General features: G+C 36.1%; 2 protein-coding genes, 1 long non-coding RNA gene and 3 other non-coding genes across 6 annotated transcripts in view; 2 read left to right on the top strand and 4 right to left on the bottom strand.

Moving 5' to 3' along the window:
• Positions 1–1,026, bottom strand: part of LOC140144033 (uncharacterized) — a 1,530-nt gene extending 504 nt beyond the window's left edge. The window contains exon 1 of the mRNA XM_072165862.1: positions 1–1,026. This exon is cut by the window's left edge and continues 504 nt beyond it. Coding sequence (XP_072021963.1) covers positions 1–1,026 — 1,026 coding nt within the window.
• Positions 1,027–23,804: 22,778 nt separating this feature from the next.
• On the top strand, positions 23,805–97,689 carry LOC140146711 (neuronal acetylcholine receptor subunit alpha-7-like). Its single transcript, XM_072168584.1, has 9 exons — positions 23,805–24,951; positions 29,675–29,838; positions 63,820–63,864; positions 65,274–65,383; positions 66,940–67,147; positions 69,624–69,842; positions 86,562–86,658; positions 95,043–95,219; positions 96,124–97,689. Exons 1-9 carry the CDS (start codon positions 24,849–24,851, stop codon positions 96,627–96,629), a joined length of 1,629 nt encoding a protein of 542 aa, XP_072024685.1. The 5' UTR covers positions 23,805–24,848; the 3' UTR covers positions 96,630–97,689.
• Positions 77,301–81,403, bottom strand: LOC140146710 (uncharacterized). The gene is made up of 4 exons (XR_011858290.1): positions 81,269–81,403; positions 80,744–80,816; positions 79,114–79,284; positions 77,301–78,237 (listed from the first exon to the last, which is right to left on the bottom strand). It is a non-coding gene; the product is annotated as an uncharacterized lncRNA (long non-coding RNA).
• Positions 87,276–87,349, bottom strand: Trnan-guu (transfer RNA asparagine (anticodon GUU)). Its single transcript has one exon. It is a non-coding gene; the product is annotated as a tRNA-Asn (tRNA).
• Positions 87,952–88,025, bottom strand: Trnan-guu (transfer RNA asparagine (anticodon GUU)). The gene has a single exon. It is a non-coding gene; the product is annotated as a tRNA-Asn (tRNA).
• On the top strand, positions 90,489–90,562 carry Trnan-guu (transfer RNA asparagine (anticodon GUU)). Its single transcript has one exon. It is a non-coding gene; the product is annotated as a tRNA-Asn (tRNA).
• Positions 97,690–144,179: the final 46,490 nt, after the last annotated feature.

Genomic DNA, 144,179 nt, shown 5'->3' with positions numbered 1-144,179 from the left:
AACATCCACGTTTTGTGTTATCTCCACACTCATTTCATCGACTGCTTTTAAAGCATCCATATCCGTTGCTAGCAACACATCAAATTGCTTCTGCAACTCCGGGAAATAAGTAAATGCTTCTTTTGCCAAAATATCTCCCTGATATGTCACTCTGTTAAACCAATCCAAGTTACTTTGAGATAGCTTACACGATCCGTAATGAACAGCGCCTAAAGCTCGCTTAATCCCGAGTAAATCTGAGCTGTGGAGAATGATATTACTGGCAACAATCTTAGACCATAGATGTTGCTTGTTGCTATCCAGAGATGCCTCTATACCACTTTCCATTATTCTATTATTAATAGATGTATAAAACTGAATAGTGCGAATAGTCGAGGTATTACCGCCAGCAGTGGTGATGTGTTGTCTCTGTAATGTAAGGTGAACTACGAAAGCTTCTTTGCTGCTCATATAATCTATATCGATCATATTGACACTTTTGCCGGGCCATACTTTTAATTTTTCCAGCGCGAAATTAGTCCGGTTACGTGCATTGTAGACCTCTTCTAATACATCTCTGTCCTTTCGAAATGAACACAGAAATGTAGCGCTGACTCCTCTTTCTATTTGCAACGCTGCGACCAGCTTTCCAATAAGCTCATTCTGCTTTACCAGATTCTGTGTTGATTTTGCCATTGTTAGTTGTTTGTTAGTTTCCGTCATGTTGTATATTGAAAAGATTACGAGCGCAACCAATGGTATGATCTGTACGAGTATGATTTTTGCAATATGTTTGATCTCAGACACGCCATCTTTATCTGCCGTAATCGCCTCGATCAATTTTCGCGCCTGGAATTGATCACCGCTTTGGATAGATGACCGATTACTGTGCGATGATACTGCTGATCGTGTAGAATAGCGTCGCTGATGTAATGATCTGCAGGAGAACGCTGAAACCATTGAGTCGCGTGGTGCTGGTCTTTTAATGTTCTTTATCCTCATGTTATCCATTGTAGTCGCTGCTGTCGGTTTGATGCTTGACGCCATTTTCTCTCAGCAAGTTTGCTTAACATCTAGGCTTCGTGGAATTGAACAAACAATTTCTATTTCTAGTCAACGGCCTTTATATACAAGCTAGCTCATTAAAAACTATATCATCTGAAGTTGGTCTATTTAGATAATTGTCCCGCCCCTTCATTTGGTAAATACGCAATTAATATTTCAAGAAGACATTATAGAAAAACCATGCCTAATTAAATCAATTACAATAAAAAGACCGCATAATTACGACTTACATATATTCTTCCTGATTCGTCGGTCGCAACACATAGTGTCGCACGTGCAGGACAACTGCAAAATACTAATCCGAGAAATTCGCCTTTGACGGATATGTAACTAATAACATACAGTCGTTTTATCTTTTCAGTTTCTGTTTCGGTATCCGTAATAGATTTTGTAAGTCATTGTTATTCTGAAGTGGTAGTCTCCCAGGTATGACCAATCTTTTATTCTAGCCTTTTGTTATGCGCCTGTCACACTACACCGAATAGGTCTTCTGTACAAGAAACGGATGGTATTTTAGTAAATCCGTTGTTGTTCGTCAATGATCGTTTTATGTTCTTTTTCTGTCCTGCTATCATCCGCCAAATGCGTTTCGTGTTAGGTGATGTTCGTTAAGTCCGTCGGCAAGTTTTGTGCATGCACAAAACTTGAAACGGAGTGTACCGAATACACATGTTCGGTATTTATCCGATGTGTGTTCGTATGGTGCTGCATATTGCCGGAGTTTGTTCGCTCTCCTTTCGTTCATGTTCGTTCTTTATACCCGCATGCGAAGCATGGACGGGTATATTGCCATCCTGTGGTTTCTTCTTCTCCTCCTCCTCCTCCTCCTTCTCCATCAAACACATCATTCTGTCAAGGCTAGCGCTAAAACTACAAAGGCCTTGGAGCCCATATGTGGTACACTTATGGGCCCTACCCCTAGAAGTGCCTTTTGCCCATCTTGGCCCCAGAGGTCAAAGGTCACGGGCCCCAGGGGCCCAAATGTGAAAATACAAAGCACGCCGTTTCTCATCAAATAAAGTAGCCTCAGGGCCCTGAGTTGGTACACTGATAGCCCTAGGAGTACTCTATATATACAAATATACAAGAGCCCCATATGTTATATATTATGGGCCCCAGGGGCCCAAATGTTAAAATATGGTGCAACAGATTGACAAGCCTAGCTCTAAAAGTACAAGATCACTAGGGCTCATATGTGGCATATGTATAGGCCCTAAGTTGTAGATGTGCCTTTTGCCCATTTTGGCCCCAGATGTACAAGGCTGGAGGCCCCAGGGGCCCAAATGTTAAAACAAAGGGCCGGCCGTTTCTCAGCAAATAAAGTAGCTACAGGGTTCAGATTTGGTACACAGATAGGTCTTTAGTATTATATTGTCATATGTATATACAATCCCCATATGTCACAAAATATGGGCCCCAGGGCCCCAAACGCTAAAACATAGGGCCGGCCGTTACTCAGTAAATAAAGCAGCTACAATGCTCAGCTTGAGTCTACTGATAGCACTTGTGAATCATACTTCAACATATGTACATGAGCCCCATAAGTCATATATATTGGGCCCCAGGGCCCCAAATGTTAAAACAAAGGGCCGGCCGTTTCTCATCATATAAAGCAGTTTTATGGCTCAGAGTTTGTACACAGATTGCACCTGAGAACTACATTGTTATATGTACATATTATGAGCCCCATATATCACATAATATTGGCCCCATGGCCCCAAACGCTAAAACATAGGGCCGGCCGTTACTCAGTAAATAAAGTAGCTACAGTGGCCAGTTTGAGTCTACTGATAGCACTAGAAAATTATACTTCAACATAATTATGTACATGGGCCTCATAAGTCAAATATTACGGGCCCCAGGGCCCCAAATGTTAAAACAAAGGGGTGGGCCGTTTCTCATCAAAGAAAGCAGCTTCCGGGCTCAGAATTTGTACACAGATAGCACCTGAGAATTGTATTGTTACTAACACCAACACACCCATCCACCCTACACACGTAGGACTAAACGGACAGATCGTATTACCGGTATATCATAATTGGAAATACCAGCGTGAAGCGTTAAGGCTGTTCCAGTTAAATTACATACCCATTGGCTGTTCTATTTAATTTACATACTCCCTCTGAAATGGCCCCCAAAAAGGCTGTTCCGTTTAATTTACATACTCCCTCTGAAATGGCTGTTCCATTGAATTTACATACTCCCTCTGGAATAGTTTCCCCTGAATCATATTGCATAGCCTCACTGTGAGTAAGAGAGACTGACAACAGCAACCTATGGAGAGTAAGAGAGACGACTCCCCTGGGAGGGGACTTTTTACAATTTCTTTATTTTAAGTGCTACGACAGTGCAACCTACATTCAATTAAAGCTTGTGACTTGGACTTTCACTTTTTACACATACAATTTCTTTATTTTAAGTCCTCAGCAAATAAGGACTGTAAGTTTGGGTACACCGATAACATGCGGGTATAGCCGTATTTGTGTACAAATATATAGCCTTCTAGTTGTTCGTTGCACTCGGCCCGTGTTCGTTGCAAATACGTTCCTGTGAGGCCTTCACCACCGGATACCATATTTTTGCATTCGGTGATGTACGTTGACCCAGACCGTGTTAGTGTCACACTACACCGGATCGGTCTTCCGTATAAGAAACGGATGGTATTTTAGCAAATCCGTTAGTGTTCGTCAATGTTCGTTTTATGTTCTTCATATGTTCTGCTATTATCCGCCAAATGCGTTTCGTGTTAGGTGATGTTTGTTTAGTCCGTCGACAATACGTTTCAAGTTTTGTGCATGCACAAAACTTGAAACGGAGTGTGCTGAATACACATGTTCGGAATTTGTCCGATGTGTGTTCGTACTGTTCTGTATATATACCCTGGGTTTGTTCGTTATTCTTTCGTTTATATACCGCAGGTGTTTGCAAGGTTTCGCAGGCGCTTGTGCCGGATGTAGGCCTATGGCGAACATGTGCATCGATCATGGGGGGGGGGACTTTCTGAAGGGTGTGTGACGCACATATTTCCCCCAGTACTTTAGTGACTGACAAGTAGAAAAAGGGGGAAAGGAGAGAAAAAAGAAAAGAAAGTGAGAAAATTGAAGAGAGAAGAGAAGAGAAAAAGTTAAATTGCACGTAATTTAGTAGGCCTATGCATGTAAGTAGTATTGAGGAGGGCACTTTCTGAAGGGTAGAGGACGCAATATCAAATTCCTACCAGTTTTAGTGATTGACAAAAAAGAAAAAAGAAGAGAAAACATGGAAAAGGTTAAATTGTACGTTATTGTGTAGGTCCAGGATAGTATATAGTAAGCCTAAGTATAGGCCTGTGATTATTATAGGCAGTGCTTAAATGTGGTTCCTTGGCCCAAAAGCCTGTGAAAATTACTACCGGCCCGTCGATATGTAGGGCCCGTGACATTTTGTCACCAAAGTCAGTATTTAAGACGGACTTAGGTCTATTACTGACTTTAACATATCAATCCATGCATGCTTTACCTGAAATTACGAGTCTGAAGTCTTATATATAAGTGTCAGTGGATCAGTGTAACATTTTAAATTTTGCAAATTCAGTTCGGGCCTTCTTTGTTTTTTTGTTTAAGGCAATAATAGTGTAAAAATGATGCACCAAAAACAATTTTCCAAATTTTCCATTTTTACCACTAAATTTTTACACAAATGGCCTAGGCCTAATAATGTAAATAGGCCCTACAGTCCCCATGCAAATGGCTTCAATTGGACCTTCATTTTGAAAAATGGACAAGTCTTCCTTTTTGCTTCTGCTATGGACATCCACGTGTTATTTTTAAAACAATTGTTTATATTATACAATAATGGTGAAAACTTTTCAATGGCTTCAATTAGGTTTCCCAATAATAGTGCTAAAATTGATCCAAAAAATGACAAATGGCTTCAATTGGGCCTTCATTGTCCAAATGTTTCTCACCTCTATTGCCCCCGGACGCTGGTTGCCCTGATATATCCGTCCGAACGGGAATCGGACCCGGCAAATCCGGTCATTTGTCGGACGTTGAACGATCGGATATAAGACGCCTGCAGGATTATTAGCGGCCACAACGCATAGAGAGACGAACGGGAATCGGACCCAAAATCCCACCGAATCTTCTGCCGGACTGGTGATTTTTCCACCGAATAAAATATTTTTGTATTCGGTGATGTACGTTGATCCAGTCCGTCGTAGTGTGACAGACCTATTAGTTACTGAAAATTTGAAGCTCGTGAATTTCAGTTTTCGTTTTGGTAAGTTATATTGAATTTTTACATAAAACCTTGAGATGTGCGGTTGGGTGCCAATCTAGACAAAAGAAGAGTCTAAATTTTACGGTCCTAAATTCGCGGTAAATTGTACGGCTTCAATTGACTTGTGTTTGGTGTATATACACTTACGCCTAGACGTAAGTGGTTCGTAAAAAAGTCTTGCATTGAAATATATACTAACCATGTTGCCAAGTTATAAGCACAAGTCTTTCATATTGGCGATGAAACGAGCGTCTAAAATCTCCCAATGAGGCGCGTACAAGTGGTGATTTGGTAATCATGTTTTATATTGAAATGCAATACAAAAGAATTTGAATTGGAGCAAAGATAATGTATTTTATTCATGGCAAGCTAATCTGATAATTGGTTGGGCCTATGCAAGACTCGGGTTTATTTTTAATGTTTATTTTTGCAGAGCTTATTTTCAGTCATGGATCATACTGATAAATTTCGCGAGGGGGGGGAGGAGGAGATACTTAAGTTGAGACTGAACAAGCGAGAGTGGGAGGGGGTGAGGAAGAAAGAGAGGAGAGGGAGAGACGGAAAGACTAGAAAGAGAAGAACTCGAGAGGAGATAGTAGGGACCGGGGGACGGAGAAGGAGTGGGGAGACTGATCAGGGGGGGGGGGGGGCAGGAGGAAGCAAAATAGGGAGATATACATTGATACGAGGGAAGGGCGACACTGTGGCCCTGCACAAGTGCATTGGGGTGCGATATGCTCATGAGCGGCCTTTTGTGATTTTAGAGCTTATTTTCAACGTTTTTACAGAAAAAAGTGGACTTTGTCATTCGGATTGGCATGCATCAAAGACGAGAGGGCGCTAGGCCATTAAAAACACCGCTTTTATTGACATAAGCAACTGCCTCTTTTGAAATAAGCTGATTGGTACTTCAAAGTTAACAATGAAGTCATGTTACAGTAAACTTACTAAATCCCTTGCGTTTTCGTATCTGAGCAATAGACTTACGGAAACTGAAAAGATAAAACGAGCCATAGTCAGTACACTCTAAATTACAGGGATTTAAATTCAAATCCAAAAGACTTACTTTCAAAACCTTCAGAGACTGTAGTTAGGGACCAATCAATATAGGATTAAAATAAGTTTTTACAAAGTTTTATAAATTTCAGTCCCACAGGGATTTAAAAATACAAGTCCATTGGATTTAATATTCAAGTCCTTTAAGATTTACTTTTAAGCATATCTGGGATTTATTTCAAAATAATATAAATCTTTATGGGGATTTAAATATCGATATTAAATACAAGTCTGTGTGACTTCTTATCAAGCAATACGTCTATTCACGGCAGTAATACCAAGTCAGGACTACTTCTTTCATAAAGTTCAAGCAATAGTCTTCAGTATATATTATAGGTAAGCTTATACAGCAGAAGCACAGACTACTACCTCGGCGATTGAAGATAATAGAGAGATTGCGGAGAGGCGTTCACTGCAAACGCCATACGGGTTACGGATTTCTGCATTTTGCGGTAGAACGTCATAGTCCTGTTCACATCCAAACTAGCCTCCTACACAGCCAGTTTGTGTCGGTCCTAACGCTCGTCGTTCCTAGTATGTTCGTGCCAAGACTACGTGTAAACGCAATTGCAATCATGATGGCGCTATGCTGAGACAAATAATCTAAAGGTAATAGGAAGCACCCATTGATTCACCTTGGGTGCATCGAACCAGAGAAGATTATCTTCTTTCATCGAACTACTTTCATCGGTATTGATATGCAAATACGACTGGCTGTATCTATAATGCTCTAAGCATTCAGTCCAGATTAGCGATATTTGAGTTTTGCGGGCTATTGGAAAATGAGTATAGGCCTATGTTCACACGTGTATGCTATTTGTCTAAATAATCTAAACAGAGTTTGGTGTTGGATGCCTAGGAAGTCTTGGTGTATATTATTCGAATAACAAGAATCTTCAATCGCCGAGGCAGTGATTGACTTGGTTAACAAAATTACTGAAGCTGTTGACAATGACAATTTTACAGCAGGTGTCTTTTTAGATTTATCAAAAGCATTTGATACTATAGACCATACAATATTGCTTGATAAACTCTATCACTATGGTTTTAGAGGTATTACACACAATTGGTTTGAGGATTATTTGAGTAATAGAAAACAATATGTTTATTATAATGGTGTTTCATCTCAACAGCAAAATCTTACTTGCGGTGTGCCACAGGGTTCAATACTGGGTCCACTGCTTTTCATCATATATGTTAACGATATTCACTTAATTACTGATTCACTTGATGTGATTTCATTTGCTGATGACACCAATTTATTTTACTCTCACAATCAGTTTAATGTTGTTGAGGAGGTTTTCAACAAAGAGCTTATTAATGTGAATAGATGGTTCCAGGTAAATAAATTATCTGTCAATGCTAAAAAAACTAATTATATGTTACTCGGTACCAGGAAGAACACAAAACCCGAGTACAACTTGTTACTCTTTCTTGATTCTGACAGGCACTCTACAGCAAGAACACCGCCTGAAAGAGTGCCAAGTACTAAGTTTCTAGGTCTTCAAATTGACCAGAATATCACTTGGAGAGAACATATTGATAATATTGTTAAAACATGTTCAAGAAATGTCGGTATCATTAATAAATTAAAAAACTTCCTCCCACATGAGGCGTTATATACATTGTATTGTTCGTTGATATTACCGTATATCAACTATGGTATTTTAGCTTGGGGATGTGCATGTTCATCATACATAAATGATCTTTTTAAAATCCAAAAGAGGGCTCTTCGTATTATAAGTGCAAGTGATTATAGAAGTAGCACTAATCCCTTACTGATTAGGTATAATACTTAAAGTGTCAGGGATATGTATACATTTGAACTTGGTTTATTTATGTACAAGCATGAAAATGGATTTTTACCAAGTGTTTTTGATGATTTGTTTGTAAAACAGTCTAAGATCCATGACTTAAACACCAGAAATAAAGATCGTCTGAGGCTTCCTTTTATCAAAAAGGTTTCTGTGAAAATCTATTAAATATGCAGCTACTAAGTTATGGAATAATGTTGATAACAGCATTAAAAGTTCATCATCGATTAATCAATTCCGCCATGTATTTAAGAAACATCTTATGCAAAGTTACTATTAACTCTTATTATATCTGGTTTATATAACCAAATTGGATATTATTTATATTTTATATTACTTATTTGTGTTGTGCATTTTCTTATTTACTATTGTTAACTGTTATTTTCATGTATTTAGGTTAATTCATATCAAGATATGACAGCTTACTGTTACTTCATTAAAGTGACAGTCTGCTGTCATGTCAAATGATGAATTAACCAATCAAGGGATCACATATTTTCAGGCCTCTCCTTGGCCTTTCCTGTGATTCCTTCACTCTCACTTATATTATTATTTTGTATGTATTCTAGCTTTTTGTAATTTGATGAGTGAAAATAATAAATGAATGAATGAATGAATGAATGAATGAATGAGGTAGTAGTCTGTGCTTTGATTCGTTTCATAACATGGTAAACATAACATTTTTCTGCATTTTATAATGCGTTTTTTTTTGTCATTTTGGAACGTCATTTTTTGCTACCAACCGCAACGTAATCGCCTTACGGTAATTCCACGATTGACCAATTCACAATAGATTTCACCATCTAGAGGGCATAATAACCGATTTTCGACTAATGTAGCTTGCCGTTCGCGTTCCCGTGTCAGGGAGGCCATCCAAATCAGAAGGAGGGGCAAAAACTCACTCAATCGTGACGATGGTGCACACTTTCTAGATCATGTTTATGACCCACTGCTAAAATCAACATCACTTCCGGGTAACGAGGATGCGTCCTTAGCAACCAAGTCTCGCGGGAAAAGCAGTGGACCAGTTCATCTGTGATCAAGCCATCAGCCAAGATGGCGAAAGCTCAGATTCGTGAGTAATTTCTATTTGGATTTGGCTAACAAAAATACCAATTTATGAGTTCAACAATCCTACCAAATGAATCTCTTTACTGATATAAGACATAATGTTGTGATTGCCGGACACTTCCTTTAACAAATTATATGGATCCTGTGTTGCATTTTGACGTGACAGTCATGTCCATATCACTGGAAACTTATGAGTACCAATCATGTTGATACAGTCTGCCACTAGTCAATGTGGGTCAGAATGTAATGGTAGCTTCAGGTCCCCCAAACGGACCAGCCAAATTTGCACGCTACAGAGCCTGAAAATAAAATCCCGCGAATCACACGTATGGCAGCTGCCATAGGGTGCTAACGGGTGCTAAAGGCAACGCGGGGGGCCGCCGGGGTGCTAACGAACGCGTCGCCAGTACAAGCGTCCTACGCGATCAATAACGCGTATAGGGCGCATTCAAGTGCGCCGTACGCTACCGGTAGTTCCTGATACACGATGACAGGGTCAATGGCGCTTCCACGCAGTAACAGACTTCTGAACTCCCTGTCAGGATCCTGGCAGCTTATATATAAGTGTAACTTTTTGAGTCACCGTGTCTAGACATTTTGAGCAATGAAATAAATTCGGTGTCAAACATTTCGTAAATAAAATAGGTTTATTTTGCAATTTCAAATTCATGCATACATTTTGAGTTATTGTTTCGTAATAAAGGAGGGGTGCTTATTTTTTTTTGTTTTGTGTTTAGTATGTACGTGGATTTCAGTCTTGTTACTAATGTTAGCATATTGCCAAGCCGCTTGCCACTGACCGTCGTGACGCAGGCGTCCTGCAGAAAAACGGACACAATCAAGGTTTGTCATTGGCTAGTACCTCATGCAGCTTGCCGCAGCAGCAAGCGGTACACCTTATACTTCTTTTAAATATGTAACATTTTTAGCGAATCACTGACAAAGTGCCATTCATATCATGACGATTATTATATCTCCAAAATAAATAATAGTAAATTACAATTGAATATTTAGGGATTCAATCATTTTTCACCGTTGTTCATCACCGTTTAACAATGATGCGTCCGCGTCGTCTGTGTGGTTTACTTCGCGAGGGCCCAAGCTAAAGATCGTGCAATTCACAGGATTATTTCATGTTGAATGTTTACTTTAGTCATTGTCACTCAACCTGTCCACTCATGATATTACAAGAAGATCGATACTTTTTCTGTTGATACATCAAAAGAACTACAGAATAAAAGGGCAGTGTTTAGCAGCTACCTGAAATATTGAAAACAACATGTAGCGCACACAAGTTCCAGGCATGTCGTATTTTACGCACTCTCGCGTAACGCATAGTCTCACTCGCGTATACGCTACAGTAAAAGTGTGGATTCATCACGGATTAACAACGTTTGGCTCCTGTAAAAAGGTATAAGAGAAGTTGTTTAAAGTACTACTAAAGTTTATATTTATTATGATTTTTATTTCTGAAGTCCTGAAACCTTTTATTGAAATAGCGCCCCTATAAACTTGAAATAAGCTACACATAAATATGAGGGCGATCTATTCCCATGTTTTTAAAATCATTCTAACTACCGGGTAATGAACGTTTTCAACGTACGCAGTTAGCATCCTGGACAACCGATTCTTTTGTTATGCAAGGCTCACTCAGTCATTTAATGAGGCAATACAAACGATCGAATTTGGTGTTGAAATGAGCTAAATTTTTAGTTACACCTTTTCGATGTAAAATTAATTTTCTCGGCCAAATGAAAAGCAATCATTTTCATTTTTTCAGTAAATGTCAGGAAAAATTGTAGTGCTTGATACTGTATTTTTTTTTCAAATTCTAGTGTTAAACGTAGGCGTGAAATTTAGTCATTTAGTGTAAGATTTTCGATTTTGATAGGCTTAAACTCTGCCCGCGAGCCTTTTTTTGTATTTTCTTTTTAGCTGTTCAAAGTAAGATAGTTCGCTAATGAAGGATTTTTCCCAACTTTCTAACGCACATCACCGTGAGCGATATATCATAGTTTTGTCAGAATTTGCGTTTTCATTTCACCATTTTTACTGCCGGCTGACCATTTTTCAAAATCAACGCGTGAAATCTATAAGCTAATACTAGCATTGTGGATCGATATCCCTGGGTTTAATAGGAATACCGGCATGGCTACAGTGTTGCTAGAACTTCAATATAGCAAAGAAATTCCCAGGCCTATAGCGCTCCTACTGATCATGTTTAACCAGAACACTCAATCGGGGATTTGGGCTACCAAATCGCTGGTCGGGCAATTTGCTTTCAATGGAAAATTGACCTGGATAAACAACAAAGGAAATATCGACTATTTCTGCATGCTGGTTGCTTTCGAGATAAAAGTAGGCCTACTGAGTTTGACATTTTCGGAGCATGAAGGGAAAAAGGGTAAAACAAAAACGGAAATTCTGACAAAACTATAACATATAGACCCACACGATGTGCCTTACAGGGGTGGGAAATATCTTTCTTTAGCAAATTATAATAGTTTGAGACGCTAAAACATGAATTCCGTAAAAAGCTCGCGGGCGAATTCAAGGCCTATAAAAATCAAAAATATCACACTAAAAGACACAATTTGATGCTTAATTTTAACACCAGGATTTAAAAAAATGTATATCCAAGCAAATTTCATAGCAAAAAGGTGTATCTCTGAATTGTGCTGATTTTAACATGTATCGATCGACTTTTAGCGCGACTAAGCATTTCTAAAGAATCGGTTGTCCAGGATGCTAACTGTACGTACCTGTTGTCTAAAGTCCGATTCTTACTCCACATCGCAGCGCGATGCGATGCTGCGATACTTTTAAACATCGCAGCATCGTGCGATGAAATTAAAATGTACATTTTAATTTCATCGCGCGATGCTGCGATTTTTTAAAAGCATGTGGGGGTCTACATTTCCTTTTATGGTCGTTCTGCCGACCTTGATTTTCAAGCCACCAATCACAAGCGTGCACGCTGAGCTCGTAAAAATCGGGCTCAGATTACAGTTTTTATAGCATCGCAGCATCGCATCGCGCTGCGATGTGGAGTAAGAACCGGACTTAACACAAGGGCGCACGTTGACATGAAACTCTTGTAAGACTTCACATCCTGACATAATTAAATAGACATTATAATGTTTTTCTCACAAATTAATTCCAGAAATCAAGTTCCGAGTGGACAAAATTAAAAAAAAAATCATATTTGCGATCAATTCAGTAACAATTCTAGTTTGAGTCACACAATCAATATCGTGATTATTTTGATTTTGTGATTAGGCCATCTTAATTAAATCCTGTGTCTCAAAGCTGCCGCGCGCGTTAGTAAAATCGAGCACGTAGTCATCTTTGAAAATCAAGAAATTCATTTTTTTAAATCTTTTTTTAACAAAAAGGCGAAAATAAAACTCAAAATTCGTATTTGATTTCAAGTTTTCGATTTTTTCGCAATTTTTGGACATAATAAAATAATAAAAGAGAAAAAATAATAGTTTGTAGCAGTGACTTTTTTGTCTGCTATTCCAACATTTGCAACATTGCATATTATTTGCACCAATTGCTTGTCCGAAATCCTGTACTGACACATAAAAAAAAAAAAAAAAAAAACAGTAAAAAACACCGCATTGCGCATTAGGTTTTGAATCTCTCACACGCTTTGAGACACAGGATTTAATTAAGATGGCCTTAGTTGATATTTTTCGATTTGCATCCTGACTCCACATCGCAGCGCAATGCGATACTATAAAAAGTGTGATCCGAATCAGGTGCTCAGCGGTGAAAGTTCTCATCTCGCGGTGGAAATTTCGGTCCGCTATTGAGTTGGAAAATGTTCGCATCGCCGATATCGCAGCCGTGCACGCTTGTGATTGGCTGCTGGAAAATCAAGGTCGGTAGAATGACCTTAAAAAGAGATGCACACCTCAAATGCTTTTCAAACATCGCAACATCGCGCGATGAAATTAAAATGTACAATTAAAAATGTAACATGTAGTAGCTTATGCAAGTCATTCTTTAACTGCCTCTGAAAAAAAGTGGTCCACTTATGATCGTGAGTTATGGACTATAGTATGATCAATGCGTCACTTCAAACATTATTTGCATTTCACCGAGTTCACAATTTATACTGACCACAGACTCTTACCGACCCTGACTCGCTTCGCAGCGCGATGCGATGCTGCGATGCTTTTCAAACATCTCAGCATCGCGAGATGAAATTAAAATGTACATTTTAATCGCGCGATGATGCGATGTTTTAAGAGCATGTGGGGTCTGCATCTCCTTTTAAGGTCATTCTACCGACCTTGATTTTCCAGCAGCCAATCAGAAGCGTGCACGGCTGCGATATCGCAGCACGATGCGAAGAAGTTGAACATTAAAATAATGTTCAACTCCATCGCGGACCGAAATTTCCACCGCGCGATGAGAATTTTCACCGCTGAGCTCGTAAAAATCTGGCTCAGATTACAGTTTTTATAGCATCGCAGCATCGCATCGCGCTGCGATGTAAAAGAGCAAGATAATGAGTAAAAATTGATCCTTTGGATTGGTCAATAATCCACCAGCCAGGCATTTCAAATACAAATACAGATGCATTGTCTAGAAGAAAATCTGAACCCAGTGAGCAGGTATTGTTAGAAGGGATAAGAACCCATGTATATCACAGAGGAAATCTGAATCAGATCAATATGTAAATGGGATAAAAGGGACATCCAAAATGGAAGAAAGGGAGTCTGAAAACTTGTGAAATGAAAATGGCAAATAAACTGATGCAATGGAAGCAAGTCAAGATTCAATTTCTTCCAACACAAGATGATGGTGTATTCTCTTTAAATCCAAATCTCTTCCAAAAGTTATCAGCTGGGATAACATCACAGCTACAACAGCTAGAGAAAAAGCTTCTCTTTTTAACAACTATTTTTATTCTGTTTTTACTCAGCCAACTTCCAACACACAGTTGCCAAAGATACATGGGTTTCAACATCCTTCACTGGGTAATATTCAGATCAACGAATGTGATGTCCTCAAGATCTTGTGCAATTTAAATGTTTCCAAAGCTATTGGTCCTGATGGGATATCTCCCAGGGTCTTGAAAGAATGCGCTCATGAAATTGTTTTTCCTTTGTGCCACATTTTTAACTTATCTTTGAGTTCTGGTATTATGCCTGAGACCTGGTTAAAAGCCAATGTTGTTCCTGTTTTTAAAAAGTCTGACAGGCAACGTGCTGAAAATTATAGACCTGTGTCACTATTGTGTATATGTGGAAAAGTGATGGAGAGAGCTATTTTTGATCAAGTGTTCCCCGCAATTAAAGACCAATTATACCATCTGCAACATGGTTTTATCAAAGGTCGCTCCACTGTGACACAGCTTTTATCCGTTTTTCATGAAGTCAGTTCTACTCTGGACAACGCTGGGCAAGTTGATATGATCTATCTTGATTTCTCGAAAGCTTTTGACAGTGTTTGTCATAGCTTGTTGCTTCACAAACTGCAATCTTTTGGCTTTCATTCTGACCTCCTCAATTGGTTTCGCGCTTATTTAACAGGGAGGAGGCAGAGGGTTGTTATTGATGGGGTAAATTCCGACTGGCTTCCAGTTGTTTCAGGGTACCCCAAGGTTCAATATTGGGGCCTATGCTTTTTCTTTTGTACATAAATGACATGCCCAGTGTTGCCCAGAATTCTTCTTTAGCTTTGTTTGCAGATGACTCTAAATGTTATAAAAACATCTCTGATGTCTCTGATTGTCACATGCTCCAAAGTGATATTGATGCATTATTTAATTGGAGCAAAACTTGGGATCTCCATTTTCATCCCTCTAAATACCAGATCATATCAATCACCAGACGTAGTAATGCAATTCGTCATGATTATAAAATGAATGGTGCCATTCTAGACCGTGTTAGTTCCATTAAAGATCTTGGTGTTGATATTTCCTCGTCTTTCACTTGGGATGATCACATTAACAGGGTTGTTAAAAAGTGTAACAAAAAACTTGGTATGATTAAACGCACCATTGGCTTCAATGCCCCTCGTAATGTATCCAGGACTTTGTACTCAGCCTTGGTTCGTAGTGATTTGGAATATTGCAGTCCCCGCTGGAGTGGTACCTCAAAGCGCAACATCCAGAAAGTTGAGGGGGTCCAGAGAAGGGCAACTAAATTCATTTTAGATTAGCCCGAGGCTGAGTACAAAGAAAGGTTAACAGAGCTAACTCTTCTCCCATTAAGTTTTAGAAGAGAATATGTTGATCTCAATATATTTTTCAAGTGCAATCTGGGATTATATGACATCAATCTAGATGATTATGTAGTTTTTAATGGTATTAACAAAGACCGTCCCACCACCAGATTTTCCTCTGATCCTTTGTTGCTGGTAAATCAGCTTTCTAAAACTGAGTGCCACAAGATGGGCTTTTTTCAGCGTATGGTGCCCATTTGGAACCAGCTCCCTAGTACTATCAGATCTACAAATTCTGTTGCTTCATTTAAGCACCAAGTTTTGGAGTTTTACCAGTCCAAATTTACTCGCACCTTTGATGCAACTTCTGTTTGCACTTGGACCTCTTTTTGTATTGTCCAAATTGCAGGCAAATGTAACTTACCTGCATTTTCCCCCTCTAATTTATTTTTCCCTTCCCTTCTTTTTTGGTTTTGGTCGGGCGGTCTTAGAGGTGCCTGGCACCTGTTCGCTCCAGCCATTCACTGGACTTTTTAAAACAAATGTTCCTTTCATAATATTGTGTAATTTTTGATGTAACTTATGTGCAATATTATATATTTCTTGTAATTCTGTGCCAGTGATAAAGTGTAATAAATAAATAAATAAATAAAATAAATACTGAAAAGCGAAAACTAAAAGAAATGCAGGGACAAGATGAAGAAACAAATTCATCCTTATAAATCTAAAGTGAATGGTAAACCAAAGTTGCAGAAAGAATACACAGTGATCAGGGTGTGCAATTTGAAGCACAAGTCTCTCAAGCTCTTTGTAAAAAGTTGGGAATTGAAAAATCTAGAACTACTCCTGGACATCCAGAAGGTGACGGTCAAGCTAAGAGAATGATGCATACAATTCGAAGGATTAGGATTTAATTAAGTTTTATTGAGCAAAACAGGATGACACTTTTTAATCCACAAAATTTAGTGCTGTACATACATTTTGAAATACGCCTTTGATTTAAAGCACTTTTGAAATGCGCATTTAATGACTTAACTTGTAATACTACAGTATGCAATTGGGTGTTTAATGCATTAATCTTTTTAAGATTAGGTATATTGTCAATCGGTTTATACTTCATTAATTTCGCAAACCTGATAAAATATACATAACTAAGATGAACCTTTCATTAACGTGATCACGGTGATAAACCTTATTATTAATTCATCTAAGTTTGAATCAAGCATGAGATTTTGCACAAACATTAGCTAAAAAGACACGATCATGCACTGCTAAGCTCATTATAATATAGGATAGTGATAGTTATTTTTTATACAGATAAGTCTTTCTAAATTCAATGTTATGTACTGAAAGTGTATATATAACTGGGAATCATATGAAAACTATGACATTTTGTCTTTAGGTTATGCATGAAGTGTACATAAACACATATTTAAGCTTACAAGAAACAATTATTCGTATTTAATGACAGCAATCGCACATATATAATTGTCATTATTGTTTTTATTTAACCTCTTTTTCTTATATTTTCTTTTTTTTTATTTCTCAATGTCCTCCTTATCCTCACCTGATTCTAAAATTAAGCAGCAAACACACATTTTATTTATAACATGAACGTGTTTCAGTAAATTATTGATAAGCGATATTGACAGTAATATGCTACACCAACCTATAGGTTCGGCTTTCATTTCTTTTCCTTTCCTTTCTTTTCTTTTCTTTTCTTTTCTTTTCTTTTCTTTTCTTTTCTTTTCTTTTCTTTTCTTTTCTTTTCTTTTCTTTTTTTCTTTTCTTGTCTTGTCTTGTCTTGTCTTGTCTTGTCTTGTCTTGTCTTGTCTTGTCTTTTCTTTTCTTTTCTTTTCTTAACTTTTCTTTTCTTTTCTTTTCTTTTCTTTTCTTTTCTTTTCTTTTCTTTTCTTTTTTTTTTTTTTATTTTATTTTATTTTATTTTATTTTATTTTATTTTATTTTAGTTTTTTTATTTTATTTTATTTCAGTGGTGTATTGGGTTTTTTTTGTATTGATTGATCGAGAAAATGAGGATCGATGATGTCGTATTCGGGAGTACCCCCAAAGCTTATTTAAGAAATTAGAAGATCAGAAAATCATCAAAACGAAAAAGTACTATCGTATGTTTATTTACATACTTTGTAACGTATCATGTCAAAAGGAGACACTTTTGTGCAGGTTATCAATTTTGAGGTTTTTACATATCTTAAATATAGAGATATTTTGCTCCACAACGCCATTTTCCTCAAGTCAATCGGGCATTCCTAAGCATGGTATTATAAATGAGAACATATTATTGACAATGTTGGGAGTTCTGTTATATTTTATATATATTTTTAATTGTTACGCTGGCCCCCTTGTAGATCAGTACCAGATACCGAATGGTCAATGAAGGTTTAGGAAAAAAATAATAAATAAATAAATAAATAAATAAATAAATAAATAAATATATATATTATATTATATTATGGTTTCACTATAATTTCTTACTATAAATAAATATATAAATAAATAAATAAATAAATAAATAAATAAATAAACGAATAAACACATAAATAAAAAATAAATAAATAAATAAATAAATAAATAAATAAATAAATAAATAAATAAATAAATAAATAAATATTACACGTATATCAATACAGTATGTATTGGACTCGCTACACTGTGTTTCACGTTGCTAAACGATCATCAGGCGAATGACAACAAACTACGGAGGTTTTTTCTTCTTCCTGGCAGTGTTGCCATGTCGACATCTGCTTATGAATTCAGTCCGTTTGTTTAACGATCTGTTTGGATCGGCTTTTTTTTATTATTAAGGATTGCCAATTTCTCTTCGAGGCATAGATTGCACATACCCGTTTTGCGCCTAAAAGTATTTGATTTGAGGATGTTTCCCAGGATATATCATATTTAACATTATTGTCTTTCAGATTCCAAATGTGTTTAGATAATTCGGTTTCGTTCTTGTATTTTTTGTGGGTAAACGACTTAACATGGTTATTATACCTTTCCTTGAATTTGCCACCAGCAAGGCCTACATAGGTTTTACAACCCTTACTGGAGCTGACGTTAGCTTGATACACTACTGCTTCTGACAAGCATTTCCCTTTAAGGGCAATTTCCTTTATATTTGCGAGTACAGTTGCACTGTTTCTTGGGGGGGGGGGGGTTCTTCATTTTGCGTATTATTTTTGAGTTTTGCGCTTTGATAATTGCACCAACATTTTTCATGCAGCTATAGCTTATTTTTACGCTGTTGCGGTTGAAAATTCTGTTCAGTTTATATATCCTGGGAAACCATCCTCAAATCAAATACTTTTAGGCGCAAAACGGGTATGTGCAATCTATGCCTCGAAGAGAAATTGGCAATCCTTAAGGGCTGGGGTATGAACGTTTGGACAGTATTTATTGTGGGACATTGGAGCACATCAGACATATCGATTGCATTCTGAATACGAAGAATGTCATTCTGATATCAAATAATTTTGATTTTTGAAATTCGCAATTTAATACACATTTTATGGCAAATCAAAAATGAAAATTATTTAATATCAGAAAGACATGCTTCGTATTCAGAATGCAATTCGATAGGTCTGAGGTGCTCTCATGTCCCACAAAAAATACTGTCGAAACGCAATAAACGCTCTTTTTAGATCCCTTAATAATAAAAAAAAAAGCCGATCCAAACAGATCGTTAAACAAACGGACTGAATTCATAAGCAAATGTCGACATGGCAACACTGCCATGAAGAAGAAAAAACCTCCGTAGTTTGTAGTCATTCGCCTGATGATCGTTTAGCAACGTGAAACACAGTGTAGCGAGTCCAATACATACTGTATTGATATACGTGTAATACTACTGCTCTTTTTCGAAATCGAGCACTCTTTTACAGCAGTTTGTGATAACTTTTTTCGTGTATAAATAAATAAATAAATAAATAAATAAATAAATAAATAAATAAATAAATAAATAAATAAATAAATAAATAAATAAATAAATAAATAAATAAATATTGATGGCAATTTTGCTCCTACACGTTTACGCATTTTTTACGCTCGTTCTTGTTTGGCGGTATTCACCCAAGCATAGTTCCACTGCTAAAGTGACACACTGTTCACCGTATGCAATTAATCAAACACGCTTGCATTAACTCGTAGTTAGATATTCAACCGTCATGTGATGACAAAAGTACTTGTCACTTTGAATTCATTGAAATGGTTCAATGCCGTGTAAAGAGAAATAAATGAAATGATATGAAGTAATCCCTTATATTAACACAGAGAAAGAGGGGAGAGATGGGAGAGGAGGAGGAGAGAGAGTTTGGGCACGATGACATCTATGAATGAATGAAATGTTTTTAAAACGTTATAAACGTGTTATAAACGAGTTTTGGTTTAGGTCAAGACATTTTAGTAACATTTAAATGTCGGATTGTAAAACCGTAGAACTACGAGCAGTCAAGTTAGCTCAATCGATAAGGCGTTCGACTGTGGTGCGAGAGGTTGGGGGTTCGAACCCTGGCGGTGCCTAGTACGCTCACGTGGAAAAATTGAGTTAGCTTGAAATTCCCCTGGACAAGGAACTCACTGCTAATTTGTCTCGTTGTAACCCGTACGAAACTCGGGGAGCTGATCCTGGTTGCGATAGATATTTGTGGAATGTATAGGGTGTGCGCTCTTGAAGCAGCAAAGTCCCTGATTTGTTGTTTAATGGTTTGTGGAATGATGTGGGGCCGTAGTGGTCAGCGTCAACCTGTAAAGTGTGCTGAGGCTTGTGGATCAACGTCTAGGCGTTGTGCCTGTGCGTAGCGCACTATAAATCACTGCGCTTTTTTTTTTTTACCACCCCATAAAGATTTTTTATCCGTCATTAAAAGAACGCGCGCGTTTACGCCCAAACGACCTAAGCTAATCGTAGCTCCATCCTTTGCGCTCATTTTAGTAGCCAAGATTGATTGAAGGGCCGATTTTGAAAATGTGGACTTTTTTGACCTTTTCACAAAAAATGTTGCAGTTTTTTGACCAAGAAAGCACAAAGAACCTACCTTTTTCGCCCGCTACGCTCGTAAATTAGCAAATTTGGACCTTTTTTGACTAACAAAGCGTTAAAAAAGTACGTTTTTTATCTCGCCAAGTGGACCTTTTTTGGCCTTTTGGTAATTTTTGGAGGAAAAGCTCCTGTACACCGCACACTGCCGACATACCAACCATTTAAAAAAAATCACCCTATTTTAACCCCATAGAAAGTAACCCGAATTTTTGCCTTGTCACCCACTGCTTAAGTATTTTTTTAATTTGTGGCCAATTTATTGTTAAACAAGAATGATGATCAATGGAATTCTCAATTTTCTTAATATTTCATGAGGTAGGATATATTTTAATTATACTCAAAGTATCACATTGGAAAGTCGTGCTTCTTTATTCATAAGCCTCGTTTAAGGGATCTGATAGCAACGTTTGCACATTATTTTTCATGGGACACGTCGAATTGGATTCTAAATACGAGGAATGTCCTTCTGATATCAAATAATTTGGATTTTTTGAAATTGGCAATATAATACAAGTTTTATGGCAAATTATTAAAAATTTACGAAGGTAAAAATTTGCTAAATGATGGACGGCTTTTCATCCAAGCTACATACACATTAAGTAAATACCATATAAAATTAATTATATGATATCAGGACATCTCTTGTATTCAGAATGCAATTTGATGTGTCTCGTGTGCTCTCATGTCCCGCGAAAAATGCTGTGCAAACGTTGCTATCAGATCCCTTAAATGCATGATATTATGAACAAGGCCTGCTCAGCAGCACATTGCGTGTTTTTACTTTAAATGAAGTCTCCGGCAATTCATTGGAGTTTTCTGGAAAATACAGCTTTAAGGAAGAAGAACATGAAGAAGATTCATTAAATACTCTGGTGCAGTGCCATTCAAAGCTTTCCTCCTGTCCCTCATAGTCTTCACATTGCTGGGATTGAGCTTGAGGTGGTGTCTGAGACTAAGCTCCTGGGGCTGACTGTCCAGTCCAATCCTTGGCTGGTAGTCTCAGGTTAACAATATGGTATCAAAAAGCAGTCGAAGGTTGTACAGGCTCTCACGTCTCAAACGCTTTGGTGTTCCAACTGGTGACCTAGTCTCTGTTTTTATTGGTTATGTTCGCCCAACATGCGAATATGCAGCCCCTGTCTGGCATGGCAGTATTACCAACGACCAGGCACATTAATTAGATCGCATCCAAAGAGGGCTTGCCGCATTATCTTTGGTGCTAATTACTCATCCTATACAGACTCCCTTGATGAGTTGGAACTCCAAACTTTGAATGATAGAAGACTACATCTCTGTGCTCAGAATCTGATAGGTACTCAGAATGGTTTCCACACAATATGAGGTGAGGACACACAATATGACCCTTAGACAGTGCAATAAGTATCAGGTCCCCAGAATTAAGCCAAACAAAAAGATATGGGAACAGCTCAGTGCATCTCATCATGTTCATATTCAGCTGGTGTGTTTTAACTGTGATTTTATGACAGCATTTTTATGTATTCAATTTGTCCCTTATAATTTGGCTGGTCCAATTTATGTGCAATATTTTGTTATGTTATTTATCAATTACTGTTTTATTAAATTAGATTCTTTAGTGCATCTGTGGTATGTGGGGGTGTGTGTGTATGGAGGGCTGATAGTTGGGGGGGGTGGGGTGTATGTAAGGTGTGTGTGGAGATGTAGGTGTGTGAGAGCTGTATGAGTCTGTGAGATTTTACCTCAACAAGTGCGATTAATTTCTTTGAGTAATTTTATGGTGTTTTATGTATATTTAGTTTTTTTTAATGTAAACAATGCAAATGTAATATTTCGTGTAATTTGGCCTAATGGCCACGAATTTGAAATAAATTTAATCTGAATCTGAATCGGCCAAGTTAAAAATAATGAGTAGTTTGAAGTCAATTATCTCACGATTAGGTAGCCAGTGAAGATCTTTCAATATATGAGTTATGTGATCAAATTTTCTAGTCAAACACGAATCACATATTGACCATAAAAACGAATAAAAACAGCCAGCTCTCAACACATGATATTCAAAACGACAGAACAGATAAATAGCCTTGATCAAGGCTTCCTCCTTTTTCTCTATTCATGCTCTTCATAGGACGCATGTATAATCAGTGGTAGAAGTATCATAATCCTGGATCCTACATGAGCCAGGGAGGAAGTGTGCCTTGTGGACGTAAGAAAGTCCACTATGACACTATCTGGCTAAATAATTCAAACGTGATTCAAATGTCAAATAAAGTTTTACAAAGCTATGATGGTAAATAATTATTTTGAAAGAATAACTTCAAATTTTGAAACAGAGATTTTTGGAAGATGTGGCAAAGCTTCCATTTTACATTCACTGACTATGAACGCCAAAGGACTTGAAGCAAGTCTAACAGATAAAGGGCCTCAGTAATGTTCTTTTTTTTTTTTCAATGTACATGTATGTCCCTACTAACAATCTAAACATACTAAACTAATAATAATAATTGAATATCAGGTTCACTCAATTCCACACTTATTTTACAGGTTTTACACTTAATTCCCGCCAAAAAATAGTTGTCTCCAAAACCCAGTGTGTAATGGCGCGTACAAGTCAGTGACTCGCAGTTGACCTGACGTAGGTGTAAGATAGGGTTAGCTTGTATACCGTATGTAACACGTTTTAACACTTGACTCCATCACGGCAATTTTTAAGCTGTGGTTTGCTTATAATAAATGTACGGGATGTGTATCTCAAGAACCACTAAAACAGTATGAAGCTTGTATTCTTTTGGATAAATAAAGACTGGACAAAATGGACATGAAATTTAAAATGGTATTATTTTGTTTTTCAACAATTGTGAATTTATTCATATGTTTGAAGTTTCTCGTCTGCTTCATTGAAATTCGCGCGGGAAAGGTTTAGGAAAGCCAAGGTGCCGTTTGCGCTGTAAAAACACCTGAGCTTTGCTTTAACATTTCTATGCTGAAACTCTGTAACATTATTAGCTTTAAAATGTTGCTAGTACCTACATTATTCTATGTTTGAATATGTTCAAAATGTTTCAAAATGTGTAGCTCGATCCTGTAAAGATGCAAGCATTAATGTCTAGGCTGGGAAACACCAAGAAAACGTGTAGTAGGTACTAAGTTGTTACGTATTGGCTGTGTTACTTATAAATTTCATATTGTAATTTTGTACAAAACAATATCTCATTCTCCACCCATATGTGTACACTGAATACTAACCTATCCAAGAGGGACGTTTCGATAGACATTTGCATATTAAGTAATTGTCGATGAGTTAGTGTAGGGTGGAAGAATATTCCGTAACACAACATGTTCAACCTCTCCATTGAAGCCACCTATAACTGCTATACAGTATGATATTATATCGTGTAAGTGGTGTAACTTTTTTTTGTCAATTCATCAGCGGAGGATAAAATCTTGTAAAGACGACATAACAGAGCTCTACTATCTTTTTACAATATAAAACTCTACTGATGAGATTAGATAGCAACTCTACAAGAAGTCGAAAGTCATCTAATGTTACAACCAATGTATATATCGACGTATGACTTGCCACAGATAGCTATGTAATGATGAGAGTGACATTGATGATATGTTGTAGAGGAAGCAATATTACCACTTCAAAGCTATGTTAACATAGATACATTTTATGGACCTCTGAAACTGTATCACCTAACATCCCAGGAGAGAAGAGTGGATATATAGGCACGATAGATGCAGCAAATATGTTACCTATGTGATTTTGACAAAACAGATAATGGCAGTGTTATAATAGATGTGGCAGTGACATTATACCAATCGGCATCCAGCCCTATTAGCCATTGTATAATATGACTATTATGATTGATATAGATATATAGATAGATATATAGAACAGTACAATATATATAGCTCTCACATAGGAACCACTGGTTTGGGGTTACTAATTGGTAATCCAGCTTACAAATAGTATTCTTGTGTTCAAACACATCGGATGAGTCATTATTATACTTGATCAAGAATTCGAGTTTTCATGATCGGTGAATTGTTTTCTTAAAACAGGGATATTTACAGAATGTATAGCAATATTTTTAGTCTGTTACGCATTTAATTGTATTACAGTAATTTTGCAACATACAATTAACAATGAACAATGCGTGTTAACATTTTAACTGTTTGTTGCCATCCATAATGATCCAGAACACGAGTTGAGAAGGTGGAAGTTTCAGCATTGACAAACGGTTTAAAATGGGTGGATTTTGTACGTTTAACTAGTTACTTCGTGTGTCATCGAAGTTCATCGCCATAAGAGAAGAGAATTTGCCAACAGCTGACCGAGAAAAGGATACAGGATACAGATTTCAGAAGAAAAGAACAACAAAATGAATCGTTTCGGTAGAATCATCAACTTCTTCGTCACAGTGTATGTCATTTGTTTACAGGCGTCTGCACAGGCTAATGTACCATCCAGTTCTGAGAGTCAAGGTATATGTTTAATATTCTTCACTCTATCGTTCGTTTGGGTCTTTTTGTTTCTTTTCATTGATTTCTTTCTTTCTTTCTTTCTTTCTTTCTTTTTCTTTCTTTCTTTCTTTCTTTCTTTCTTTCTTTCTTTCTTTCTTTCTTTCTTTCTTTCTTTCTTTCTTTCTTTCTTTCTTTCTTTCTTTCTCTCCCATTTTATCGTCTATTTATTTTGTTGCTTACTGCATAGTTTTTTGTTACTTTATACTTTATAGTTTTAACTATAGAGTAAGCAACAGAATAAATGCTTGAATTAGTACGAGCCGTATGCTTCAAAAGCTAATTGAAAATTTTAGATTTAATGTAATGAGGACAAGGTGAATATGCAACACGTTGTTTGCAATAATGGTTGAATATTATTATGCGAACAGGTGTAGAGAAATATTCAATTTCTTAGCCTGGTGTTACCGTGGTTACAGTACATCTCTGGTAAAGTGATCTAATTTTTTCATGCCAAAGGGTGCAAATGTGAAATTAAGATACAGACAAAACAAAGCAGTATGCATCTACATTATACATTAAAACGAAGTGTCTATAATTATGCAACACATTTCCCAGGTATGTGAGTAAACGGATCTGTTTTGTTGTTATTGACTGATTCTCCAAGCCTCTTAAAAACACATAAATATTGAAAATTGCATGATGTGGGGCTCGTGCATTGGTCGCATTTATCAGTATGTCAGTACGTGTGCATTATCGTGTACAATCATTTTACTCTCAACAAGTAATTACGCAGCTATTTAACCTAGAACTACGAAGGCCCTAAGATTTTGTATCCGTCATAAAAAAAAAGCGTGTGCTTACGCCCAAAGGACTAAAAGCTAATCGTATATCCATCCTTTCCGCTCATTTTAGTGATAAAAGTTTTACCCAGCACCTAACCCATGTTACCTGGGTATGACCAACCATCAAAAATGTGATGCGATCAAGCAAAATCAGTCGGAACTCGGAAATATTGATTTTGAGATATAGCCAAATAAAGGAAATAGGCCTATTTCCTTTTGTTTCTTGTTGTTTTGGAAACTCTTTAATTCCTCATATCTTTAGAACTGGTTGTTCAATTTCAATGGGGTTTTCTGCAAAATCCAGCTTTGTAAATGTTTTTTACTATCCTGTAAGAAACGGAAAATTTATTATTGCCGAGTTCCGACTGATTTTGCTTGATCGCATCACAAATGACCATTGAGAGGGGGAGGCCGATCATTTTTTCTGCAGAAAATCTCCATGATTTTTATTTTGCAGGTTTAAAATCATTTCCTTTTAAATTAATTTTAGGAGAAAATTATGAAAATCGCATGTTTGTTGAATTTGTAGGCGAAAATCAATTTTGCCTATACTTTTGTGGCCAGAATTCCCCTAATTTCATAGTTGCAAAACCCACCCCATCCCCCAGTAGTCCGTGGTACAAAATGTTAATACATTTCCTAAAAGTGAAGGATAAATATTTTTGAAATGAACAATTTGGCATTGCAAAACCCGAAGAAAACAAGACTATTGAAAGTCACATTGAAATGCATACATGTAGCTAATCTCTCTACTTAAAAGTAGAGAGATTCATGTAAAATGCCTTATTTTGTCTTTTAAGGCGCAAGCAGTGATTTGTTCATTCCAAAAAACCATCAAAATCATCCAAATTCAGTTTATGACCTTTGTTAGTAGCTTAGACGTGCTAACACATGGTTAGTCTAAAGCCGTGTATTGTATTAAAGACAAAATAGGCTATAATAACAAGACGAATGCAATGCTTGTAAAGCTGTTACTGACACTGGTATACTAATGAACTGACATTCATACTGTCATGACTGTTATTATTAAAGATGTTACAAGCATGATTTATGCATAATATCTGCTAAGACCTGGCAAACATTCAATAGTTAATAAGGTTCGCCGTTATTTTAGGTGATTACGAGACGAGTGCTAAGTCTGCTTAATTAGCAGGGTGTTTTTTTTCCAGATTTAGCCATTTAACTAAAAATGTACTGTATTTCTGAAAGCCTTAATGTACGATTTCCGTCAAATTTTGATTTTGTTATTCATTATTCAAAATTTTTAAATAATATTAGTAACTGACGTGAAGGGTTACTGTCCATTTTAGGTTGAAATAACAAGGTAAAGTGAAAGAAACCCCACTGGTTATTTTGGCCGTTTAACACATAGTTCTATGGGAGGACATAATTACTATCATAATTTTTAAATTATGATCAAATGTCGACCTTTGCTCTGTTGACCTGCAAAGATAACAAATTTGGCCGATTCCATTTAGGTGCAAGTTGGGACATGTGTAAACATTACAAATATGCAAAAAAAATCAGGTTTGAAAACAAATTAACCAATTTCATATTATAAGATCGTACACTATGACTTTAATAGTAATCCATTCATCTGATTAGATGGGCATGTAATATTTACCGGCCGTGCACCCCCGGTATTTAACCACACCAACTTTCAGATGCCTTTTAGGGTCCTTAAAAACATTCCGGATGTGAAAAAGAAACCACGACACTCTCGAGATATTCAAGATGGCCGCAAAGAAAGCCGCCCAAAAATGGTAAAATTTCAAAAAAGTCACATATCAGCCAAAAAACATGATGAAAGCATAAATAAATTGATTAGATAGAGGTTTATGGCCATTAAAAACTCATTTATGATATTTTTAATTTCCTGCTGTACATCAAATTCAAGATTCAAGACCGCCAAAAGAGGTCAAATTTGACAAATGTCTATATTGCCATACCATAAACGTTCAGATAAAATGATCAGATAATGTTTCTGATCGTTACAAAATCATTTGTGGGATTCATAGCTTGCTTGTGTACAGGGTGTATCAACATTATTGCTGCCCATCAATATCCAATGCGCTTGACCAAGACTGCCACATCAAAATACAGCATAACATCCACCTAATTTGATTTATGTAGTAAAAGGTTATAAAACTATAAATTGTAGTCATTTCAAGGGAATCTAATGTTGAATTTGGATAAAAAGCAGGCGTTTCCTTTGACAACAAACCTGATGGGTACCAATCATTATGATACACCCTGTACATTAAACTCAAAATTGAAGCCAAAATGGCCGTTAAAAGTGATTGCTAGAAGTGGCAAAATATCGAGAAGGTCATAGATCATTACGATAAACATATGAATTAAGTAAGAGAATATTAGTTTTTACTCTCAACAATTTCTTCCCATTATAGAATTCATTTTCACGTATATGCTTCAACATGGCATCCATTGAAATGAAATAAAATGCAGGGCAGACTCTGAGAAGCTTCAAGATGACATGCTCATGTTGGGCAGTTGGCAACATACATGGCAAATGGCATTTAATGCCGACAAGTGTTTTCTGTTACGTATTATGCATACACGTAATCCAATCCTTACTGATTACACAATTGGAAGGACCTACAAAAGTATATCTGTGATATTTGAATTCTTCTACACGCTCGCTACACAGAGGATGCAAACGTGTTATCACTAGAGTTTCAACTGCCACTTTACTTTTCAAAGTGTCATTATTACTTGGTCGATTTCAGAACAAAAGTGATGTATGAATAAAGGATAATTCACACCTTCTGTAGGTAACATAAAATGTGAAATCGACTAGCATTTTGAATGCGTTTTTATTGTAAATATGTCAGTCCAAATTCATATTTAACCATGCCCGTCAATGCAATGTGCGAGCAGTGGTGTCATGTTCACTCACACAGCTGTGCTAACCGCAAGTCAACACAGTGGCGTGATGGGAAGTACTTAAATCATCCTCTGTTCGCTACATGTATGAATTGAGCAATTCAATTTTTGCTAAAGCTCACTACCATTCGCAAGATGCTGTAAACTACTTTTTTCTGCTGCGTCGACCAACAATACATTAGAATTAGTGAATAATTGATACAATATGCACGGTATGCAACATTAATTACTAAACACTCATGTCACAATGTGATTATGACCAATGTATGCAACTATGTGTGGTATGTGTCAAAAGCACGTGGTATAAAATACGGAGAATGATCCTTCCTAACAATAGTTATAATTTATTGTCTACAACGAGCAGATAATAAAAAAAAAGAAATATAATGGACGATAAAATTACGAGGAAAGAATTTGTCACCTAAAGCGTTCAAGATAAAGTCAACACACTATAGAAAATGTATTGTGTTGTTTAAAGCAATGAATATACCTAATATACAGTGAAAATGACAATGGTTTAATATTTGAGACATTTGCGTTCCTCGCATCAATTTTCAGCTGAAAATTTTCCAAAGCTTTGTTCTCCAGCCACGATTTTGTAAATGGTAAAAAATTTTGCCAGAAAACGTTTAACTGTGAAGTTATATAAATGAACACTATTTAAAAATATATATATTTTTTAATAATAAGCATTTTTAAACGTCAATTGCTGTAAAGCACTGTAACGTTATTTAAGTGTGATATTAACAATATAATGTTGGTAAAACATATTTTACAATAACATTTTGAACACCTTTTAAAAAACGTCTTTATGGTGTTTTTTTTTCATATGAAACTTTTCCCGACCATTATATAACCTGACATTGATGCTATTAAAATATTTTGGCTAAATCACCCTTCCCCCAAAAAAAATCTTTCTAAAACCTTTTTATGTTTGCTTCATTTACATTAAAGGGAGTTTGTAATAACATATTGTTTTGATTTTTCGTTTTTCACAGCCTCATCTAAAAATGAATTCCATAACGTGGTGCGATGTGAGCTGGATTTGTTAGACAAAATAACCAACGAATCTTCTATACCTTCGCACATCAGACCTGTCAAGAACCCTGATATACCTACCACGATATTTGTGAGCTTCGAACTGAAGACTGTCATGGATATGGTATGTATACATTTCCTCCAGTTGCTCGACATTCCACAAGCTCGACACTATTACTACCTGTCTTGCGCCAATTAGCAACAAGAGCAGAGTTACTTGTGACATTGAGCAGGATGGGTTAGAGTTGCTCCCTATTCCAGAAAAATACTAATTTTTTGGGATTAAAAAAAATATTATCCTGTTTTGCCAGCTGAAACATAGCTATATCCTAATTTGATTATACAATTTTGTTTTTCAAGTTTCAATTTTGCTACCTTTTCCTTTTCTTTTGTTTCTAATTTTTGGTGTTCAATCGCCATCTTTTCTTAGCGTGCTTTGTCTTCCATTGGTAGTTTTGTTTTGTTTTTCAATGTCTTATCTTATTTTCATTCTATAACTTGATCATTTCCAGTTTTTCGTTTTGGTCCATTTCTATTTTCCTCAGTTCTAATTGAATTTCCGACTCTTTCAATTTTTAAATTGAAAAAAGTGCCTCCCCACCGATTTCAGTTTGGACCTCTTTTCTCTTGTCCAAAATGGATTCCCCAAAATACTCTTCATCAACCAAAACATCAATCAAGGAATTTTTGATTACTTGTCTTCTTGCGGCTTGCTTTACTTTCTAGTCATAATGTTTGGCAAATGCTAATAAATCAGGCTTCTTCAACTCATCAAACTTCTCCCAATTTATAGTTTATACCTTCACTTTTAAGACTCAGTAAATTAATGTTAACTTTTCTTTTTACAATGTATTTCCCAGGACGAGCCCTCAATTTTGTTACGAGTCATACTGACTCGAGGCCAAAATCACCTTTTACCCAAATTCACACGAATGCACAACACAAATACACTGAACTTTCTGTAACAGTAGGGATTTTCTCAAATGATTCAATTTGTTTTTGATGCATGAGAGATCTCAGAACTGTCATCACTCATGAAATCTAACTTGTAAACAAAGATGAATAATCAAAATTAAATTATTCAGGGCACATCACAAAGTTATGGGATTTTATGGTGTTTTTCGTATGCTGTGACAATCAAGCCCAAAGACTTGTACTAAGACTAATTTCAGTTTATGCATTCTAGTTTTTGAAAAAGAAATGTTTTTTAATTAAATTAATTTAACCATTTAATTAAAGTAACACAAAAAAGTGGAAATTAGAGCAAAATTTCGGCATATACTCAACATTTTGAATGCTTAGACTTGTTCCAAGTTCTTTGATTTTTGCGACTCGATTGTCAGAAAACAATCCCCAAAAATTAGTTCTGTATGTTTCTGGAATGGAGAGTAGGGTGTCGATGAAGTGAAGTGGAGTGTCGAACAAATAAAGGATACCCTACTATTATTTACGCGTTCACGCACTTCCCCTTCAAATGTGAAATGTCCAACACGTACAAAATCTTGAAATCTTACGCATTCAATGATTTGATATAGAAAATCTCAATTTTGGTGATCTGGTGATTGACGACGAAAATATACCCATCTTAATATGAGAATGAACCATGGGATTATGGCCATACCTGGTGGGGATGCTTTTCAACCACCTCAGACGGCACTACTTTATAGTCTGCGAAGACTGACGGATGCCAACAAGAAGAAAGTGGGGACTCCACAGTAGTAATAAATATCATATACAAGCGAACATTTTCTGTCCGCCGCGACCCCACAACCAACTTTTTATATTCTTGAACGTTGTGGTGAAAACAAAATGGTCAACAATTTAATTCAATTGAGACAGACATTGTTAAACAACCCCAATATTATATACCCTTTAAGATGAACAAAAATGCCCCTTAAGGAAAATGCTTAAAAAACATGCAGTATTGTACAGGGTGTCCCAATAAAAACAGAACATTTCTGAAAAAGTTAATCAAATGTATTTTGGTATGTAAAAGAAACCTTAAATCGTTAGATTTAATAAACCAAAACAATTATTTTCAATCGGCTCAAATCATAGTTGAATCACGGGGCTTCGGAAGTAAATTCATTTTATTATATTCTTTACTTTTTCTCTTTCATTTGACACCATTCTGGTGCCATACCTTCTTGGTTTTCGAGATGTGAAAAGGACCCGAAATAGGAATGTTGACCCGAGTCCTATGTGGAGTGTCACCCCCAGGGGAGCAATATCTTTATTATATTCTTTACTTTTTTTTCTCTCTCGTTCTCGTTTCCGGATGGGCGAGTCAGTAAGTAAGTATAAGTAACATACACTAATATAGGATGACACCATTTCATGCAGTGGCGTAGCGACAGGGGGGGGGGGGGGCTTGTCCTGTGCGCCACCTTTTTTTTGGGGGGCACCGAATTAACCAATTCAACATCAATCGATGAAAGTAAACATTTTCGCGCGCTTCGTGCTCATTTCAGCACAAATAGCCATTTAGATCAATTTGAGACCGAAATTCAGCTTCATTATAACCAAAACTAATTAATGGTATTTGTGCAAATTTCATCCCGCTCCGCGCGCAATTGTTTCAAGATTTTTTTGTGGGAGGGGAGGGGCGCCAATGTGTATCATTAGCGCCACAACCACTAGCTACGCGCACGCCACTACTTTCATGGTTCAACAACAAGAAAGCAACCAAAACACTGAGATCATTCAGTCTGCCAGTGCTCAACTTTGAAGCTACCATATCGATATTGATTTGTAGAAAACTCCAATCAGCTCCGGTTACATTCGATTTTGATGATGACACTCTGTTAACCATGATCCAGGAAGACCAGACACCGATACTGAAATTTGCTTGTTATCCATGCCACACCAGGTTGTTGAGACAAATATCAAACTAGTTATAGAAGCATCGCCCAAAAGTCGCGACAGATATCATTCAATCGAGCGAATCGAGATCAAAATGCCGAAATTTGATACTAAGGCCCAACATCATCTGTAGATATAAACAGTTTCAAAGGCATGATTCTATAATACATGTTACTACTAGAGACTAGTTAGTAATATTGCAAAGATAAAATGATTGTGGTTTGCAATTTTCTAATGTCAAATAGTATATTCTACTTTTTGTGCGACAACCCATTTATACCCTCCATCCCAATAATGGTTCAGGCAGTGTATTCATCCATTTTCGGACACAACTCACTTACAATTGATACATGCTACACTGTCTGTAATTGCAGCTTTGGAATCAGCAGTGCAATGTAGTCATATATGGGCCTACCAAATTTCATAGTGCGAGAGGACTTTCGAAGCACCCCAATAATGGTCTAGGCAAGGTTTTCATCCATTTCGGACACTTGTCATTTACAATCGGTACATGCTTTGAAATCAGTACTGTCAGAGAGCCATATCAAATTTTATAGTTCTAGGGGGTGTAATTATGAATATAATAGCATCTCAACATACGATTTTGTGCACGAAACATCCAATGGCCCAGTAGCTACCTTCTACTATATTTATAAAATTTATACATACGTATTTATAAATACGCACGTGACCCATGGGCACGACATACCAAGACTATGACCGAATCCTCATGCCATTGAACACTACGTATACAGAAAGGATAGGAACTCTTTATATCATCAAATTTAAGTATGAACTGAATAACAATATTATTACACAGGGGGGGTGACGAATATTTTTTTATAATACGTTATCAAAAACAACATTTTGAAAGTATTTGCCGACGGAAAAATATATTTATCGACGGAAACGTTTACAATAATATCACAAAGTTGAACAAAATAGAAAATTTTGTGTCAGCAAGTGTTGTTTACCGCCTTTGCATTCAAATGTACAGGATGACCACACGATGTGTCGAAAGCCACTTACAGACCACATGTCTATAAGCTGTAATGGCAGCGGGGAGGGGGTCACATGCGTATTTATAAATTCGTATTTATAAACATAGTCGAAGCATACTGTCCAGGGAGGGTTTCCATCCATTTTCAGACACTTGTTATTTACATTTTTGTACATGCGTCACTGGCTGTGATTACGGCTTTGAAATCAGCATTGTGAGGTAGCCATATCTACCAAATTTCATAGTTCTAGGGGGTATACATATGAACATAATAGCATTGTTATTTGCAATTGGTATTATTGCAATTATTTGTAATATTTTTGTTTGTTTTTGTTTTTTGCGTGGGTGTGCGTGTGTGTAGGATATTTATGTTAGCAAACCGGGTGGGTATCTGTAAATGATTAGGTGTGCATGTGTAAGTGTTATATATTATTAATATCCATAGACTGTCACGTTTGCTATATATACCATGGTGTGAAAATATCTACGTGGGTTGCGTTTTTGAACAAGATAATTGATGAGGAGGGCTAGCAAGTGTGTGAACTCGACTGAAAAGTTGAGTATAATGCTCCTCAAAGCTGCACTACTAAATGGTTAAGCATTTTCAGTTAAAATCGTTCTTTTGATATCACATGTCATATCAATTTGTAAGCGCTCTTTAGCAAAGTCATAGTTCATTGAATTTACAACCATCTTACAAAAAAAGGTAAAAAGAGTAACTTTTTGCACAAGATTTGCAATTTAAAGAGAAAATTTTGGCCATTGCTCATTAAAATGAAGTTAGTACATGGACAATATAATTGCGCTCTTGCATTTAATGAAATGGAATTTGAACTTTTAAACTTTTTCAAAAAGTGTGCTGGGATAGGCCATTTTCAACAGAATGACCACATTCGTCTTGCTATAAACATAAACTATGAATTGCATTATCTGTTGACCTAATGGAAAAAAGGTGTTTTCAGGGGGAGGTGTTAGCTTTCGTTCGATATAAAAAAAAATCTGATTGGATGAAGGGAACACTTGAAGTTTTGAAAAAAAAACAATCACAGATCCATATTTTCCACTAGATCTCACACAGCTCTTATGATGCTATTCACCCATCCGTGTAGTATAAAACAGACTGCATAGAGACTAGACTCGCTGTGTTGGAAATATATGTGAGCTCGGGTGTTTCGAGGTGGAAACTGGGCGTAGATGCATTTATTAGAGAAACGTTTTGGTAATCAAACCTTTTCATGTGTTACATTCAGGACGCCCTCTGTTGTTTCACACAATGCAATATGATACACCCTAGGATCCACAACAAACATCTATCAGGGCGCAGTTCTTTAACCCTAATAGATTTGTACATTCATTGAATGACCTTTGAACAGTTGGGTACAAAAACTTATACTCTGCATCTTGAGGTCAAATTTTGAACTATGATTGTTTCATTGAGGTTATTGAACTTTGTCATTGGGATGAGGCCATTGTGGTCCACATTGACAGCATTGTCAATGACAGACAACATAAAATCTTTCTAAATCAAATTTTTATCATCATTGTTGTTGTAATGGATCACATCACATACTCACATACTGTTCTATACGAAAACGGACAATTAGGGATTCAATCATGTTTCACCGTTGTTCATCACCGTTTAACAACGATGCGGCCGCGTCGTCTGCGTGGTTTACTTCGCGAGGGCAGCTTTAGCTGCCCGAGCGAAGTAAACCACGCAGACGCGCCGGACGCGAGTTGTTAAACGGTGATGAACAACGGTGAAACATGATTGAATCCTTTCAACAACGAAAAGAAGCTAAATATCGTATAATTCACGATTATTTTACGAGGAATGTCAGTTAATCATTGCCACTCAGCCTTACAAAAACTTCGATGATTTCTCTTTTGATATCAGCAACAGAATAAAACGGCAATGTTTAGCCGCTACCTGAAAAATACTGAATTCAACTTGTAAGCTGGCATACGCACAAAGGTTCCAGGCATGACGATATTTACGCGCTCTCGCGTAACGCGTAGTCTCGCTCGCGTTCTCGTATACGCTACAGTAAAAGTGTGGGTTCATCACGGTTTAACAACGGTTGGCTCCTGTACAAAGGTATAGGAAGAGTTGTTGAAAAGTGTTTCACATACAGAGCTACACAATACTGGTTTTAGAATTGGCCTCAAATCTATTTATTGCTAAAGTAATTTTCCTCAAGGAAGAAGACACTGAAAGTTTTAATTTTGGTGAAATTTATATGCCAATCTCTCTATTTGAAATGGTATTAAAGCTATAAGTCTGTATGTGATATGACCGACGGTATATGTGTGATATAAGCTTGTAGCTTCTGTAAGCAAGTTTGATTATTAGTATTTTCGCATTGAAAGTTATTGCAAATATTATTAACTCCTCCATGTAAGCTATAGGGTATTTTCCATGCACTGTCTTTATCTCAGACCAATAGAGTATCAAATGCAATGCCAACTATGTAATGTAATTCCAACAGTGAACGGCTCTTTTCAGAGCCATCAGTAGGCAAGGGGCCATTAGGCGGAGGCGCTCTATTTAGCGTTAGCTTCGGATAATAAGTTATTTTCTTTATTTTACCCCCGACTTACCCGAGTGAAAAATCAATAAATAATAAGATATCCAAAGCTAACCTTAAATAGGGCGCCTCCGCCTAATGGGTGGCTTATATGTATCATTTTTTTAGTTACTTTGTCCTGAAGAAGTCAAAACTATAGTCCGGACAAAAGCTTGACAATTCCAAACTTGTCCCACGGTGAACCCGCTAAAAACTTACTGATTGCCAATAATTTCATAATATTCTATTATTTTTGATAAGACAATGTTAATAAAGTAATATGTTCGTCTGGCAATGTCGTATATATTTACTCTTCGCCCGCTTTAACAATAAAACATGAAACAGTTATTATGTGAATTGATAATGAACATTAATTTATACTATTTTGAACAAAATACAAACACATTATGGTGAGACTCTCACGTCATATTTGGAAGCAAAACAATTTACGTTCACAGCTTGTTACTTATATCTGACCGTATAAGATTATACTCTTTTGGTTCTCATTCGGATAATAATTAAAAAGGGAAAGGTTTTTTTTTTTTGGTGTTTTTTTTTGTGTGTGTTTTTTTTCCAACAGTGCTCGGGGAAAGGAGGAGGCCGCCTTTGTTTTTCTTCTTTTTTTTTCAAATGTGAGATTCTGGGCGATAATTCTCTTAGATTACCACAAAATACTTGGAAGTGATCCTTGTTCTCTAATAATCTTATTTAACTGTAAAATCATTTTGAAAATTAAAAAATCTGACAAATCAGAAATTAAGGCGGATGGAGATGAGAACCATATATTAATTTTATACGGCCTATCTGACGATCGCGTTGAATAATTATGAGCTCACGCAGGACGTAAAATGTCAATAACTACTCTCTGTGTGAAAATATATCAAATAATATTCCTTATATAATTTACAAGTTTATTGTGATAAAATTAATTATTCAAATTTTCTACACTCAATAAGTTAGCTTACATACGTGCTCCTTGTGGGACACTCGAAATCCACAAGCACGTTGCTTCGAGTAATGGGTACTGTGTATGAAGCGACTTTCACGTAATTAATGTTTCAAAATTAAACCAGGTTAAGGTGTGTCACAGCGACCTTTGTTAGGTTATTTAAAAGTAAACATGAAATACACATTTTCTCATATGTGAGAAATGCCATAGGTCAGCTAGTACATGTCATATATATTATTGTTTACTGACATTTATATCTGGTAAGATTTGGGTGCGAATTAGTGAAAATTGGTCGCTATAATACACCTTAAGGATAAAAAAGCTTCATTTTGGGGAGCTTTTTTTTTTTTATTTCATAAATTTGAGATAAAAAATGTCAACAAAATACGATGACTAAATGTGCCAAAAGATTTGTTTTTCACTAAGCAATATGAAATTACATAAATAGCATCCTATGAACAGATGAATATCAATGATACGGATTTTTAAAACTATTATTTGTTATTTGTTATTTGTTATTATATTTAATCTACTCAATTTCAAAACATTTATAGTGATTTGATGCATAATATGTTACAAAAAATTCTGACTCTAATAAAAAAAAATAACCATGTTTCCCATTTAGGTTTTCAAGCCACCTACATGAAACAAACTTTCATATAATCATTTTCAACAAAATCATTCATATAATTACTCTTTATATGAAAAAACAAAGTGTCATTTCCCATCTGAAAAAAAAAGTTGTTAATTCCTATCTCAGTCTGTACTCCATCTAAATCCCCTAGGAATCCACATGACTCTTCCGCATTAGCACGATTCATTATTTTCTCATGTAAAAATAAACATTACTATTTTGAAAGTCTTAAAAAACAGTTTAGTAACTTCAATGTAAGCTACTTTTCTATTCTTGTCACGATCTAACGGGATACGCATTTACACACACTACACACACTGATGTTACTGCTTACGACGTATTAACGCTTAGACGGCGATACGCACCTGAGCCTTAAACCTAGATGGATAATAGTTTGTAAGCAAAGTCGTTGTTATGGTAACACTTTACTTGTTTCTTTAAATTCTCCCTCTTTTTATAAATAGCTCTATTAACCATACGTTTAATGTTTCTATGAACTGTAAATATTTACAAAGCGGAAAGAAGACTGCCCTAAAATAACACGTATTATACTTTTACACAGCAAACTTAAAACGGGTTCGTAACATTTTTACCGGGCGTGCAAAAGCTTGCAAAGATCGCCATGGCATTCATACAACAGTTTAACATCATTTTAGGGATTCAATCATGTTTCACCGTTGTTTATCACCGTTTCACAGCGATGCGTTCGCGTCGTCTGCGATGGCAGCTTTAGCTGTTCGAGCAATATTAACCACGCATGCACGACAGGTGCGCTTCCATTAACCTACGTTCGCGTATAATTATGCCACTGTAAACGTGTGGATTCGTCACCGACAAACAGCGTACAAAGGCATAGGAAGACTCTGAGTTGTTGAAAAAGATTTTCAAAACATTTTAAAAATATTGTTACATAATATAATTGACCTTTTCGGTAATCCCATAAGCCTTTGCGAGTACACCTGAGATGTCGTCATTTGACGTCACACCGACTTGCAATGCGCAGTAACGATGTTTGATACACGATGTGTTTACTTTCTCTTTATTTCTATATACCTTAAGGGTGTCCACCACAGAATTATAACGTTTTGGCGGGAAATTTTAAAACTTTATTTTCACTACAATTTTTGAAAAAGGTCAAACAATATTTGGTCGACCACAACAAGTTACGCTTAAACATTTACATGGTATTGAAAAATTAGGTGTTAATAGTTGTCTATAGTCAAACATACAGTTGCAATTTTTTCAATTTTTGAAATGTTGTTTCCTTTTTTTCTCAAAATATGGACCAAAATAGGTCAAAATTAGTATTCCTTTAATTTTTTTATCAATGGTTTACCAATTTCAGGACATAATTCAATAAATTGAGAAAGTTGTAATTAGACTTTTATGTATAATAATATTTGGAAAGGTATTAGGACCTTTTTAGAAAATGTTCGACCATATAATTCAATTCCTTTTATCCTTTCCTTTCTAAAAATGTATACTTTCATGTACTTGACGTTGTTTTTTAAAGTTACAGTGAAAATTAAGTTGAAAATATTTTCACGCCAAACGCAATCCTGCGTGCATCCTTAAGGCATTACTCTCACAGTTTAATCATTTTCTTTTCGCCTTTTTTTTTCTGTATGCTTACTTGTATCTACAACCCAAAAACCATGCTGACCAGCGTATTCTTATAATGTGCCTAGCCTATAGATATCTTAAATAAATAATAAGCACAGAATAGTTTAAAATTCTCTACCAACAAAAAATTAATTTGCGTGTTGATAACTTATGCATATAGAGATGTGTCTGACAACCTCCAGGAAGTGACAAATGACTGTTCTTAAGCCATTGCGAGTGTTGTTAACGCCTGAATGCTCAATGTATTCCCCATATAACTATCAGTCCATTTTAAACTGATTCTGACGTCCGGTAAAAGAGGCATCAGCTCACTCAAACTCACTTCTAATTACTTTAGATATCAAGATGGTCGAATATTTTGAAAAACAAAACCCCAATGATCTTGTAAAATAATTATAAAACCAATAAGCGTCCACCGTTAGTTGTCCGTTTATCTATCTATAAATAATACATTTTTATAACGATAGCATACCTCGAGATCAGTGTCCCAAGTGTGTTACAAATACGCTAATAGTGAAAGCACGCACCCACCCCCACCCAGTGGGTCACTTACATCCCTACTCCCTCTCACACCACCACTACCACCCTCAAACGCCAACAAACACCACGCGCATTTGGGTGTTTGCATTCCGTGCATTTGGTGGACCTTCAGAAGAAAACACCCTACATGCACCGACAACCACGCATTCACTCTCTGACCCATTGGCGATCATGGCGATAAGGCAATAATTTTTATGCTTTAACTGTTTATTTTTATTTGTCGTGTGTGCGTTTATTATCTTTTGTATGGGTTTTTAGATTATGTCTGTGAGGGGTGGGTGAAGAGGTGTGAGAAGTGTTCGCACACGGGTACGCGGGGTAGGGTGTGTAGGGTGGTATATGGGTGTACGTGTAACACTTCCCACACCTCTTCACCCACACCTTACACACATAATCTAAAAACCCATACAAAAGATAATAAACGCACAAACAAAAATAAAAATAAACAGTTAAAGCATAAAATATATTTTAACCAGTAGTACAGGTAAGAGGCCATGGCTCTTAGAGGCAATCAGCACTTTTTTCCATGTCATTAGCTTCTTAAAATTCTTAAAACGTTTTCTCTATATGCCCTAGAGGGACAGGTGAAAACCCCTATCTAGTGAAGGAAACACATCAGCACAACCAGATCTGATAATACATACACCTATACCGGATAGTTTCACTTGGCAAGAACAATCGCCGCTTGTTGGAATAAAATACGAGCCAACATCACAACAATAAGAGATAACAAATAACATGGGGGTTCACGTCCTAACGCTTTGCGGGACAAAGTAGTTGAGATTATGTTTTTTAAAATGAGACCAAAATCATGTTGCTATAGTTACATTAGAGAATGAATTTGGAGAAAACATTCTGATAATTACAAACACTCGCTGAGCAGCAAGAACTTCCCTATAAGCTTTTAATCCGATAAGCTGATTATCTATTTGTTTTCATGAATTGGAAGACATTCTTTGATGTATTACTGAGCTCATCATCCGAAATTACTGGAGCGTGAACCACATAGGCTGGTGGCTCAGCATAGTATTTTATTAACAGAAGGTTTTCTCCAAATTCGTTTCCTAATGAATATAGTAATAATGGTTTCTAGTTTTGATGTTTTTATTTGAAAACAATGTAGGTTATAAGATTGTGTAACTGGTATCATGATCATATAGCTTCCTGTCATCAGTTTTGACAATGTTCTTCTTCCTAATGGTATGTATAGCCTGCGTGTTGTGACTATACCGATGGTCTCGTTATCGAAACATGAAAGTGATAGTTAAGATGTCAATCATAGTGACGCGTATCAGGCTAATTGATAAGGAAAAGTGAAAACATACTTTGGAAAAGTACTTTCTTGGTTATTGAAACACAGATCGGTGTGAAATATGAAGGTAATGTCCTTAGATGGGTATATGCGATAAAACTAGGAAACTGAAACGATGTCATTTATGGTGACCTTGTGATACATTTCATATCCAGTGACAATTATATATTTGTGGTATATCCTGTACCGGGCTATTTTGTACCTTTGGATGAGATGATATTATATTTTTTGCAAAGATAATCAAATGATTCTACTGGAGTATCGATTATATTAACAATTAAAATTAGCACACGTCCTTCCGGTAATGACGTCGTTGAAACGCAGCAAATGGAAAAGACTTTAATGTCGGATTTTATCCAAAGTAGAGCGTTTCATAACATTTTTTTTTTAAATCAAAAGTTGCGACAAAGCATTGAAACATGTTATATAAGTGCTGACAAACGGTCTCCTTTAAAAAGTTTGCCACAATATTTTTTTGCAATAATATTTTGAAACGTTCTTTATATCAATATCCCGACATTGAAATTTAATTTGCACGTTTCAAAATATATTACGTTAACGTGATTTCTGGGACAGTAGCTGGAGTTAAAAAATACAAGGTATGAAATGAAGGAGCTATAATTTTATCCCTACCGTCAATATTTTCCAACGTCTATCATTAAGAAACGCCATGATCACAAAATGTCACTTCCTTGAACAATAAAGTGTTTTGACTATAATAGACCCCGGTAAAGATATTTCGATTTTATAATTTTAACTTATATTTTCAAACGTTTATCATACAGAAATGCCATGATCAAAATGAATAAGGTGTTCTGTAAAACGTCCTCCGTATGCTTATAGATGGATCCCCCGTAAAGATAATACGATTTTGTCATTATTACTCATATCTTCAAACGTTTATCATTAACCCTAGAACTATCCTAGGGAGGGCCAGTTAGTGTAGTGGCCATCTCACTCGCTTCTCATCACTGTGGCCGGGGTTCAATTCTCCGCGGTGCCACGTGTGAGTTTGGTTGCCGATCCATGAATGTCCTCGCAGGTTTTTCTCCGGGTGCTCCGCTTTTCCTCCTTCATCTAAAAAGTTTAGTAGCCTCTGAGCACTATTGGGTTTTGCCTGGCGTCGGCCGAATGTTATACATTTAAAAAAAAATACATCCCCACGATTTTTCATCCGACTTTACGCCCAAACGACTTAACCTAATTGTAGATCCATCCTTTGTGCTTTATATTTGGTGATTTTTACCTCAGCACCTTACTCGGTTTCTACAGTAAGATCAATGATCATTTCCTTCTTGTCAAATTATTTCAATAGAAATTGGCTTCTTACTTCTTTGTTAGTTTGAAATAGGCATATCCTTTTATGTTTAGGAGATAATTTGGTGAAAATCGCATGTTTGTAGAATTTGCAGCCAAGAATATACTTTGCCTATACTTTTGTACATAGCCAGAATTTCCCAATTTTGCAAGAGAGCGCTCACATTATGACGTCATATCGACATTGTATGTGGAAGGTTTGTACTTATTTTAGTATCACTGGATAGATGAGACCCGTAGCTGTACATCAGTGCCAAATATAACGGTATATGACGTTTACAATTGAAAATGGTGGATGCAACAATCCTCTTCGTAGTCCATGTTACAAAAATGGCTCAGTAGTTCTAATGCCATGATTACAATGAACAATGGTATAAAACGTCCCGGGAAAACGTCCCCGTTTGGTTATAGACGGATCCCCCGAAAGATAATACGTAAATGCAGGAAGTCATTGACAGTCATCTTATATCACCATATCATACTCGATAGCTATCGAAACACTGATATAACACGCTACTATGGCAAAATTATGTGTAAAATATTCATGATTGGTTGTACGTATTTATCACTTTAAATGACAAGGGTTTGGCTCTTTTCTCGTTAAATATTTCCCTTTCTATCTCCTCTCTATCTCTCTCTCTCTCTCTCTCTCTCTCTCTCTCATGTTGTATCACTGAGGTACCATAGCAACAAGTCGATCTGAAGAGCATAATAATACAAATGCATTCACCATGGTACACCTTTGTTTCATAAGCACTAAAGTATAGGACATTTTTTGTTTCAGCTATAGCCCCTCTCCAGAAGTATTTTTTAAAGCAGCATTCAATTCGACGTTTGTTTCACAATTCGCTCTTCTTTTTTATGAGCATTTAAGTGCCTAAAACGGCCTAAAATGAGGCTATAATGCCATTTCCATCCTTCTCTAATATTAATCTCTGTAGACTTTACATGTAAAATGAAAAGGTCCATAAAAGAACGGCATCGAATTGTGCAATAAAATGCACAAAATGCTAATTGAGCAAGTACGTATGCAAATCAGTAGTATTCGAGAGGGTGATATTAATTTTTACGATAGAAATATTAGTCGAACGCGTAAGCGATCTTGCTTTACCTCAGTTGTTCGGCTGAAATTAAAAGGGATCAGATCTGACAGTAAAAGCAAACATTTTATGAAAAAGATATACCAATCTATGTTTATGGAAAAGTAACAACATGGCTTTAAGTCTTGCAATCTTCTAAAGAGTAGTCATATCTGCTTATAGCAGATAGACAGCAGAATGTTGCTATATACGAAAAACAACTCATATCAAAGTACTGAAGATGGCAGATATCAGATTGTTTTAATATTGCTATCTACTATTAATAACCTATAATTGCGCCATGTGACTGTTATTTATACAAGGAGCAGCGTGGCATATTGGTTAAGGTCTTTGCCTTTGGTGCGAGAGGTCCCGGGTTCAATTCCCCGCAGGACCAACAAAAAGATGGCGAGGCAGATGACCCATGATAAAAGACCTCGTTTACAGGCAGTTCCGATCAGGGTATCGCTCGATTGTCGGCTACACTTGCCTGTCCTGTAAAAATACCCCGACCAGCTATCTATGGCAACCCCCTTCGTTCACCAGGTCACTTGTGCCTGGCCGAAGTTTCGTTAGCGTTATCTCCTAGATTTCAGCTGTTAATGCCTAGATTTATGCCCAACATAGAAAAAAAATATTAAAGGTGGAAATAAAATGTAATAGACGACACTAGTGCTAAAACATTGCAAATAATAATACGGATAACGTGGGAGCGAATTTCAAAAATTCTAATAGCACAATAATACGGATAAATGTGGAGTAAAATGTTAAAATTGGATGAGAGCAGTAAATATTATCAACATCCTTCCAAAGTAATTACTTCAAACATTTTTGTATGAATCGTTTTGATTCAATTTATGTCCAGGGATTCGATGTACTGAAGATTACTATTGATGTTGCTGTCTACTGAAGATGACTGATATCAGATTGTTTTAATGTCGCTATCTACTGAAGATGGCTGTTATCGGATTGCCTTAATGTTGCTATCTACTAAAGATGACTGATGTCAGATTGTTTTAATGTTGCTATCTACTGAAGATGGCTAATATCAGATTGTTTTAATGTTGCTATCTACTGAAGATGGCTGATATCAGATTGTTTTAATGTTGCTATCTACTGAAGATGGCTAATATCAGATTGTTTTAATGTTGCTATCTACTGAAGATGGCTAATATCAGATTGTTTTAATGTTGCTATCTACTGAAGATGGCTAATATCAGATTGTTTTAATGTTGCTATCTACTGAAGATGACTAATATCAGATTGTTTTAATGTTGCTATCTACTGAAGATGGCTGATATCGGATTGGTTTAATGTTGCTATCTACTGAAGATGACTGATATCAGATTGGTTTAATGTTGCTATCTACTAAAGATGACTAATATCAGATTGTTTTAATGTCGCTATCTACTGAAGATGACTGGTGTCAGATTGTTTTAATGTTGTTATCTACTGAAGATGGTTAATATCGGATTGCTTAGTTTTGCTATTTACTGAAGATGGCTCATTTAAGATTGCAATATCAAAGTTTGGAAATATTGTTTTATTGGTAGGCTTCAATGTAAGAAAGAAAACAGCTGAGAACATGGAAAAAAAGAATCACGACCTTTTATCTTAGATAATACGCTTGATTGTATGAACAATGTGTCTAAAAAGACAAGACATGTTTCCAAATAAATTTAGTAGTATCTGTTTTAAATTTAGTGCGTTTTTCGTTGGGAGAACGAGAATTGTGTTACATGACACGCCCTGTTATTTCAGATAAGATGTAACATAAATCACTCCACAGGGATGTAAACATAGACACTCGTATTATTTGAAATGAGTTGTGTAGTATTGCCACCGTAATGATACAATTTACTGTGCGTTTATGATAGGGGATATTGCAAAATGCAATTAATGTGTATCAACTATGAAATAGGCTATTCTAGTTGAAACCCATACACGCCCTATGAAGACACGACATTAAATCTCCTACGCATCGGATTTAATTTTTTTTCAATGGAGTCACCTATTCAGGTAACCTATTTAAAATCCATACTCCCTGTGTGAAAAATTGAGATCATGCCTTCCATATCAGGTGTATGGAATTCAACTGAAACAGCGCGAATCATTCGAAAAAGAAACATGTTTAGTAATTGACATAATCATATCACATAATTTACAGTAATGAAGATTGAGAAAACAGCTTTAGATATTATTGGTTATTAAAACAATTATCATCATATAGTTCGTGCTCTTTAGCAGGACAAGTTAGTCGTGGAATCACGTATCCTCGTAGAAAAAAGCATCAATGCATGTTAATGTATCGTTTTAGTTTTAGAATAATACATAAATAAATTAATATTCCATTAAAAAGTATATTGGCAAACTAAAACCAGCCTCAGCGCAGGGTTGGGGAATTAGTCCCACATAATTCAAGCTTTGTTGCCCATCCTGCAACAATAAAGTTGAATTAAGGCAAATTTAGTTGAGTGGTACAAATTGAAAAACAAATACAAACACAGCATATAATGATTTGAAGCATTTCATGTTCACATCATATCAGGTATCAAGTTATAAGCATATTGATGATCTATTGCGCCATGGGACTGTTGTTTATAGGATTGTAAAGATGGAAATAGGATGTCATAGATGATACTGTTTTGGGTCAAATTTAGCTGAATAATACAAATTTAATAACATAACACAAACACAGCATGCAATGAGCTGAAGCATTGCATATTCACATTATCCTTCCAAAGTAATCCTTTCAAAAATTTTTCGTATGAGTCGTTTTGAATATCATTCATGCCCGGGGAATCAATGTACTAAAGATTACTATTGATGTTGCTATCTACTGAAGATGACTGATATCAGATTGTTTTAATGTTGCTATCTACTGACGAGAGCTTATATCAGACTGTTTTGATGTTGTTGCATGTCTACTGTTAATGTCTGGCATCAGATTGCTCTAATGTTGCTATCTACTGAGGATGGTTGATATCAGATTGTTGTAATGTTGCTATTTTACTGACGATGGTTGATATCACATTATTTGAATGTTGCTATATTGAAGAAGACCGTACGTCCACTTGGCCCCTCAACATGTATACACTAAAGTTACGTATAGTTTCTTAGGGATTTATAATGTTTAATACATGTTCCAGGGTGAAAACATCATGAAAGGTTGTGAAAGATTTGTTTTGGCCCCTGAACATGTATAAAACATTTCCAAACTATACGAAACTATATGCAACTTTAGTGTATACATGTTGAGGGGCCAAGTCGACTTACGGTCTTCTTGCGCTCAGGTCTTCATGTTTAGTAGTTGACATAATTATATCACATAATTTGCAATAATGTAGGTAAAGAAAGCAGCTTTGTGTCTTTACATTTCAATTGGTTTTATTATGTTATTAAAACAATTACCATGATACAGTTCGTGCTCTTTACGATATACAAGTAGGAAAAGTTAACAATGAGATCACGTATCCTCGTGGAAAAAAGCATCAATGCATGTTAATGCATTTAGCTTTAGAATAATACATAAATAAATTAGTCTTCCATACAAAATGTATAATTGGCAAACTAAAACCAGTGCCAGCGCCGGGTTGGGGAAGTAATCCCCACATTATTCAAGCTTTGTTGCCCTTCCTGCAAAAATTAAAGTTGAATTAAGTCAAGTTTAGTTGAGTGCAACAAATTTAAAAACAAATACAAACACAGCATATAATGAGTTGAAGCATTGCATGTTCACATCATATTAGGTATCAAGTTAAAAGCATATTGATGATCTATTGCGCCATGGGACTGTTGTTTTTAGAATTGTAAAGATGGAAATAAAATGTAACCTATGATACTGCTGCTAAAACATTGACAAAGAGTGTTGATCTATTTCAAACATTCTAATAGCAATGCTAAAATTCGGTGAGAGCGGTAAATATTATTAATATCTTCCCAAAATGATCCCTTTAAACACTTTTCGTATGAGAGTCATTTTGAATTTAATTCATGCTCGGGAAATCAATGCACTAAAGATCACTATTTTGTTATCTACTGAATATGGCTGATCTCAGATTGTTTTAATGTTGCTACTGAAGAGGGCTGATATCAGACATTTTTAATGTTGCTATCTTCTGAAAATGGCTGAATCATTGTTGAATTTAGTTAAAGCCATATTGGGTAACAAGTTCAAAGCTTAATGATGATCTATTGCGCCATGGGAATGTTGTTTATAGTATTGTAAAGATGGAAATACAATGTAATAGATGATACTGTTGCTAAAACATTTTGAAAATCATGTTGATCTATTGTCGGGAGCGAATTCCAAACATTCTAATAACACAAAAATCATGATAATACGGATAAATGCTTCATCGTGTTTGTTATTCAGATTAAAAATCAGAGTAAAATCATATAGAGTAAAAATCTAAAATTGGGTGAAAGCGTTAAATATTATAAGGGCTACCATATCCTTCCAAAATAAGCCCTTCAAAAACATTTTGTATGAGTCATTTTGAATTTTCATTCAAAAGATGGCTGATATCAGATTGCTTTAATATTGCTACCTACTGAATATATCTGATATCAGATTCTTTTAATGTTGCTATCTACTGAGGATTTCTGATACCAGATTGTTGAATTTAGTTGAGTGAAACAAATTTACAAAAATACAAATACATCACGTTGTGAGTTGAAGCATTGTATGTTCATATCATATCAGGTATTAAGTTAAAGCATGATCTATTGCGCCATGGTACTGTTGTTTTTAGTATTGTAAAGATGGAAATAATATGTAATCTATGATACACCTACTAAAACATTGACAAAGTGTGTTGATCTATTTCAAACATTCTAATAGCAGTGGTAAAATTGGGTCAAATGTAGTTGAGTGAAACAAAATATAAAAATACAAACACAGCACGTTGTGAGTTGAAGCATTGCATGTTCACATAGCTTCACATCATATCAGGTATCAAGTTAAAAGCATAATGATGATCTATTGCGCCGTGGGACTGTTGTTCATAGTATTGTAAAGATGGAAATAGAATGTAATAAATAAATGTAACTGTATTTAGTCACGTATTCGATCTATTTCTGGGCGCTGGTGCGCCCTCTGTTGGTGTACAGGAGATGGGTCGAAAAACATCACGCTGAAGATGGCCATCGCCCAAGTTGTTCGAAACAGTCAGGTCAGTAAGACATAATTGTTTTTGACAAGGTGAAATGTATATTATGAGTTTCTACAAGCCTAATTAACCTCTAAAACATTTGCATATTATGTTGATATATTGTCGGGAGCGAATTTCAAAACTTCTAATAGCATAATAATAGGGATAAATTCAGATTGACGGTAAAATGCTAAATTTGGGTGAGAGCGGTATATATTATTATTAATATCCAAAATAATCCCTTCAAACATTTTTTGCATGGGTCATTTTTTATTTCATTCATGACCGGGATCAATACACTGAGGATTTCTTATTGATATTGATGTCCACTGAAGATGGCTGATATCAGATTGTTTTAATGTTGCTATCTACTGAAGAGAGCTGATATCAGATTGTTTTGATGTTGTTAATGGCTGATATTAGATTTAGGCTACTAAATATTGCTATCTACTGAAGATGGCAGATATCAGATTTTTTAATGTTGCTATCTACTGAAGATTGTAATACAACTAATAAAAATTTGGAAATTATTGTTTGAATTGTAAGCCGCAATGTAAAACAGAAAACGGAACATGACAAAATTGGACTCGACCTTTGACTAGTAAGACGTGTTCCCAAAGATTGTGTCCAAGGACTGCATTATGCACTTGGTTTATCCCGATCCATGCACGCTCTCGCAAGTTTTCGCCGGGATCTCCGGTTTCCTCCTACTTTTAAAATCGGTGATTTCGTTCTGGTATACCAGAACGAAATTACATCAGTGTCCTATGGAGCAGTGTAATACACATAATCATGCATAACTCGTAAACGCAAAATCGGAATCACCTGGAATTTTGGGAACAAGCTTATTTCATGGTGAAAAATGTCATAAAAAGAGGATGCTAGGATCACGAAATACTCCTTTAAGACAATTACCATGATACAGTTCGTGCTCTTTATGATATACTAGTGGGACCAATTAGCCATGAGATCACGTATCCTCGTGGAAAAAACATCAATGCATGTTAATGTCTTTTTTAGGTTTAGAATAATACATAAAGAAATTAATCTTCCATTAAAAAAGAATATTGCACACCAAAACCAGCGGCGGTGTCGGAATGGGGAAGCACATTACTCAAACTTTTTGCCCTTTCTGCAAAAATGAAGTTGAATTAAGTCAAATTTAGTTGATTGGACATTAAAAGACAAATACAAACTAAGAATATTATAATAATGAGGTGAAGCATTGCATGTTCAAGTTAAAATCGTATTGATGACCTATAATTACTCTACGGGACTGTTGTTTATAGATTTGTAAAGATGGAAATAAAATGTAATAGACGATACTGCTGCAAAAACTATAAAAAACATGTTGATTTATTTTCTGGAGCGAATTTCAAACATTCTTCTAATAGATATCAGATTTTTTAAATGTTGCTATCTACCTATCTACTAAAGAGGGCGTATGTCAGATTGTTTTGATGTTGCTGTCTGCTGAAGATGCCTGTTATCAGATTGTTTTAATGTTGCTCTCTACTTTAGAGTGCTGATATCAGATTGTGTTGATGTTTGGTATTGCAAAACACAATCAGTGTGTATCAGCTATGAAATGGGCTATTCTATTTGAAATCCATACACCCCTATGTAAGACACGACCTTAATCTTAATCAAACAGATGTGTGACTTTCAAATAGGATTTACATAATTGGGCTATTGCAGTTGAAATCTCCCTATTGAAGATATTATCTTAAAGCCATAATGTACGATGTCCAATTGAGTTGCTATGAGTTGAAGCATTGCATGTTCACATCATATCGGGTATCAAGTTAAAAACATATTGATAACTTATTCTTGAGCCATGGGACTGTTATTTAAATATGTTGATATACGTATTGTCGGGAGCGAATTTCAAACATTCTAATTGCACAATAATACGGATAAATGCTTTATCGTGTTTGTTATTAAGATTTAGAGTAAAATGACTAAAATGAGTATATTATGTGTAATTTAATTTTTGCAACTTATTAAATTCAGCAGAGTTTTAGCTTTAAAATATTTTACCCCATTAAATCGGATGTGGCATTGCAAAGTTTCGGCTATTTGAAGTGAACAGGTGTCAAGAAATATGGTAACATTCGTTCAATTCCTATTCTTATACATGCAATTGAAATTTTAATGTATTTTATTGTTTTTCAAGGTGCGATATGTAAAAGAATTACTAACAAAAATATATACCTGGCAATTACAATCATAATTACAAACATTTTATTACTTTTATATTATTTATATCTACTTTATTATTACGAGTAGAACGTGTGGAACGAAAGTTGTAACTCTGCGTTTCACGCAAATACGATCTTCAGACAAATGCTAATGCGATCATCAGACAGTTGTCTGATGATCGCATTAGCGTGAAACTCAGAGTTACAACTTTCGTTCCACATAGTTATTAAAACAATTATCATGACACAGTTCGTGCTCTTTAGATATACACGTACATGAAGTAGGACCAGTTAGTATTAACGTATCCTCGTGGAAAAGCCATCAATGATGTTAATGTCTCGTTTTAGCTTTCGAATAATGTATACATTAATTAATCGTCCATTAATATATATGACAAGCGACAACCCGCGGCAGCGCCTAGTTGGGAAAGTAGCCCCCACATTAGTCAAGCTTTGTTGCCCTTCCTGCAAAAAAAATAAAGTTGAATTAAGTCAAAAACGTTGAGTAAAACTAATTTAAAAACAAATACAAACTCAGCATATAATGATCTGACGCATTGCGTGTTCACATCATATCAGGTATCAAGTTAAAAGCATATTGATGATCTATAGCTGTTGTTTATAGTATTTTAAAGATGTAAATAATATGCAATAGATATGATACTGTTGCTAAAACATTGAAATTTTAGACATTCTAAAAGCACAACAATACGGATAATATGGGAGCGAATTTCAAACATTCTAAAAGCACATATATTTTGCTTTTTATTCAGATTGAGAGTAAAATGTTAAAATTTGATGAGAGCGGTAAATATTATTACCATATCCTTCCAAAGTAATCACTTCAAACATTTTTGTATGAGTCGTTTTGAATTTAATTCATGTCCAGGGATTCGATATACTGAAGATAACTATTGGTGTTGCTATCTACTGAAGATGGCTGATCTCAGATTGTGTTAATGTTGCTATCTACTGGAGATGACTGATATCAGATTGTTTTGTTTTAATTTTGCTATCTACTGAAGATGACTGATATAACGTTGATTTAATGTTGCTATCTACTGAAGATGACTGATATCAGATTGTTTTAATGTTGCTATCTACTGAGGATGCTGATATCGGATTGCTTTGATCATTTTAATGTTACTATTTACTGACGATAGCTGATATCGGATTATTTGAATGTTGCTATCTGCTGAAGATGGCTAATATCAGATTGTTTAATGTTGATACTAGATTATTATTCTAATATTGCTGTTAATGTTGATATCTACTGAAAATGGCTGACAACTAAAAATTATTGTTTTAATTGTAGGCCTCAATGCAAGACAGAAAACTAAACATGAAAGAATTATTTTTTTTTACTTTTTAGATACTACATATGATTTTATAATAATGTGTCTAAAATCTAGACAAATTCCCAAATAAGAATTCAGTATCTGTTTCGTAATTTGTCAGCAGATATTCCCTTTTTCCTAGGCAGGGCAAAATCGTGTTGTATGTCACGTTCTGTTATTAAAGATACGATAAAGAATCAATCACTCCACAGGGAGACATAGACACTCGTATTAACTGAGTTGAGTTGCGTAGTATTGCCACCGTAATGATACAATTTACTGTGAGTTTATGACACGGCATATAGCAAAATACAATTAATGCGTATCAACTATGAAATGGGCTATTCCAGTTGAAATCAATCACCCCCTATGAAGACACGACCTTACACACACAGGGTGTAGATTTTTTTTTAAATCGAGTCACCCATTCAGGAAACACTATTTGAAATTCACACTCCCTGTGTGGAAGATTAAGGTCATGCCTTCCGTAGGTGGATGTATGAAATTACAAATGGAACAGCACAAATCATTTGAAAAAGAAGTATGTTTAGTAATTGACATAATTATATCACATAATTTACAGTAATGTAGATATAGATAAAGCAGATTTATGTCTTTAAATTTCTATTAGATATCAAGGTCATGCCTTCCATCATTGTCGAGGAATGTATGAGTTTCAACTGGAACAGCACAAATCATTAGAAAAAGAAACATGTTTAGCATGTTTAGTAATTGACATAATTATATCACATAATTTACAGTAATGTAGATCAAGATAACGGCTTTATGTCTTTAAATTTCAATTTAATATTTGATATTATTGGTTTTATAATGTTATTAAAACAATTATCATGACACAGGTCGTGCTCTTTACGATATACAATTACACGAAGTAGAACTAGTTAGTCATGCAATAACGTATCCTCGTGCAAAAGACATCAATGCATGTTAATGTATCGTTTTAGCTTTAGAATAATGTATAAATTAATTAATCGTCCATTAAAATATATATGGCAAGCTAAAACCAGCGGCAGCGCCTGGTTGGGGAAGTATTCCCCACATTATTCAAGCTTTGTTGCCCTTCCTGCAAAAATAAAGTTGACGTAAGTCAAATTTAGCTGAGTGAAAAAAATATTTAAAAAAATACAAACACAGCACGTTATCAGTTGAAGCATTGCATGTTCACATCATATCAGGTATCAAGTTAAAAGCATATTGATGATCTATTGCGCCATGGGGCTGTTGTTTTTAGTATTGTAAAGATGAAATAAAATGTAATCTATGATACACCTACTAAAACATTGAGAAAGTGTGTTGATCTATTTCAAGCATTCTAATAGCAATGCTAAAATTGGGTCAAAATTAGTTGAGTGAAACAAAATATAAAAATACAAACACAGCACGTTAGGAGTTGAAGCATTGCATGTTCACATCATATCAGGTATCAAGTTAAAAGCATAATGATGATCTATTGCGCCATGGGGCTGTTGTTTATAGTATTGTAAAGATGGAAATAAAATGTAATAGATGTAACTGTTGCTAAAGAATTGGAAAAGCATGTCGATCTATTGTCGACGCGAATTTCTAAAATTTCTAACAGCGTGTTTATTATTGAGATTGAGAGTAAAATACTCAAATTGGGTGAGAGCGGTAAATATTATTAATATCCTTCCAAAGTAATCCCATCAAACCTGTTTGAGTCGTTTTGAATTTCATTCATGTCCGGGAAATCAATACACTGGAGATAATTATTGACGTTGCTATCTACTGAATATGGCTTATATCAGACTGTTTTGATGTTGCTATCTACTGTTAATGTCTGATATCAGATTTATTTAATGTCGCTATCTACTGAAGATGGCTAATATAATATTATTTGAATGTTTTTTATCTACTGAAGATAAGTCATATCAGATTGCTTTCATGTTGCTATCTACTGAAGATGACCAATATCAGATTGCTTTAATGTTGCTATCTACTGAAGATGGTTAATATCAGATTTTTTAATGTTGCTATTTACTGATGATGGCTGATATCAAATATATTAAGGTTGCTATCTACTGAATATGGCTGATATAAGATTGTAATACAACTAAAAAATCTGGAAATTATTGCTTCAATTGTAAGCCTCGATGTAAGACAGAAAAGAGAACATGAAAAAAAAATGGACAACGACCTTTTGACTTGCAGATACTGCATATGATTAATGAAAAATGTGTCTGAAATACAAGACAAATTCCCAAATGAAAAGGCAGTAGCTGTTTCATAATTTGTTAGTAGATATTGCATTTTTCCTCAGCAGGGCGAGAATCGCGTTGTATGTCACATCTTGCTATTAAATATAAGATATAGAATCCATCACTCCACAGGGAGACATAGACACTCGTATTAACTGAGTTGAGTTGTGTAGTATTGCCACCGTAATAATACAATTTAGTGTGAGTTTATGACACGGCATATAGCAAAATACAATTAGTGTGTATCAACTATGAAATGGGCTATTCCTGTTAAAATCAATACACCTCGTATCTAAGACACGACCTTAATCTCCCACCCCCATTTGAAATTCTCACTCTCTGTGTGGAAGATTAGGGATGCATGGTTTCAACTGGAACAGCACATATTATTCGAAAAAGTAACATGTTTAGTAATTGACATAATTATATCAAATATTTACAGTGATGTAGATAAAGAAAGCAGCTTTATGTCTGTAAATTTAAATTAAATATTATTGGCTGTTATTAAAACAATTATCATGATACAGTTCGTGCTCTTTGCGATATCCAAGTAGGAGAAGTTAGTCATGTGGAAAAAGCATCAATGCATGTTGATGTCTTTTTTTAGGTTTAGAATAATACATGAATAAATAAATCTTCAATTAAACAAAGTACATTGGCAAACAAAAAACAGGGAAAGTGTGCTTGGGAAAGTAGTCTCCACATTATCATCATTTATACATGCTTTGTTGCCCTCCCTGCCAAAATAAAGTTGAATAAAGTCAAACAATTTAGTTGTGTGAAAGAAATGTATTAAAAAAAATAAAGAAGCTGAAGCATTGCATGTTCACACTATATCGCGTATCAAGTTAAAAGCGTATTGTTGACTTATTACGCCATGGGACTGCTGCTTATAGTTTCGTAAATATTGCAGTAGATCGTAATATAGATGATACTGTTGCTAAAACATTGAAAAATGATGTTGGTATACTTTTTATTTATTTTAAGGAAGCTAATTTCAAATATTCTAATTTGCAATTACGGATAAAATATTTATCGTGCTTATTATTCAAAATGCAAAAATTGAGTGAGAGCGGTAAATATATTACTTTAGCTGACAGCGTTTTTCTGTTGTTGGTCATAGTGCACTTATGTCCACGGCAAATTCACCGTGACCTTTCCAGCCATAAACCCGCTTAGTTAAGATGAAACCGAGATATGCAGTACTAAACCATTATAGTAATCGATTGTCCAACGCAAATTTATTATCACGTGATAATATTAATCCAATGAGCGATCGAATTGTCCGCTACGGTCGACTAATCCAATTGATAATGACGCTATTGACATGTACAACGGTCGGAGCTCCACTGACTGAGTTTTGGGGTATTTTCACTGGTTTGCTGTCATTTACTCATCAAGGCGCTCCACCGTTATTATACTGACTATGCTAATGATTTAAAGATTGACATGTAGAGAATAAACCATACTTGATAGAGAGAAAGTACTAAATTTGTACCTATTACGGTTTCGTGACATGCCTCTTGCAAATGTGACCAAGCCAGGGCGGCCCGGTGAAGCAAAATGTGCATTGGAATAACACGGGAGTTTGGATATAGATGGTATATTTCTTTCTCATACAAATGTATGCTCCCCCGTTATTAAAGCTTGTACCGGGTTGAAAATTCAGATATTTTGAAAAGAATAAGTAATTGAAACATAGAGAAAGTACTAAAATCATAGCTTTTACACTTTTTCATATATGACGCTAACTAGTTCATCTCGTATAGCTACAACACAGCGCTACCAGTAGGGTTCAACTGCCTATTGTGAGTGCCCCTGTGTTGTGTGCATACATGTAGTTAACAATAACTGCATGATGTGGGGTAACTTGGGGTGTATGTGTGTATGTTTGTGATGAGGTAAGTGGGGTGTTTACCAGCACACGGTGGCGTGTTTATGGAACTTCACATTTCAACGGTTATTTCGTAGGTGTGGGATTTACTTCAAACAGCCTAATACAATCTAAACGCAGGACAACCGTTCTTTTGTTCTGCTTAGTCGCGCTAAAAGTCGATCGATACATGTTAAAATCAGCACAATTCCGAGATACACCTTTTTTCTATGAAATTTATTTTCTCGGTCAAATATAAAGCAAAATTTTTTTTTTCTTCAGTAATGTCAAATAAAAACATAGTGCTTGGATGAACATTTTTTTTAAAATCCTGGTGTTAAAATTAAGCATCAAATTGTGTCTTTTAGTGTGATATTTTTGATTTTTATAGGCCTTTAGTTCGCCCGTGAGCTTTTTACAGAATTCATTTTTTAGCGTCTAAAACTAATATAGTTTGCTAAAGAAAGATATTTCCCACCTCTGTAAAGCACATTGTGTGGGTCTATATATTATAGTTTTGTCAGAATTTCCGTTTTTATTTTACCCTTTTTCCCTTCATGCTCCGAAATGTCAAACTCAGTACTCTATTTCGAGAGCAACCAGCTCCCTTTTCCATTGAAAACCAGGATTGCCTGACCAGCGATTTGGTAGCCCAAATCCCCAATTCTGGAAAAATGAGGTGAATTTTGGAAATTTGCTCCCGTGATAGCCTGCAATTTCAATTTATAGGGGCTATGGATTCCATGATTATGAAAACCATTTTGTCTGTTTGTTTGTTTATTTACCTAGGACGAGGTCCATGGGAAAATCCAAAGCTAGCAAAATTCGCGTGTTATTAGAGGGGATTTTAATTTTATGTCCCTCCTATCTCCAGGTGAATTTTGAATGACCCCCCCCCCCCCCCATCGCGGGTTGGCATTTTCATTACACCCTTCAGACTTGCGTTCGGGTTTGTGTAGGCCTATTTGTCATAATTTAGCGCTATAGGACCTACTTTCTAAATGTATAGCTATAGCCGTGCTATATAAATATTATAAGGTACCGGTATGTAATATTATGTAAGCCTATGGGGGGTGGGGTGGGTACTCAACACATTTGAACCATGACTTACAATGCAAGGCTCATTGTTGCCATAAATGATTTTTCCTTTAGGTCATTATAATAGGTTGTTATAAACTTCCATGTTTAACCTTGTATTGTTTTGGCTGCTTCATTATGACTTTCGGTGGCCAGCAATCACAAACAAAAGGCACTATATAATACCCAGTCACCTTCATGACAATTGAAACACTAGGTAATTTCTTTGCTATATTGAAGTTCTGGCAACACTGTATCCAGGCCGGGCACCCAGAGATATCGATCCACAATGCTAGTATTTCACGCGTGGATTTGAAAATTTTTCAGCTGGTAGTCAAAAATTATGGAATCAAAACGGAAATTCTGACAAAACTATGATATATCGCTCACGGTGATGTGCGTTAGAAAGTTGGGAAAATCCTTCTTTAGCGAACTATATTACTTTGAAAAGCTAAAAGGTTGATCCAAAAAAGGCTCGCGGGCAGAGTTGAAGCCTATCAAAATCGAAAATCTTACACTAAATGACTGAATTTCACGACTAAGTTTAACACTAAGATTTGAAAAAAATACAGTATCAAGCATTACAGTTTTTCCTGACATTTACTGAAAAATGAAAATTATTGCTTTTCATTTGGCCGAGAAAAAAATTTTACACTGAAAAGGTGTAACTCAAAATTTTGTTCATTTGAATACCAAATTCGATCGTTTGTATTGCCTTATTAAATGACTGCGTGAGCCTTGCAGAACAATAACAATCGGTTGTCCTGCGTTTAGACTGAATAATGCATTTGAGAGTACGTTCACTGTTCACTGTTCTGATATATTTCACTGTTTCAAATATATAAGTATTCGTCATCGGTTGATAGGTTCAAATGCAAACAATAAAATTTGTGCAAAGCGCAAAAAAAGAAAAGAAAAACACGTCCGCGTTTGGATAAGTAAAGGCCCATTCAGTGATTTGCTAATCCGGATGCTCGTAAAAATCATCAAAATTTATACTTTGGTACCTTTGTCATTGTCATAGATGTGCTAACATAGCCTGCTCGTGGTTCAGCCGAAAGCCATGTATTTAAGACAAAATAAGGCATTTTGCATTATTCTGTAATTTAGATACTGACAGTGCATAAATTAGCTTCGTCAATGCCTGCTGTTTTCTTCGTTTTTTGAAAAATTCAAAAATACCAAATGACAATTTGAATGACTTATCCTTCACTTTTAACCAATTGAATATATGAATACAAAACCCACCCAAGTCCATACGTTGGCTAAATTGAGTTAAGCATGGGAAATTGTTTGTATACATAGGCCTGTCATATGTATGAAAGAACAACTCAAATTCATGCTCTGTGTCTATTGAGCATGTGAAAAATAGCATGTATGAAAGAACCACCCAATTCCATGATTTGAGTCTTGTAACACATTGATTGAAATCCAGTATGTATAAAAGTCCACTTGTAACACATTCATTGCTAGAGAGTGACTTTTGAAAAAAAATGGGTTATAAAGGAAAGTGTGTGGTTTATAATACATGGCAGAATGCTTATCAACATTATACATACCTGTGTGCTTTATTTTGTATTATTTTACTAGTCATGCTAGTGGTAATCTCATTCTAACATTGTTGTCTTTGTATATGATTCAAAAACCACCAAGTCCAAAATTTAAAATGAACTCCACGAAGTCCCTGAAATGCTAATCGTCATACCTAATACAGGTTAATCCACTCATTTGCACGTAAAACTTACCATATTGACCAGGTAAATCTACTGAAGGAATTAAAATGATACACAGGTTTTTCTCTCAAAATCACTTCCCATGGACTTGGGTGGGTTTTGTATTCATGTATTCAATTTATAAACAATCTTAATTTTTTGTTTACACTTTTGCTGGGATCGCTGAATGAGTATTTAAGTACAGTGTCCCTGTATGCCGGCAGATACATGTAGAAGTGTATATTTGTTGGGCGTTTATTTATTTTTGTTTTGTTCTCTCCGTCAAACAAACAAAAACGTAAGTATAACGATACCGCCAAAAATAAAAGTATGCACCTGTTTATCTGTTTTTTGTTTGTTTGTTTTTTTGCGGGGGGGGGGGTATTTTTTTAGGTTTTGCTTTGAGTTTTCGTTTGCTACAGATACCAACATGATATTTTACAGCAGTGCAAATACATTCAAAGATAGCTTTCGACCAAAATTATATTCTGGATAACTTTGGTCCCAGGAGACACAAACGTGTGACATTGATCTTCACCATTCTCTCTTCACACAAAGTAAATAACTCCCATAACAATTCTTGGCATGTCAATAAGATTGATCAGGTAAACACTTGTCAAATAGCCAGGGGCACGCTTTATTAAATATGGGGAATGAACGATTATAAGATGACCATGTGTAGTCAGGCATGAAGGAATGGGTATTACATTTACAGTACAGGTGACATATTTTACATCCACCGGAGGGCGCATAAACCCTTCATGACAAGTATGACTATATTATTTGTAGCCGTTCACGGCGAATGAGCCGTAAATTCCTCCCCCGGTCAATTTTGTTTTATTTCGTGTTTAAAAAATAAACATCATAAACTTAAAAATGGTATATCATTTGACTTCAAACGATATCCAGAAGCGGGGTTATGGTTTGTTAAACTTTGCTCCTTCAACAAAATAATAGCTTTTTTCGTTTCTACGTGTGTCTCTTTTTCCACATTGCTGGCAATAAATATCAAACAGTCATAATTGGCGGTCATTTCAAATCATCCCCAAGTCAACGAGGTTTAAGAAAGTTCTCTCATTGTTAATTGTTGGTTATGCATACCTATACAAAATACAATGCCTGGTAACCCACCACTTGAACAGGATTTAGCAAAAGCAAACAAAGACCAGAGCTATTAAAAGTTCTATAGCCATCTAAGGTAGAAGCTTATTATCCACTTCAACAATAGGATAATTGATTAGTGTTTCACTATCAAAATGAGATCGATGTCGGGCCAGCTTAAGTTACCGATGAATACGACCTTTGTACACATTTTACACCGTAACTCAGAATACAATTTAGGGAATTTACGGCTCATTTGTGCTGCCGGGTCACATTTCAGCAAAAAAAATAAATGTAAATTTGTAGGTATTGTATGGGGGAAAAATTATAATCTTCAATACGAAAGGCATTTTCAAATGATGGATGTCTGGTGTGCTCTCATGTCCCACATAAAATACTGTGCAAACAGAACATAAATGTGACCGTCCACGTCGAAACGCACGTAAAGTCGGCCCCTGGTCAATTCTGTTTTCTTCCGTGTTTAGAAAATATATATCATAAGCTTTACAATGATATATCATTTGACTTGTTAAACTTTACTCCTTCAGTAAAAGGGTACATTATTTTTGTCCTACATTATTTCTCTTTTTCCATATCGCTGGTATTACATATCAAATTGTCATAATTGGCGGTCACTTCAAATCATCCCCAAGTCAACGAGGTTCAGGAATGTCCTCTCATTGTTGATTGTTAGTTAACCCACCACTTGAACAGGATTTGGCCAAAGCAAACAAAGACTAGAGCTATTTACTAACTCTATAAATAAGTATAAGCTTATTATCCTCTTCAACAATGGGATTAAAGATTGGCGTTTGACTGACACTAAAATGAGAAACATGTAGGACAAACATTACACAAATATGAATACAACCTTTATGCACATTTTGCACTGTAACTCGAAATACAATTTGCCGACTTTACGAGCGGTTTGAGATGGATGGTCACAAATACAAAAAGTGCGGGGTGAGGATATAACGGATCATGAAATGCCCCTTTAACGTCAACTTCATAGATAAGATATTTATTATGAAACAAAATGCAAAATACTGAAATATAATTAAGACGTTAATTAGAGCAAATCGTTGAGACATACATTCTTAAGTAAATTTAACTGAGCATTTGAGCGTAGAGAGTAAACATGGCTTATGATATCATGCGATAAAGTAATAAATGAAACATGGGATATTATAACGAGGGCACCCGTGACACTGTTAACCGTTATTGTTATTAATAATTATACTTTTATTAACTCTCTCTACGCGGCTGTCGACTACAGACGACTAGCTTCCAATTTTGTTTTAAAAATTCAAAAATTCAAGAAAAAAAAAGCATTAAAATGAGTATAAGCCCATTAATTGGTTCAGAGGTTCTTAAGATAGCTCTTGATATTTTGAGAAAATATCTCATAACTCGGACTTTTTAAGTTGAAGCCTATAGCTAGCACGCAGAGCAGCCATCATTCTGGGATTTCCCATTGAGTAAACTAAATACATTTTCACCAAACATTTCTAAAGCAGACGAGACGATCAAATGGTGTTTCGGTATTCTTCATAATACTTTAAATGTTGCTAAATGTTGAGTAGAAAAGGAACAGAGCCACAACATATAATTCAACGTTGATTAAATAACACTCAATGCTCAAATTGAGTAAATATTTAATCAATATTGAATTCCATTTGACTTGACTCATTGTTTTGCTCTGTTCCCTTTTTACTCAACCTTAACTTCTTATTTAGAGTGTATAAGAATATTGAGGCATAGGACTTTTGCAATCTGCCTCTACAAAATGAGCGTAAAGTCGCACGTTTGTAGTTTCGCGACGCCCTGACTACTGCGTAGATGTTCTTTGTTTCACACGCACCTGTTCAAGCCAGTAGTATGTCTGTATGTCCTATGTCCATTGGGTATGGGGCACGAAGGACTCAAACAGGTGCGCGGCAAACCCGGGGCGGCAAACAAAGAACTTCAACTCAGTCAGCCAGGATGTCTCAAAACTGCTAACTTGCGACTTTTCGCTCATTTCGCGGTAGCAGGTCACATTTATTTGTTGAGGGCACCGCCTTATTTACTAACACACTTTAGATGATTCCTGACGATTGGCTGTCGGTTTTGGTCTTCTAAGGTGACACAGGTCGAGCCCAAACTCTTATGAGTCGATGTGATGCTTGGAGGTTTCAGACAATGTTGTTTATCTTGGGAACAAATTTGGTAACAAAGGCAAAGTATGGGTATAGTGCTTAGCTAGAGCAAATTCAATCATTTATCTTAATAATAGCCTAATTCCGCATATGTTGTTGGGTAATATTAATTATTTTAGCTTATTCTTGTGTACTTTTTGCTTAGGAGTAAGCTAAGATAATTACCCAACACAAGGGTTGTTCACACACAGCAAAAAGTATTTTAAACAACCCATGTGGTTTAAGTGCTACATGTAGATTTAAACAACATTTATACAAGCTGTTCAAACCTGGCATCTAAACAACCCGAGTTGTTTAAAATGTTCAAACAGGTGTTTAAAATATTTTTGCTGCGTATACACCCAGGGTTGGATAAAGTTTTACCCAACGTTCTGACAGTGTAGGGTTAGGGTTATAACAGTTTTAGGGCTATGCCCTGTCTAGTTATGCCAGTATATCCTAACATTTTGCTTCAAATATGATATGTTGGTCCAAGATTCTACACCTTTAAGTCACAAACTGGGGCGATAGCCGCGTGATGACAATACACACGTGTCAAGATCATGCCTACTCCCACCTGGTGCTCAACACATCATGTATCTTGTCACATGAAATAAGCATTGAAACATTAACCTAGTCACGTCACCAAATAGTTATGTTGTCAATCTGATTCATTAATGTTGTTGCTAATGTTGCTCTGTTCTAATTAGAATACGACTAGTTATTTTTTTGTTATTATTTTATGCATTCATTCATAGTATATAAATAGCATTCGACAATGAGACAACACAATCAATTTAAGGGACACATATTAAAACACAAAACCGGAAAAAGGAAAAGGAATAAAACCACAACAAACACAAAAGATGCAACACACGTGGTAACAACATGTGCGATTTCAGAGCTGACTACTACAGTACATATTAAATTGCTCTATGTTTCTTTCAGTTTTAGGCAATTCTTCCTCACATCTTTACTTCCCTTCCCAAATCAATTGTTCCCTGTCCGTGAGATGGCCATCAGGTTGCCAGTTTGTCATAACAGCCTAGAACAATATAATATCGCAGATGGGGAATCGGTTATATCAGATAAACGTGTCCAGTCCAGCTTTCCAGAAAGTGACATTTGTCCGAGGCCAATTGATCGTCACGAGATCACTTGACGGTTGATAACAGGACTGGTGTTTTCGTGCAAGAAACATTTTGGCCGCATGGTGAAATGAGTTATATACAACCGAATAAGGTCTGTCAGTCAGTAGCGTATTGGTTGTAGATCAACGTTAAAGACTTGTGAGGTTCTTTGCCATTTTGCCATCACTTTTAAAAAGTTATTCATATATCTTTTTATTTTGCAGGAGGAACAGTTGCAAATTGTAAAAACACACTGTGGGGTGACTTTGGTGAGTAGAAAATGCTTTGCGGCATTCCAGTTTACAAGTTGCTTTTGGGGTCTTCTTTAATACATATAGGCAATTCTGGTAGTCATCATTGCCACCATTTTAATTCAGAATCTACCTTTACCACCCTGAAGTACTTCATTATAAGTTCAAAAAGTTAAAGACAACTGTTACTTCTTTTCAACTTAAGTAACATTTCCTGACGCTTTTTCGTTGATATCATACATTCCTTCAATTTTGTCGGTCATTTTGAAAAAAGCACACTCGCTTGTGACATCCTATTAACTTCGTATTAATAATCTGACCTAGTAATGCTTTACCGCTATCAATCACAACATCCAAAATCTGATGAAGTATACCATGGTGACTAATTTAACAATATATATGCTTTTCATTGATTTTGGCGGCCATTTTGAAAAAAAGGGCCCTCAGCTGTGAGCTCCTGTTACCTTCGTATTAATAACCTGACTTAGTAGTATATTTTTGCTATTAATAAAAATCCAAAATCTCGTTAAATATGCCCCTAAAGTGACTAACTTAACCATATATGTGACCATCAGCGTCGAAACGCTCGTAAAGTCGGCCCCTGGTCAATTGTGTTTTCTTTCCGTGTTTAGAAAATATTATATCATAAGCTTTACAATGATATATCATTTGACTTCACACGATATCCAGAAGCGGAGTTATGGCTTGATAAACTTTGCTCCTTCAGTAAACGGGTACATTATTTTGGTGCTACAATATTTCTCCTTTTCTACATTGCTGGTATTAAATATCAAATGGTCATAATTGGCGGTCACTTCAAATCATCCCCAAGTCAACGAGGTTCAGAAATGTCCTATCAATTGTTAATTGTTGGTTAACCCACCACTTGAACAGGATTTAGCCAAAGCAAACAAAGACTAAAGCTATTTACTATAAGTTTAAGCTTATTATCCTCTTCAACAATAGGATTAAAGATTGGTGTTCGAAATACAATTTGCCGATTTTACGAGCGGTTTGAGATGGATGATCACATATATGTTTTTCATTGAGTTTGGCGGCCATTTTGAAAAAAAAGCGCCCTCAGCTGTGACCTCCTGTTACCTTCATATTAATAACATGACTTAGTAGTACACTTTTGCTATTAATACAAATTCAAAATCTGATTAAATATGCCCCTAAAGTGACTAATTTAACCATATATGATGTTTTTCATTGGATTTTGGCGGCCATTTTGAGAAAAAAAAAGCGACCTCACAGAAAAGTTCTCAGGTTACGGGCTTTTTACCCAACAAATTCTTGTTCCCCATGCAAAACTATAGCCCAGATAAACCATATGAGAATTTCTGGTTCTCCAAGTGGTACTTAGCTCAGTTTTAACCTGGTCTATATAGACTATAGATAATGTTATTATATATCCCTCATTTCAGACTTGGATAGATCATTTTCGTGAATGGAACCCGGTTGACTTCTGTGATCTTGAGGAGATAGGCATGGAATCGTCTGCTCTCTGGCTGCCTGATCTTACCCTAATGAACAGGTATACAATGTTAACCCTGTAGAACTAGGGACACGTTGCGCAGCGGTACGGGCTCTGCCTTGTAATCGGTGGATTGCGAGTTCGAGCCCCGGCGGTGCCATCGTGGTGTGCTCTTGGGCAATGAGCGCTTTACCTTACTTGCCTCTCTCTACCCAGGGTGAAATGGGGAGCTGTTATGAATATTGTCCATTTAGCAAGGCATGATCATTCCTTGGGTATTGTATGGCAGCTGACATTATTCTAACAACAGCGGAATAAATGTAAAGCGCTTTGGTACATGTGCACATGTGAAAGGCGCTGTTTAAAAAAAATACCAACAACAAGAACATTTTATAGAACTATTAAACCATATTTTGTAACACGGGCCACGAAGGGAGGGGTTGTTGCAACACTCTAACCCTAATTTTCAATTAAAAACTCCATATGCCGTTATATTTGATACCAATGTATAGCTGTAGGTCTCTGCTATACAGTAATAGCAAAATAAGTACAAACATTCTCCACATAATTTCGCTATGATGTCTTAATGTGAAGGAGCCCATGCACATTTGGGAAATTCTGGCTCATGTACAAAATAGGCAAAATTAATTGTTGGCTAAAAATTCTACAAACACCGAATTTTCTCCTGAATATAAAAGGAAATGACTATTGCACCTAACTAACAGCTAAAAAGTCAGTAGCTCTTGAGATAATTTTACAAGGACGAAATGAAAATCATGGATTTTACTATAGAAACCAATGGTGGGCCTCACTTCCCTCTATGGTAATTTTTGATGGCTGGTATTATCCCTGTAAAGGGTACTGCATGGGGTAAAAACTTTATCACTAAAATGAGCGTAAAGGATGGATCTATATACGATTAGCTTTGGTTGTTTGGGTGTAAACACACGCGTTTTTTGGGTTTTTTTGGTTTTTTTTCTATGACGGATGAAAAATCTTAGGTCCCTGGTAGGGTTAAAAATAATATTGTAACATTTGCTGAGGAGGAATTATTAAAAGGATATACCTGATAGTGAAAGCTAACACCTTCTCGGAAAAAATGTTAAAAGTGTCGGAAATGTTGCAAGATATAATATGGAGAAGATATTATGGAAAGCGAATTTAAATGATTATATATTCTCTGTTTGTATCAGACCATATCTCTGATTGGCTCAGTCCATGTACATACCCCACCTTATTACCAATAGAAATAGTTCTTATAGACGAATCCAACGAGCCAAGTCATGGTCAGGATTTCCCCGCATGCACCAAACAGGTGTTGTGAGTGCCCAATTGGGTGGATTAAACCCGCTTAAAATTCGATGTTAGATTCTTTTGTGTTGTAAAATGTCATCATTCTTTTGTCTACACGTGTAACACGGGTGATAGAATACAGTTTAAAATACCCTTCAAGGCCGCATCATTTCACATTTTAGGTGAGATAGCTGGGTCCCCGTCGCGGCTATGGCTGCCATTGAGGAGTAGGAATGAATGCGTGAAATTGGATTCGTGTGTACAGGCCAATAATTCGGCCGATATTAGTGGTTAATATTTTTTGTTTTCTATTCCATTCACAGTGCCGACGAAGGTAAAGTACTAGGTCCTCGTCCTATGGTAGCGAAATTCACCGGTGAAGTGATGTGGGACGGACTTGTTGTTTTTCAAAGCTTCTGTCCAATAAATTTTGCCTTCTTTCCCTATGATGAGCAAAAATGCAAGTTAATAATACGAGCATGGTCGTACCCGAGTACTAAAGTTTTGCTGCGACCAGGACCGGATTTAGAGGTATGGAACTGTGTGTTTGTTTGTTTGTTCGAAACTAGGGGTCTTTCGGTGAGAGCCTAGACACGGAAGGGGGGTCTTTCAGTGAGAAGGTCTCAAAAGGGGTCTTTCCGTGAGACTCGGGAAAATTTGACCAAAAAAGGGGGTCATGAGACTGGGAAAATGTTGTGGCATATAAAAGTCAATGCAATTATTTTATTTCAAAAATTTCAACAAATTGAAATTTAAAAAAAAATTATTGAAAAAAAATAATGAAAAATGGGGTCATCCAGTGAGAGATTATCAGGAATTTTCCCAACATTTTTGAAAAAAGAAAAAAAAAAAAAAAAAAAAAGAGGGTCACTGAGTGAGAGAAAGTTCAGTAAAACAAAAAAGGGGTCATTGGGTGAGGCGGAGTTGAAAATTGGGGATCAATGTGGCCGCACATCCCCGTCACCCATTTTAGTGAGTGCCCCCCTGGATTATATAGGCCTACCTCATAGAGTATAAAAATGCGACATCTACAAGTACTATAAAAGCTCAGGTGCTTGATTGAGAGGTTGCAATTTTTATACCAACGTCCCCCGCGAGGGACGGATCACACTCATGGCTCATTTACCCAATTATAATTGCAACATGAACAAGTCATGCAATACCCCAGCAAGTTGCCACCCTTTAGAGTTGAACCCAACCTCACACACACTTACTTGAGGCGAGTACACGTATTTCTGCGCCGGCCATTGTATCCCAAATGGTATCGCGTCCTGGATCATGACAAATAAAGTGTTGGCACCGTCACACGGTTGTTTGATGTGATCATTTATTAATATTTCTAACAAAACATTATTATAATGTTCAATTCTAGACCTGAATAATACCAACAGCTATCACACTAATAAGCTGTATATATACACATACATTTTGTAGCAATTTTAACATAGATTTTTGTTTCTACGAGGAACATTCAAAGAGTTCTACCTCCATCGTCACACCCCTGTTATCTTTCGTGCCAGGATGTTGAAATTACATGATTATATTCTTGAATATTGGCTACAAAATAAAAGTTATTTGATTAAAAGGTGATTTTTGCTTGTTAAGATGTGTTTGGTTAAAGTGAATATAGATTTGATACGTCGGAAACGGTCTTGAAAGAAAGCCTAATTTTGATTATAGAAGTTGCCAACATCTATGTGGAAATCATGATTTATTTCTGAAAATGATTAAATTGCTTTATTTATGTTCAAATAATTTAATCAATATCCAACGCTTGCATATAGTACAGTTTTACTGGGTATCGTGTCTTTTGCACAACAAACCGATACATGTTCAGAATAGCCTTCGTTTTGACCCTTTTCCATAGGCTGTTGACTTCGATCGGGTGAGCACTTGTTGGTCCAAGTCATATTAATTGGTTCATAACTTAAAATCAAATAAGTCTTATGTTTTTGTATTTTGTAAGTATGTACAATGTTATTAACAAACTGTTATTTCTTATTTCCCCGTCGAGATGCCCCCATTGCTTAAAATAAACGTAATTACGAATTACCCTTAATGTGGTCTAGTCAAAATCCGGCAAAATTCATTAACGTTTGTGTGTCTGTTGAACCCTTCGATGTTTTCTTCTCAAATAAAACATGTTTCTTTTTGTTTTGAAGTTCCAAAGCATTTATATGAGCTCAAATAGGACTCAAACATTTATCCTGAGTAAACAGTTGGACAACGACATCTTGAAAACATTTTTATGGATGATGCTTACTAAACATTTGGTTTCAGTTTTAACCGTTTCCGATGTACCAAATCTGTACTCACTTTAACCAATATATTTTAACAACCAAAAATCACATTTTCATCAAATAACATTTATTTTGTAGCCAAGATTCAGGAGTATAATCATGGGCAATTTCAAATGCCTGGCATATCAGAGATGTGATGATGGAGGTAGAACTTTTTAAATGACCCTCGTATATCAAATTATTCATCTTTTTCTGCTTTTTGTGGTAATTTTTATTCTATAAACTGTACATTTGTGTGCAAATTGAGGGCGCTATTTACATTATTTTAAATTTAAATTAGCCAAATAATATGAGTTATACCTTACATTTCATGATAATAATTTTTTTTTAACTCTCTTGTCACTTGTTAGTCTGCTGGCTGTTTTTCTAATACCATTTTACAAATGTCTACCCCTTGTATAGATGCAAACAAGATTTAAGATAAATAGCGCCATCATTGTTCAACTTTTCTTTAAAATGACTCAGTTTTACATGCCATCAAACTACCGTGGTCATTCTCTTTTAATTGAGACACTTAGCTCGTTAAGTTTTGCGTAGACACTATCATGAACGTTCGTTGCTAGCTATAGATACCCGGGTATAGATATCAACAGAATTTTAAACTTTTGATCTCGTAAGACCTCTATTTCGGTCACAGCCCCTTCTACCATTGCTTGTTTCTTTCTCATTTATTAATATGTTTGAGTGATTTTTTAATCCTCATATAGAAAGACGAGACCATGAACAACGGTGAATGGGATGTTGTGCGAATCAGTTCTGTGTCGAAGACTACAGAAAGAGACAGGAAAAACTACAGCGATCTTGAGATCACAATTCACATGGAACGGCGCCCTCAGTTTTATTTCATGAATATCATCATTCCGTGCGTTATTATTTACTGCCTTACACTATTTGGTTTCTGTCTGCCAGCCGATTCTGGCGAAAAGGTTAGTTTCAGTTTATTTCAAGTCATTGTTAACTTAGAAAGGAATGAACGAAAATTCCACAAACGATCGTCCTTTCTTTAGTGGAAGGGGGTAGAAAAATGTAAAAATCTATAAGATATCGGTCAACGTCGTTCTTTTAAGGTTTGAATTTTCAATATTTCACACTTACGTTAGAGGGAGGGAGGGGGTTAGCCACCTAATGAAAGCACTTTCGTTTATAGGGGCAGGACGTCAATTCCCTCAGTGCTGTACCGTTAAATGGGGTAACTTCGGTCAGCGGGGTAACTTTGGTCGGTCAAATATATTTTTTCAAATGGTCATATTTTTGTACAGCAATATTGTTTTTAGTCATATTTGGTGTCAATTTGTTAAGAAATATATTTTGAAGAAATAATAGTCGGGATTTTTGACCAAAAATGAGCATTTTTTTACATTTTTTTCTGAAAAGTCAGTGACCAAAGTTACCCCCATTTTACGGTACTCAAACAATTGCCTCCATCTGTTTTTGAAGTCAATTATCTGGTCGGCTGTTGTCTATTTTACCGGTGGTTATACTTAAACAAATTCGAACATACAGCGTTAAATCTTCAGCAACTCCAACGGATTATATCATAAATAAAATAATATAAAGTTTTGCGACTTTACGTCAAAATTTATGATCTTGGCTACCACCGCCTTGAACCGTGGCAGACGATGGTGGACGACATTATTCAATGTGGCAACAGCCAAAAGCGTAAACAAAACAGACAATAGGTGGTGATGTGTTACAAAATTGTAGCATCCATTGTGGATATTCCAGCTGCTGACTACCTTTCCATCAGAAGTGGCAGGAACATTGACTCACTGAGAGGCCACAGTCATAAGTTCGTCCAACAGCGTGCAAGAGTTCTAGCTTTCCAGTACTCGTTCTTTCCATATACCATCAAGCTATGGAATGATCTTCCTCCATCCTCGTTGCAGCTCCGTCCGTAGAAGCATTTCGGCACGGACTTGCTAGCATCCAGCTTCCATAATTGCTGATGATATTTTTACTCGCACAAAGCACTGTATATAATAAACTTTCTTCACGTTCATCACTAGCACTTTTGTTCGCCTCGCCATGTTATTATTCAAGGTGCAGCAATACTCAATTTTGAGGGATGCACTGTATCGAATGAAGATGAATATGACGGCAACACTGCCTGCACGCCGGACGCAATTATTTTTTCCCGAGCCAAACGTTTTTAGCTCTATTGGCCCCATAATACAGAAAAAAAATGCACAAAATATATTTCCCAGTGCAATGTATACATTTTCACATGAAAATAAATAATTTTAGACTCAAAGAAAAAAAAAGAAAAAAAATTCTTAATCATGCATTGCCGGGGTGGGGAATCGATCTCGGGACCCTCTGCGTGGGAGGCGAGACTCTTCACCATTACACCACGTAATCGCTTTAGTACACAAGGGAAATTTTAAGTATATATCGTAACATATCGTGCGTTATTCATACAAAAAAAATAAAAAAAACAGTACTTACAATGAGGTTCACTGGCGAACCTCAACGGATTTAGGCTGATAAGATAGTGCTTAATAACATACGTACAGTTTTGGAATAATTTGAGACAATTTTGTGTTTACGTGTAAAACCAATGACGACGTCAAAATTCAGCCAATCTTGGCCGGCCCCCCCTGAACCGTGGCGGATATGATTTAGCGCCACCTCCAATATTTCTCGAGCTAGTGTTAAATTTATACCAAGAGGGCGTATAGACAACGTCATCTTCAAGGGCGCATTACACCAAGTCAATACGCGAAAGGTGTAATGGTGGTGAGTTCCGATTAAAAGTATAATGGTACTAGCTGGAGACAATGTGGTGTCCTTAGGGACCATGTTCTTCGTGAGGTTGGCATGTTCTGAATGCTAGCCTATTAATAACTAAAATAGATATGAAATTATACAAATCGATTTCACAAGAAAAGTAGGCCCTGTCCGAATTACTGCAGGTGGCGTAGATAATATTACCCACCAAAATTGTTGATGTGCCCCCCGGATCTCGCCTACCCATAACAAAATCGTCGCCTTTACTTCGTCTCAGTCTTTCTTCTAATTATTATAGTTCGTCTTCCTCTTCTGCTTTCAGTTCTATACAAATTAGAAATAACCACGACATCTGAAATAACAAATATTGCTTATTTAACATTCCATTAAGTACTCTGCATAATAAAAATTAATATCAATTTAGGCCTAGATAAGAAATGAATGACTTCCCTATAACCATTATGGACTCTGTCTCTCAAATGGCTTATCAACATATTCAATCTTTACCATTTTAGGCAGCATAAAAAGAGAGGGGAAATCGGTTACTTGTAAGACTGGAGAGGTGGTAATTTGAAAAACCATATTAGTGCATAGTGTTTGGTGTGTGATGACACCGAGTAGTTTAGGCCCAGGCCTACATAAGATTCCTTCGATTAAACCCATAGCCACGAAGCCCAAAGTGACTGAAACATCAATAATTATAGACTATCAAATAGTGATGGGCCTCCGAACAACCAACCCCCACCTACCCTCAAACTTTGATCGACCCCTATACCTCCGGGTAAGATGGTAATGTTTTTCCGGTTAATGTTAAAAATGAGCAGAAACATGGCAAGTGATGGACTTGCGATAGCCCAATTTATTTGAGCGGGTTTTTTTTAGTACAATGGGAACAATCTTTATGGGGTTTGCCCAACCCCTATAAGATAAGGGTTCAAAGGATTATTCTAACCCGCATAGGCATACCTGCCCCCCATATTATCATGTTTAGTTTATTATAATAAAAACGTGATCTACAAAACGATATCCAACAAATAAGCAACAATGTCTAAAGGCTTGCCTCAAAGAGTGTCATGTTCGCCCCATGTGCATGATTCTTCTCGGGAGGGGAACACGCCCAAAATATTCGATCTGGTATATCATTAAGTCAAGAACCGCAAAACCTATGGAAATATAAATTCGATTATTGGCATTCTCATTTCCTGTAAGATTAATGTATATAGTATTAAGAAGTACGCTGCAGTTTTTGAGATAACTCTAAGCCTTTTAAACAAAAAGCGTTGCTTATGCCAATTTATATGCACGGCCAATTTATATGCAGACCAGTATTAGGCCTATATACACGTACTGCAATTTTTTTCTGGGAGCAACAACACTTGACAAAATTATTGATATGAAGGGGCATGTACCTTCAGAGTTGAAATCTCCGGGTGTCATTCCCATTTTAGAGGCGACGCGTAGGCCTATACACTGTTAGAAAAAAACCTGTATTTTACCGGTAAAATACCGGCGTCCCAGCTGCCAGTATTTTACCGGTAAAATACAGCAACCATAAACAAGAATTGACCGTTAATTGAACAATTCGTTTGATTTTTAACGGATGCTGTATTTTACCGGTAAAATACTGGCAGCTGGGACGCCGGTATTTTACCGGTAAAATACAGCAACCGTAAACAAGAATTGACCGTTAATTGAACAATTCGTTTGATTTTTAACGGTTGTACGTTTTCTCCTAAAAACCGGGTTTTTTTCCTTCGTGCCCGTTACTGGTAAATTAACAGTGGAATAATGCAATAATACGACATTTAACGTTTTTAAGAGGTCCTTAAATTCTAATAACAACGTTAATTAACGATAACAGTGTTATTTTATGGTACTTTCTACATAAATGACCCGTTATTTGGAGTATCTGGGCAGTATAAATGCCATCTTCAGCCGTAATATAACACTATACTATCTCTTAATTAACAACATTTTAGGTAAAATGACGCTTGACAATGTCAACAAACGATGTTTTAATGTTATTTAACAGTTGGCGTGAACATACATGATAGATGTTATTTTACTGAGATCGTGTATAATTTCAGTTCTACTGTAAATAAACGTGGCAGAATGTTATTCCATAGTAAAATTGTATATTTCAGGGAGTAACGTAAACAAACTATTGTACTGTAAAATAGCGTTGAAGGCGGTTATTTTACAGTCACTTTGTATATTCCACGTCAGGTCGTTATTTCACAGTCAATTTGTATATTCTAGGTAGCAACGTAAATAAACTTTTGTAAAATAAAAAAATAGCATTGAAGACGTTATTTCAGGGAGTAACGTAAATAAACTATTGTACTGTAAAATAGCGTTGAAGGCGGTTATTTCAGTCAATTTGTATATTCCACGTGAGGCCGTTATTTCGCATTCAATTTGTATATTCCAGGTAGTAACGTAAACACAGGTTTGTACTGCAAAATTTACAATACAAACTAGTTTATTTACGTTTAATTGCAGACGTTGCTACAGGTAACGTAAATAAACATCTGAAAATTAAAGTTGTTGACTGATCATTAATTGTTATAAATCATGCCTTCGTAACACATTCATGCTGTGAGTACTCAGCAAACTAATTTGAAAAGGAATAAACAACAAATCACACGAAGGTGTTTTCACAATCTGTTTATTAATCAGCACAGCTGAGATAAACAACAACAAACAGATGAACAAGATCAGTAAAATCTTATAAACATTGGTTTCCTCAAAATGCAGAGATCCCTTTGTTGAACTAAACCCTCGAAACTTACACATGCAACAAATACAATGTATCAATATACATGTAAATCTGTCAGTCTATATCAAAACGACTTTTGGTACAATAATACAGAGTATGAAAATGAAATTAAAAAGATTAGTCGTGTCCACACAGTAAGGTTTAAGACATTTAAACCCAGGTTTAAATTCAGATGGATTTAGCGGCGGGTTTAAATTGCTGTCTGAACGATCATCGGATTTAAGTCTAGCAGATTTATCGAGCCCTAAATCCGCCAATTTAACCCTGCTTTTGACCAGGGTTAGTAGCGGGTTTAAGCTTAAATCCGCTGTGTATGAACGGTGTTCGTAGAGCTGTCGGGTTTAAGGGGTAAAAACTAACATAATGCCCATTGAACTACGCAGTTTAGATAGAAGCGAACTCTATTACATGTATTATGCCTATAGGGTGCCGATTTCATGATGGAAGCAGGTATTACGAGTTGAGTTATAAATTTTAGAATTTCATGTTTCATATTTTGATCGCGTTAGGCCCCTACTATATAAAAGTCACGGTCAACGTTTTTAGCTATTCGGGGCAGCAGAGGAAAGGGGCTAGGGCAAATTTTCATCATGCTGTAGGCCTATATCATTCGAATGTCAACAACGGGTATTTTCGTGCCAAAGTATTGCTTTGAACTTGAAGATAAAACATCGAAAATTGTCATGTGCACACTTGTACATTTCGTATAATCGAAAGTTCTAAGGAAATATGCTCAAATAGCACATAGTCTAAACCCGGGTTTAAGCTTATTGGATTTAGGCACTAAACCTGACTGTCTGGACGTGCAGAGATTCTATCGGATTTATTTTAATTGCAGCGGATTTATAGATGAGGTGACATGTGTTTACATTTGATACGCCCCCTGTTGGTCTGAGATGAAAACTGACAGGCAAAAAACACTATGGTTTACATGGAAGAAGTTGATTTTTATTCATTAAGTTTGATTTCAAAGCAAATAATACTAAAAATGTTATCAAACTTGTTTACAAATGCATCAAGCTATACACATAATATCACACAAAATTTCAAAGGTTTTTAAAAGTCGAGTTTTGAAGAGATTTATGTGGTCTGTCATAGACACTCCTGTGTTATTTTGCCTGACTTGAAACAACAGAGGGCGGTCTGAATGTAAACATGTGACATCATATGTCACCTCATCTATAGGTGATAAAGATAAACCTGGATTTAAATACATGTGAGAACGCAGCTTAAGTTGACTTATTTCCTGTGTAACTAAGTAAATAAGCATTTAATTATTACAAATTTGGTAGCATTTTTAGGAAGTGAAATATAAGTAAAAGTAGGCCTTGATGATTAACTAAGAGTATCTGATTTCTTATTCTCAGACCAAGTCCATCGTTTTGATATGAATTGACACAAATAGCAATAGCAATATAAATAACGTGCTATTTTTATATTTTCAACAACTTCACTTTCACATAATTTGAGGCCAAAAATATAAACTCAAACATAGAAAATCATGTATAGGCCTGCACTGTGAATTCCCTTCTTGGAATTTGTTCATTGAATACTTCTTGATATCTTCTTAATGTTATTTTTGATATTTTTATCAACTTTACACTTTCACATAATTTGTGAGGTCAAAAATATAAACTCAAACATAGAAAATCATGTATAGGCCTAGGCCTGCACTGTGAATTCCCTTCTTGGAATTTGTTCATTGAATACTTCTTGATATCTTCTTAATGTTATTTTTGATATTTTTATCAACTTTACACTTTCACATAATTTGTGAGGCCAAAAATATAAACTCAAACATAGAAAATCATGTATAGGCCTAGGCCTGCACTGTGAATTCCCTTCTTGGAATTTGTTCATTGAATACTTCTTGATATCTTCTTAATGTTATTTTTGATATTTTTATCAACTTTACACTTTCACAAAATTTGTGAGGCCAAAAATATAAACTCAAACAGAGAAAATCATGTATAGGCCTAGGCCTGCACTGTGAATTCCCTTCTTGGAATTTGTTCATTGAATACTTCTTGATATCTTCAGACTTCTTAATGTTATTTTTGATATTTTTATCAACTTTACACTTTCACATAATTTGTGAGGCCAAAAATATAAACTCAAACATAGAAAATCATGTATAGGCCTAGGCCTGCACTGTGAATTCCCTTCTTGGAATTTGTTCATTGAATACTTCTTGATATCCTCTTAATGTTATTTTTGATATTTTTATCAACTTTACACTTTCACAAAATTTGTGAGGCCAAAAATATAAACTCAAACATAGAGAATCATGTATATAAGCCTGCACGGTGAATTCCCCTCTTGGAATTTGTTCATTGAATACTTCTTGGTATCTTCTTAATGCTATTTTTGATATTTTTATCAACTTTACACTAAATTCATATAATTTGTGAGGCCAAAATATAAACTCAAACATAGAAAATCATGTATAGGCCTGCACTGTGAATTCCCTCTTGGAATTTGTACATTGAATACTCCTTGGTATCTTTTTAATGATATCTTTTATATTTTCATCAACTTAAGGAGGAGCTGACCCTTCGCGTTTTTTTTTCATGCACCTAATTACTAACAGTATTCCTGACTATATTCTGAAGAATTGGGAAGGGCTACAAAAATCAAAGTTACCATGACTATAGCCAAGATTACCATCATCATGTCTATGAAGTTTGATTTTGTTTAGCTTTTACAAATTTTCTTCGAGAGTGTAAAATGTTCGAAAAACAAAAGTTTTGAACATTTGACACTATATGCGAAAATCAATAAAAGCTAAACAAAATCAAACTACATAGGAAGGATGACAAAAACCTTAGCTATATTCATAGCAACTTTCATTTTCTAGCCTTTCCCAATTATTCACAATACAGCCTAGAGTAGTACCGCTAGGTGCACGAAGGGTCGGCTCCCCCTTAAAACTTTCACAAACTTTTTGTGAGGCCAAAAATATAAACTCAAACATAGAAAATCGTGTATAGGCCTGCACTGTGAATTCCACTCTTGGAATTTGTTCATTGAATACTCCTTGGTATCTTCATAATACTCCATGACTTAAACAGATTACAAAGACTAGAATAAATACTTGATGACAGAGGCCAAGTCCCAACCCAAACTCACTCCATAAGTAAGCAATGTGCTGGTGGTATGATTTGAACCCAGAATCTCCTGGTCACTAGTCTGTACAATTAACATGATTAATGGTACGGTACTGTAGAACTAATCACAGTAATGCTAGACAAAAAGCATTGATCACTTTTCAATTAGTTTTGAGTGGAATTATCAATCTGTCTTGAGTTTTGCCATAGAGTAGCCCATGTCTCTCACTGGTGAACTATCAGTTCATTTGTAATACTTTTAGCTCCCTTATTTGTGAGTCTCACTATGATTGGCTACTTGGGCAACTGGTGTGTTGCAACTGGTTCGACCACGTATTGTTCGTGTATTACACAATAAACAGTGGCGCAATATTGAACCAGCACTTTTGTTTCACGATTGCCGAAGTTTGAACCCAATCATAGCTCTAGTAACCAGTCACATTTCTCAATTGTTGATATAGATATATGCAACAACCTACTCTGAACAGAATACATAATTCAGAACAGTAAACATCAATTCGACATCTGATGATTTAGATGATAAGATATAGCTTCCTTTATCCGTTCAATTTCAAAGTCTATAGCCAATCACTTTCAAAGTCTTTCAGTTTGTTACATAGTTGGAGGACTTGTGGATGAACGGCTGTCTTCTTGCCTTTCTTTTTACTTCTCTTGGACCCTTGACTAGGGTTGATGCCAAGGAAGCACCTGAAATCAAATTCATACATTCATATCAGTTCATTCAATATCAGTGACAATACATTGTAATTTGTAGTTTTATTATTGAATAATATTCTATGTAAAAAGATTTTCATAGACATTGAATGCTGTTAACATAAGTCACAAACATCTAAGAATATGGTTCATTCATATATCAAAAGGGTTTTGCACTAAATTATTACAACGAAAGGTATTTAAGTTGAAACTTATGCACTACATGGATTTTTCATATTAGTTTATTTTGAAGGACTGTATAATTTTAACATTTTTGACCTACTGTGGACTAACCACTCTACAAATTATGATTTTCCCACTAGTTACAGGCCCATACACATCAACTGACACTGATTGATGATCACATGATTCAGGTGTTTCTGTTTAATGTTAAGGTTGGATTCAGGTACAGCAATTTGTCCATTTGAACTGTTGTTGAAATCTATACAGCAGATTTGCCAATAATAAAATGAATATTTTAACTTGTTTCCAGCATTACTAAATACTATTTAAAAAAATATCATCAGACATTGGAAGCAATCAAAATATGCACATTATTTAGTTTTCATCATTGTTATTATAATTAAAAAGCTACAAGGGCTACAATAGTACATGTACAATGAAACCAGTAATGAATGACACATTATTTGAATTCCTATGATCATTTTACATAAAACTCCTCAAATCTATTATAAAAGTTTCAAAATTATTGCAAAAGTTTCAAATAAATTGTGAAATAGCTTCTTGCACCCTCAGTTCATCCAATCCATAATGTGTTGGGCGGTACAAAATGTTAATAATGAAAACACATCACACAACACCTCAAAGCAAATGAAGCAGAGAAATAAACATCCTTATATATAATCTTACCTCTGAATAAATTCCAATGTTGCTCCGATATTCTCAGGGTACTCGAAGTTAAAGACGTAGAATGTAGAGAACCACAGGGCCAATGCTGACAGCTGGTTGGTGATGAGATCAATGACTATACCTTCCCATTTATTGTCAGTGAGAACTTGTTAGTGTCAAATGGTGAATCTCCTATTTAAAGTAAAGAAAGATAAAATGCATTGCATACACACAATGAAAGGAATGCCAGTTAAAGGGACAGTCAGTGATTGTACAGAGATTCAACATCCCCTTTTAATGTTATGTATAGGTAGATATACCAAAGATCACTTTAATTCCAAACTTTTAGCCAAATCTGACCTTCCGTTTAGAAGTTATGCAATATTGTGTGCATTGCATTGTTCCATAGGCTTCTATGCCGAATTTCTGATGCCCGCGCATCAGAAAATAAAGATTTGACTCTCGTTCACAAACTGTATAGTTTGTGCAAGATTCCTTTTCAGGCTAACCTTCCCCAACAAGCAAAAAAAAAGGTATGTGTGAAAAAAGTTTGACCTTGACCCGCAGATCTCTGACTGTCCCTTTAAGCATTCGCACATGATTTCATATTGAAAACAATAATAAATTCCAAAGCGATTATTGTTTCCAAGTAAAAGTACTACTTTTTCTGAAAGAAAATTTGATGAGGAATTCAAATCTGTGACTATTTTCCTTCAAGTGTAGAAGAAATTTAAAACAAACTGATTTAAAACTATGACAAAATTACATATTTTGGATCTACCTGTAACTTGGTTGGACAACATTATGTTTACATTACAAGTTTGTCTCATTTGAAGGGCTAGTATGTCCTTAACTGATGAACTGGCATCTGTGCAGTTTGATTACTCTCTCAAAATTACATTGAATTAATTTATGAACTGACACAATTAGCAACCAAGATTGGCTCCAACTTTATATTGGGTGATAATGAATAAAACTTAACTTCTAAACCTCCTTTTAGCTACTAGGCCTATGTTTTAAGCTAAAGCAATACTGACATGTCAGGCTATATATTTAGTTCAGAAAATGATCTTTCTTGGCTTTTGTCAGTTAGGCCTAAGTGTTTCCTGACTGGATTATGAGTGTTTGTTGCAAAAATCCACAAGAGAATTTCTATGCTTATTCATTTATTCCCAAAGTTTCATGACCAGGTTTTTGCTCTTTGCTGGATAAAAATCAAATGTGCAAAAATTTAGGTACTTTCCAGAAAAATGTAATTCAAAGATTATTAAAATGTCAATTTAACCTCTCAATGAGCTAAGTCAATTGTCTTTACAAATTTTTAAAGGTAGAAAGCAAATTGATTTTAGAGCTTATTTTTTTCGACTACTCTCAGAAATAAGGGTTCTAAAAGGGTTCTTCACTTGTCCTCTATATCGCACCCTTTAAGGTTCTAAAAGGAACCACTAAGACACTCTAGGGAACCTCTATTGGTTCTTAATGTAACAAGCTATAGAACCTTAAAGGGTTCCTGAATTTTCTGTAACCTTTTTGAGGGTTCAATAGCCAGGGTTCCATATACTGGACAAAAAAGGTTTCAGTTGGCACCCCCTTTTTCTGAGAGTGTAAGTGATAATCGATAGCCAATAAAGCCACAATGAATAGAATTTACCATGGGCAACAAGACAAGGTGTTGCCGGTAACTCCAGTGTTTCAATGGTAGAAGCTGAAGTACTTGTCAAGGTCTATTTGAAATATAAAAGAAAATCAAGTTCAGTAAAACATAATTACAAAGTAGCAATGGTATCAATGTGTACATGATCTGATATCGAACATTTAAATAATCTCTCCCCTGAAATTACAGTTATTTTTTACTTTTGTATATTGTATCGTAAAAAAAATGGGATATTTGATAAAAAACATTACATATACAGGAAAATGTAAAATTCCTAATTTTTCACCGTATTTTTGTATATAAATTGTTTTAAAACGGTAAAAATTGTATTTTTCCTGTAAATTAACGTTCATTCTCCTGCAAGTTGTGCAACTGAAAAAACTGACCCGAAATTGAAGTTTGAGAAACTGACCCAAATGACCCACAGAAAGATAAGCATTGATCTATGGTACCGGTACATGGGCATTTAGATCGTACCATGCACTTAAACCATGTGAACTAAAACAACTAGCGTTTACTTGCCTGTCTCTGTTAAAGTTGACCAGCAAAGAAGCGATCTAGCAAACTTATCAAAGTAAAACACTTCGACGCCACGGTCGTCTTCTTCAAGTCCTATCGGCCGATATACGTCTCATTACAGCGCGCAACGGCTACTCCCCGGGGCTGCTCCTCTGCATGCGGTATTCTGATACTAACAGCGCATCCTCAGTTCAATCAATTATGCATAATTACCCAGGAAAACGGTCTATAAAGTATTATTACAGGAGACCTGTGAACTTACGGGTTTTCAAAAAAGAAAATACATTTTTATTTGTTTGTTTCTGTAAATTTACGGATTTACCAGAACATCCATATTTTTTCTGTAAAATAACATTAATTCCGTAAAAATACGGAATGATTCCGAGTTGTTTGGAATATTTACCGTTAAAACTCTACGGAATATTACGAATATTCTGTATTTTTAAGGAATATTTTCCGTAAGAAACCTCGTTTTATTCTGTATTTTTAATGAATAAGTTTTACGGAATGAATAAATTACAATTTACGGATGTTCCGTAACCCTGCTGCCGGAATGTTCCGTAAAATAACGGAATAGTTTGCTTCTATAAAACTATGAAAATATATCTCAAAACACTTAAAAGTGAAGTATAATGTTGAAAAACAATTAGGGTCCTATGTGTTTTTACCTGCGGTAGGATCAATTCACATTTATATTATGATTTAATTTGATATTTTTAACAGTGATGGTGTTAATTAAAAAAAAAAAATGGTGAAAGTCATATTTTACCTGTAAATTAACTTCATACTAATATTTTAACGGTTTAAACGTATGTTTTATTTGTAAATAAACAATAAATTACATTAAAATTAAATTATAAAAAAATTGCAGATTGTATCGTTAAAAAACAAACTAAACTTTAGATTGACAGGAAAACGTTAAATTGATGACTTTAGCGTCTTGAAAACGGTAAAACTGTTAATTTTTCATGTAAATTAACGTTGAACTTCAATTGTGGTACGGGAAATTGTAAATTTACGGTTGTTTACCATAATGTTGTGTAAAATTTGTTCAAATATAGTTTTACCTGTAAATTAACATTCTAACAATTTTTAACAGTGTTAGTAATGCACTTTTAAAAGAAACTGTAAGAAAACGTTCAAACGCATGTTTTTATATTTAAATAAACAGTAAATTACATTAAATATACAGTCATTTGTTTAATTTTGCACATTACATCGTAAAAAACCGAAACATTACATTGAAAGGAAAACGAATAATTATACTGATTTTTAGCGTCTTTTTGTATATAAATTGTTTTGAAAACGGGAAAAACTTTTAATTTTTCATGTAAATTAACGTTGAACTTCAATTGTGGTACGGGAAATTGTAAATTTACGGTTGTTGACCATGATGTTGTGTAAAATTGGTTAAAATATGGTATAAGCCGTATTTTTACCTGTAAATTAACATTCTAACGATTTTAACAGTGTCTGTAATGTAATTTTAAAAGAAACTGTAAGAAAACATTCAAACGCATGTTTTTATTTGTAAATAAACAGACAATTACATTAAATATACAGTCATTTGTTTAATTTTGTATATTGTATCGTTAAAAAATAAACTAAACATTACATTTACAGGAAAACGTAAAATTGCTGATTTTTAGCGTCTTTTTTGTGTAAATTGTTTTAAAAACGGGAAAAACTGTTTAATTTTCATGTAAATTAACTTTCACTTATTTGTGATACGGGAAATTGTAAATATACGGTTATTGACCATAATATGTTGTGTAAACTTTGTTTAAATATGGTAAAAAACCGTTTTTTTACCTGTGAATTAACATTCTAACGATTTTAACAGTGTCGTAATGTACTTTTATAAGAAACTGTAAGAAAATGTTCAAACGTATGTTTTTATTTGTAAATAAACAGAAAATTATATTAAAATTACAGTAATTTGTTTAGTTTTGTATATTGTTATCGTTAAAAATAAACTAAACATTACATTTACAGGAAAACGTAAAATTGCTGATTTTTAACGTCTTTTTTTGTATATATTGTTTTAAAAACAGGACAAACTGTTAATTTGCATGTAAATTAACTGTCACTTCAATTGTGGTACGGGAAATTGTAAATTTACGGTTATTGACCATAATGTTGTGTAAACTTTGTTTAAATATGGTAAAAACTGTATTTTTACCTGCAAATTAACATTCTGACGATTTTTAACAGTGTCGGTAATGTACTTTTAAAAGAAACTGTAAGAAAACGTTCAAAATTATGTTTTTATTTGTAAATAAACAGTAAATTGCATTAAAATTACAGTTATTTTTTACTTTTGTATATTGTATCGTAAAAAAATGGAATATTTGATAAAAAACATTACATATACAGGAAAATGTAAAATTCCTAATTTTTCACCGTATTTTTGTATATAAATTGTTTTAAAACGGTAAAAATTGTATTTTTTCCCTGTAAATTAACGTTCATTTTTAACAGTGTACGTACATGATTTAGGGATGTTAAGACCCCAATTTTTAGCATTCATGGTACCTATATAGGCCCAATACGACCCCTTACTTTTCCGTTAAATATGTTAAAGGTCCTTATTTTTCAATTTCAACTGCCACTAACTTTTTAAATATATTCATTTGAAGGCATTTAAAACTATAGCAATTCAATGTTCGAGGCTTCTGCGGGGCTGTCTTTTTTTTAGTGCCCCACCAAGGTCCAAAAGCTCGTCTCTCCTCAAAGCCCACTTATATATTATTATCTTTCACCTATAATGTCCCTTAAACAAAATGACACATCCCTTCTTTAAAAAGTTTCAGCCGTACCGATCTCAGTATTAAAGTGCACCACAGATTCTAAGGAACTCTCCGGGTTGAGATCCGGTATTGGGCGTAACCCTGCCCACGGGTCACCGACCAATAGAAGGAAAGTTTGCGAACTTTAATCCAAACTCAAACTCAAAGTGATGTATCTGCCATGTTATCTACTAGTTGATACAGCATTTTGACTTTGTGAGGAGACAGATTTAAAAGCATCAAGACAAAATGTGGTATATGTTTTGTAATTTGCTCACAGATACTGTGTATTTTGGGGAGTGCTGCAGAATTCAACTCTCGTGTCTTGAATAAGGTCGACGCGTGTCTATCGCGAGATAACGATAATACAATAAATGATACGAGGAATAAGAATAAACATACGAAACCAAACTAAAAGTTCGTATCACAAATCAAATCCGAAACAATTTTCTTTTATATCTGTGGTTTATTTGATTGTTAATTGCATTTCAGATGAACTTATAAGGCATTGTTAATGAGTCCTATTAATTTAGTTTGACTTCCTCATACGATATACCATACATATATTGATATATTGATATTGTCAACTATTTCATGGGAATAATTGAAGTTGGTTGTTTCTTAAAGGGACATACAGAGATTTTTAAAACTATACATTTTTTGCACTCTTAAAATAGTGATGCTGCTGTAACTAACCCATCAATGAAAAAGCTGAACACTGCAACTCTTAAGGGATCTGGAATGAGCGTTTTGAGCGTTTCGACAGTATATTTTTGGGGGACATAAGAGCACATCAGACATATCGAATTGCATTCTGAATACGAAGAATGTCTTTCTGATATCAAATAATTTTCATTTTTGAAATTCACGATATAATACAAATTTTATGACAAATTATTAAAATTTGATATTTTTCACATTGTTGATATATAACAGTTCTCGAAGTAAATTTTATAAATCTAATGACATATTCTTAAAGTGTATGTAGCTGGGAGCAAAAGCCGACGATCAATTGAAAATTTTGACCTTTCATATTGAAGATATGGATTTTTATCCCCAAAAGACCTAATTTGTGTTGGTGTTTTGGAAAAAAATCCATATCTTCAATACGAAAGGTCAAAATTTTCAATTGATCATCGGCTTTTCATCCCACCTATACATACACTTAAAGTATAAATCATCAGATTTATAAAGTTTACTTCGAGTACTGTTAAATATCAAAAATATCAATTTTTAATAATTTGCCATAAAATGTGTATTATACATTGCAAATTTCCAAAAATTATTTGATATCAGAAGGACATTCTTCGTATTCAGAATGCAATTCGATATGTCTGGTGTGCTATAATGTCCCACAATAAATACTGTCCAAACGTTCATACCCCACCCCTTAATTCTTTATAATTATATTCAATGCGAAAAATAGGGGAGGTCGAAATAGTGGCCGGTAAGCCGGCCATTGGCCTGTAACTTTTTGGCCTGGCCGGTAACTTTTCTGACTGGCATCTAGTTGCCGGCACGGCTGGCCGGTAACTTTTTAAGATCAAGCCCGGCTGGCCTGTAACTTTTTGAGGCATATTTCGAACACTGGGGAGGTGATCTCAAAGACTGACATCCTGGCGCAACATAACAAGTCAATTCTTTTTTAAATAAAACCATTATACTGAAAATGAAATTTGCATCATAAAATCTAGGCTTCTTGAGTAATGGTAATTGAATGTTATTCAGACAGCCCGTAGCTTTTTTAATATGGAGTAACACACAAGACGTATGACGAGATAAGTTTTTTTTGTTTTTTTTTTACAATGACGAGATGTTTTTCTCAAAGAAGAACAAAAATGTGTGTTAATTTCGCATAAAAACCATTGTATAGCCTACACGGCAAAAACAGTGTACATAAAAATTCTTCTAATTAATTTGTAAACACGTTTAAACCTAGAAACCAACTGAATAATGCTATGTAAAAACCTAAATACGGATATTAAATTACCAGAAATCACATCATGCGCGTTTTTTTTTGGGGGAGGCTTTGGGTGCGCAGCCCCAGGGTAAAAGCAGGGGCGGCCAAAACGAAGGGGCGGCGGAAGAAGAAGGGGCGGCCAATACAGGGGCGGAAAAAACGAACGGGCGGCAAAAAGAATTAGTAAAAAAAAGCGGACAAAATGCTACTATACATCAAAATGTGTTGCTTTTAAGGCGCTAGCGCCTATAATCCCTTTATTTATTTATTTTTAAATTTTTTTTTTTTTTGCTCTTGACTTTTTCAAACCACCGAAAAAAAATTGGGTCAACCTTTTCGGGCTGTTGACGAAGGGGCGGCAAACTTGCATTTTCTTCTTTATTATTGTTTTTCAGATCAAATGAAATAAGTGAAGACATCTGCATGATAAAAAGGAGTCCGATGTATAAGATATATTCATGGTAAAATGAATGTTTTAAACAGTTCTCTCAGCAAAAATGTATAATTTGTATAACTCGACTTGATAAATTCATTTTTATATTCACAGATAGGCCTTGGGATCACTATTCTGCTGTCGTTGACTGTATTCATGTTGATATCCGCGGATATGATGCCTCCAACATCGGATAACTTTCCACTTATTGGTGAGTTGTCTGTCTGTCTGTCTGTCTGTCTGTCTGTCTCTCTGTCGGGGTGTCTAGCTGTATGTCTCTCTGTCTGTGTATATAGTTATGTCATACTCAATCCGAATATTTTTTGCATCCATGCGAGCTCTATATATCGAGCTGTGGCTGATTTATACCATAGATCCTGTTAAAATTATACCGTAATATTCTCAGAAACGAATGAACTGCATGAACACCCAATAAACACAAAACGTTTTACTGAAAATGTTTTAAAGTCGAGTTTGATATAAAGAATATCAAATGTTTTAATGACATTCAGCAGACCTTTTTTGAAAGCTTAATGCAAAACATTCTGACATAATGTTAATAAATGCTGACAAAATAGTTTTCCAAAATGTTAACCAAAACATTTTGCAATAACATTTTCAAAACATGAGATATAAAAGACCGAACAGCAGAATTAAAAGTAAAATAGTACCCAAATGAAATACCCAAGTTATAGCATTAATGAGATTGCAGAACGCATTCAATGGACAAAAAATGGAGGCAGATGGTACTACATTGAAATAAATAGGAAAATAAGAAAAACAAATCTTATCCTTCTACGATAAAAACTGTTATGCGATAAAACAAAGCGTCCCTGGGTGGGCTCGAACCACCAACCTTTCGGTTAACAGCCGAACGCGCTAACCGATTGTGCCACAGAGACACCTGTGTTTCGTCACAACAGAGTTATACGTAACTCATCTTATCGAGTTTTGCGGACTGAATTTATGATCAAATCCTTTCCAATTGAAAAAAAAATGAAAATATTCATAAGCATATATATGCAATTCATTCCATTTGGACATTAATGACATTCAGCAAACCTTTTTAAAAAACTTAATGCAAAACATTCTGACATAATGTTAATAAATGCTGCCAAAATAGTTTTCCAAAATGTTAACCAAAAACATTTTGCAATAACATTTTCAAAACATGAGAATATGGTTAATTGTATTGTTTTTAATTTATATCAAATGTTTTACAAATGTTTTTATGGGCCAAAACCAAAACGTGTTCATAACACGTTAAAAACGTTTGCGGGTTTGCTCAGCAGTTAAAAAAGTTTAACGACAAACTGGAAGACCGAACAGCAGAATTAAAAGTAAAATAATACCCATATGAAAATAGAATAGCATTAATGAGATTGCAGAACGCATTCAATGGACAAAAAATGGAGGCAGATGGTACTACATTGAAGTAAATAGGAAAATAAGAAAAACAAATCTTATCCTTCTACGATATAAACTGTGATGCGATAAAACAAAGCGTCCCTGGGTGGGCTCGAACCACCAACCTTTCGGTTAACAGCCGAACGCGCTAACCGATTGCGCCACAGAGACACCTGGTTTTCGTCACAACAAAGTTATATACGTAACTCATCTTATCACGCCAAAGTCGGTTATTTTATACAAGGGCAGGAAAAAGAGCCAAAATTTAAAACATGCATCATGCAGTCATGTCTACAGTAGAATTCACCACGACCTTTGCAGGACTTAAACCCCATTAAAAGCTATTAAACCTAGATAACACTCATTGAAAACAGCTCAACTATGTTAAATCAGATCTTCTCTGGTTAAATCCACAGCAAACACAAAAACGTTTTAAATAAGTTATATTTTGGCTTTTGGTTTAGGTAAAAACGTTTTAATAACATTAAAATGTCGGGTTATATAAAGGTCATGAAAACATTTTAAAACGTTTTGTATGAAAACACACTACAACAATATTTTTAGATATTTTCAAAAAATGTTATTGTAAACTATTTTTTGCAAAAAAATGTTTTTTTCAAAACCTTTTAATAACATTTAAATGTAGGGTTATATAAAGGTCATGAAAACGTTTTTAAAACGTTTTTGAAAATATTTTGTGCAAACATTTTTCGCAAAATAATTTTTCAAGTTTTCACGAATGTTTTTGGAATGTTATTAAAATGTTTTTATACCCTTTATATAACCCGACATTTAAACGTTTTCTGTAAAACATTTTCTGTAAAACATTTTTGTTTGCTGAGCAGTAGATTATCAAAAAATTTTTTTTTTTAAGGTTATGAAAACGTTTTATACTCTTAATATACCCTTTATATAACCCGACATTTAAACGTTTTCTGACAACCTTTTATAACCTTTTGCGAATGATGTCAAAAACGTTTTGTGTTTGCTGGGCCCAGCAAACACAGAAATGTTCTTAAAATGTTTTTTTCAAAACCTTTTAATAACATTTAAATGTCGGGTTATATAAAGGTCATGAAAACGTTTTTAAAACGTTATTGAAAATATTTTGTGCAAACATTTTTCGCCAAATATTTTTTCAAGTTTTCACGAATGTTTTTGGAATGTTATTAAAATGTTTTTATACCCTTTATATAACCCGACATTATACGTTTTCTGTAAAACATTTTTGTTTGCTGAGCAGTAGATTATCAAAAATGTTTTTAAGGTTATGAAAACGTTTTATACTCTTAATATACCCTTTATATAACCCGACATTTAAACGTTTTCTGTCAACCTTTTATAACCTTTTGCGAATGATGTCAAAAACGTTTTGTGTTTGCTGGGTACACATGTTTCTGTTTTACCTGTGCGGTACCGGTATTGCAATGAGCTGGTATTATAGTTTTAGTTGGGTAAACGATTATAAAGCAAACGGAAGGTAACAATACTCTGTGCGCATTTGTTTACGAAATGAGACAATAGTCTGCGTATTGTTAACCAGCATTCTTGAAAATGAGAAACATAATGGTTGTAGACTTAACACGGTTTGGATATATTTGAATATTTCCAAACACCTAAATTAACTTAAAATTTAGGACATGTTACAAAACTATATTTTCTAGAATTTCAGAGAACACTTTAAATATTGGCCGGTTGTTTTTCACACAGTGACGTTAACTAGGCAATGGCCTATACTTCTAACATACACTATTTGTAGAGGTCACGTGTCAATGGTGAGAGCACTGTTGTGTATAGGAAAACGGACAGTAACTGCAGTATGGTTAATTTTACAGAGCTTAAACAGAGCAGTCACAACACCAGTTTGGTGCGGCGGGGACCCAGTAATGACCAATTTATTAAATTCTGACCATCACTTGGCTCGTTGGATTCGTCCATAGTTAGAGGAGAAGAAGGAAGCCCACATAAGCAGATTGAACAGAATGTTTCATTCTGTTCCAAATATCAAAATATTAAATTTAAAACGTTCTTGGTTCTATGAATAGATCATATTATGCTGAATTCATATGCTAACCGATTGCGCCACAGAGACACCTGGTTTTCGTCACAACAAAGTTATATACGTAACTCATCTTATCACGCCAAAGTCGGTTATTTTAAACAAAGGCAGGAAAAAGAGCCAAAAATTTAAAACATGTTAAACAGAGCAGTCACAACACCAGTTTGGTGCGGAGGGGACCCAGTAATGACCAAATAAGTTCTGACCATCACTTGGCTCGTTGGATTTGTCCATACGTAAGTTAGTAAAAAAAATGTCTGATACGACTAATTAAAAGTAGTCATACAAGATATATTTTTTTTTATTCAAGGAAAATAATGCTGAATTTATGTATTTATAATGCTAAAAGAACGTTAATATTATTTCACATTAATTTGCATCATTTCAACATATTTTCATGACTTCTATATGATATTCAATTGATTTGTAAAGAATAAGAAATTGCATGACTAATGACGAATTTATGACTTTGCGATTTATCGTGATTTAATTAGTCATTTAAGTGCATTACTAATTGAATGACTACTTATTTTTCATGAACAAAGAACTGTTGTGTTATTCCATAATATGAGCACGTCTCTGTGGCGCAATTGGTTAGCGCGTTCGGCTGTTAACCGAAAGGTTGGTGGTTCGAGCCCACCCAGGGACGCTTTGTTTTTACACATAAATTTCTTATGCATTTTAACTCATACCCATGCATGCCCAGCAAATACAAAAATTTTTTAATTTTTTTTAAAATAAATTTGTTGTTTAGCTTTACATGCCGGGTTATATAAATGTCATGTCATGAATATGTTTTTAAAACGTATATGCGAACAACACTATACAAGAACATAAAAATATAATCATAATGTTATTGTAAAACCAATTTTGGGGAACATTTTGCACAATTTTGTGTGTTTTTGCCAATACTTAAATAACATTATTGTTAAGATTTTTTTCGCAGCATTAAGTTTTCAATATTTTTTTAAATGTTATGCACATTATTGTCAGGTCGTTAGGCCCATACTGTATTGAAATGGTAAAAACAGTATAATTAATAGTTTTTTGACTACTTAAAAAACCGCATAAACGGTCAAATTTAGGTCATCGTCATCCCTTATCCCTTAACAACTTGTGACAACTTTATTGAGGACTCCGATTAAGGCTCAGAATCTGAGCTATTTGGGGACAAATCGTTTTCCACTGAATATTTAGTCCAGTGATTTGAATCAGTGATTCTCAGTTATCTTTTAGCGATTGAAGTTAGGGACAAATCTTTCCCGATTCAGTGGAGGGGATTGGTCTGCATTGTTTTGCGGACTGAATTTATGATCAAATCCTTTCCAATTGAAAAAAAAATGAAAATATTCATAAGCTTATGCAATTCAATCCATTTGGCAGTATACATGAGTAACACCTGATTGGATGGTGAAATCAGTCTACAAAAAAGAGTACGAGTCAATCCAAAAATCCATTTCAATCTATTTTTTAAATCTACTTAGATTGATTCTTTTCATTAACCGTTAAAAGATTGCAAGGTGGCAATATTTTAGGTGAGGGATATTAATCGGACAGATCATTCCTCTCCCCGTCAATTTTGTTTTATTTCGTGTTTAGAAAATATTATAAGCTTTAAAATGGTATATCATTTATCAAACGATATCCAGAAGCGGGGTTATGGTTTGTTAAATGTTGCTTCTTCAACAAAATTGTACCTTTTTTCGTTTCTACATGTGTCTCTTTTTCCACATTGCTGGTAATAAATATCAAACAGTCATAATTGGCGGTCATTTCAAATCATCCCCAAGTCAACGAGGTTCAGGAATGTCCTCTCATTGTTAATTGTTGGTTATACATGGACAAAATACAATGCTTTGTAACCTACCACTTAAACAGGATTTATCCAAAGCAAACAAAGGTCAGAGCTATTAAGAATTCTATAGACATCTAAGGTAGAAGCTTATTATCCTCTTTAACAATAGGATTACTGATTGGTTCAAAAAGAGATACATGTCGCAGTCGCACTAACTTGAGGTACCTATGAATATACCTTCATGCACATTTGACACTGTAACTCAGAGAAATTTTACGGCTCATTCGTGGTGTACAGTCACATATATGGTATATGACCAACATGTATGGAATCGCAGGCTTAGATTTCTAGGGCCCCTATACCTATGCGCATTCTTTCGCCTGCCTGAGGAAGTACTGTCCTCTTCATATCACGTCATGGCAAAAGGAGACCTGAGAGTCCACGCAGTTCCTATCTAACATGTTAACCTACATCCAACATGTGCCGAAGATCGTATAGCTGATCGTTGTGCATGGAAATCTTGTGGTCGCCTGCTCCGAAGGACGATGATGATGATTGCGTAAAATACGTATAAGCAAGTTCATACATGGCAAGAAGGTTAAAAATATTCCAAGCTTTTATCCATTTCCAAGTTGGTGAAAAGAAAAAAGAAAATGAAGCATATTTTAGCACTGTCTTCGTTTTATTTATCACAACGCATCGGGTTATTCCATAACATAATCCACAAAATAGTTTTCCAATTTGAACAGCCGTATGGGTAAAGAGAGCAGACATGAAGACACACACATTATAGACGCTCAAAACCGAAATAAAGTAAAATATGACATGTCGGAGGTTTATAAAACCTCTGAAATATCATAGTTTTGATGGACTTTACATAAAACTTGTTCTTTCGATGAGTAACCAAAAGATATGATGTAGAAACCTGTTACGTTATTATCAACCATAGAGAGAGAGATATAGAGAGAGATGGATCAGTTTCAAGTTTTAATGCTCTTCGCGGATATAATGCTCCCATTCATCAGGCCATATTTTTCGTCGGTTTTAACCCATTATTTAATTACTATATAATGATGATTATAATACTTCTATATTGGTCTGGTACTGGTTCTTTAAAATAAAGATTCAATAAGGCTTTAAATGGCACTCTTTGCCCTCATGTCTATTATGGATCCTTCAAGAAGAAAAAACATGGATCTTTAAACTGAAAGAGCCCTTTATCATGTTTATATTTTTGTAAAAACCGCCTTTTGACTTTATCACATTTTGGGTACCATGTCATCCTTTATGACATAATAGTTAATACAGTATATTTGTTTGTCGGGAGGGGGGATGTTTGTCTGTTTGATTTCTTCTTTATCCTAGAAAACCTCATCCAGTAGTCTGTTCTTCAAAGACAATGTTTCATCGAATGCGTACCTTAATCATGTCGATGTTAAACACACCTGTAAAATAAGAAAAGCGAGCTGTTCTTCCATGAAAATGTTGATAGACATGATTTGTCTCCCATACAAATACACATTTTCACGAAAATGTCGGTAATTGTGGATGCATGTTGCTCTATTTATTCAAGGACTTATCTTACCTAGAAATACATATTTCTCAGGCTTGCACACATCGAAATCAAACGTGTGGAATTGCAATAGTTATTCTCATCAAGAAATAGTTTAGTATAGGCTTAAGGGATCTAAAATGAGCGTTTATTGAGTTTCGACAGTATTTTTTGTGGGACATGAGAGCACCTCAGACCTATCGAATAGCATTTTGATTACGAAGCATGTCTTTCTGATATCAAATAATTTTCATTTTTTGAAAATCACAATATAATACAAATTTTATGACAAATTATAAAAATTTGATATTTTTCAAATTTTGATATATAACAGTCCTCGAAGTAAATTATATAAATCTAATGATATATTCTTAAAGTGTATGTAGCAGGGAGGAAAAGCCGACAGTCAATTGAAAATTTTGACCTTTCATATTGAAGATATGGATTTTTTCCCAAAACGACCTAATTTTTTTGGTGTTTTGGGAAAAAAATCCATATCTTCAATACGAAAGGTCAAAATTTTCAATTGATCGTCGGCTTTTCATCCCACCTACATACACTTTAAGTATAAATCATCAGATTTATAAAGTTCACTTCAAGTACTGTTAAATATCAAAAATATCAATTTTTAATGATTTGCCATAAAATGTGTATTAAATTGCGAATTTGAAAAATCAAAATTATTTGATATCAGAATGACATTCTTCGTATTCAGAATGCAATTCGATATGTCTGATGTGCTCTAATGTCCCAAAATAAATACTGTCCAAACGTTCATACCCCAGCCCTTAATGTACAGCAATGTATAGCAAACTGACAAAGATAATGCGAAATCAAAACGGGAATGTTATAAGACCGAAGTTCCCGTTTTGAAATTCGTAAATGTGTGTCTGTGTTTGCCTTTATGTTTGCAACAGAAAACTAGTATCAGTTAAGATATGCCTTTTATCATTAGAGCGAAAGTCACAATTTCGATATAATTTTGTACTCTTAAAAGTCGTGAAATGTGGTTAAAAGTTTCAGTTATTTAAATCAAAGGAGTTGAGGCAACACGTATGTTTTGTGATGTTTGCAATGTTATGTATATTACCAGATTTTGTATCATATACTATAAGCATGGTTGATGGTGTGACGTTAACTCGGTGGCGTAAGTGATCATTAAGATGTAATATACGGTATTCCATTTATTTCATTTCGCCAACATTTATGTAAAAAGAGTCACCATTAGCAGGTCATAGCGACAACCGATATCGTAGTCGCGACTACCAACATTATAGTTAATTGCGACTACGACAATTGGCGTATTAGTCGAGTTCGTGCAACCCAACGATACATGTTGCCCTTCTGTGTTGACAGTTGTGCTTTAAATTGCATGGATCTTAAATCCCATCTGCCAAAAATATGGTGGACCAAAATACCATATAAATTGTGTTGTTGACAACATTTTACCACAAAGATTATGAAATATCCCTTGTATTTCTAGATTTACCATATAATCCAGTAAAATTGATACAAAATAAAATTGATCTTCTTTATGCCTATTTTGGGTCAAATTCAAATATGGTAATAGTACTTGGAATACTCGTAAATTTACGGGAAGTATGTACAGAAAAGGTAATCTTTTACAGTGTAAAATGATATAAGAAGATTGGGACATTTTATTTCTCACGCCAGTGTATATTGATTAAGATCTGAGATTTGATTTGATTTTAAGACGATTTATACCAAACCCTTTCCTAGTTTATGACTAATGTTTACCATGTAATGTTTGTCTTATTGCAGCTCAATTTTACACATCAACCATGGTCCTGGTGGCATCTTCCATCGGGATGTCGGTTATCGTGTTGAATTTCAACCATCGTGGACCTAAGGCGACTAAAGCACCTAAGTGGATGAGATCACTGCTGCTTGGAAAACTCGCCAAGATTCTTTTAATTAGTGGCGGCAATTACAGTAAAGGTATATAAAAGTTTCATCATTCTTCATCGGAATATACGCTAGCGAAGTGATGTCATAATCGGATACCATAGCAATAGGTGAAACAGTTTTGAATATACCGCACTGCACTGGTACGTTTACGTGGTACCTCTGCATTGAACCATATCATGCTGATCACTCGCACATGTAAGATTAGTATCTTTAGTATCTTTGTTTTCACCTATTGCTACTGATGCGATTTATTAAGTCACTTCGCCAGCGTGGAAGCCGGTATTCCTCCACTAACAAACAGTGGTGTAGTCAGGGGCCATGGGGGAAGGGAACTAGATGACTTTTGGGGGTGGCAAAATTTGACGAAAAATGACACACAAAAAAGCCTAAAAAATCTAAAATATCACGAAGCGCTAGATTCTGGTGCTTGACGGACGAGTCAGGGGAGTAGCCAGGAGATCGAAAGTTTTTGGAGAGAAAACGTGCCATTAAAATGACTAAAAATGGGACACAAAATTGGCAAATGGGGACGAAAATTTGGCCTTGCTCCATCATCACACTAAAATTCTGGCTATACCGGTACGCGTTAACGAGCCCCCGCAATGTAATTTTTGTACTCACCGTAAAATTGAGTTTGCTTGCAATTCCTCTGAACATGGGGAGTATTATACACGTACGAAACCCCGGGAGCTGATCCTGGTTGTGATGGTTTTATATATATGTAGGTTGATTGGGGCTCTGCGCCTGTATAGAGTTGCTATTATGGTTTATAGGGTGTTTGTATAGTCAGAAATTCCTGTGAATTTAGTGTAGCAGTGCTTGTGGGTTTATGAATGCAGAGCTTAAATAACGCACTTTAAATCACTTTTTTTTTACAACGTTCAAGTTTTTTTTCTCCTCTTTTTCCCCAAACTTTCTCCATTTTTTTATTCAGAAGAAGCATGTCAGCAAGAAGGTCCTCGACGACGTGAAGAAGGACCAGCCTGCATAGAAGAATGCATGGATGATCTCTGTGGCGCAACACCCAAAGGTTCCAACGGCGAACTTGTGCTCGTACCCTACGATACCAATCCTCAATTCTCCCCTAGTCCACTCTCCCCGCCCGACAATGGTGATAAGACCCTCCCGTCCCCCGCCTCGGATACATCGTGCAATGGCGGTAATAAGGAGTTTATCGAGAGACAACTGAGGTCTATATCAAGTAATCTGCAGCACCTTGTGGATCACCATCGCGAGAAGGACGAAGAAGACGACATCTTAGATGAATGGAAGGTATTAGCTACCGCTGTGGATAGACTATGCTTGATTATCTTCCTTACAGGGTCGCTTATCTTGATGTTTACCTTGACAATGGAGCTGGTGAGGCGTACTGGTGAAGATGATGCTCTTCCTGGTATGGGCGCGGATGATAAGTCGATTGAGCTTCCGCGAAAGGACTGAGACGGATCGGTTATAATGTGGCATAATGGTGCGTCTTATTTACTTCGAAGAAATTAGATACACCCTTTTATAATTGAAGACCGAATTAAAAGGACTAGTTTGCGTATGACGTCCTGTCAACGAGATCAAAAATGCCGTACTGCGCAGGTCAGCAACCAATCACACCGCACCTTTGCACTGACGTCAGATGCAAACTATAGTCTGTTTAATTCGGTCTTCAATTATACCATTTTGGGGCCATGTAGCTCTTTTGATGAGGATAGTTGCCGGGATGAAGAGCTCCGCAAAAGCTTTATATTAAATTAAAGGTCTTTAGTACCATAATGATGGCTTTTACAAATATTGAAAGAGTCTATATACCAGAAATTGCATGAGTTTCTAAAGGTGGTCAGGTGAGCCAACAATAGTCAGATAGTGTATTTTGTTTGGCTCTGGAGAAAAGACTCTTACCTCTGGAGACGAAGTTTCTCTTTAGATCAAAAGAGGCTTTGACTCTGCAGAACAAGCTCCATATAGTATGCAACCTGTTTCTTTTGTAAGACTTATGCATTTGTCTAATTAGGCTATTCCAGTTAAAATCATACCCCCCTCCCTGGAAGACATGTCCTTAATCTTCCACAGGGAATGGGCTACTTTACCTTAGGAATGAAGTTTTCCTTACGGGGGAGTGTCGATTTCAAAATGGAAAAGCCCATTCTACATCTTGGGAAGAAAATTAAATAAAGATAAATTGTAAGCGATGGTGAGATCGAGAAAAGTAATGGATTGAACCTAGTAAGTGTTGCGCACAGTGCTGTACAGATACATTCTTCTTTGTGGGCCATGTGTGGCTGATAAAAAAGGTGATAATTATGTGCTTTATTTGAATGCACGTATATTGTAAACAGTGCAGTGGCGTACTGACCGAAAATTCCAGGGGGTGGGGACCCAAGTTGAAAGCTTCCTATTAGCTGTCGTTACATATTGTCTCCACCAAATAAATGTCCACGAACCGTGTTCAAATGCGTTAAAACGTGAATTCTATAGGTACAAATGGAGTTAAATATGGAGTTATTTGTTATTATTTGTTAAAGGCCAAAAATGAAGATGTAAATCACATATGTCCCGGATTTTTGACCGATGGTGCTGTGTCCCTTCACCCTATATACCCTACCCCATCCCACCCCGAGAGGTTGGTACGCCACTGCTTTTAGATTTAGATTTATTAGTTGTCATGAACATTATTAATATAGGAACATTGTATAGGCGCTATGCCTGTAATTATTAGCGTAAGTATGCACTAACAAAAGGTAGTTCTTCAAGTTGGGAACAGTTTCATTTTGAAATAAATCGAGATACATTTTATTACAATCAACTTCAATTTATATTTTGTGGATTGTGAAATCAAAAAAAAAATGCTATATTGTTGTGCATGGGTGTTAGTTTGGCAGAAGCATTCAAATTTAGGCGGGGGACGAGCATATTTCGGTCTTACTGCCATATTTGGGCGCGAAAATGTTTCAATTGTAGCCTGAAACGAATAGAAGGTGAATTTTGCTATTTGATGGGCCATTCGCGCGCGCGCAATTTATGTTTACAATAATTGTACCATATTTTGCAGAAAACACGGTGTGTCACGGACTAAAAAGAAAGATGCACAGGACGTATCATGATTATTGCTTTAATATTTCATCTATTCTGAATTCCTTGGAAAAATGTAGGGGAGAGGCGTATCCCCTCTGTTCCCCACTCTTCCGTCGCCTAGGGGCCTATGTTGTTTGGTCGACAAAATGGAGAAAAAGAACCTATCCCTGACAGTAGCTCCACGTATATCATGATATAGCACGGAGAAGGAAGTTAGTCAGTCGGAGCCAAAGCTACTAAATAATACACCGGGACTATCATGTCTGTCACACCCGTCCGAGTTCTATAATAGCGCCTTGACTCGAATTGCCTCAATATTAACAAAGTTTTCCGTATTAAATTAATCCGTTTTTCACAAATTAATGCTTATTGTTTTAAGAATATATTTTGATTCTATCATCATCTATAGGTTTGAGTAGATATCTACGAAATAGAATATTTCCTAAAATTCAATTGTTTCCAATTTTGCGTTTGCGAGTTGCATCCATGATGCAATTAAAATTGGGATGGCATGATGGGTGATATATCTTTTGCAGTAGCGGCACCACCGCGTTGATTATGATGCAATTCAAATTATTGAATTCGCGTTTGAAATCTTGCTATGGACATTATATTTCAAGGGTTGAGATTTTTGAGAACCAGAAAACTCACAAATAATTCCTTTGTAAGTTATGGCTCTCTGGTTATCAACCCTTGATTTATAAGTTTTCATTTGTTTTGTATCTCATTTATGATAGTTTGTCTGTTTCTTCAATTGTACAAAAAATGTATAATACTGCGACTTTAACATCTTGTTTAGATATTGCCGTTATCTGGTTATAAATCCTTATTTCAGGGCACATCTAGGAAGGCTAGTACATCAAGAAAAGGACTCACGAATGCGTTTCATAGCACGTCAATGTACGCCGTGCACCCGCCTGTGCTGGCGGCGTGGAATGTATGCCTTGAATGCCTGTGCTGCATGGCGGCGCAGCGTGCATGGATTGTTGTGCTAAAGCACTCGTGGGTCCTGCTCGACGGACTAAGCATGCTAAGCAATCCTTCAAACTAATAATGGGACTATGGTAAAGCCAAGAATTTTCTGCTTTACAAATGCTAAATTCCGCTTTTCTCCGCTTTGTAATTTTAGCACATTTCTGACATAATAAAATTTCACAAGAATCCATCGAGTAGCAGCGCAATGCACGTGTCTGAGTCATGTTGAAACTAATGTTAATTCAATGCATTGAAATCGAATTGAATTGAAATGAATTTTGGGCGATTTTCATTTCAATGCATTGGAATTGAATTGGAATCGAAATGAGTGGGCTTGTACATGAATTGAATTGTATTGGAATTGAAATCATCGTGACCAATGAAGAATTGAATTGGATTGGAATTGAAATCATGTTGAGTGATGAAGAATGAAGTGGAATTGAAATGAAATTCAGCTTTGATTTCAATTCAGCATTTCAATTCACAAGCAGATGTCTGTGATTCCAGAGCATTCCATCAGTAAAAAGTGCCCAAGTGAACTTGCCAAAGATCTCAAACTTTTGGCACTAATCATAAAGCCCCTATTTTTCTCAAGCTCCTAATTTTTATGCTCAAAAGTCATTGTACATTTGAACAAATTGTGAGAAAACCATTAAAGAAAATGCTTATATCTTTGACAGCTTTTTTCACACTTTTCCAAAAGTACAAGGATATTGGGTGTAAAATCTTAAGGGGAGCAGGAGACAAGTAGGGGCTATCTAATAGTATCAAAACCTTGATTTTTGACATCTTTGAGGTCAGTGTGGGGACAGGGTCTCATTATCTATCGTACCACACACCTTAAGTTTAGAAAATAATATGCATGGTGGACTAGGAAGTCAGTCACCTAAGAACTATAAGAAGTTCCAACTTCCAAAGTTTCATAAAATAGGACCTAGAGGTCAAGAATCACTCGCATTGTTTGAATGTGAAAAGTGAGTGCTTTTGTGGCAAGTAGTGTACTTGATTTTGACTGTGTGTTGCTGACTCAAGTGTTATAAAATTGGTAGTAAAATTTAAAACATGCACTGCAAAAACAGTGTTTAGATATTAAACACCATTCTAGACACCACCTTGTCCTCGATTTGTAAACATGTCATAAATGCTAAACATGTTTAGTAATTTGATGCCTTGTATTGTGTTTAGATATTAAACACCTGATGTTTTGAAGTTTGACATTTGTGTTTAGATTTTACATATGTGTTTACAAATCGAGGACAAAAAAGTGTTCAATCTCTAGACACAGTTTTTGCAGTACGCCTTTGGTCAATTAACACAAACTGCAACTGTATTGGAATTGGAATTGAATTGGAATTGAAATGAATGCTCAGAATTGAATTGAAATTGATTAGCTGTTAATTTCACTGCATTGGATTGGAATTGAATTGAAATCATTTTGAAATTGAAAAATTGAATTGGAATCGAATTGAATTAATTCTAAAGCAAGGTGGATTGAATTGGAATTGAATAGCAATACTGCAGGTGTAGAAAGAATTGAATTTGAATAGAATTGAAATCAATTTTCTGGAGTGAAATAACAATAGTTGAAACACGTTCAAAAGGTTGGGAAAGCCCCAAGAGCTATTTTTAATTGTATTTTTTTCTTTTTTTAGGTCATTTTTGCTTCTTTTTTTAAATTTTTTTCTCAGAAATGCGTTTTCCGCTTTACCTCCGAATTCCGCGGAAAATTCTTGGTTTTAGACTATGGGAGTAAGCAATAATTCGAGCATTCAATACGAACGCTTTGAATGTATATCGCATGCACCAAGTTATGGAAATACAGTAAGTAATCATTAATATAATATTTTGATTAGACAATAACATTATAATGATGACAATAAACGCTATTTTTAAAGTCCATCGATGATGTTCAGAATTATATTACTAGTGTACGTCGTTTAACATCATACAGATCGACATAATATCTTTGACAATATTAATAATTCATAAGAGAATTTGTAAATGTTTATCATGGTTACAGGTGTAGGCCTATAAGTATAAGGATTAAGTTTTCATGTGTTCATAAGAAATTGTTTAATGTAACTAAAATGTATTTACTTTAATTATCTTAATTAAGTATTGAGAATACAGAGAAAGAAAACGGTATAATATTATTTGTAAAATTCATCGCACTATTATGTGGATTATCGTATTGTCTGCGCCATACAGGTATTCCTTGCTGGGTATCTTCATTTACACGCGCGCATTTTCAACTAAAATTTAGAACTTTGAGACCCTCTTTTGCTGAAGTTGCCATATGCATGCATTTGGAACAGGAATTATACCGCGCAATTTGGACGCTACCTCAATGATGCGTAGTTTGGGCAGGCCTCGGCGGTGTTTTCCGAATTGTACAGTCAAAAGTTTGACGCTTCCTCAATGATGCGCATGTCAGGCGCCTGTGTTTTCCGAATTGTACAGTCAAAGTTTAACCATATTTATCCTAAACACAAAAAATCTACATTTTGCATGTATTTTTTAGTTGGAATAATAAATGCATCTTACGCACAGCTGCAATAGTTACAATTAAGCCTGCCATTAAAATAACAAGACAATTTTATCAAGCATTCAGCGCGTGTGTTCTCAAAATGGCGTAAATACTTCCCGGAATTACACCAGGCATGTATCATGTATAGCCTACTGTTTCGAACGCTCTATCACATCATGTATGATTGAGCTCATTTCGCGGAAACATAACGCTTGTCTAAGGGACCGATCGTTATTTACGGCAGGGGGGGGGGGGGGGATGGGTGTTTTGGCAAAAATATCGACAAAAATTTCGCGTTCCCCCCTCGCGTCCGCTCAAAATTTTCGCGTTCCCCTTGTTTTCCCAATTTTCTCCATTTAAAATTTAACAATCCCCCTCCTGGTTCAACTAAAATTTCAGGTTCCCCCCTCAAGACCACAAACAAATTTCGTGTTCCCCCCTAAATAATACTGCGACTTTAACATCTTGTTTAGATATTGCCGTTATCTGGTTATAAATCCTTATTTCAGGACACATCTAGGAAGGCTAGTACATCAAGAAAATGACTCACGAGTGCGTTTCATAGCACGTCAATGTATACGCCGTGCACCCGCCTGTGCTGGCGGCGTGGAATGTAGGCCTTGAATGCCTGTGCTGCATGGCGGCGCGGCGTGGATTGTTGTCAAGACCACAAACAAATTTCGTGTTCCCCCTAAATTTACCAATTCCCCCCCCTGCCATAAATAACGATCGCTCCCTAAAGAGCATAAAATTCGCCTATATAAGTATGCTGAGATGTAGCCCCCCCCCCCCTATGCCTTCATCTTGATAGATTTTATGGTGCGATTTCATGGCTCATGCGATCGGCATGATAGATTCCGGGTTCCAGTCCACGTCCGCTGAACGGTTTCGTGTTATGTTTATGCATAGGATTATGTTTATGGTTAGGATTAGTTTTAGGGCAAGGGTTAGAGTTCATAAAAAGCTATATGCCTCTTCGGACTATCGACTTGTAATCCCCGGTCGGTCCACGCTCATTTTGCGGTGCGAATTTGTCTCGGATAATTTTTTGTTCTCATATTGTATTTTTTGGACACAAATATCGATCAAATGTTTTTAAAGAATTTTGGTGGAAGAATTGTGTGATTATCGATTTAAATTGGTGAAGATATTTCAATATTTGTATGAGAAAATACAAGTTTTGAGCATCTCGAAATAATTTTGACTGAGCTTGACTGGGGGAGGGAGAACCACATTCAGAGACATACTATTTTGGGCCTAATGCGGCCCATGCACATTCAATTTTATTGGGCAATATCAAAGACCGCAGATACAAAATCTACCATTGTGCACTGTAGTCTGTACACACGATCATTAACGAGATTTCATAGAATCTTTGATATTGCCAAATAAAATTGAATGTGTATGGGCCGCATTAGGCCCAAAATAGTATGTCTCAAAATGCGGTTCTCCCTCCCCAGTCAAAATGATTTCAATTCTTCTCAAACAGCATAATAATCTTTATTATCTATAGACAAATATTTTCTTCTCACATATATAACCATGATAATCACCTCCATTAATCAATGATAATGTTAGACGTATAATGTAACCTTTGATGTTGTTGACTTGTAAATGTTTGAACGCTTTTTAATAAAAAGCATAGGCTATTCCATTGAAGCAAAACCATTTTTGTGTGCATCTTAATTTTAATAAGCATCAAGATTACACATTTTTGCATGCCTTTTATCCCGGTCAAAGTTACGACTTATGCCCGGTAACGCCACACTAGCAAGTCTGGCATGCTTAACCCCAACGTTCTAGCTGCTTTTTGGCGAGGGGGGAGGAAGAAGGAAGAGAGAACTCGGATTTCAGCGATTTTTGTATACATTTTATTGTATTTCCAAGCTTTTTCAAGTAACATTGGAATTCTAGTCGTTTTCATAAAGCAATTAACCTGGAAATCCAAACATATAGGGGGTGTGCAATTATTTATTTTTTTTGTGTGGAACATGTAGAGCACATCAGACATATCGAATTGCATTCTGAATACGAAGAATGTCCTTCTGATATCAAATAATATTATTTTGATTTTTTTTTTAAATTCGAGAGACATATTTGATGGTAAACGATTGAAAATTGATATTTTTGACATTTAACAGTCCTCGAAGTAAACTTTATAAATCTAATGATATGTACTTAAAGTGTATGTAGCTGGGATGACAAGCCGACGATCAATTAAAATGTTTGACCTTTCGTATTGAAGATAATTATGGATTTTCCCCCAACACCAAAAAATAGGTCTATTGGGGAAAAATACTGTCTTCTTTAATATTTTGTTTCATTGACAATCGTAAAAGTGCATAATATTGTAATCATATATCGGTTTTTATATATATATATTTTTATATATTTTAAATCCAGTTGCCCTTCGGGCATGCCAGTCTGTGTTTTTGGTTGCCCGGCGTCAAATTCTAGTTGTCTCGGGCAGCCGGGCAAACCATTCCGCGTTTAAACATACAGGATACCGCATGTTGAAGTATTTTCCATTGATTCTGATAATAAAAGTTCAAGTTATATTTTTCATTAAAATCTTAACCTGTTTGAAAAAGAAAAAAAATCACTCGCCCACTAATTAATCAACTATAGAACATAATTGGATGGCACTGCATCAAACACGGAAATGTTAATAACAAAACAATACAAAAAGACACTTCGAAAGTTCATGTGTTTTTCTCTCAGTATTTAATTATTCAAATTACAATCGAAATTGAACTTTACACGCTATTTCTGTGAAAATCTTTTTATGTTCCGAAATTGAAACTTTTCATCTCAGGGACCTTAATATTTGAGTTGCTATAATGTTATCAGTCATTATCACGGCTAGAGTAAATGGGCTCACATTTGCTTAATTGACTTACTATCAATTAATGCCAATCAATTAAACACTGTTCAAATAGTAGATAGTGCACCTGGATAGGACCTTTTGTGTCTAATTTTGTTAATGATTTTTGTTGTTTATGTAACTCAAAAGTGCGTTTCTGTTATGACTATATTGTGATAGGCCTAGCATTGTTATCAAAACGTGATTTTTTCTTTTTGGTTAAAATGGGTATTTCGTGATTTTAGATCACAAAAAAGCTTATTTCCCAAATTTCAGTTGACTTGGATATTGAATATGTTGAGTTACGCATGTATTGCCGCGCACACAGGCCATCCGGCGACTTTGTTAGTTTTTCTCATGAAATGGCCACCGCTTGCACCGATTTTTCAGCAAGACAACCGCCACCTATAATTTTAGCTGCGCTTTTCTTGCATGATTGTATATCGCCGTGGTGTCAACCGGGGGTGTCTGTCGTATTGGCCCGTGCATTTGTATACGAAATAACGAGAAAAAAAAACCAAAAAAAATATATATATACATACTTAAGGATTGAAATATCCTGTTTTATTTTTTCCCAACAACAAAAAAAAAATGCATTAATATGTGTATTAATATATGTATATTTTTAAGAACTATTATCAATGTAAATTTGGTACTCCTCAGCAAACACAAAAATGTATTTAAAAAAATGTATTTAGAACGTTATAAACGTGTTATAACTCGTTTTGGTTTGGTCAAAGCGTTTTAACAACAATTAAATGTCGGGTTATATAACATGTATAAGGGTCAGGAAAAAGTCAGTAAAACATTTTAGGCCTATATGAAAAAACACTACAAACTACAACAACATTTTTACAATGTTAACAAAATGTTGTTGTGAAATATTTTTCGGCAAACCTTTTTGTAAAATATTGTCACTATTTTAACATGTTAAAATGTGTCAAAAATTGTTTTAGAATGTTTAGGAGTTTTCTCCAGGATCCGCCGCTGTCGTCCCTGGTTAAGTGTTATACCATTGCCCGGGGGAGGCACTCCCTATCTGAAATGGCAGGGATGTGCCTCGGCCATGTTAAAAGTAGGGGGCATTCAGGTCAAATGTACAATTACAAAAATATGGGGTCATTCAGTACACAACCTGAATAAAAATGGGGTCATTTGAAACTTTGAAAAAAGGATGGTCATTGGGGTAACAAAAAGTAAAATGGGAGTCATTGAGTACAGGATTGCCAAAAGAGTATCATTAAGTAGGGCCTACACACAAATAAGTGCCAAACTGCGTAAACACAACTTGGCCACCTTGGAAATGTGAAAAATCTCATTATTTCTGTAGGAGAACACAAATACCACCTAAATTTGGGAATTAAAAGGGGGTCATTGGGTATAGCATGTAGAAAAAGGGGGTCATTGAGTACATGAATTTTTTTAAAGGGGGTCATTGGGTAATAGGTAGGACCATAACACAAAAAGGGGGTCATTGGGTACAAGCCGGTTTGAAAAGGGGTCTATCCCGAGGCACATGATGCATATCTGTCATGGAAGTGCCCCCCCCGGTACCATTGATTCTGGAGGTTATACAAACTTTAAAAGTTATGGGTATTTCAAATGCGTGCACACACTGCATGACCCATCCTACATTGTTATCGGATTTATAAAGTACATGGCACCTTGATTTAGACCTTGAATCGAATCCTCAGTATATTAAACATGATTAAAGCAATAGACACAATGCTCTGAGATCAAGCAAAATCGTGAATAATGACGTCAAAATTATAGCTCGAGATTTTTGAATTTTTGTCAAGAGGTTTAATCGATATATTTTGGTTTCAAAATGATCAAAATATGAACTAAAAGATTCAAGAATGCTTAACCCTAGTTAGCTTAGCTATTTTTATAGCAATATTACGTCACTAAAACGTCATGCATTAGGCCTATTTTGTGCTTGAAACCAAAGAATATTGTGCACGGGTCTTATATTGATACCTAAAATATCCAAACAGTTTCCATGCATATTTACGTCTTTTAAGGGTAGATGCGGTATTGTTGGTCGAAGCAGCCAAAAAAATCGATTTTTATTGTCTGAATCAATGTATTAGTGAAAAATAACATTTGGATGTTTTGCAAAAGTTCATTCTTCAAATCATATACTTTGAAAACTTGCTTAATTTATTGTTGTTAATGAGTTATGTACATTTTACAAAAGTGTTGTTGTTTCAGCCCTCTTTACAACATAACTCAAGAACCACAGGACCTATCAAAGCATTTCTGTGATATTTGAATTCTTCTACACGCTCGCAAGGAAATGAGCAATGCAATTTTGCCGAAGCTCACTACCATTCGCAAGATGTTGTGAACTACCAAATCGCAACACTTTAAAATAGTGTAATTACCTTAAGACTAATTAAAATCATATTCAATCATTATCATGATTTGATGAGTGCTATTCGAAATTTGCTCCGTCCCAGCGCAGCGCCAAAGTTTTACGCAGATAACGAATTGTAGCCTTTGCTTTGGCAAAGACGCTAGGGAGATACCCGCACCACGAAGGGGAGCCGCGCCGAAGGCGGGCGCGCGCGGGAGGCGTTATTTCTTTCTGCAACCAAAATGGGCCGCAATGCGATAACACATAGTACATACATGTAATTAATAGGCCTATGAGGCTAGATATAACACGAGTTTATTACCATTATTATTTCCTCTTACTTAATAAAATAAAAAGAAATCGATAGAATTAAAATTCTATAACGGTTTACCTGGGGTTCGAACCCACAACCTTTGTATCCATAGTCTAATGCCTACACGACTGTGCTATGATTCGTTGTGCCAGAAAGGTGTTTGTTTATGATACTTATTGATTACGGAATAAACTGCATACACACAATATACTATTACTAGTATAATAAATACGAATATAATCCTAACCCTAACCCTAATCCCTAATCCTAACCCTTACCCTTACCCTAACCCTAAACCCTATACCCTAACCCTAACCCTAACCCCTAACCCTAACCCCTAACCCTAACCATAAGACCCTAACCCTAAGACCCTAACCCTGACAATAATGAACCTTGCCTCGGACTATGCGGTTAGTGATATATTGCGGCCCATTATGGTTGCAGAAAGAAATTACGCGCGCGGGAGACCGGAAGGCGAAGCCCGAGCCATGCTATAATACAGGCCTACTCCTACATTATGTAGTTACAGTTTGTCTGCTCTGAAGTACAAAGTGACAACTCGCGCGTACACAGCGCGTAAACAGTGCGCAGTGCTGCGTCTCTGCTGCCTTCAGAGTAGACTGACTGTAGCTCGCGGGTACTGTAATCAGTTTCCCATCTGTAACACAGACTAACTAACTAGCTTAGCCTAATAATTTGTATAGGCCTTTACCATGTTTACATAATAAAAGTTGTTGGTAAACTTTCCACGATAAAAATATCGGAGGGGCCAGTGATGTTTTTTGCTAATTTCATTTTTTGCGATATAAATCATACAACATTCTTATTCAATGGGTGCGTCTTGTAAAGAATTCACGTAATTTGATTGGTTTTCGTGTGTATAATATCTCACAATAGTTGATAGTGATATTTGTCAGGGCGCGCGCCGCCACGCAACGGCGGCACGCTTGTTGCTCCTCAATGATCGCGCGATAATGCGTTCGCGTAATACACGTGCGACCACAAAGAACGCGATTCGGCGGCTTAGATGTTCGTGATGGTTTCGTTCATTTAAAACAACGGGGATGTCCTCACAAAAGTAACTTTATTTTTTTCTGAAAAAAGGCAGTTTTTCTCGCAAAAGTTACATTAAAACTGAATAAGAATGAGAATAAATGATAGGATTTTGTCTTTTGCCTATCCAATATCGTGTCATAATGGATAGGCTGGCCAATATTTTTTATCGTAGTGGATACCGGCTGCGCCGGCATCCACTACTCAAAATATTGGCCAGCCCATCCATTATGACACGTTATTGGATAGGCAAAAGACAAAATCCTATCATTTATTCTCTAACTAAAGGCATACGCCATATTTAGAACCTATAAGTATACAGAATAAGTGTGCATGTCTTCTTTGAATAGACTCAACATTTTAGGTGAAGACTTGGATACTGCAAAATGAGTTTGACTGCATTCAAAATCAAAATATGACCACTGTTAAAAATAACTTTATATTCTTCACACATAATGTCTAAAAATTATTCAAATTCATAAAATTCACGTGCGAATTGATGTTTGAACTGTCTTAACATTACAAGCACCCATCCAATGAGGTCGAGCGTTTCCCAGGGATTGACAGTCAAAATATAAATGAATTATCAAGGCACGGCGAGAAAAATATACAGATTCCGTGTGTCGCCTCGAAAAATGTATAATCAGACATACAGATAAAGATATCATCAAGATGAAGCGCATCTATTTGGGGATCGAGGGTGTACTCGTGGACCTACTTTAATGTCACTGATTTTTTCGATTTTACGTCATCAAACATTCGTTAGAACTTAAACATTACTGGAAATAGAATGGCAATAGATAAATAACGTAGATATGTTACATACAATATAGACTGGCCCAGAGTCTCGGTTCGGTTCCATCTCTGGATAATGTAACAATAAATAATTACATAATGTCCTCAGTGAAAAAAATGCCAACGTTCTGTAACCCCCCCTTACATTTCTCAATGCCAAAACCCATTCCTCTTCATCCACAAATCGACGCCACTGATCATGCTGATTACACACACTATACTCGTAGCGCAGTCTAAACGAGGAGACAGAAAAGCATAGTTAAGTGTGTGAAGTGTGTTAAACTGTGCACACTTTACATACAAAACGAGGAGTTTTCACAGGAATGTGAGGAGGTGTGTGAGGAGAACTTAGCACAAATACAATTATGGATCTCCTCGAATTGAAGGCAAAAATGCCAGAAAAAGACGTCCTAACCCCCCTATAGGGTTCTCCACTTTGAGAAGCTCCTCGAATTACTGCTTTTTGGGTCTAACCTCCTCGAATTCCTGTGTTTGTAAACACTCAATTCCTGGTTTCGCACGCGGTGCACACGCACCCCACGCAGCAATATAGAGACATATTAATTCGTATTATTTAGTGAACGCGAAAGTCCATTGTATTGGGTTGATTTTTAATGTTATATATAGTCTACAGTACTAGTCGTTAGGGTCTACATACAATATTGTACGTCTAATACTCGGAGTCTGCATACTGCTTTATGTTTCTCATTTTCAAGAATGCTGGTTAACAATATGCAGACTATTGTCTCATCTGGTAAACAAAGGCGCACACAGTATTGTTACCTTGCGTTTGCATTATAATCGTTCACCCAACTGACACTATAATACCAGCTCATTGCAATATCGCACAGGTAAAACAGAAAACAGGAGTACAGATTTAGGCTCAAAACGGCAAAAGGGTGCCTGAGATGAGTTCAACCCCCGGGTTCAACCAGCAGCCAGTGATCAAAATCAGGGAGTCCTGTGACCTGAGCTATATACTTGGAGCTATGGTTACTGGAGACATTAGTGACAAGAGCAAAGGGCGGATGAAGAATTCAGTGCACTGCACATTCTCAACGGCCACTGGACAACTGTTGATAGGCAGTATTCAGCAATTGAAATACTTTAAATGATGGCTACGCCTAAACGCGCTATTAGGGTTAAAGCCCCTACCTTAAATCCAAGTTCTGAATCGGTATTAGCTACTAATATTAATGATGTGAGCACCTTAAAGCCTCATGGACGGGTGTGCACGGAGAGAGGAGGAACAAGGAAAGAAAATCTACTAAAATGTAAGCAATCAATGTTTGTATCAACCTTAAATACAAGAACACTAAGTATTTACCTTCAAGAGGAACTATGTGGCTTAGCTAAGCGTTACAACCAAAACATCATAGGATTACAGGAGCATAAAATAGTCCACCTTGATGAACCAATCAGACATGACCTCTTTGATGGATATCAACTAGTATCATCATCAGCATGGAGGAATAGAGCAAGCATAGCGGTTGGAGGTGTAGGAATTCTAATGAGTGCCAAGGCAATGAAGACCCTTCTCTACTGCATATCCATAACACCAAGGATAATATGTGCTACCTTTGGAGGAAGTCCCAAAACCACCATCATTGTCACATATTGCCCAACTAATGTGTCTGATGAGAAAGAGTCAGAACAACACTATATGCTACTGGACAAGTCCATCAAACAAGTTCCAGCTCACAACTTCCTTATGGTAATGGGCGACTTCAATGCAAGAGTTGGCAAAGAGCACTACAAATTCCTTTACCATGATTCCACCAACAGAAATGGAGAATTGCTGCACACACTGGCAATAGAGAACGAACTGGAAATAGCAAATGTGAGCTTCTGCAAGAAAAAATCCAGATTATGGACATGTATACATTTCCAACTGGTTTTAAGGCACAACTTGACTACATCCGTGTGCGCAGGAAGTGGAGGAATAGCATTCTCAATTGTTGCACCTACAACTCAAGCATTGGACCGGATCACCGTGTTGACGTTACAGCAAAAGTACGTCTCAGTTTGAGATCGAATGGCAAGACACCACCACGGAAGATCAGGTACAACTGAAAGGTTTTGGCACAAGACACACAACTACAAGACCTGTATGCTGTTAAAGTGGATCATTCAGTGCTCTGCAACATGAAAGTGAGGGCGATGAAGATGCTACATCCACATATCAATGTTTCATACAGGCAAACAGGGAGGTTACGGAAGAACTGATACCAAAGGCCCCTAAACGCCATAAGGGGACAATCTGGACTGATTCCAGAACAGAGAGCGCCCGGAATGAAGTGCATGAAGCATATGTGAAGGATACCCACGAATGCACTAGTGTATCAAGATCCGAACTACAAGCAAGGAATAATCACCTAACAGAGACATATGACAAAATTAATCAAGAAATCCTGGAGCAAAAGATCAGCCAGGTAGAGAAAGCAGATCAAAATTGCCAGCACAAAGCTGCATGGGGTCTGATAAATGAGATCAGTGGAAGTGCATTCTTGGTTTTTCCATTTCCAGCAGCTACTTGGGAATCCACCAGTCATCACCAATGAGGATGAGCCGATAGAGCATCGGGAATTTGACATGCCAACATATGCTTTCGACCAGGAAGAGTACGAGGCAGCAAAGAAGGTCATCAATGAAGGAAAAAGTGCAGGTGATGATGAAATCACACCAGAAGTTTTAAAGTGATGAAAACTTAATGACATCGTACTCTATTTCTGTAATGAGGCATTACTGCATGGTAGGAAACCCGAGTAGTGGTCAATTCTTAATCTCATCCCAATTCCAAAAAGTGGTGATCTCAGAGAGGGAAGGAATAACAGAGGCATCTGTTTATCATCCATAGTGGCAAAGACCTACAACAGACTACTACTCAACAGAATTCGTCCCTTCCTGGATCCTGTACTACGAATGAACCAAAATGGCTTCCGCCCTGGAAGGTCGACAGTGTCACAAATACTGGCCTTGAGAAGAATTATTGAAGAGATAAACAACAACAATCTGCAAGCAGCACTGGTCTTCATCGATTTTAAAAAGACATTTGACACCATCCATCGAAGGAAAATGCTAGACATTCTAAGAGCATATGGAGTACCAGACAAACTCGTGGCGGCTATTGGAAACACCTATGAGAACACTGTTGCCCATGTTACCACACCAGATGGAATCACCGACGACTTCATAATTCAGGCTGGAGTACTGCAGGGGGACATACTTGCATCATTTCAATTTGTAACAGTCCTCGACTATGCTCTCAGGAAAGCACTACATGGGAATGAAGATCGTCTAGGGCTCACACTAAAAACAAGGAAAAGTCGGATGATAGGCCCGCAAACAATTACAGACCTCGACTTCGCTGACGACATAGCACTATTGGCCAACAGTCTCAGTGATGCTGAAGAGCTACTCCATCTTGTTGAGACTGCAGCACTAACAGTCGGTCTCAGCATGAACGCCAAGGCAATGGTTTGCAATATGGCTGCATCCCCAATCCGAACACTTGATGGAAGCGAGCTTGAAGTAGACGATTTCAAATACCTTGGGGCTTGGATTGGCAGCAGTGAAAAGGATTTTAACATCAGGAAAGCCCAGCCATGGAGGGCCTGCAACAGCATGAACAAGATATGGAAGAGCAGCCTGCCTAGAAATCTTAAAACCAAGCTTTTCACCACCACAGTCGAATCAGTTCTGATGTATGGTGCAGAAACCTGGACAATTACATCAAAGTTTAGGAAGGTGCTTAATGGTTGTTACATAAGACTACTGAGAAAACCACTTAATGTTACCTGGCAGTCGCACACCACCAATAAGGAGCTCTACGGCAATCTCTCCCCAATCCCCGAAAGGCTGAAAACAAAAAGGATGAAATTTGCTGGACATTGTGCCAGAAGTGAAACAGAGGCAGCTTCCAGAGTTTAGCTGTGGCAGCCTACGCATGGTAACAGATCAAGAGGACAACCACGGAAGGACTACATTTAGCAACTAATCGAGGATACTGGACTAGACAAACAAGACATTAGGAACTGCATGCAGAACAGAGTTGTGTGGAGAACCATCAGCGGAGTCCGACTAGACAAGTCGACATAAGCAAGTAAGCAAGTAGTGGCAAGCAAAACAGAAACATGTGTGGATTTAACCAGAGAAGATCTGAGCTGTTTTCATTGAGTGTTATCTTGGTTTAATAGCTTTTAATGGGGTTTAAGTCCTGCAAAGGTTGTGGTGAATTCTACTCTAGAGATAACTGCATCATGCCACTGATAGTACTTATACATGTTATACGGTCCCACATCATATTTCCATAAACCGACCATTTAACAACAACTCACGGACTTTGCTAAGAAGCGCACACCCTAGACATTCTATACAATATATAACCTTCGCAGCCAAAATCAGCAACAACAAGACAAGTAGCAGTAAGTTCCTTGTACAGGATTACAAGCGAACTCAACTTGTCCACAAGAACAAACTAAAGTAAACCACCGCCAGGAGTCAAACCCGCAACCTCTCGCACCATAGTGCGAAGTCGAACGCCTTATCGATTGAGTTTGACTGCTTATGCCCCTCGATGCTAGTGATGAAGTCTAGCAATTAAAAATGGTTAAATAATAATTATAGCTCATTACTATACGCATTGAGGAGAACTTTGTAACCCTTTAAACGATAGGGATTTTCTTAGCTATACTTTAAGAGATTCCGGTGTAAACAATAGAGTGTGTCATCACAATTGAGGAAGTGAGTTCAAGGCTTAACATGCTTAACCTTAAATACAAACTTATGGCAACCGTCACCGTTTACTATTTATACAAAGTGTACCATAAAAAAGGCATCGACAACTAAAGCATTTTCTCCTGGCATTTTCTTAATTTTAGAAAAAAGGAAAGCCACCCAGAGCAAGACACCGTGATAATGTAGAGCTTTAGGCACGCAACTGTGATTCGAAATTTTTTCCGTTGAGTCCGACACTCCAATAGTCCGACACGCCACTAGTCCGAATCTGAAATGCACTGCACCAGTCCGACACACCGCTAGTCCGAATCTAAAATACACTCTGCCAGTCCGACTTGCCGCTATTACGAAAATGAAAAACACTTGCGATAGTTATTTCGGATTCGGACTTGCGGCTTGTCGGACTATTTTTTTCAGATTCGGACTAGCGGCGTGTCGGACTGTTGCAGTGTTTTTCATTTTCGGATTAGCGCATACTTTTTTTCAGACTATTAAACGCAGTGGTTTTTTTTTAGACACTGCAGAGTGCATTGATTGGGTCAACTGATATTAGGGAATCCCTTCCGTAAGATGACTAAGGCTTCCGGACCGTGAGTCATCAGGTCTATTTTGGGGCTCCCATGGTATTTTCATTCACAAAATGGGAAATGCGCAAACCAAATCATGCATGGTTAATAAATTGCGTTCTGTTAACCTTTATCCTCAATTCTGATGATGATGATGATGTTGATGATGATGATGATATTGAGGTTATGATGACGATGATGAGAACATTTATCCTCAATTCTGATAATGAGATGATGATGATGATGGTGATGATGATGATGATGGTGATGATGATGGTGATGATGATGTTAATGAGCTGACGCAGATGATGTTGACATTGATGATGATGATGATGATGATGATGATGATGCAGGTTGATGACGGTTTTGATGATGACAAGGAGGAGGAAAAGGAAAAAGAGACTGATGATGGTGAAGAAGTCGACGACGATGATGTTGTTGTTGATGATGATGATGATGATGATGATGATGATGATGATGATGATGATGATGATGATGATGATGACGATGACGATGATGAAGATGATGATGATGATGATGATGAAGATGATGATGATGATGATGATGAAAATGATGATGATGATGAAGATGATAATGATGATGATGATGATGATATTCATATTTCATCAGCACTATTTATAAGCCGATTATTTGTTAAGATTTTCATCAGAACAGGAATTATAAAATAACATTATTTTAAAGCTATACTGCAATGGTCCAAAGAAATTCAATTGAATGCATAATATATACACGACGTTTCGGCAATTATCAGTTGTCTTAGTCACGTTTACTACTAAAAGTGGCGATCGGTGTACAGCTTTTATTGACACGGTTGTTATATCGTTCATTCAAAAATAAGATTATTTATTGATTGATTTAATGAAAAAACATTAGCATTGCTTGAATTGTTTAGCAATTTTTAAAAATGCAGTGTATTCGGTGTTAACAAACTTTAATCAGGAAACGATGACTTACTGATTATAACCCTAATTTGTCTACCATATTGTAAAAATAAGGGAAAAAAACAAGGAACGTGATCAGCCAATTCACGAGGCTTGGTGACCATTAACTATTAGACCTAAGCCTAACCTGTTACCATGGCAACATGACACGTGGTTGAGATATGACTAATCAGATGGAAGAGACTGGGAGAAAAACAGGAAAGAAATACTAGGTCAGATGGATATCAGATATCCAGGGGTCATTGACAGTTTGGGTCGGGATGGGTGGCTCTCGGGTTGCGAAATCCCGCGAATTTTACCATTTTCCACGTATATTCGCACACAAAAAATGCATTTTATTCAGCGCACTTAAGGTCACTGGTTAAAATGTTTTTTGAGCTTCAAATTATTGTTCGTTTCGCAAAATCGTGGAAAAGAGTTTTATATAGGTCTAGGTCCATCACCAAGAGCATGTTAGATATTAACTTGGCGTATGGCGTCGTAGGCCTATACTATAAAGGAGTAGGCTATAGAAACAACGTTTGACTGAAAATGCGATTTTTAGGATTTTTGTTGACCCAATTCAGCAGGCATGGCACGGATAGGGTTATTTGCAGTGATGGTTGTAAGAACCGGCCCAATTTTTTGCCACAAACCGTGACACAATGTAACCGTTCGGAAAACATTGCTATTATTAGACCACGTGGTCAAAAATAATAAGGGAAGTACATGATCTAACTAACCCAAAGGCTAATTCAAGTATATGCATCATAGGCGGCGGAAGCGAGGGGGGGGGGGGCAAATCCCCCACCTAAATTGTTCGGAAAGTAAATGCTTTTTGTAAACATTCGTGTGTTTACTTTCTGAACAATTTTCAAAGTAAGCACGTTGAATGAAATAATCTAAATACTCTTATGTGTTTACTCTTTTTCTTTATGCGTTTCATCATTATGAGTCGGCTGCGGAGCAGGCGACTACAAGCTTTCTCCAACTATTGCGATCTTGTTTGGCTGCAGCATCCCTTCATCAATTCAGTATCTCCCAGGAGGTGCTAGACATACTGTAAGTACAGTGTGCGCGGCCGTCCCGGCTTCCTCTGCCCGTGTGGTTGTTAAATATAAAGGGCATATTCTTTCACAGGCTCGTCGTCTTCAAGACGCAGTATAATGGCCGAGAAATTTGAGTTGATGAATCTTGACTCTGGCAACCAGTGGAGTGGTGTTGGTCAGATTGTAGATGGTTTCATTTGGAATCCGATCCACACGCTTGATGTTTTAACATGGCTCTGTAGCAAAATGTTGCAAAGGCATTGATCTTGTTTTCCATGTCCTTAATTGGTGATTACCCATGACTCGCACCCGTACAGAAAGACAGTAACACTATACTATAGCTTCTTGTTAGGTCTCCAGCCAGTGTGGGGGGGAGGGAGGAGGGGGGGTCATAATTATATTCTGTCTTAGGTGCGCTGATGACAAGGCTATAGATCTGCTGCTGCAGTTGCAGTCCTAGTAAATTGCGACTGGGCCCGGTATAGGGAAGATTCTAAGAGGGCAATATCATCAGCAAAATCCAGGTCATTCAGCATCCTAGCAGGATACCTGCTTGACCGACGTGGATGGGTAACAATTCCAGCGTCAATTCAAGAAGTTGATTTCTTCAAAAGGTAGTCTACCAGGATAATGAACAGGAATGGTGCCAACAAATCACCCTGAAGCACTCCAGTTGTTACTTGGAAAGGCTCTGAGATTATAGTGAGATACTTCCATCTACCATAACGACACGATTGAAGTCCTTGTAGAGCACATTGATGACATTTACCTCAACCTTTTGGTCAGTAGCGTAGCCAGCGGGTGGGGGGGTGGGTAGGGCTCTGACCAAAAAAATGAAAGTGTAAATCTGGAGGGCAATGGAAAAGAAAAGGGTCAGGGAGATCCTTTTCCAACAAAATTCACCCCGATAATGGGCCAAAATAGTGTAAAATACAAAATTTTTGTCCCAATTTTTTGACTGCATTTTTTCCGTCTGTGTCCCCGAAATTTTATTTTGCCCCTCCCCCTCTGACCACGAAAGCTGGCTACGCCCCTGTCTTTGGTATTCCATAATGCCGCAGCACTGAAAGCATGACGGACCTGTTGATAGAGTCGAAGGCTTTTTTGAAGTCCACAAAAGTAACTGTCAAGGAAAGTTAGTACTCCTTGAAGCCTTCCATGATCCTCCTCAAAATGTGTATTTGCTGAGCACAGCTGCGGCCTGATCTAAGCCAGCCTGGTTGCTTCGCAATAAAGGATCAATGTGAAGCCGAATCCGGTTCAGAAGGATCTTGTTGTACACTTTTGCGGCAATGGACATATGCGAAATACCACGATAGTTTATCATGAGAGAGAGGCCGTCTTTCTTTGGTAGAGGAATTATTACATTTGTGACCCATTGACTTGGCGGTGTCAGCGTTGAGAATACTTCCTCCTCCCTGAAACCATTCTGGTTGATCCAAAGAACTTTGTCTACTTCAGGCCTGATCCTGTTGAGAATAATTGTGTTGAATATCTTGGCAACAACTGAGCTTAAGCTTATCCCTCGATAGTTCCCTTCTTGACTAAGATCTCCTGACTTAGGAATTGGTATTATGTTGAGGATAGACCACTGGTCAGGCTTAATGAAATTTAAATTAATTAAATTAAATTGACATTAATCTTAAAACGACACTTGTCCGATATATTTCCATTATGGATATAATGGGCTATTCCAGTTGAAATCCATACACCCCCTATGGAAAATATGACCTTAATCTTCTACACATGTATACATAGGGAGTGTGAATTTCAAATAGGGATGTGCAATACTGAATTATGTGTACCCCGGGGTGGTGAATTTTCAAAATGGTCTGACAAAAAACACTTGCCCCCCCCCCCCTTCCCCTTTTTTTGATGTGCCACAAAATCTTTGCCACCCCCTTACACATGCAATATTTTGGGGAACCTGATTTAGTCTTTTGCATCTGAAAGAATGTAGTCTAATGTTACTAGGAACATAAGATTTGTTTTGTATTTTTGTGTTTTGATACTTTCAAAAGGTCGTTGACCTATGAACATTTTTCGTCATAGCACCCTCCTGAAAGGTCTGACACATAACAAACTATACATTTTTGGAATCCTCATGACCATACGAGTAATTTGATATATTACTTGACATAATTGGGAGCATTCTGAAAATTTGACCCCATAACCTGTACTTTGCATGTGCATCGTTGCCAGGAAGTGCATTTTTGACCCCCTTAAAAATCCATACAGAGGATTAGAAAGTAGTTTTTGTTTATTACTTTACTCAAGAGCAACTTGAAATATTAGGATAAATATTACAAATGGCTATAAAGTGATCAAAATATAAAAAAATATCATACTAAAATTGGCATTTTGTACCGTATCCTGTATGCATGGTATGTTAGGCAAAATGACTATTTTTGAAAGCGTCAACTTAATACTAAAACACAAAAATACAAAACAAATCTTATGTTCCTAGTAACATTAAACTACATTCTTTCAGATGCAAAAGACTAGAAATTCATATCTGGTGTACACCTAAAGTTATTAGGGGTCAAAATTTGCCGACTTTAAGTGCCATTTGTGGCTGAACCACTTTAGGGGTGGCCTAAAATTCTGTAGGGGTCTAGAAATTTCTCTTTTTTTAATTGCTCATAGACATTGGCATATGGTTAATCCATTCTGAACATAATTAGGACCTATAAGTGCACTGTGACATTATCATGGGTCCTTCAAAATCAAGATAATTTGATTGAACAGTACGAAGTGCTGCTTTTGACCCCCTCTGAAATCCCAACGAAATTCCGAAATCTATCTTTTTTGGCATTAGGCATTTCAGACACAGCCAGTGAGTGACCACATTCAAAAAGAGGATCACAACTGATTCAATTAAGAAGAAAGTGCCCCTCAAAGAGAGCACTTTGTCATTTGGACCCCTTAAATTCACAATTTTGGTCGAGGTCGCCAAACTTTGATTGCCCGCCATTCGCAAACGAAATGGAATTTGAATTTTTTCTTGTGACCTCACCTAGGGATCCATGAAAGGTACCCCTGAGCCAAAGGAGAGCAAAATCCAAGAGGGTGGGTGTACACTCAATCTGTTTCGACATGGACTGACCCTAATTGCTGTAATATCATATAATGCGAGCTTAGCGAGCAGAAAATTTTGCATATATCAACATGTTGAACGCGAACGTGTTTCTAACGTTTTCCTGCACCTTTTTAGAGCGTATATTAGGCATACGGTAGGTCTATAGAAACGGTGCCCAGAATATCTGTGCCCAAAATAGCTTGCCCCTCCACCACCCCTTCGGCCTGTCAAAAATCGCTTGACCCCCCTTTTGGACCTGCCAAAATACTTGCCTTCTCTTCCCCCGCTTTTGGCCGTGCCAAAATCTTTGCCCCCCTATAATTATTGCACCACCCCTCAATGGATGATTTCATTTGAAACCTACACACCTGTGTGTGAGATTAAGGTCAAGTCTTCCATATGGCGTGTGGTGTCCAATTGGCATGCCCAATCCGCCGTCAGCAAGCCTTTACAGCACGTGTCTTTTAAGGGTATAATTTTTTTTACCAACTTTTTGTTTTCAAAGTATTTTAACGGTTTTGATGTTCCGGGTCGCATTTTGCTTATGAAAGAGGACCGTAAACAAAACATTGGTTTCCATAACTAAATAGGCCTGTACCCGGCATGTGTTCCAGTTAAAACAAATATCACCTATCCATACTTGCAATTCTGTATTTGAAGAATATCTTTTTATATGTCACTAATGTTTGGTTTTTCAAATGCACTGTCAAATCTAACCGTTATTTTACGGTACTTTCCCGTAAACTTTACGGTTATGTACCGTAAAATTGAATTAGGCCTACTATTTTACTAAAAGGCATGTTAGTACCATGAGTACCGTTTTTTCTTTTCTTTTTTTTTTTTTATTTTTTTTTTTTATTTATTTATTTATTTATTTATTTATTTATTTATTTATTTATTTATTTATTTATTTATTTATTTATCTTTTTTTTATCTTTTTTTTTTGCGTGTGTAAAGTGTTGAAATCTTCCAATTTTAATACTAGTCCTGACAGATTGTGTACATACGGTATTCTATTTCGTATAACCTGTTTACCAGGGACAGTTTGTCGAGCTGGTTTAGAGTATCTGACGCACTACACTCATAGAAATGACTTGTTCGCCTTGTTGGCGCAATTCAAAAGGAGTAAGTTTGGACAACTCAAAAATAGTGTAAAAGTTGCCAAAACAAAAATCATTTTAGTTATCCGAACTTAAAAAATACTGAAAAAGTTCAAAAAGTTCCGTCAACTAATCAACTTTGTTGGCATTACTTAAAAAGTTGATGTAAGTCGTTGAGTCAACTTTTTAAGTAATGCCAACTTCTGAATTCAAGTTCAGGGAACTTAGAAAATAAACAGGGTTCAAAGAACCAATTAGTTGAGTTATTGTAACTCAACATGTAAGTTGATGTAACTCGTTCATATTAAGTTACTGGTACTTATTGTTTTGAGTTATTCCAATTTGGTACTTTGTTACTTAATTCACGTAATTGGATCATTTTCTGCACAATTAGCAGTATTCAAATATTTATTTTTGTAATCAGTGCAAAATGTTGTATACTATAGCACACCTCTAGAAAATTATGCTAACCTAGTTTCATTTTCTGAGTTGTAACAACTCAATAAAGTAAGTGCAAATGAGTGCGACCAACATAATGATATCGAGTCAGCGTTACTCAAAATCGTACGCGTTGGCATTACTCGGAAAGTTGACGCAACGACTTACATCAATGCTTCCAAGCACAGGGAATAAAAAAAAAAGTGTTGAAAAAAAAAAGCTGAGTAATGCCAACGAACAATTTCTATGAGTGTCAGAAGGCATGCAACACTTCAATAAAACTGCAAGAAATCAAATTGTGCTGCATATTTGTCAATAACCAAATGCAAAATTCCTTCCCGTACTTTAAATTACACCTATAACAATTCATGTAAGGAGTTGCAGCTATAAAGGTGTACATAAATGAACTTTGAGGCGCTTTGATCAAAGAAATGCGACCATATTCAGGGGTATAGAAGTGATCAATGAATAGGTGCAACAGTTAGCCAGAGCCGGCGGAAAATTTACCTTATAATAATTGTTAAGTCACAAAGTCACTGGCAAACTCTTTGAAAACTTAACATAACCACAAATCTCTCCTTAGGGCGTACATGGAAAATCCTCAGCCAACCCTCTATACTTAAATCATGTAAATGGTAAGCAATTGTTAACTTTAGACATTTAGGGTTTAAGGTGGGGGCACAGTGGCCTGAGTGGAGAACCTTTCATGTTTTTGTCCATTAAAGGGGCATTCAGTGATCCGTCAATCTCAAACTACACTAGGGACTATTCCTCATACTTGACATTTTTCATTCAATTGAAATTTCCAGTGTAGTTCTGCCCGGCCTATAATTGCGTGCAGATGTAATCATAATGGGTGCGATCTTCAGACAATCTGACATATTTCGCTGGTCTATAGACAGAAGTATCAACGCACAAGCTTTCAAGGCAAAAAAACCCCCCCAAAAACGGCAACCTATATCTTTCTTTTAAGGGATCTGGAATGAGCGTTTTGAGCGTTTCGACAGTATTTTTTGTGGGACATAAGAGCACATCAGACATATCGAATTGCATTCTGAATACGAAGAATGTCTTTCTGATATCAAATAATTTTCATTTTTTTAATTTCACGATATAATATAAATTTTATGACAAACTATTGAAATTTGATATTTTCACATTTTTGATATATAACAGTCCCCGAAGTTAATTTTATAAATCTAATGATATTATTCTTAAAGTGTATGTAGTTTTTAGGTGGATGCTCATCCTACCCAAGCATCCCGCCAAAAATTGCTTTTGTTGCAAACCCCCATATATCAGTGATTTTTTTAAATGATTTTTTGATGTGTTCTCAAAAATGGGCAAGTGGACATGGTGAATGTAAGGAATTTTGAAACAAAGCTCTTCATTTGTCAATAACCAAATGCATAATGCCTGCCCGTACTTTGAATTACACCTATATTACAATTCATGTAAGGAGCTGCAGCTATGAAAAAAGGTGTACATAAATGAACTTTGAGGCGCTTTGATCAAAGAAAATAGAAATGCGACCGTATTCAGTGGTATAGAAGTGATCAATGAATATGTGCAACAGTTAGCCAGAGAGCCGGCGGAAAATTCACCTTATAATAATTGTAAAGTCACAAAGTCACTGTCAAACTCTTTGGAAACTTAACATAACCACAAATCTCTCCTTAGGGCGTACATGGAAAATCCTCAGCCAACCCTCTATACTTAAATCATAAAATGGTAAGCATATTGTTAACTATAGACATTTAGGGTTTAAGGTGGGGGCACAGTGGCCTGAGTAGAGAACCTTTCATGTTTTTGTCCATTAAAGGGGCATTCAGTGATCCGTCAATCTCAAACTACACTAGGGACTATTCCTCATACTTGACATTTCTCATTCAATTGAAATTTCCAGTATAGTTCCGCCTGGCCTCATAATGGATGCGATCTCAAAGACGGGCTTAACCCTCAGTTTTCTTCATGTTTTGTTAAACGAAAATTGATTAAGGGTATTTTCCTGAAATATTATCAATTATAGACCATTTTAAAGCGACTTCAGACAATCTGACATATTTCGCTGGTCCTAGACAGAAGTATCAATGCACACAGCACAAGCATTCAAGGCAAAACGTTACAAAACAAAAAAAAAAAACAAAAAAACAAAAAAAACAAAAACAAAAACAAACAAAACGGCAACCTATATTTTTCTTTTTAAAATGGTAAGATATCGTTACAGTATACAAAACATTTGGACTTGCTCCGGGTGCTTTTTAATCTAAAACTGTAACACGCAATCGTAGCTGGCATAAAACTTTTATAACAAACCTCCAAAAATGCGCCTGGGAACTTAGGGACAAACTGTCTAAATCGGTTACTCAAACAGACCAAACTTTTATCAGATAACAATCCGGTATAGATGGTTATCACATAAAGGGCTACTCCAAGTTAAATACAGTTATATGTAATTAATTGCTACTCTTTTGTGTAACCGTTTAAATTATTACCGATGTTCAGGGTCTTGACTCTTTTCGGGTGTTTTGAACTTCAACCGCGAGCTATGTACAATTTATTTGAATTCCTCGCGTGCAGAGGACATCAGCTTTAGGACGATGATGAACAGATATGGTGCCAGCGTATCACCTTGTAGCACACCTGCTAAAATTTCAAATTCACCTGTGTCACCATCTGGGGTCATCACTTTAGCCTGTGTACCCTGGTAGGTGTCTTCTATTGCATGCATGATCATCAATTCATCATGATATCTGGGATGCCATAAGCTTTCAAGATCTTGATCATTTTGCATCTGTGAACTGTATCGAAAGCTTTTTTGAAATCGATAAACGTTACCACTGCAGAGGTTTTTTTTTTTCTTCAATGCCCTCAATGATCCTCCTCAAGGCAAGAATCCAGGCCCGTAACCAGGACTTTTTTTTTTTTGGGGGGCTAATTTTGTAAAAGTGGAATTTTAAAAAAAAAAATTGGACCTTTTTGGACTGGGGGCGGATTTTGAAAAAGTGGACTCTGGGTTCCAACCATGTAGTAAGGACGGGCGATTTCTGTTTCTACAAAATCGATCAATCCATCATTAACGCATTGACCAATAATGTTTGTGATACAATGTTTGCCACAAGCACTTAAAGACCAGCCACACCGTTCTATTGTCAAAAAACTATTATTTGCGTGTTTGATACATCGTTAGCTCTAGGTGTGAGTTCAGAATGATTTATTCTTATTTACAATTTTCGAAGTAAAAGGCTGGGTCTTTTTTCTGTACAGCCGTAAGATAGAATTTGTGGTAATGACTTTACGACAGTATTAGGCCAAATAAAAAATAAAACATGTTTCACGTCCCCTCCCGCTTCCTTTTTTGAGGTTTCTTCAATTTTATTTTTATTTTTTGAAATTCAGTTATAACTTTTCAAAAAATATGTCTAGGAAGTAGAGATGCTTTCTATAGCCTTGCTAATATACAAGAAACACTTTTATAAGGTTTTGTGATAGTTAGAGGGGCCTATCTCTCAGAACAACAAATAAAAAGAGGCCTCCTCCTTTTTCCAGGCATTATTGTACACGCTAAAACAGCTCTAATTATGGGTATTTACACCGATTTTGCGATAAAAAATAAAAAATAAAAAGCCCCCTCTTCCTACTTTTTTTCAAAAACCCGGACGTGAAACATGTTTTTTATTTTACTTGGCCTTATCGTATATTTGATCATAGACTTCTGAAGGAAAGAACCGCGGGTGATACAAGAAGCATTTTGCTCGTCACAATACGTCGCCGATTTCTTAATCAAATAGCTCAGAGACTCTTTTTATTAGTACAAAAATGTGGCCTTGGAATTGCTACAAAATAACCCAAAACAGCACAGACATTTTAACTTTTTGAACGCCTTTTAACTTTGATATCAAGACCGATTTGTGAACTTGTTAATAGTAAGGTGAGCCGCAAGGAGCGTACTAGCAGTAGCCTAAATTTGATAAAAATAAGTGGCTTAACCACCGTCGTATATTTGACAAGTCTTGCTTAAGGGATCTGGAATGAGCGTTTTGAGCGTTTCGACAGTAGTATTTTTGTGGGACATGAGAGCACATCAGACATATCGAATTGCATTCTGAATACGAAGAATGTATTTCTGATATCAAATAATTTTCATTTTTTTAAATTCACGATATAATACAAATTTTATGACAAATTAATAAAATTTGATATTTTTCACATTTTTGATATATAACAGTCATCGAAGTAAACTTTTTATAAATCTAATGATATATTCTTAAAGTGTATGTAGCTGGGAGGAAAAGCCGACGATCAATTGAAAATTTTGACCTTTCATATTGAAATCCAAATTAAAATTAACCTTAAGTAACCTCAAGACGCACGATAAGAATCAACACAGATTACTAATACGTAATTCTTTATTTTCCAAATCAATCAGTCTTTAATTTCAAACTAATCAATCTCTGACACCATATATAATTATGTATATCTTTATCGTGCATATAATGGTAAAAGTGTTAAGGCATGTCGGAGGGGAGCATGGTTATAGCGAGGTTTTAAAAGCTGACACACATAAGAGGAATGGTATGGGTTCGCTCTAGGTAGAGCGAGTTGGCGCAGCGGTAGTTCCCTCGCCTTGCACCACTGAGGTCCCGGGTTCAAGCCCCGGCCGTGTCCAAGGACCGTATTTACATTCGTTTTTATCCCGATTCCATGCTCGCTCTGGTATAGGTTTTCTCCTGGATCTCCGGTTTCCTCCTGCTTTCAAAAAATCGGTGATTAGTTGTTTGGTTATCAAAAACTTCCTTCACCCAATGGAATTTGGGGAGCTGCACAGATAATTGGTGGATGTTATGTACAATCTAAGTGCGGATAGGTCTGCGCCAGGTTCGGCAGCAACTGGCCTAGTTGATGTGATCTGATTGTGACGATTCACCATGCATCATGGCAGCGACATGACAGCGCAGCGCTTTGAATCCTTCAAGATCTGGAAAAAGGCGCTGTATAAATCTGAAATTTATTTATTTATTTATATATTTATATATTTATATATTTATATATTTATATATTTATATATTTATATATTTATTTATTTATTTATTTATTTATTTATTTATTTATTTATTTATTTATTTATTTATTTACTTATTTATATATTTTATTTTTATTTATTTATTTATTTATTTATTTATTTATTTATTTATTTATTTATTTATTTATTTATTTATTTTAAATAGCAAAAAAAAAAAGGTAAATGGTAGAAGTAAATATAAGAAGTAGGTCTACACTATTTTGGTTGTTTTTAATTGCATAAAACCGGACAAATATGGCTTCTGCCATCCGGCCTGCCTTAAGCATCAAGTGGCATTGAATATGGCATACCGGTATACACTCTAAATATTATGTTCATTTTAGCGCTCCAGATATCGCAATTCATTAGTGATTTGTGTCGGCAGATATTTAGAGGACCTCGTAATACCTCATCAATTATACTTTATAGTTCACCTTTTGTACCTTTCTTTGGTTCATTTACGGGATAGGGCTGAAAAACAATCGATTGGCTTTTGTGATCGGATGGCAACGTTGGCGCATTATTTTTTGTGGGACCTAAAAGCACATCGGACACATCAAATTGCATTCTGAATACGAGGAATGTCCTTATATGTCCTTATATGTCCTTATTATGTCCGATAATAAATAATACAAATTTTATGGCAAATTATTAAAAATTGATATTTTGGACATTTTCAGTTCTCGAAGTAAACTTAATAAATCTAATGATATATACTTAAGTGCATGTATGTAGCTAGGAGGAGGAGAAGCCGTTCATCAATTTGACCGAAAATTTTGACCATATGAATTTTGTTCCCCACAAAGCCTAACAATTGTAGGTGTTTCGGAAAAAATGTATATCTATTGGTCGAGCTATAAGTTTGAAAATATTTTATAAAACTCATAGCGAGACCAATAAATATTGGGCGTAAAGCATCCAATTTTATCATTATTATGTTCTGGATCCAATATTATCACACCTTTGGATTCATCAAAACATAATAATGAACGTATATAAATCTGGAACGTAATTGTATCCTTGAGATTTAGGAATGTCGTTCACCTTTATGGTGAAAAAAATACACACTTTTCTGTAGAATTTTCATTAACTTAATCAATGGGCACGTTACAATAGTGTGTGAAAAATGAAATCTCAATAAATTGTATTTTAATCGCTTCAATGGTCAAATGTATAACCTGAACTGGTCACTGACCTAGCACTGATGTTAGCAGCCTTTTATCGGTATGCGTAATTCCCGCAATGAGCGGAAAATACCGAATAATTAAAAGCTTTGTTTTATAATCGTTTAATTGCAATGGTTAGATCATTAATGCCGATTACATACTAAATCGTGTACAGCCGATATGGGTCACGTATACAGGGTGTCCCTGAAAGAACTGTATCGTCGGAAACTTAATTGTTTGGGAATTTTAACGCCACAAATATGAGTAAATAACTGGTGTGGCTGAGAAATTTATCACCTATCACATACTTTTTGAATTGTGACAATTGACCACACGGTTCTTGAAATATAAGAATTTTACGAAACTCCCTCAATTTCAAACCTTTCCACGGATTCAAATATGAATCGATGATCTGTATTCATGGTATTCGGAGCTAATCACTGCGCATCATCAGCGCATGAGGCGTGAATAGATAGGCCCTATTTGACTCCGTGGAACAGTTAGAAAATGAGGTGGTAGTTTCGTAAAATTCTTTTATTTCAAAAACGGAGCGTCCAATTGTAGCTAATTGTCAAAATTCAAAAAGTCTGTCATATTAGCTGATATAATATTCCTCAACCACATCGGTTATTTAGGTATGTTTGGTTTATGCGTTAAAATGCCCAACAAATTTCAGTTTCCGACGCGACGGTACAGTTCTTTCAGGGACACCCTGTAAGCAAGTATGCCTTTGTTACTTATTTATCTCAAATCCACTGCTTTCATGTGATTCAGACGATCCGAAATATGATTTAACTTTACTGTGAAGTTAAAATCCTAAGCCGGCCTAGTTTCTTTTGACTTTGGCTTCATTCTCTACAGCGGCACAATTTTAATCTGAAAAGTGTTATAATTGTTATTGTTAATTGCAACAAATTTGATCTTTTGTTTGTCGGAGATGAAATTCACACGGTATGTAGCTTCTGGACGGGCTTTGGCAGGAACACGAGGAAGTCGCTATCTCAGGGCGAGTCCTCACCTGAACTACTTAAGCATGTTTAGCCAGACTTTTAGCTTATTTAGTTATGTTAGTTTAAGCCTATGCCAATCCGGTGGTGTGGAAATTTGGTAGAATTCCCATGCTCGATATGCAGTTCCGAAGTGTCTTTATATAAATATTATATAGGTCTGTTGAAAGTAACCTTTAATTTAACCGAGAGACATATGTTTTTATTTGTTAAACGGTTAAACTGTTAATGTTGCCTAGCGATTTTTAAGAACACAACTACATGTAATTTGCTTTTTGCAATGTTGAATGGGTGACATATTCAACAATTTTGTAAATCAGTTTTTTAAATAATAGCAGTTATTTTGGTTCCCCTGGGCTTGGTTCCTATAATTCGCATAAAAACTAACGCTGTATTATGATTATGTAAAGACCCATTTTGAGTGCATGACTACACCTGTACACTGTTAGAATACTGGATAAAATCCCGTTTGGTAAAACATTCCATCAACATTGGGTAACATTTTACCGAATTGGGTTTTTTTTCAGTAAATTTACCCATTGCTGTGTAATTTTGTTTAAAACTATTGTGATGGTTGTACATTGTGCATATGGTTCCCATTTGGGTAAAATATCAGGTTTACCTAACTGAGTAAAATTTTACCCAACATTGGGTATCTTGCTGAAAATGACCCAAATTTGGGTAAAATACGCCCAATGTTCATGATGTTGGATAACATGTGTTTTTTACCTAGTGTTCTAATAGTGATATATACCATTATTTTTCATCACGATTGAGACACCTTTTTTTAGGATTTCTTCTCAAGATGGATATAATTATATAGTCATTATAATTATTTGATAGATTTTAGAGTAGGCCTAGTAAGTTTTGAGGTACCACGTACGTCAATTTCTGATTCAGGGATCCTATTGACCATTGACCGTACCAGGCCCGTACGCAGGGGGGGTGCGGGGGTGCGATCGCACCTCCCCAAATTTTCAAAAGTCTACAAAAAGTTCCAAAAATGAAGAATTTGCGAGCGTAGCGAGCAAAAAAATCAGGGTTTTAGGTTTTTTGATCAAAAAGGTCCAAATTTTGGGGAAAAAGTCCACTTTTCACAAAATCGCACCCCCCTTGGGAAAAAAGTCCACTTTTTCAAAATCAGCACCCCCCAAAAAATCCTGCGTACGGGGCTGGACCGTACATGTACCTCCCATCACCTTCATGATATTGCGATGATACTCGCAATAGCGCCTCCGTTTATTTTCATCATCAATGTAAGATGCTTCTCTCCATGGAGCTATTAAATAGATGGAGAAGAAATAGATTACGTAACGCATTGAAACCTTGTGCCGATTTGAAATCTGACAAGCTATTCATCGAAAGGTACCTTGTGTTTGGGACAAAGGGCTTCCGCCATTAAATCGGTAAGCTGACCCGACAATGTATTAACGCTTTACCTAGCAGGCTACTGTCAATAAGAGGCTAATAAGTGATCAAACGAAAGGCGCGTGAAAGCGACGTCTGGAACGAAAAGTACCTTTTGTTGTAATAACACACAAGGATGTGATTGAGTAGCCGTAAGCACAAAAAGCACACATTAGCCGCTGAGTACAGTTCGTGATCACCCCACTGACTTCAGGTGCTTCATTTAAATACATTGAATGCGCTTGCTGAATGATTACACATCAAGCATTCAAGGCTGCCATTTATGTCTATAGTACTGTATAATGGTAATAGCTATACGTAGGCCTATACATGTAACAAATAATAAGTATACCGGTATAGGCCTATATAAAAGTTGTTTCACAAATTGACATTTTATTTTATTTTAAGAAGGAGAATGTCATAAACAGTGGCGTACTGAAGGGGCGGGGCAGCTCTTCTGTGAGAGGTCTTGGGAAGGGATGAGGGAGGAAGAGGTGAAAGAGGAGAAATGAGGAAGAGAGAAAGAGGAAGAAATGAAGAGAAATAAATAAATAGAAGTAAATAAATAGAAAGGTAAGGTAAGAAAAATGATAGGAATGAGAGGGGACAAAAAGTAAGAGGGGATGGAGAAGGGAAGGAGATAAGAAGAGGGAGTGATACTTCAAGGAAAGAATAAGTACAGAGAAAAGAAAAAGGAATGACAAAATGTAGGCATTACAATAATTATTATAGAAACTAAACACAGCCCCCCCCCCCCATAGGCCTAACGCTAACAGCACTATAGGCAGCCATTCGATGATATCAATGCCTTTATGCGTTACGTATTTAAAACGCCCAGTCAGATGTATTTTACACCTGCCAAGCACAAGTCACCCAATTTCGAAAATTGGACGTTGAATGTACACTCTCATGAATATTGATTGGCAACATTTTCCAATATGTCAGCGCTCAAATCGGACACAATAGAACAATAGACCATTCAGTGCGTTGCTTCTCTCTACGTCTTCTGTACGCGGTGTGCCTGATGGGATGTTGGATCGTGGGGATATAGCCATGATAGAGACACAAACTCTGAAATCATGTTCGTAGAACTTCTACCGTGGAACCGCTGCATATTTAAAGTGACATACTTTTGTTAAGCAGGATTTTCTTTTTCAAAAGGGCTGTTAAGGCCTAAAAAGTTCATAACTCCCAGCCCCCTCCGGCGTGCACAAATAAAAACTGATTTTTCCCCTGGCAATTAGCCTGCAATTGATGTATTCTTTGGACAAAATCTATCTACCTTTATCTTTAATAGAAAAGCTACAATTTTTCTTGACTATTGTGTTTTATCATATAGGCCCCTAACCCGCGGACTATAGCTACCTTTAACATGCGTGCACTATTATTAATGTGATCATGACAATGTACTTGAACTTGAAGCTCACTTGACTAGGCACCAAAACATTAATAGAGCTACCAACAGTTAACCCCACTCACACTCACCTCGCGTAAAACACCAAACTTGATTTAATATTATCAAAAGATCATAAATTTTTAATTGCGTCCTCTGGTAAATTTATTATTAGATGACAATTCTGACTGAAAATGGTTCACTTAAGCCATTTGCCAATAATATTTTATATAATTTTCGCCTTTTTTTTCGGCAAAAAACGATACTTTTTTAGAGAGAGAAAGTTTTTCAACCAAGCCAAACTTTAAATCCAGGGTTAAACGTACTACTACTATAACGACGTCTGAAGGTAAGAGGTCGTACGCACTTTGTTATTTCTCTACACTTACGGCATTCTTGTATTCAACTAACCAGACTATTCAGACTTGAACACGTCAGTGCATTGGAATGTGACATTGGAGTATTTGTCTGTCACAATTTATTTTGGTCTCCACAAAGTTGAGTCAAGACAAGGCCAAGTTCTTCAATCAAGGATTTCCCCGCGATACCAAGCAGGTTCAGCCTGTTGCTTGCCTGTTGCTGCCTTAAGGCTACAGGTTGTTGCATGGCTCCTGAGCTGACTATCTTCAACTTGAACTTGAGCATCCTGAGAGTCAACCAGAGATCCACCGAGGACAAATAAAAAATAAAAAATACAAAACAAAATGTAAAATTGTAAAATCTCAGATGCAACTTTTTTTTATTTATTATAAAAAAGTATTTAGGGGGAACTTATGTGAACCATATATAGTTAGTTAAGTATGGACAGCAAAACATAAATCTCGTATTTCGATAAGTTTGAACATTATTTATTTCAATGCAGAGGAAATTATGCTCATGGTCTTCTTTAAGCTAAAAACCAGATCTGTACACAATTATCTTCTGTCGTTTGGTATTTACATGAAAGTTTGATCGATCTACAAAAATATAAAGTACCTCGATCTAGAAGTCCCTAGGGGAAACCCAAATCGCATTAACAAAAATCTGCCAGTTTTTCAATAACAATGGTATAAAGTTAACAATAATTTATATACCATGAAGTAGGGCGCACGCAAACATGCATGTAAAATATCTATTGTATTCATTATAATGTTTTGGACAATTTTACTGAGCGAAATGTGGAATTCTTAACGCCATGAACTTGCACTATTATGAGCTTAAATAATATCATCTTCAATGCCACGGTTCATTAAGGGACAGTTCAATAATATTTACGCTGGGGTGAAGGGAGTTTTAAGGGGGGCAGTGGGAATCTGAATTTTTATTAAGCTGTTAACTTTTAAGGGGGGTTGATTTTTTTTTATTGAACCATGACTGGGGGAATGTTATGTTTTAAAAGTTGAAAAAGTGGAAAACAAGAGAAATCCGAAAACTCTTGAGCAGACGAGAGGATGGAACGTGAAAAATTATAAATATTGTACAGTCCCTATTAAACTCCCAATTTCACAATCATAGCTCCAAACCTGACAGTGTTTTGGAGTATGAGGTTTTGTACACAACACATTTAAAGGTAATTTAATGAATGTACACACATATTGGGTTTAAGAACTGTGCCTTGACAGTTGATGTTTGAAGTCACTCTGTTGATTTTTTCTAATGCATACCTTTAGATTACTTTAACTTACTTGTTAAAATTGGACCGCTCGCAAAAATGATTTGACAAAGTTGGTTCAAATAACCAAAATGATATTTTATGATTCACGATGCCTCTTCGAAAGTTACCCGATCCCGAAGTTTTCCAGTCTTGGAAACAGCTTCACTGAGAAGTTGACCATGATTTGATTATAATACTTATTTTACTGCAAAGCCAAAACAAACAAGCAAGCAAACAAACAAACTGGAGACATGGATCTACACTTCTGTATAATTATGCAGTTTATAAATTCACGACATTAACATTTTATGGTATCAAATATCCAACATTATAAACGCAATAACATAACTTCTATATTAAAGCAACCAAACAACCAAACATATTACCTTACAAACAAGCAACCCAGCAAATAAACAAACAAACAAACAAACAAAACTGTCACTATAAGTTACTTGTCTTATAAAAGCAAAAGCATTGTCAAAAAGTGACAAATTCATTGATGTCATTTTGTGGTAGACCAGTATGACAATCATAGGACTTCCCCAATTCATGCTGACTAATAAATTATTGTATGAATGAAATCATAATTTGTGTCTATGATGGCATGCTTGAATGATTACAATTAATGGTATTTTCAAGTTCACGGCGATTCAGATCTTGGAGAAATATAATTGTTTGATCAATGAACTATATATATATAGTAAGATAGTAAGGTGTAAGGTTAAACAGAAGTCGGTTCACAGCCCTGTTTAATGGTGTTACTGTACGATAATGCCAGTGGCAGTGTGCCACGATTTTGAGTACATTTTTGGGCATTTTGGTAATAGTTTTGTATGCCAGTTGCCCAGTTTTATACATGGAAAGCAGCAAAAACAAAAAAACAAAACAAAAAACAATGTGCACAAATTAAGGGCCTACACAGATTTGGGCGCATTTTTCCATTTTTCTTTAAAATTTAGTGTTTCTTTTATGAATTGTGTGAATTAAACCGTAGGTCCATTGACCATTTCGCTTTTACCAAAACAACAGCACACACCTCTATGAAACATGTTACAATTTTCTGTGCTAACTGTTGTGTTCCATTTTCTCTTTTAAGTACAATTTAATTGATGCTGAACATGTATTGTTGTGTACATACATTTTAATCAGCACAATATTTATCAATCTCTATGGCAACGCATCTGAGTCATATAAACACGTCTTATTTGTCTTTTACCTGTAAAAAATGTTACAATACAGTCAGGCATCTCAATACCTTTGAGTATACGTGTTCAATAACATTCAAATCAGTGATTTGGTCTTACCACAGATCTGTGGTCTTTATACGGCCTTACCGTTCCGAACTGTCAATATAAAATCGCTGTTATAAAATGCTGAATATATAGGTCATGGACGCAGCCATTTAGCCGCTGGTTCATATTGCCATTAATATCGGGTTAAAACCGAAAAAATATTAATTAATTAAACTTATTTTAACTACACTTGAATAATACACCATACATGCTCAACATGCTTAAATAGTCAAAACATCAACAATTACGACTATGGTTCCATTCTCAGCTTCTTTAATTAATAGTACAATGGGGCGATGGTAGTGAAACAGATAGAGTGTCCAAGTTTGAATTTAAGAACATAGAGTTATTTCCGAATGAAAAAGACACTGGAAGTTCTGTCTTTGAATCTGGTTTAATGTTTGGGATTGGGTATATAAACGTGTCAGCTATAAAGGTTTTTTCTTGATCTTATCCCGGGATCTCATAGTGAGGGTTATCGATGAGTCTTAATGCAGAAAAAACTTTAACGTAAAGCCTAAAAAAATTCTATTCCAACTGACCAACAGGGTAAAATTAAAAACGCCAAATTTGTGACAACAGTCAATGGGGGTAAACAAATAAATTCACAAAGTTAAAAACCCAACGTTTCGAAAAGACAAAACCTCTAATATCAGCACTGATCAAGAGAGGAACCAGCTCTATGACGGAGCTCTATCATGCTTATAGTGTAGAGCTCTTATATTTGCAAAAATTTCCCGGGGACGATTTTTACTCCAAAGCAACGCTCTAGTTTTACCTCTTGTTCTCAATACCTTTGAACCTGCATCAATGATAAGATAACTAACGTTCATTTATGGTTCATCAACCTCAGAAAACCAAAGACAGAACTTTCATTGTCCCTATAATTCGGAAATAACCATGTCTTCTTAGATTCAAACCTAGACACACTACCTGTATCACTACCATCACCCCATCTATAATAAATATTAACATCTTATGACGTAGCACAAACTCTCCACCAATCAGCGTTGGGATATACCCAAACGTTGTGTTATACGCATGCGCGTTTGAATATCATGACCTAAATTCCTTTTAGATGGTGTAATCAGTGGCTATACTAGTAAACCCTACGGGAAAATTTATAGACACGGCATGGGATCCTATATCCCTCACAGTCAATAAAAGATAGCTCCCATACAAGTTAGTTGTACCAGCTGTACATTTGCGCATCTAACATCGCCACTGGATGGCGCGAAGAATCAGTGTCAATTTCTAAAGAAACAATGAATTACTATAAATATTATATAATTTCATTAACAAATAATAGTGTCAACCTTTGTGGCACCAAAAGAAAGTGTTCTTTCTTTCGCCATGTTAACCTTATACGCAGATCTCAATATCTATTTCAGTGACATGCATTTATACTATGCCTCCTTGAATCACGCAGGGGAATTCACCTAATTTATTTGCCCAAATTTCCGACATCGTATTTACTTTTAAGGTGTTTTATGTGTTGTAGTTTTACTCCCCATGTAGTTAGAACTCTATAACATGACTTTATAAAAGAATTTTATAAAAAAGGAAAGCATGGGCTAACAGGGTACTCGGCTTTGATGCATCATCCTGGGTTCAATTCCCGATTTCGGCAACTTGCTGGGATAGGATATGATTTTAATTGGCAACAGTCATTCAGACTTCCGCTTTCTTATCATACCCATGGTGCATTTAGAATTGGCAAATAAAGTATACTTGAACCATGAGAGTACTTCGTCATTCCGGGGGGGGGGGGCATTCCCGTTGGTCCCCGGACGGACCCGATTACATCGGAGACCATAAACAATAACAAGCATTTCGCAGTCAGTTTCAAATAGACGGTGATGATAACCACATACTGCCCCAATCCGTCCCGGTGCTGATTGTCATGGGAACCACCAATTAGGGGCTTTAAATTTTCAGAAGTTTATAGTGCGCTACGCACAGGCACAAAGCGGTAGATCCACAAGCATCAGCAGTCAGCACACTTCAACAATATTGTCTCTTCTCTTAGTATTTTAGGACACCCCCCCCCCCCCGTTGTAAAATTGTAGGAGTGTCCACTCCATCCCCACCGTCTCCCTCCCCGCTTTCCGCGTTTTTCATATTGCATTAGCAGGCACTTTGAGTCGAACTTCTGACGGAATTGATGTACTTCCGATGAGACACACGACGAGGTCCCCAACCGGTGTATACAGGTGTGCAGGTGATTCTATGACGCATTTGTTTGGGGTTTTCTTCAGTGATCTGTCTACCTGAACTATAAATATACACGCTTGTTTATATCCAATGTCAATGGCGTTATGCACTTATGACTCAATCAGTCCAAAATAAACAGTTCAACGTATAGAAAGTAGTTTTAAACAACTATGTCCACGTCTCTTTCGTTCACAAAGTTAGTAAAGGGATACAATCCTATAAACTGAAGGAAGAGGACACTTTTTCCCAAAAGTATCAGAACTTATTTACTTAAAAAAAAAAAAAAAAAAGGAATTCAACCATGTCTATTATACCTAAAGATATATTAATTGTGTTGCAATTATTTTACTAAATTTGTGCCGCTTAACTATTCTAAACTTGTTTAGCATTTAAACATAATTTAGTGATAGTCAAACATAGCTTTAGTGATAAAACATAAATGCTTTAACAATTGGTAAGTTTTTAGCGGGTTCGCCGTTGAACAAGTTTAGAATTGTCAAGCTTTCGTCACGAGTAGCTCTTACTTCTTCAGGACAAAGTACCTAAGAATAAGACATGTAGGCCGCCCTTTGCCTATTGATGGCTTTGAAAAGAGCCGTTCACTGAAGACTACCCCTTATCAACAGAGCCTGACAAGCAGACCTCGCGTATCTGCTAATGTAATGTTTGGTGTCTCTGAAAAGAGCCGTTCACTAGACTGCTCCGTGTCAACAGAGAACAAACAGACCTCGTATATCTGCTAATGTAAAATGTTTGGTGGCTCTGAAAAGAGCCGTTCACTGAAGTTCGCCGACGGACAAGTTAGTACTGTCAAGCTTTCGTTAGGAGTAGCTCTGACTTCTTCAAGCCAAAGTACCTGAATGAGACATATATATGTAGGCAGCCTCTTGCCTACTGGTGGCTCTGAAAAGAGCCGTTCACTGAAGACTGATCCTTGTCAACAAAGAACAAGCAGACTTCGCCTATCTGCTAAATTAAAGGTTTGGTGGCTCTGAAAAGAGCCGTTCACTGATGACTGCCCCGCGTCAACGAACAAGCAGACCTCGCCTATCTGCTAATGTAAAAGGTTTGATGGCTCTGAAAAGAGCCGTTCACTAAAGACTGCCCCTTGCCAACAGAGAACAAGCAGACCTCGCCTATCTACTAAATTAAAGGTTTGGTGGCTCTGAAAAAGCCGTTCACTGATGACTGCCCCTTGTCAGTTTGGCCAATTGATCATAAGAACTCCCGTCGTTAAAGTCTATCCCTCAATAAAAGCTAGCTAACACTAGCAGTGAATTAACTATACGCGTCTTGCCAACCACCCCTAAGCAGAATTAGTAATTATGTCAAAGCATTAATAACTATTTGTTTACATCACAAAGCAAACAAACAAATTTAGCCACAAAACATATATAAATTCAATTCAGTGAATGACAAACGAATCTGGAAAAAGTAAAAACAACTCTGCTACCATGATTCATGAATTTGTGATGCTTATTTGCAATTAATCAGACAATTGACGTCTAATAACACAGTAAATCTCGGAGAAAATGTCCAGACATTAAACCGACTGGACATTCTTCGTGCCAAAACAAACAGCACGCACTTTTATATAATTCGTATATTCTAAAAGCTGCTCTTCGACGATTTTGTTTTTGATTTATAGCCATACAAAACTGATGTCTTCTTCTTTTCGCCAGCCCATTCGGGGCTGGTACCTGTTTCAGGTTTGGGGTCAGTTTACTCAAGAGATTATATTTTAGTGGTATTGGAATGATTTTTTTTTTTTACTTTTTGTGGTTAAATTTTTTTTTAAATATTTTAATTCGATTTGTTAGGAAAAGTAAGTATGTTTTGCCGTTTCAACGAACGAAAACGAGTGAGTATTACCAAAGTTATGTTTGAACTAATTAATTATGACTTTAAAAGTTTAAAGGCCTAAATGTAACAATAATAGTTAATATATATAGCATCATATGGTCAGCAGAAGAAAATCTGACATCACCTATGATGTCATATCAGTGTCCTTGACCGGGGTCCTTACTCCTTGACCACTGAACAGCGTGATATCATGTTGATAACAGATCTATAGAATCAAAATCTTCATCATATCCCTTTATCATATCACAGATTCTCAACAATCTGTGATCATATGGACCATATTGATGTGAAAGTAGTTATCTATCATATCCTGTGTCGTTTTATGGATAAAAATGACTCAAAATGTTATTGATGAAATGGTTGCTATCATAAACATCAGTTTTGTCTTTTCAACGGGAAAAATCCGATGCAAAATAAAGTTTTTAGGGCCTAGCTATAATATGGGCATAATTTATGCATATAGTATTGAACAATGTACCCCATTTGACATGCACTTATCGATAAATAAATTGTCTTACTTTATTAATTTAATAACTTCTTTATTATAAATAAAATGACACATAACTATTTGATTCATAAAATTACATTCAACAAAATGATTGAAGAGAAAACACACAAGGCACTAGGCAGACTGTTATAGAATGGAGTATGTAAGATGCCATGTCCATAGCTTCGCAGGAGTTTCCGACTAGCAATCAACATGATCAGCACATTCAGAAAAACACAGTTTAAGAGTGAAGATTGTAGTGAGTAACCAGTCCTTTATAAATGTGCTGGCCACTATCTATTATAATATAGTAGGCTTAAACTATACATTGCGAATTAATTAAGTTATTTTAAAATAAAATGTACATGTAAGGGAACGTTCATAAATACTTTGGTAGGGGGGGCTGGAAAATTTTGATTTCGGTATGTCAAAACTTTTGACCCCCTCTGTCTGTATGTTAAACTTTTAGAACCCCCCCTCTTTATGGACTGAAAACTTTTTGACCCCCCTTTTGTAAACACCCAAACTTTTTACCCCCCACACACACATAATGAAGGTATACTAGTACTTAAAATACTCCACTCTTGTTTCCACTATAGGTAATGCTTTATTTTACTAGTACAGTGGATTAAACTTATACAGTTTCAACCTTGTTACAAATTCAAGCAAACAGATCCGCAATAAATTAATCATTTATCAGTGTCACTCTTACAGGCCTTATTAGGCCTAAATTGTCAGGACATCATAAAATATAAATAAATTGCTTTCAAATAAGGTCTCAAAAGTTATTGCATGGATGTATCAGGGGTGTATCCAGCTTTCTTGGTGTGGGGGGATGACATTTTGCGGCACAGACGAAAAACAATTGCAGTTGCTTTACATACATATATACCGGAGCTTTAAAAAAGTGCTTTACTGCGCGCGTAAAGTGCAAACATTTTGTATTTTACTCTATTTACGCCTATGATCGGGATGAAAAGAGCTTTAGGATTGTGACAATGTGCGCGCGTAGCACAAATTTGTATTTAACTTTTGGACCCCCCCCTTTATGGGTGTCAAAACTTTCTTGACCCCCCCCTTTTGCCATGTCAAAACTTTTTGACCCCCTTTTTGGAAGGTCAAAACTTTTTTGGCCCCCCTACAAATTTTCCAGCCCCCCCCCCAAAGGTATTTATGAACGTTCCCTAAGTTAACTCAAACCGGCAGTGTATATATCGAAAGCAGTGAAATCGGACATTCCTAAGCGAAGATATTGAGTTCGTAAGTTCTGGTATTACAAAATTGGAAATTGAGATATCGTGGGTAAAAAGCTGAAAAGACAAAAAAAACCAAAGACAACAACAACAACAACAACAACAACAAAACAAACAGACCAGAACAATTTGGAGTACATGTAATGAATTAAAAGAGTTGACATGAGATTAGGAATTAATGTTTTCTGCTGTTTCAGTGTGCATGTTCTCATCGTTGATGGTTTGGTGGACTGTCATGTAGATGTAAGCGTGATCCTAAAAATGCCTTTCACATTGACCAAAACTAATTACAAGACCTCTTCTACATTGAGGCTGGCTTTCCCTTTTAAAGGGAATTTTTATCACCAGCCCATTCAGGGGCTGGTACCTGTTTCAGGTTTGGGGTCAGTTTACTCAAGAGATTATATTTTAGTGGTATTGGAATGATTTTGTTTTTTTACTTTTTGTGGTTAAATTTTTTTTTAAATATTTTAATTCGATTTGTTTGGAAAAGTAAGTATGTTTTGCCGTTTCAACGAACGAAAACGAGTGAGTATTACCAAAGTTATGTTTGAACTAATTAATTATGACTTTAAAAGTTTAAAGGCCTAAATGTAACAATAATAGTTAATATATATAGCATCATATGGTCAGCAGAAGAAAATCTGACATCACCTATGATGTCATATCAGTGTCCTTGACCGGGGTCCTTACTCCTTGACCACTGAACAGCGTGATATCATGTTGATAACAGATCTATAGAATCAAAATCTTCATCATATCCCGGATCATATCACAGATTCTCAACAATCTGTGATCATATGGACCATATTGATGTGAAAGTAGTTATCTATCATATCCTGTGTCGTTTTATGGATAAAATGACTCAAAATGTTATTGATGAAATGGTTGCTATCATAAACATCAGTTTTGTCTTTTCAACGGGAAAAATCCGATGCAAAATAAAGTTTTTAGGGCCTAGCTATAATATGGGCATAATTTATGCATATAGTATTGAACAATGTACCCCATTTGACATGCACTTATAGATAAATAAATTGTCTTACTTTATTAATTTAATAACTTCTTTATTATAAATAAAATGACACATAACTATTTGATTCATAAAATTACATTCAACAAAATGATTGAAGAGAAAACACACAAGGCACTAGGCAGACTGTTATAGAATGGAGTATGTAAGATGCCATGTCCATAGCTTCGCAGGAGTTTCCGACTAGCAATCAACATGATCAGCACATTCAGAAAAACACAGTTTAAGAGTGAAGATTGTAGTGAGTAACCAGTCCTTTATAAATGTGCTGGCCACTATCTATTATAATATAGTAGGCTTAAACTATACATTGCGAATTAATTAAGTTATTTTAAAATAAAATGTACATGTAAGTTAACTCAAACCGGCAGTGTATATATCGAAAGCAGTGAAATCGGACATTCCTAAGCGAAGATATTGAGTTCGTAAGTTCTGGTATTACAAAATTGGAAATTGAGATATCGTGGGTAAAAAGCTGAAAAGACAAAAACCCAACGACAACAACAACAACAACAACAACAAAACAAACAGACCAGAACAATTTGGAGTACATGTAATGAATTAAAAGAGTTGACATGAGATTAGGAATTAATGTTTTCTGCTGTTTCAGTGTGCATGTTCTCATCGTTGATGGTTTGGTGGACTGTCATGTAGATGTAAGCGTGATCCTAAAAATGCCTTTCACATTGACCAAAACTAATTACAAGACCGCTTCTACATTGAGGCTGGTTTTCCCTTTTAAAGGGAATTTTTATTACATAGTTGTCGTTTTTCATATATAGTTTGTTACTCATCAATAGTTCATCGTTCATTTTTATGTATTTATTTATTGATTTATTTATTGATTAACTGATTTATTGATTGATTGATTTATTGATTGACTGATTTATTGATTGACTGATTTATTGATTGACTGACTGATAGACGGATTAAATGATTTATTTATTTATTTATTTATTTATTTATTTATTTATTTATTTATTTATTTATTTATTTTAAATAGCAAACAAATGGTAAAAGATAGGGAAGGTGAAAAGTGATATTGGAAATGTCAAAACATTCAAGGATCGTAACACAAATTATGTACACGGTTGTAATTTTTTTAAAGGGGTAATGGTTCAAAATGCAAGCTCAACACAAGGAGTGGCCTTTATAATGTTTTACACAGGGGAGCTATTGCTCTTACGACCTTCCGGCATCAACTTACAAAATAGACAGTAAATGGTAAGAAGACGAATTAGGGTGACGAACTCTGTCGAATTCGACAGTTTTGTGGTCATGGAGCGATTGGTGTCATACACGGGGTGACTGCCAAGCGTGTCAACAACAACGAATACAAATTAACCGAGTTGGGGAACAAATTCATTCCAATGCAATGGACGCAAGAGCAGGGGCGTAGCCAGCTTTCTTGGTCAGGGGGGGCAAAATAAAATTTTGGGGGCACAGACGAAAAAAATTGCAGTTGCATCATACAATACATAGAGACTGTATGTCTTCGAGCTTCCCGAAAAGGGCCTTATTGGGATGATGTGCGCGCGTAGCGCGAAAAAAATGGCATTTTACACTATTTTCGCCCATTATCCGGCTAAAAAAGGGCTTTATCGTTACAATCCTTTGCCCTCCTGATTTTCTCTCTCATTTTTTGTCAGAGGGCACTTTTTCTTTCATTTTTGTCAGGGGGCACTCTGCCCCCTGCCCCCCCGCTGGCTACGCTACTGCGCAAGAGCGATATGGTTGATATCATCAGCATCAGTAAAGAGATGATGAAGATACCTTTCTTTTCTCCAATTAATTGATGGGTGGTGGATCACAAGATTTTGAAAAGGACTCGCCGTTTTCTCCGTCTTCTAACAAAATACTTGACAACAAAGTTTAAAAGATGAAGCCACACTTTTGGTCTAAGTTCCTTAGGGAATTAGTCAAGGTTAAAATGTATCCATGTATATAAATTCTGTTCTGTCTGTCATCAAAGTAGCTCCTGTGTAAGTCAGTTCTTCTGTGGAGAACTGGCCAAGCGGGTCTTCATGATTAATTACGCTTCTGTTAAAAGAAACTGTGCATTGATCAGTGTTAGTCCTTTTGGGGAGCACGGTGGCCTAGCGGAACGGGCACTGACTCATAATCGGAAGGTTGAGGGTTCGAGCCCCGGCGACGCCATCGTGTTGTGCCCTTGAGTAAGGCACTTTATCTCGATTACTCCTCTCCACCCAGGTGTTTAAATGGGTACCGGCATTCTTAAATGCTGGGAAGGTAACAGACTCGCTGTAGAGGAGGTGTAGCGATCCCCCTATAGCAATATTACATGGAGGAGTCTGGCCCAATCGCCAATGAAATAGAGATGGGCACTCCGATCACTGTTTACATGATCGTCTCCTTTACTTTTGTTTACCTTTTGGCCAATAAGTATGTTCAGTGTTATGTTTGCGACCCAAACCCCAGTTTTCTTTTCACAATGAAACATCAATCTATAATCTGGGGCAGAAATCGCTGGGGCTCTTGTTTACTACTACCATGACTACGCACATGGGTCAAAGTGTAGGTATAGATTCGTAAAGGTCTTGTTTACTATATAGCCTATAATTGTATGATTATTGTCTGATTCTTAATTTACACTTTTTCAAATCCCCACCTACACCAAACAATGAAACATACATGAGGAACATTTCACAAATCGGCCTCTTTGTATCATGCTGAACAAGTGCAGTCCTAAATAAGGGGAGCGCGGAATTGGGAGATTATCATAATGATTATGTAAGTGGGGGCACACGGACCTACATTTTTTGCACCCCATTGTTGTCTGAACATGATAACACCATAATGATGGAATATAAACGAGCATCATTTGGGCGAAAGGATCAAAGTTTTGGAAAGGTCTTCGGGATTAATGCATAGATGATAATTATGTCTGAATATTTATGTTGACTGCACACAATAATCAACAAACAGAAATATAGGTATATTCTCTTGTATCATCCTTTGTTCCTTGGTGTATTTTGTACTTCGTCCTTTGGAGACACCATTACCTACCTATTAATAAATAGGTTATAAAGATAGCAAATGACTTATTCGTTACAAATATTGCAAGTACGTTCCCACTGTCGTCCATGGTTTCTGAATTTGGGTTAGTAGATAAATAATATTAAATTATGGTTAGATTTTGGGTTAGGGTTACCATGGTTACAGATCATAGGATTACGTTTACTTTAGGGTTAGGATTCATGCTTATGTCATGTTATATAGATTATGGTTCGGGTGCTATTTAGGGTGATGGTTAGGGTAAGCTAGGGCACTGAGTGGCGTAGCGTGGGTCATCACATGGGGG

The sequence above is a fragment of the Amphiura filiformis genome, chromosome 2 (genome assembly GCF_039555335.1).
Source record: "Amphiura filiformis chromosome 2, Afil_fr2py, whole genome shotgun sequence".
Taxonomy (NCBI): domain Eukaryota; kingdom Metazoa; phylum Echinodermata; class Ophiuroidea; order Amphilepidida; family Amphiuridae; genus Amphiura; species Amphiura filiformis.
The sequence above is the reverse complement of the archived record's forward strand: the minus strand, read 5'-3'. Positions and strand labels throughout refer to the sequence as shown.

Excerpts from the sequence above, each read along its gene's own strand:
- LOC140146711 (XM_072168584.1), top strand. The coding sequence starts at position 24,849 with ATGAATCGTTTCGGTAGAATCATCAACTTCTTCGTCACAGTGTATGTC. Across the intron at positions 67,148-69,623 it reads GACCAGGACCGGATTTAGAG|AAAGACGAGACCATGAACAA; the intron begins GTATGGAACTGT and ends ATCCTCATATAG. Across the intron at positions 69,843-86,561 it reads CAGCCGATTCTGGCGAAAAG|ATAGGCCTTGGGATCACTAT; the intron begins GTTAGTTTCAGT and ends TTATATTCACAG.